Below are 144179 nucleotides of genomic sequence, written 5' to 3'. Positions count from 1 at the left end.
GACTGCAGTTTTTGGCCACACAACGTGTCATTTTCACTTTTGTCGAGTCGCCACCCAACGCTCAAGCACTGTCAGAGATCGTGCAAGGCATCCAACATGGTGGCGGATGACCAATTCCAGAGAGTTACGACCCGTGATTCTCATACCGCGCGCGCCGAGTAGAAATGCTGTTGTTAACTTGAGTTTCTGCAATGGGCCTATACAACACTTCTGGTTGCACTATCTAGTTTCAAAGTGTTATAAACGCTGCAGATGCAGCAACTGTGGTATGTACCGGGCCAGCAAAATGTCTTTGATGCAGTGATTGTTTTGAAGTTATTCCCCCAACTGGCGAGTTTAAATTTAGAGATTTGGCCATCCCTGTAACAGTATAGACATGTGATCGAGAAAAAGAAGAATCTGTTTTCTTGAGGAAATAATGACTCACATGTGTACAAGAAACTTGCAGATGTCAGCGTCCTGTGCGAGGCATTCCATGGTGCCAACACTGCTCCTCTGTTGGTGTGTTTTCTCGTCCAGAAAAATAGCCTCCGTTTTACCGTCACTCATATCGGTTTCAGCAGCTGATGTGGCTTCCATAGTCTTGGTCATTCTGGGTTAAAAAAAAGTATACCAAGTGAAAATGAATTATAAGGTACAGTTAATTCTTCTTAGAGGGAGGAAAAGAGAGAGAGAGAGAGAGAGAGAGAGAGAGAGAGAGAGAGAGAGAGAGAGAGAGAGAGAGAGAGAGAGAGAGAATGACAATTCTTTATTTAACGAGGGTAATAGATTAAAGAATGGCTCGGGAGCCGGCGAGCCGGTTCCGGAGCCCCCAGACTCAAGCACTGGCAGGACACCAGTACTTCACAAAACAATCACTGCTAGTTTCCCCTAACCTGGCAGGTATCTCTCCTTAGCTGAGTTGTAATTATAGCTGTGCTGTGGTTTGTGATGTCGTTGGTTCGAGCCTTGCCATGTAACTATTTTAATTTTATTTGTTTTAACTTTTTAACTTTTTTTTTTCTTCTCAAAGGGCAGCTGTCGGGTTGTGGCTCTCAAAATCTGTTCCTTAGAATGAGTTATCATGTAACTGAAACTATACTTAAAAGTTACTTGGTGATTTTGACAGCTTGACAACACAAGTCCGAAGACTTTAGACATGCTACAATGTCTTTAATCGAAGAAAGTTTGCATTCTTGGTCGAGTCAATGCAGCCCGCTCGAAAATTACTTCCCTTGGACGCGTGACGTCAGCCGCGGAATCGGCCGGGTTGAACGGTGCTCTCTTTATGCCGTGTAATGGGCGCAATCGGGTTGTCTAGTCAAGCCCTCAAGCATACTTCACGGGTAGGTGAAGAGAAACTTAGGATGGGGTGACTTCTCCCAGGCCAAAATTTCGCAGTAAAAAACGGAGTTCATAGCATGTCTTCTGTCCCCCTCCTGCTTTTGTTCCACTTGAACTCTGTTTTTGTTCAACTTATTGGCAGATATTGTCACGCGTCGAGGAACACAAACACACACACACAAACACACTCGTATACACACAGACACACACAGACACGTGTTCAGTATCACACATATTCACACACACACACACACACATACGTGTTATCACACACACACACACACACACACACACACACACACACACACACACACACACACACACACGATAACCATCACAAACACAGTTTGACAAATTCATCTTTGATTTTTTGCGGCCGAACCCCCCTCCCCCATTTTCCACACTAGATCCACTGTTTCATCTTTGTCTCTGTCTCTCTTCCCTTTATCTTATCTCGTCTATCTACTTGAGTGAGTAACTGAAGATGTATTATCACCATCTCTTTCCTAGATTTTCCCACCGACTGAGTTTGCTTTTGTCTTGAATTCAGTACCTCACACGTACACGGTAATTGGTGTGACACCTCAAGCGGACCTTCTGCTGACAAGGGACACGAGGGTCTGTGGTTGAGCAACTTTATGGTTTAACCGGGAGGACTGGAGGAGTAGCAACAGCATGTGAACCACTTTAGAAATGACTTGTAAAGGTTGCAGTCGGTCAGATCAAAGAAGAGAAAATGTGAACATGGGTCTTGAGAAGATATTACCATCCTAATACTTTACTTTGTGCAAGAATCAATCACGCGTACAGCATTACAGATGTCCAGCTGTAGTCTACATTGTACTGTAAACTTCACAGCGGCCTTATCGGCTTCCTCGAGTGACGTCACACCAAGGCCAACGCTGCGGCGTCTTTCTTGTGCTGACAGAGTTGTCGGTCGCGGATTTTGAGTCGTTTCGGCCTGCCAACTGCTTCGTTTTTTTGCGGATTGTGAGAACTAGCAGAAAGTTTCATGCATTTTAATGGTTTCAAACTAAGGATGAAAGTGTCTTCTTCTGGACCAAATCAACAGTCTTTAGTTGAATCAACTCGGAAAACTCTTAAACGCGTTTTTGCACGCGACTCCGCGCATTTTTGAGACCAGGCAACCCGACAGCTGCCCTTTAACTCTCCTATCTTTTATTTTGCTCTATTCTCCTTTATTCCAAATACATCAAGTCCTTGCCTTAAAGAGGGACAAACTAAAAAACAAAACAAAAACCGTAAGAACACATTAATTATACATGTATCATATGTACATATGTGACCCTCCACCACGGAATGAGTCGCATGTCACATTTGCATGATTTTCATATTTTTACATTTTCCTAAAGAGTATTTTATGCTCTATCCAGTGGTGAAACCCGTTTTAGAAAAGAGCAAACACTTTTCGAGTTATACGCCTGTGACTAAGGTGACCCTCACACTGTTACCACAGTCCCCCCGGACTTATATTATTAAGCTTAGCGCAGAACCGCGCGAGGTGACATGCGACTCATTCCGTGGTGGAGGGTCACATATGTAAAGAGAGAGGTGAGGTGGATATAGAGACAGAAACACTGACAGCCTTTAGACACAGACAGCCTTTAGACACGGTACTACTTGTGCAATAATTTAGCATGCTATCAGAGAGAAACTGGCGATAGCCGTGGAGCGATGATTATCAGAATGGGTGCATGTTACCATGTAGCATGAATCAGGCTTACTTTTCACAGGCATGTCCAATACTTCACTTTGAGTTTGAAAATAGATTTAGTTAGTCTAGATGGTGTTTTTAGGGGTTTTCAGAGGTTTTCGGAGACAAGTAGTACCCTTTAGACACAGACAGCCTTTTTAGACAGGCAAACAGACCGAAAGACAATTCTACAAACAACAGAGAACATTTATCAATATCAATGTAAGCCTGAACAGGTGGAAAAGCACACATAAGACCTTATAATGGTGGCAGCAAATAAGCTAATCGTGAACTTTGTTTACATAGAATTCCTAACACTCAGCATACAGTTTCACTGACCGCATGGATCGAGCCGTTTCTACCACTGTTTCCACTCGAGCAGGTCTGCAGAGTTCCTGAAGATAAAGGCCATAAGAAATCAGTAGTAATATATGTAAAATTAATCTATCACTCTTGCTCCATATTGTTCGTCCTGTTTGTATTGTTTCGTCGGGGCCCAGCACTGGGTGGTAGGCTAGCCCCACAGCCCAGCGCCTGAAACTGCATGGGCGCCAAGGCAGGGATTGGCTTGGGCGTCGGTCATCTGCCATGTTAAATTCGGAAAAGACCGACACACATGGGTCTCAATCCGTCAATTGACCTGATAGACATGCAGCAGAGTTAGTCAGCTCGTCTTATTTTGGCGAAAATCGTGATCGAAAGGACTCGCAGTAAGACTTAGCGAGCAGACGAAAGTTGGAGTATTTTGCCTGTGTGTGTGTAGGTCGGCTGATTCATAAATAAAATCCACAATAAAATGCTTCGCGTTGAAATAAAGGATGCACTTTTATGGGTTAGGGTTCGGGTCAACCGGAAAATACGTCATAATGACCAGCTAATCACAGCCTGGCTGCGTCCAGACTGCCGCTAGCTTCACGTCGCCAACCCCTGCCAGGGCAAATCGCGAAAAGCGATAGCTTGCCTACCAACCCACCCATGTTGTTATTTTCATAGGTACACTATCCCGTTTATCTTTCACTCTGGAAAAATTAGGCGCAACAACCAAATGAGGATAGTTGCCTTGTACTTGTAGGGATTTCCTCAGTATTTGAAGAAGAAAAAGGCCTATCGATTTTCTCATTTCTGGGATCAAACCTCAACTCACTCAATCAGCTGATGCAAAAAGTAACCAATACACAGCAAATAATAGCAATATCTAATAAATCGCAGCAATAACATAACGATACACACCTTATGAACGGTTTTGATCTAAAACAGCAAAGTAGTGGAACAGTCTTTGTGATTCATCGGTTGATGAACCAGACGAAAATAATTCAAGTAGTTGTTGGAGTTCGCTCCCTTGAAGTAAGCTCTTCGCCAGAAAATCTACTAAATTTGTAGTCTTTTTACCAAGATGTCTTGAAATACATAACCAGTGTAGTTGTAGTCGGTGTTGAGTCACATTTTTCACTTTCAAAAATGTCTGAGCCCCCCAAAAAGCATGTGCAATAAAAACATGTTCTATAAACAACAGAAATGAACACACACTCAGGCACTGGGTCTCTTCAGTATGTGTCAATACATTATTTGCTTTGTGTCTATTCCTTTCTCATTTGGCAGTTTTGTGCAAAACGACGTTAGGCTGTCGATATGATTGCAAGTTCAGGCATGGTGTTCGAAAAGCTTGTAAATCGAAAGATTGTTAAACTGTTTTGTTGAAGCTAGGTTGGTTTAAATTAGTATTTTGATATGCTTTAGTGTGTTAAATTCATACCTAGGAATTCGGTGGCATTCTTTACTTATTTTTGATACAAGCCAAGGAACATTATTTTGTCGTGAAATTAATTGACGGATTGAGCTCCAAACTTTAGAATAATTGATTAATTTGGTTGTTTGATCGATGAAAATGACGCCAGAAAGCTTACGTTTTCAACCAAGCGACATCATATACACGACAGAGAACTTTAAAGTCTTTATATATCCCTTGTCGGAATTCACGGATAATCATAATTCCGTCTTTGAGTTTGACGCATGCAAACGAAATGCATTTGTACACAAAGATACAGTTCATTCCGTGACATCAAAGGGGTCTAAAATGAATTGTTATACTTACAAGTGAAGGTTCTGCAAATTTGGAGGCTTAGATGTCTCTGAATTCTGAGCTTTGAATTTAACACTTAAGTGCAAGATTACCGCTAAATGCTATTGTGGGATGTTGACTTGTGTGTTTTGGAAAATATGATATGTAGCTCTAAGTGTTTCAAAGTGGTGTCGAAAACGCCGTAGTGTATACAGGACTCTGACCCCTGTATACTACTATACACTCCAAATGCGTATAGCCAGTGCAAAACAATGAAAAAATCTGATGCTCCACGGACTTTAATTATAATATAATGTAGATTTCATTCTCTGAGTGTACATCAAAGACCAGACAACCACATCAACATGCAGATTGTCATTCCGGCGACGCCATTCATTGTCGATTCATTGTACCCATATCAAAGTACGCTTGGGACATACACAAACAAAACACAAACAGTAACACAGAGAAAAACTGTTGCTCCACGGCAGTTTGGAACACACTTTGTGACCCAGAAATGGTTGTATACTATGTAAATGTACATTATTTGCCAACCCTCGACACTCCGAAAAAGAAATAGCGGAAGTCAATACATCATGATTATTGGTTTTTCACTGGCTACTTCCTAATGACTAGTTAGGGGGCATTTCATTGACAAAAGAGTTGTAACAGAGTTTTTCATTGTCGGAGTGTATACAGATCTAGCAATCCTGTAAACACTCGGAGTGCGTATAGCTTTTGCCTTGTTTCACCTGTTTATTGCTGATTTCTGCATACAATGATTACGTTGCATATAGTGATATATACTGAGGGGCGCGTGCCATGTTTGTAGTTTGTGAAAACAAAACACTTTTGAAAGACAAGACCACGACGTTTTTCCCTTGAACAATTGAAAATGGCTGTTCAGATGTTCCTGTGGCGGCTGTGCTATTTTGGTGGTTGTGATGTTGTGTGGGAAGAATTACCATAACGACCAGCTGACATAGATTTTTTTTTTGTACTGCAAGTGCAAGCAGGATAACCATTGCACCATTTGATCCTCGTTTTCTTCAAATACATGTACCACATTTTTTTTTCTACAGTAACGCCGTGAACAGTGGGGAACCATCAAGGCCTTCACTAGTGACCAGACAGGTACATGCAGAAGCTTCCCCTTGCAGCATGGAGGAAGGAAACACAGCAATTCTGTCTGACATCAAGATAGAGATTGATGTCGCAGAAGAGACACCGCAGTACTGGCACATGACGGAACCAGAGCCATACGGTAAGGTTAACCAAACCTCTCTAACACTAAAACAACAAATGCAACATCCTCAATATACAATGTGCCTTGCTGAAAAAATGATAGCTTGGGGAGAGGTGGCACGAAAAATTTCTACTGGATGTTTGCACCTTTTCTTGCAATATCTGTATGTATTATCAAGCAAAAACACATAAAAAGACTCATTTGTACAAATGTTTTGCCTGAGGATCTTTTTATGGGTAAAAACGCAAGATTTTTGACAAAAAAACATAAAACAGCCTATTCTGCTCGAGCGTGATATTTTAGACAGTTCAGGCATGAAAATTCTCCGTATTTTCCGTATTTTTGAAAAAAATAAACCGTTTTTTTTTTCTTTTCCGTATTTTTCCTTTTTTTTTCCTAGTCATAGTTATAGTAAGATAGTTTTGGGGCCATGTTTGAATCCAATTTTAAGGCTCAGATAGCCCCAGATTGCACCAAATTGCACCCTTGAAAAAAAATTTTCCGGGGGTGCATGCCCCCGGCCCCCCCCTAGAAGTCTTCGCGCCTGCGAAACTTGGCGCTACGCGCCTTCGAATTTTGTTTTCAGTATTTTTTTTTTTTCAGTTTTCATGCCTGACAGTTCTCAAACTAACAACCTCATATTTTTGTTATGAACTAACGAGTAGTATTTCTCAGTAGTTTTATCTCCCACAATTCCGAGAGGAATGGGTCACGTGAGATAGAACGCGGGAATACGTCACTGAACGAATGGTTTCCGTCCTGTGAAGACGTGGTGCACTGTCTCTCTTGCTTTGCTTTCATTTTCCTCTAACCTTTCTCTGTACAAGTTTTAGTTGTAGGTTAGTTGATGTGTATTGACTATTTTGATTGTTTATCATTGTGTCAACTTGCAAGGTAAGGAAACAGTTTGGAGTTTTCGGTGTTTGATGGTTTTTTGAACCGGGAACTTGTTGTTTCGCGTATGAATTTTATTCGTCGAAGCTAACACATGGAAATGTTAGGCGTCAGTCGGCGCGCTCATTGTTTTTGCAGGTGTGACCTACTATATTTGGGTCAGTTGGGATCGTTACTTGTTTTTGCACGTGTGACCTAAGGTCAGTCGGAGTTGTGACTTGTTTTGGTAGGATGACATATTATTTTGGCTACGGAAATGAAGTACACGTTTGCTGACACAGTCAGTCACGATTTGCTGACATAGTCAGTCACGATTTGCTGAAGCAGCCTCTTTGTTTTTTCAGCAGCTGTCTCGATTACAGCAATTACTATCGCCTGAGGCGAACTATGGGCCACAGAAGGTCCTCTGGGCTAAGGCTGGGCACTAGTCCATTGAAGATTTGAAAATCTTTGCAGTGGATTTTAAATTGTTTTCATACTGTACCGGGTGCGCTTGCTCGTCCGCAGGAATCAATATAACTTTTTCGTGTGGTTTTTGTTCGGAATATGGCGGACTCGGGAGGTGGTGAATGTGCTGCTGGCGGGAAGAAAACCGGCAAGAAACCGGCGAAACCGGCGAATGCACAACCTTCTGAAGTGATACCGTCAGAAAAGACGGGAGTTGATAAGTCTCTTTCAATAGAGAAGAGCTCGTCTGGCCCACGTGATTGTGAAGTTACTCTGAAAATGGACAAAATTTTGGAGACAATGACTGCCTTGTCTGGCAGACTATCTGATTTGGAGAAAGTTGGTAAGCTTAATGCGACGCCTGTTGCTTCAACATCGCGTGGAACCGAGTCGCATGGAACCGAAAGCAGTTCGGCGCAAGAGTCGCAAGCGGATGGAGAAGACGGTGCTTCGGTTAGATTTGCTCATGAGCAGTTCGAAAATGAGTTTGATTCGGCTGAAGACACGGATGTTGCTTCGGACAATGATTTTGACGCAGGCATAGTAGTGGATACAGTTGGCGAGGGGATTCATCCATCTCTGGCAGATCGTTTTGAGGAAGGACTTCTTCTTCCATCAGATCGGGCACGTGTGCGAGACACTCTTCAGAACTATCCGCGGCCCAAAAATGTCACGTCGCTTCGAACGCCGACTCTCAATCGTGAATTAGATGGCAAACTGTTAGACAAGTTCGCAAAGAAAAGAGACTCGAACCTGTCCTTTGTTCAGGAACAAGTAGGTTGTACGCTGAAAATTATCGCTCAGCTTATGTCCGACCTCAAAGAAAAACCAGCAAGTCGGAAGTTGAGTGAGCGTGACAGCTTTAGCAAACTGGCCGATGCGGCTCGACTTCTTATGGCTTCACACAAGGACCTGTCACAAGTGCGGCGCGAAGCACTCAGGCCGACACTTAGCCAAGACTGCAGGGCCTTATGCAATGCGCAGCTAAATTTCAAACTGACGTCTAACGAGTTTTTGTTTGGGGAGGATCTAGCGAAAAGGGTCGACGATGCAGTGAAGAACAGGAAATTATCATCCACACTGTCACAGCCCCTTTCAAAAAACGCCACCAGAGGTCGTCAGTTCTTCCAAGGGCGACCTCGACAACAGTTTCAGCAGAGACAACAGTACCAGCAGAGAAGAGGTGTCTCCAACCGACAGACAGGACACAAATTCTCTCCCAAGTTCCACTCCCAACAGAGCGGGATTCCCTCCAAGAAAACAAAACGGGATTAGAATCTGATATTTGTGCACCAGCGGTTTCTATTTTTAGGGAACAGGTCAGTTCAAAATTTGTGAATACTCCTGAGAACTTTCATAGTGGAAAAGTTGCTGATCATTTGAATAGTTGGAGACAGTTAACCTCTGATAGATGGATCCTTCAGCAAGTGGCAGGAATTGAAATTGAATTTATGATCACTGGTGAACACATTCCAGACAGGAAAGAAATTAGATTTTCTTCTTCCGAGGATGAGCTAGTGGCTAATGAGGTAGCGAAGTTAGTGGAGAAACAGATTGTTCAAGAGGTGGATCAACGGCCAGATCAACTTTTATCCAGTATTTTCTTGCGTCAGAAAAAAGATGGTAGTCAAAGGGTGATTTTAAACCTAAAAAATTTGAATCAGACAATTGAAAAGATTCACTTCAAGATGGATACATTAAAAAACGCAGTGTCATTAATGAAAAAAGATTGCTTTTTTGCCTCAGTTGATCTAAAAGATGCATATTTCTCCATACGCATCGCTCACAAGTTCAGAAAATATTTCAGATTTCAGTTTCATGGCAAAACTTTTGAGTTCCTGGCTCTTCCACAGGGATATCGTGATTCTTCCCGCATTTTCACGAAACTACTAAAGCCTGTATTGGCCCACTTACGTTTATCTGGCCATACCCTTCTGATATACATTGATGATACCCTTTTGCAAGGAGACACTTTTGAAGAATGCCAGGCAGCAGTGTTAGATACATGTGCTTTGTTGGATCGTTTGGGCTTTACTGTGCATCCTGTGAAGTCAGTATTTACACCTACTCAATGCATTGAGTTTTTAGGGTTTCAGCTTGATTCTCAGAATATGTTAGTTTCTCTGACCCCCCCGGACAGTTGATAAAGTTCGTACTAAGTGCGCTGATTTGGCTGGAAGAAAGAAATGTACAATTAGGCAGTTGGCTGAAGTTATCGGATATTTAGTGGCTGCCCAACCGGGTGTTTGGGTTGCACCTCTCTTTTTTAAACGATTAGAGATCGCAAAAAATGAAGCCCTTGCTGTTAGGAAAGGTGACTTTGATGCAGAACTTGTGGTTTCAGAACAAGTTCGTTCAGACCTTCTCTGGTGGATTGATAATGTAAAGAAATATCCTTCCCCTGTTAGCAGAGGCATACCTACTGTAATAGTAAAATCAGATGCTTCAAAAATAGGGTGGGGGGCGGAGTGTCAGGGTAGCACCACAGGTGGAATGTGGACCAAGGAAGAAGCTTTTGAACATATTAACTGTTTGGAACTTAAAGCAGCTTATTTTGCCTTGAAATCCCTTTGCAGGGGATTATGTCACTCTTACATTCAGTTACTTACAGACAATAGCACCACTGTTGCTTGTATTAATAACATGGGCAGCACAAAAGTTTTGTGCAACGACATTGCCAGAGACATTTGGTTGTGGTGCTTATCACATAGTAATTGTGTAACAGCAACACACTTACCGGGTTGCCTAAATATAGAGGCAGATGCAGAATCCCGTGTAGATAGACACAACATTGAATGGCATTTGGACACACAAGTGTTTGCAGAAGTCATCAATCGGTTTGGTCTCTGTGATGTAGACTTATTTGCTTCTCGTGTTAACGCACAGTTAAGAAAGTATGTTTCATGGAAACCTGACCCAGATGCATTTGCCATTGATGCATTTTCCTTAGACTGGTCATTGTTCAAGGCGTTCTGTTTTCCGCCTTTCAGTCTCATTCCAAGAGTGCTCCAAAGGATAGAAGTCTTAGAGGCGGAGTGTGTGCTGGTGGTGCCATTATGGACAACGCAAGTGTGGTTCACGAAAACTGTTGCGTCTGCTAGTAGAACTGCCGGTCATGTTGCCCCGAAAAGAAAACTTACTCAGTCATCCACTGACAGGGGAGCACCATCCACTACTGAAGAAGATGAAACTAGTACGTAGCACGTTCCTTGTCCGGACCACAGAACTTATATTAGACAGAAGGGACAAGCGCCTCTTCGGTATGTTCCGGCAATTTCCGTAAGCGTTCGGGGCGCCATTTTGAAAGTGCTGAAGAAGCATGGCGAGTACCAGTACTGGCAGTTGGCTTACTGTAAACAAAACGCGGAGCGTGTTACTGTTGTGTTATGTGTGTGTGTGTGTGTGTGTGTGTGTATGTTTGTGGTGTGTGTGTGTGTGTGTGTGTGTGAGCCTGTGTGTGTGTGCGTGCGTGCATGAATGAGTGCGGCGTGCGTACGGTGCCAATGTGTGTCAGGTGTGTGTGTGTCTGTTTGGACGGTAAGAAAGAGAGAGAGAGAGAGAGAGTGTGTGTGTGTGCATGAGTTTGTGTGTATGTTTGTGTGTGTATGTGTGTTTGTTTGTAAAGGTGTGTAGCCTACTGATGTCCGTCTGTCTATGTGCGTACACAGTGATGAGTCAGTGTGTATTTCAGTTGTGTGCACTGAGATTTGTGTGTGTGTGTGTGTGTGTGAGCCTGTGTGTGTGTGTGTGTGTGTGCGTGCATGCGTGCGTGAATGCGTGCATATGTAAATGTGTGTGTGTGTGTGTGTTTGTAAGAGAGAGAGAGAGAGGTGGGTTTGTGTATGTGCGTGAGCGTAAGTGTATGTCACTGTCACGGTGTGTGTGTATGTGTGTTTGTTTGTAAAGGTGTGTATGTCCGTCTGTCTATATGTGCGTATGGGTGTGTGTTTTGTGTGTATAAAGTTTGTGTGAGAGAGTGAGTGAGTGAGTGCGTGTGTTTGAGTGTGTGTCAGTGTGCGTGTGTGACTCAAGTGTACTGTTGGGGTGTGTGTGTCTGTGTGTGTGCCTGTGTGTGTGCCGTGTGTGTGTGTGTGTGTGTGTGTGTGTTTGAGAGAGAGAGAGAGATGATTGAGAGAGAGAGAGAGAGAGAGAGAGTGTGGTTATTTATGTGTGAGTGCGTGCATGCATTCGTGCGTGTGTGTGTTTGTGTATGTGTGTTTCTGTGTAAGAGAGAGAGAGAGAGTGAGAGAGACAAGACAAGACAAGACAAAATCTTTATTATCGAGGGTAATAGATAAGCAAGAATATTGCTTTTTTACATCCAGCCCTCGCCCTAATATGGTCAACAAGAACAGAAAACAATATAATCAAAGAATTATTATTATTCTCTTTATTTATTTATTTATTTATATAGCGCCTTATCCGAAGTTCAAAGCGCTTTATGCCGTGTGAGATGGAATTTTTTACACAATATATCACGCATTCACATCGACCAGCAAACCTCAAGCCTGTTAGGCGAATGTTCACCTTTCGCGGCCTTTATTCCAAGTCACACGGGTATTTGATGGACATTTTTATCTATGCCTATACAATTTTGCCAGGAAAGACCCTTTTGTCAATCGTGGGATCTTTAACGTGCACACCCCAATATAGTGTACACGAAGGGACCTCGGTTTTTCGTCTCATCCGAAAGACTAGCACTTGAACCCACCATCTAGGTTAGGAAAGGGGGGAGAAAATAGCGGCCCGACCCAGGGTCGAACACGCAACCTCTCGATTCCGAGCGCAAGTGCGTTACCACTCGGCCACCCAGTCCTTATCACATCAAACTTAATACATTATAACTGTATATACAGATAAACATTTTAAAAATAAATTGTCTTTCTGCATTTTAAGTACAATTTCCAAGTGTCAATTTTTAACATAACTTAATTTAGATCTGCATATTATTATAATTTTGTTTAACATGCACATACATTTTAAATGAATTGATGAACCATTCAGCGCATGTTTAGTTGCATTATGTGCATGCGACATATAATTTTTTTTGAAGCTGTCTGTGTTTGTTTTATGCTTAAGAAAAATAGGCAGTGAGTTCCATAGGACCGCACCTGAATAAAGAAGGCTTGATTTGAAAAGGTCTATACGTGGAGTCGGTGTTATGATTTTTAGTCTGTTATAGTTCAAAATAAAATTATCACGTAATGTCTCCGGTGCATATCCTGACATCACTTTATGCATCATAACACCTTTATCAGACATTAATCTAGAGAGAGAGAGAGAGAGAGAGAGAGAGAGAGAGAGAGAGAGAGAGAGAGAGAGAGAGAGAGAGAGAGAGAGAGAGAGAGAGAGAGAGAGAGAGAGAGAGAGAGAGAGAGAGAGAGACAGACAGACAGAGAGAGAGAGACAGAGAGAGAGAGAGAGAATGTGTATGTGCGTGTGCGTGAGTTTGTGTGTAGGGCCTACATGATGTTTGTGTGTGAATGAGTGCGGTGAGCCAGTGTGTGTGTGTGTGTGCCGGTGTGACTTGGGCGTGTGTGTGTGTGTGTGTGTGTGTGTGTGTGTGTGTGTGTGTGTGTGTGTGTTTGAGACTGAGAGAGATACACGACAGAGAGAGAGAGAGAGAGAGAGAGAGAGAGAGAGAGAGAGAGAGAGAGAGAGAGAGAGAGAGAGAGAGAGAGAGAGAGAGAGAGAGACGGAGAATGTTGTTATTTATGTGTGTGTGCGTGCATGCATTCGTGCGTGTGTGTATTTGTGTGTCAGTGTGTGTTTCTGTGTCTAAGAGAGAGAGAGAGAGAGACTGAGAGAGAGAGAGAGAGAGAGAGCCAGAAAGAGAATGTGTAGGCCCTATGTGCGTGTGCGTGAGTCAGTTTGTGTGTAGGGCCTATGTTTGTGTGTGAATGAGAGAGAGTGTGTGTGGGTGGGTGGGGGGTGTATGTGTGTGAATGTGTGTGTGAGAGAGAGAGAGAGAGACTGAGAGAGAGAGAGCCGGAGAGAGACTGAGAGCGGATTTGTCCTTCGCTGGGGGTATGCAGTGCCTTCAGTTGGCATTGCACTTCTACTTAATTTTTATGTTGTTGTTTACAGCAGGCAAACACTTTGAAGTGCCGAACATGTGTTGCAATTTCACAGTAAAAATGACGGTGTAAAACGCAATCAGTCTCGTCGGTACGACTTCTGTCTTATGTGTGGTGCATGTTCAGTGAATGTCTAAAAGCACCGTCTTTGAAATAATCGTCGTTGTTGACAAGGACGTTAAACCTCAAAAGTTATACATCAGCAAATCCTTACTACCGGTAAATTAGTAAGTAAATGGACCTGTTTTTATTCACACAGTACGTAAACGTCAGGTCATAAACGTAAACAGAGACAAGGCACACCGTGAGACCAAACTGCGCACTGTGTGTGTGTGTCGCTCGCCGCGATCGCTTGTCAGTCTCAGCATTAACAAGATGGCGGCCGGCCGAGCCAACCAGAACGCGTTTTTCGACCTCGCTAAGAGGGCTTGTCCCTTCTGTCTAATATAAGTTCTGTGGTCCGGACAGCCCTCCAGAAACAGGGAATTCAGGATGAAGCAACAGACATTATCATGTCAGCCTGGAGAGAGGGTACGAAGCGTAACTACGAGTCATATTTCAAACGCTGGCTTCAGCATTGCCTTGAACGGGATAGAGATCCCTTTTGTGCCTCTCCACATGAGTTGATAAGGTTTTTAACGAAACTGTTTCAAGAAGGCAAAGGATACAGCAGTTTGAACATGGCACGAAGCGCTGTTTCCGCATTGTCCCTTCAGGATAATTGTTCAGTGGGTTGTCATCCACTGGTGAAGAAGTTTTTGAAAGGAGCTTTCAACAGACGGCCAGCTTTGCCCCGTACTTGTGTGACCTGGGACGCTAATCTAGTGCTAAACTTTTTAAAAGAATGGTCACCGGCAAAATTTTTATCGCTGGCGCAATTGACGCTTAAAACTGTGCTGTTGTGCTTGTTGGTCTCTAGTCAAAGGGGACAGGCGATTTGGTTGATGGACTTGCGTAACATGAGTTGGACAAAGGAAGATGTACGATGTAGGTTTGGGGATTTGCTCAAAATTTCTGGCCCAAACAAACATCAGAATGAAGTGGTATTTTGTGCTTTTCCGTCTCATTTGGCAATTTGTGTTGTACATTATTTGAAACAATATGTCAAAAGAACTCGTGCATTTAGAGGAACGGAAACGAGACTCTTTATCAGTTGGACAGCCCCTCACAAAGCGGTGTCGAGAGATACTATCCGTCGATGGACAAAGATTGGACTACAAAAAGCGGGTATTGACATGACAATATTTACGCCGCATTCAACTCGTTCCGCTGCATCTAGTAAAGCTGCAAGTAAAATTCCTCTGGCAACCATTCTGAAAACTGTTGGGTGGCGTCGGGCTAACACCTTCACAACTTTTTACAAGAAACCAGTGGACAGTGGGAGGAGTTTTGGACAGGCTGTTCTGTCATGAAGAATTGGGGTAGGTTTATATGTATTTCAATTCATCGACAGTGCTAGGGTGTAAATGTTGCAGACTTTAAAGTCTCACGTGACCCATTCCTCTCGGAATTGTGGGAGATAAAATTACATAATTATGACGAGCTTACCCGAGTAAGTGAAGTCTCATTGTGGTTTTATCGACCACAATGTAGAGAGGAAAGGGATTACGTGCCTCGCCCTAAGTTGTCTTCAGAGTTATACTGATAACCGTTTTCCCTCCCTATCCCTTTCCTCTCTCTTTCTCTTTTTTCTGCACCATTTACACGTCGTTAAACAGTGACGTATTCCCGCGTTCTATCTCACGTAATCCCTTTCCTCTCTACATTGTGGTCGATAAAACCACAATTAGACTTCACTTACTCAGGTAAGCTCGTCATAATTATGTAATTACAGAGCATTTTTATGAATATCAGCCTTAGTTCCCAGTAAAAAAAATAAAATTGGGCGATATTATATTTTTGCATGAAAATGCTATGTCAGGCTTTCATTCCAATTCATAAAAATAAAAAATAAGGTTCTTTTTAAAAGGCACTTCTGTAACTACGGGGCGAATTCATTTACAATGATTGGGGGAAAAAAATTAGAAGTCTACCACACATAGATTGGAAGTGAAGACAATCGCCGTGTGGTTACCGTCCTTGAAAATCACATTCTGAGAAAATTGCATTTGAAAGTTTGTGAAGTGATTTGCTGCGCACAGTGAAGACAGATTGACAAACCAAGAGTTTGTGTGCATTCAGGTACTTTTCACTGACATTTTCCCATACTCCAAGTACTCTTCACAATCCCCTATCAGTCTAAAGTTGCACATATGGACAGCAGACTGATGCTACACTCAATGAAACATCAAGTGCAGTGATTATGATCAGCTGGAAACAAGGCGTTTGGAATTTTACTTGCAACTCTTGATGTTCTCAGTTTTATCGCAGGAGCAGACAGATATGGTTTCTGCTAATTCTTGTTTCCATCACACAAAAACTGGCCGAGTTTTGATCGGAAATTGCTTCGAAGTAAGCATTATTTTTTTCCAAAACTCATGCAGCTTTAGGTAGGACGTCAGTCGGGCTTCTGCCAAAATAAACTCCAGACATAATGCTTCCCTGACAATTTCAAGGGATTCAATGATCTAGAGGGAGAAAAAATATCAACTTCTTATTGGTGAAATAGAGTCGGGATGAAATCCAACAGATTTTAGCCCAAAATTTGATTCCTTCAAAAATGCACCTAGTTGTTGCGTTCCTTGAATGAGAAAAGTTGGATTTTGCAACGAAGCAAATATCTAAGTCAAAATATCATTGTTTCACCAAGAATGAGATACATGAGTGGAAGATGGGTCCGAAGTTCGATTAGCAGTACTTTAGGGTGTAACTGGGACGATCAAGGTAGAGTTTATGTGAGATAACCAAGGCCTGACGTCCTACCTGTTATTCAGGCATCGCGGACTCAACATTCACACCGACCGCTAGCTTATTTTTCTTCGCTGCTCGATCTGCCGCAAGTTGTAACTTCCTCTGCCTCTTGCATGATGGAAAACCCGCCGAATTTATCTTTTAGAGGCCGAGTTGAGAGAAACATCGAGAGACGTCGAACCGATTCGAAATAACGTCCTCGTGTTTATGCGGATGTGGTGCGCACGCATGCGCAGAACGACTTTCCGGCTGAAAGTTAGTGGTAATGACCAATCAGCGAATATATTTTCAAAGGTAAAGGTCACTTTCCAAATATGGAACATTTTGCAAGTGAAAGTAGCCTTCGCCAGCTCTGTGTTGTGGCCGTTGAGGGGTACAAACGGACTTTATTTTCATGACTGTGACATCGTCAAAAAACGGGAATTCCCGCTGAGTACGGTGCATGCAATAAATTTGACAAACTCATTGGCATGTTGCTGCTGCTCTGCCATGAAAAAAATCGATTTTTGTTACAAGTTTGCAGATTTTTAGCATTGACTCACTTTGCAAATCATCACTTTATTGAAAAAAGAGGATGACATTGACAAAATAAACATCATGCAGTTATTCTAGCGCATTTGATACGATAGACCACGAAATTCTGCTCCACAGGCTTCAGCACTCCTTTGGTGTTCAAGATCTGGCCCTTTCCTGGGTTCGTTCGTACCTTACTAACCGGACGCAGACCGTTTGTGTCAACGGCATCAAATCTCAACCTTCAGCTCTCCAATACGGTGTCCCGCAAGGGTCCGTACTTGGCCCCATACTTTTCGTTCTATATGCCTCCCCTGTGTCCGATGTTATCAGCCGCCATGCGTTGTCGCACGAGAATTTCGCTGATGATACACAGCTTCATCAGTCTGCCCCCCTTGCTGAAGTTGACGATCTGGTATCTCGGACACAGGATTGCATTGCGTACCTCAGTGATTGGATGTCTTTAAACAAACTCCAGTTAAATAGTGACAAAACCGAAGTTATGCTGGCCTGTCCCAAGAAATTTCTCAATCACCCTTCTCTTCCTGCCTCTCTCACTGTCAACAAACTACCTATCTCTTTCTCTCCGTCTGTCCGCAGCCTTGGCGTCACTCTCGATCCAACTCTCTCTTTCCAAAAACACATCTCTAACATCTGCAAGTCCGCCTATCTAGAGCTGCGCAAGATTAATTCAGTCCGTCACTACCTCACCAGGTAGTCATTTTCCGCCTGAGAACAGGGCACAACAGAATGCAACAACACCTGCACAAAAAACTGCGAGCCGTGCCCTCCCCCATGTGTCCCTGTGGAGACGCAGAGCAGGATGCAGCCCACATCCTGCAGGACTGCAGAAATCTCCAGCCCCTGAGGAGAGAGATCTGGACCAGGCCGGTGCCCCTTCATGAGAAGCTGCATGGACCTGTGGAGGCTCTTCATAAGACCACCAACTTCATTACCAGAGCTGGACTCCAAGTTTAACATTGGCGAACGACAAGAAGAAGAAGAAGACTACCTCACCGCTGATGCAACCAAAACGTTAGTGTGTTCTTTAGTCCTCTCAAAGATAGATTATTGCAATTCTCTTCTGGCCGGTCTCCCTAAGTACCTTTTAGATAGACTTCAAAGGATCCAAAATAACGCTGCCCGCCTGGTCTTCAAATCTTCCAAGTATGAACACGCCACACCCCTTCTTCACTCTCTACACTGGCTGCCAATCACTAAAAGGATCGAATACAAACTCTCCTCTCTTTCTTTTGCCGTCGTTTCTGGTTCTGCCCCAGAATACTTGTCAGAACTCCTCAATCTCTAGACCCCTTCTCGTCAGCTTCGCTCCGCCGCCGACACTCGACTCTTCCGACTCCCCACAGTGCACACAAAGACATGTGGCGAGAGGTCCTTCGCCTATCAAGCCCCTGTGACCTGGAATAGATTACCACTGCCTCTCAGACACACAGATTCTCTCACTACATTCAAGACAAATCTCAAAACACACCTCTTTCAGCGCAAGTGATTTCCCCCCCAGCATCTCCCCACCCACCCCATCCGGCCCCACCTCACCCCCTACCTAGTGCCTAAAATAACGTGTATATATATTTTCTGCGCTTTGTGTCAGCACTGTTTGTGTGTGTGTAAATAGTACCGTTGACACGTTTTTATATAGAAGCCTACTGTGGTTCTTGTGCTTAGGCTGTGTATTGGACGGTCATTGTATGCCTGCATTATTAGTTGTCAGTAATTATTACATGTGCTGATTGTTCTCTTTGCCTGCGCGCGTATAGTATGTTGGTTATGTTTGGTCATAGTATGTTTGTTTATGTTTGGTCGTTATCTTGCCTGTGCGTGTATTGTATGTTTGGTCGCTTTCTTTGCCTGTGCATGTATAGTTTGTTGGTTATGTTAGGTCGGTTTCTTTGCCTGTGCGTGTATAGTATGCTTGGTCGATGTATGTATTGTAAAGCGCTAAGAGTAGACATTTTTCTAGAATAGCGCTATAAAAGTTTGCATTATTATTATTATTATTATTCTAGGGTGTTCAAAGTACCTAAATATGCTAAAAACCCAAATCACATCATGTGACCATTTTGGATTAAAATTCCGTGCCACCTCTGCCCTTAATTGTTAAAGTAACATCTTTTAGGTGTGTTACTGTTAGTGTTAACAAAATCTATGTGAAGATAATTTTGTTTTGTAGACAAAATAGTTTACGGTAAGTGAAGCTTTGTATACAGCAGTACATCGCTGAGAAAAAAAATGTTACTCCCTTCTCCAACAACTTTCTCCTGAGTTTATCAGACGTGCAGTGTTCAATAACTTGGTCTCTGATCTGAATGTCATTGTCGGTAAATTCACACCCTACAGTAGCCTCCCTGAGTCTAATGACGTATTTGCTTATTGACTCGTCCTTTCCCTGGTGTATTTGCCGGAATTTGTGACGTAGGAAGATCGGATTGGTTTTCGTTTTGAAGTGCTTGTTGAGAGCATCAACTGCTTTTTTGTACTCTTTAGCAGTACCGGCCTCGGGAAGTTGTTTGAAAATTGTTCTTACCTCCCTGCCTGCCATGTATAGTAGTAATGCACGGCGCTGTTGTTTTGTGGAATCTTCTGTCATGTCAAACAGTCCAATGGAGTCGGCGTAGGCTTCGAATTCTTCGATCCACGTGGTCCATTTCAGTCACACTTGTTAAGCATCTCCTGTCACATCAAAGGCATTTGGAGCCTGTACACCATGATTTACACTCGTCGCCATTGTAATATACGTGTTGTTGGTCGTCCACAGATTCACATACGTATATCAAAGACAAGACCGTTCGGTTTCATGTCTGCCGTTTATTCCGTCTCAGGGTACAACTGCCGCCTTGCCGCACTACATCAATCTCTGACGTCATCCAAGCGTCTTTATAGGCTAAACTATCAAATCATCTTATTAGACTAATCTAGTACAAAGGTTCAACTAGGCGGTGGGAACATATAATCAAGGTTGTGATCGCTACTTTTTAAAAAGTAGCCGCTACTTCTCCGCTACTTTAGTAAAATTTGTAGCCGCTACATTTTCGCTACTTTTTTGACTCACATGCGAAGCAAAAGTGAGTCTATGTACTCACCCGAGTCGTCCGTCCGGCCGTCCGGCCGTCCGGAAAACTTTAACGTTGGATATTTCTTGGACACTATTCAGTCTATTAGTACCAAATTTGGCAAGATGGTGTATGATGACAAGGCCCCAAAAAACATACATAGCATCTTGACCTTGCTTCAAGGTCAAGGTCGCAGGGGCCATAAATGTTGTCTAAAAAACAGCTATTTTTCACATTTTTCACATTTTCTCTGAAGTTTTTGAGATTGAATACCTCACCTATATATGATATATAGGGCAAAGTAAACCCCATCTTTTGATACCAGTTTGGTTTACCTTGCTTCAAGGTCAAGGTCACAGGGGCTCTTCAAAGTTGGATTGTATACATATTTTGAAGTGACCTTGACCCTGAACTATGGAAGACAACTGTTTCAAACTTAAAAATTATGTGGGGCACATGTTATGCTTTCATCATGAGACACATTTGGTCACATATGATCAAGGTCAAGGTCTCTTTGACCCTTATGAAATGTGACCAAAATAAGGTAGTGAACCACTAAAAGTGACCATATCTCATGGTAGAAAGAGCCAATAAGCACCATTGTACTTCCTATGTCTTGAATTAACAGCTTTGTGTTGCATGACCTTGGATGACCTTGACCTTGGGTCAAGGTCACATGTATTTTGGTAGGAAAAATGTGTAAAGCAGTTCTTAGTGTATGATGTCATTGCTAGGTTTAGGTCAAGCATGTGAGTCGTATGGGCTTTGCCCTTCTTGTTACACAAAGTAGCCGCTACTTTTCCGCTGCTTTTCAAAACGTAGCCGCTACTTTTTCCGCTACTTTTAACTCCACACAAGCAGTAAACACAGAACAAGAAATCAAAGTCAGAATACATTTTATTTACAAAAATCTTCACTAAAAAACAAAAGTTAAAACGATCACGCAGAGCAGATTGTTTATCACATCTTTCACACCTTTCACACCTTTCCGCCATTGTATTTGATGAGGACTTTGGCCTCAAAATTACTGTCTGTTACTCTGCCCCTGTAAGGGGTCAGGATCAGTCCTGCGGCGCTGAACAGCCGTTCAACCGCAGCAGAGCTGGGCAGAGTTGTGTTACTCCGCAGGAAAAGGCTCTTCATCTTGGTGTTGGTGTGAAGAGAGTGCAGTGATGGCTGAACAGGCTCTCTGATGTACGTTTGCACAAGGGATGAGGGGGTGGCTTCTTCAAACACAAAAAAATCTTTTAAGTGTAGCAGGCTAAATTTGCTAAATTTACTCTGCATATATCATGATCAGTTACTATTCTTACCTGCAGTCTGTTGTTAGCTGTGCGCCGACACATTAGTGTTTGAGGTCCTCCACTTACGGTTGTGACAAACTTTTGGAAATGGTCACTCTCCAAAAGATGAAAGGGTAGGTTTTCGTTCAACAGCAACTCTAGTACTGCAGTGTCCAACTGCAAAATATAGATAGTCTTCAGGTTTCAGGTCTTGATATTAAAAAAATCCCTGGTGTGCAATCAGCTAAGTGCAATAGCACTTTAAATAAATAACCAAACCAGATGATAAACACTAAATGTAACAGTTAAACAATAACTTGCCTGTGTTTTGGTGATCTTGGGACAAACTCTCATGGATTTGACAATGGTGGGTTGCTTTTCTGGGCTCGGCTCTCTTTTCCTCTTTCTTGGTGCTGTTGCATCCTTCACCAATGGATGTTTTCTCTATAAAGAAGAAGGAGAGAAGGATGAGGAAATTTTACTGACAGGGCACCTTGTTGCAAGCATTCGAAATGAAATGACAGACGTAAAATACTAAAGTAAAATACTGAAAACGTAGACATACCTGCAAATGAACCTTCAAGTTGTAGGAAGAGGTTTTTCCACACGAGAACACTTTCGCAGGAGCGCAACCCAACAAGCATTTAAATAAAAACTTGTCTTCCTTCTCCTCGATGAAAGCAAAGCTTGCTAAAAAATTATCCAAAAAACTCGGTAATACACGTCCGGCTGCCATCGTTTGCTCTTGAGAATGAAGTGTGAACTGAGTGTGAATGACCGATCGATCATTGAGTAGGCCTATCGCGATTCAAAACAATGTAACTTCCGGTGTAACTTCCGGTGAGTATTCGCCGAAAACACTCGTTAGCAGCTCATAAATCTGTGACTACGCGATCAACACAAATGTCCCTAAAAGATTACACATGTAGCGGAATTTGTAGCGCAAAATCGCTATTCGCTACAAAAAAATAAGTAGCGCCGCTACTATTTCGCTACTTTTACAACTTTCAAAAAAAAAAGTAGTTTACCGCTATTCGCTACTTTTTTTTGTAGCGGCGCTACATTTTGCAGTGGAAAGTTCCGCTACATCACAACCCTGCATATAATATACTCTGAAGAGGACTTGACCCGCTTCTGCTTGCCACAGGCCGGGCGTAGGAAGGGGAATGTCCTGTCTAGTACCGACGACGTTTCTCAAAATTGATGAAACATCGTCTGCCTACAAAAAAGCTGTACGTAGAACATCATAGCATCCTCCTGAACTGAGGACTGCTAAAGTCAATGCCCGAGATCTAGTATAGTGCACTCTAGCAGGTGCTGAAGGAAGGGCTGACTGCCCCCCCCCCCCCCCCCTTGTTTGTAACCACTCATGGATTTGCCTAATGATGGTAAAAACCACCCAGATAAGGTCAGCTGTGATAAATTCCTTATCACCTCAAGTCTGGTTGAGACCCGAGTGAAACTGACCTTAAACTTCGTGAGTTACGTCTTCCGGACAACCAGAAAGAGGGTCAACCTCACTGACACTGTCTTGCTCCTGACTGACAGAAAGAGCGTCAACCTCACTGACACTGTCTTGCTCCTGACTGACAGAAAGAGCGTCAACCTCACTGACACTGTCTTGCTCCTGACTGACAGAAAGAGCGTCAACCTCACTGACACTGTCTTGCTCCTGACTGACAGAAAGAGCGTCAACCTCACTGACACTGTCTTGCTCCTGACTGACAGAAAGAGTGTCAACCTCACTGACACTGTCTTGCTCCTGACTGACAGAAAGAGCGTCAACCTCACTGACACTGTCTTGCTCCTGACTGACAGAAAGAGCGTCAACCTCACTGACACTGTCTTGCTCCTGACTGACAGAAAGAGCGTCAACCTCACTGACACTGTCTTGCTCCTGACTGACAGAAAGAGCGTCAACCTCACTGACACTGTCTTGCTCCTGACTGACAGAAAGAGTGAAAACCTCTTGCAATCAGCTAAACCAGGAAGACAGTCCTAACTCTAAAAAGAGAGCTGAGAAAGTTCTGAAGACAAAGGAACTGTCTTCAAAGGCAAACGAGTAGTGAAAAATGAACAAAAAACCTGTGCGTCTCATCTTTGGATCGAACAAAGCGAGTTCTGACTGACCGAGAGTAACACCCTCCGGGGAGTGAAGCGCTGAAAGGTTAGAGCTTGAGTAAGCCACAGCACCATAATCTTCATGAGGTAGACGCTAATTGTTCGTAATGAACCAGGGGCAAGAAGCCTTCTCCCTTGTTCACAGACACGAGGCATGACAAAATGTTGAAACGAATTCTGGCATTTTCTAGACTCCTCACATAGAAGAGTCAAAGGAAACCGAAAACAAAGGAAATAACTTCCAGTTTCGGCGAATGTGCGACCTCTCCTCAAAGATGGACCGAGATTCGCTAATCAGCAAACTCCCGCGCCCAAAATTGCTGCCAAGCTTGGTGACCGCGCTAAAAGGAGCAAAACTTAGAACCGCAGCTGTCTTAACACTATTGTGACTAGCACTGCCACGGCGTTAACGTCCTGCCTGCCCAAGCTTGCCACCAAGAAACTTCCAAAAAAACAGTAACTGTAAAGAAATCTGTCTAGCAAGCTTGAATTAAGTCCAATCACCACCAAATTTTGTGTACTAATTCAAAAATGGATGCCCAGTTCAGTCGTGCTATTTATAAGTTTGTCACGCGATTTGTTTTAGCAAAGGGGGTGAAAGGGGAATAATTTGTGTTTTTTAACGTTTTTTTGTGTGTGTTTTATTTTCCACTGCTTTTTTAAAAGTTATTTTTTAACAGAAAGTATTATAAATAATGTTATAACCAAAGAAGGTGTAAAACCTATGAATTAGCTGAAGTATTGTTAACATTGTACACAGAAATAAGGAGACAGTACAAAGAAAAAACCAAGCAAATCACGCATTCACTCACAGCATCCTGATTCAAATGAAACAAAACTGTGACACTCACCAAATGATGTCTAGGTAATCCATATTGAATATAAGTCACATTTTCACAACAAAGTACCAACTGTACAGCTATGAACCAGGGTTGTACCTTAACTTTTTTTGCTGAACCGGCCCCCCAAAATCCCAACCGGCCCCCAACCTGCCGGGATTTCTTACAACCGCCCCAGCGGCTCGTCGCGTGCTAACCACATACACAAAAGACGTACATTCATACTTATAATGCATACATGTGGATTTGCACTACTTATAACTACCACAAACACACACAAAACTTGATGACTAAAGTGCTATGTTTTAATATAATGATAATTAACCTTGTTTTTATAAAGAATTTAAAATAAAAGCCGCCACAAAGAAACAAGAAATCAAAACCACATTCACACCCTGTCACACAATCACACACTAAACCTCACTAAAAGTTACCCCCTTTATGTACCCCCTACCACACATTTTACAAAGTAATTTACTATGGAACTCTACTTACCACATAAACACACACTACAAAAGAGTAAATCAGCATTTTTTTTTAATTTAAATTATGTTTTTTGTTGTGTAAAACCAAGTATAAAAAGCTGACTACAAAAAACAATTCTAAGTTGCTTTCTTGTTTTTTTTCTTTTTCTTTATGTCTGTGTTATTAATATTACTGTTAGATCAAGCAGAAGTATAAAAGTTGCATACCAGCCAAATTTACCACAGCTTAAGTCATAAATAATCAAAAGCATTATATTTCATTTATATTTCCTAATGAAAACAAATAGATGTTCAGATTTCCTGATCCTAGAATTGTTCACAGGTGATCTTTATGCTTTTGATTCAGCAGAGTTGCATCCCTTGTCCTATTGTTGAAGGTCTGTCTTTTCTTAGTAGGTATTAATTTAGTTTTACTAAAGCCTGCTGGGACACAAGTAATGGGTTAGTGCATTTGTAAACAGGAATCGCTTGACAAGTGGCCCCCTTCATCCCCCCCTTCCTCGTCCTGATATGGCTCTGCGTAGTCGGCTGGACGTTAAGCAACAAATAAATAAACAAACAAACTGTCTTTTCTTCTTTATCACATATAGTGGATCGGGTTGGTCTTTTTTACTTCCTTAGTTGAAGGGAAATAATTGACAGCAGTAGTACTGTCACTACTTGTACTAAGTTGGTCAGCAAAGCTGGTGTTAACATATTTTGGAAAATGGTCTCAATGAGTATCCCTGCAGTCAATGACATAATTATACATTTCCCAGAAACTGGATCAGTGGTACATAGCAGGCACATCAAAGGAAAAATACAGAGGGCTAGGGGGAATATGTTTGCTCTGGATGGGCGGTCAGATCAAAGGCAGATGCATTGTAAAAGCTGGTTGGCCTTGAGACCTGGGTAAATGACCGGTACTTGCAATCTGAACACAGCTGCCTGTCGAGACACTGACCTTCTTACTCGGGGTCAATGACCGAGTTTTGAGAGGAAACTATTTTACAACATGTGAAAGTCTCTGAAGGATTGGTGAGCGCAGGATAAGATATAAGAGAGGGGGTGAAGTGAATAGCGCAAAGAGGGGGGACGAAGGGGGGGGGGGGGGGGGTAACTATTTTGACTGCTGATGCAATCGCCAGCGGCTCCTGGCACTGGAGGAGTGATGACATGGTCAAGTGAGGCGGAGGGGGGTAGCTGTCTAGCCAATGTGTCTGGCCTTGATTGGTGGTAGTCCTGAGTCCTTCTGAAAGTGGGGGAAGGGATGAGTGGGCAGTAGAGAAGTGACAGATTTTGAGATCGCCCGCAGAGATATTTGTTCGCCGGCCGTTCCGATTGACTACGTTGCCTAACAACTTTGTGCTTCAGCGAAATTTGAACTCGCCAGGCGGGCGATTTTGGAGGAATTTCGAACGCGCCCGACGCGATTTGAAGTCGCCGGGGGCGAGCGGGCGAGCGCCAAAACTCACCCCTGATGAACATTTCCAAAAGGATTAGGAGGCTCCAGCCATCCATTGTTATCAGTGCTGCCACGCCCCCTAGCACCAACACGATTCCGAGATACATGTTCGTCTAGCAGTATCACCCCCTACCACGTGTAGTTTGGCCGACCCATACTAGCAACAACAGGACTGTTTCTTCCTCAATATCACTGCTATTATCGCTTTCTTGAGGCGAAAACGACACGTCCGAATCATGAACTACAGGATCTTCAAGATCCAACATCCGGAGAATCTCCTCCCGTGACAAGGCTCGTCTTCGATTCATTATTTTTGTTCGAAAAAGTCCACGCAAATCTGCACTAATTTGATCAAGCCGGAAGAGGAAACCATTTGTATCAAGGGAAACAACTCAATTTATTGCAATCTTCAAAAACCGGGAAGCAATCACGAGTCTTGTACCTTGTATGACTAATACTGAAAAATGCGCGTCCCGTCCATGGGCGTGTCAGCGCTGTTACTGATTTATTCACGTCCTGTCGCGAAAGTGTTAAGGGCGCCGCGAAAGAGGGCGCCCTGAAAACAGAACACAACCGGCTGGTTAAGTGCCTATCGGAAAACACTGCACTAGGTGTCCCCAGCGGTCACCCATCCTAGGACTAACCGAGCTCGAAGTTGTTTAACTTCCGTGATCGGACAAGACCAATGCCCTGAGTAATCCAGTTAGGGTCCAACCACTGACTTGTCATGTGTTAGACCAGCTTTGAATTGGAATAGACCTGAATTAGTCTTGAGAGGATGAATCCCAAAGTGGCTTAAGCGCTAGCGGGAAAGGTCTGAACGTAATTTCACTAGCAAGAAGATATGAATAGCAATCGACATAGGATGAAAGCAAGCGTCCTAGTGGGAGCTTGCTGTAGTGCCGAACATGGAACGATCAGTGCCAAAGGTTGTCCACTCAGAACTGAGTAAGATGAACTCTCCAGGTGACCGTAAGAACATCTTGCTAAAGTATGTGAAACCTTGGGATGGTGTGAGGCCCGAAGGGCCTAGGAGATAGACGTCAGCTCGAGAGAGGCGTGACCAATCTCCTCACGATAAACGAGAGTGACTCCTGAGTACATGATACCAGAGTCCTTCTCGGTGAGGAAAAGATCATGAGAGAGCACAAGCGTTCCTGAAGTTCCTTAAACTTTAAGAAACGCTCACCTCCCTATGAACCGAGGCTGTGAAGCACAGCCTGTTCCAATTCGGTTAGCCAAAGTAGGCTACTGTTGGTGCATGACCTGCTTCGAGTGCCTACCCAAGCATGACCGAGAGTGTGACGCAGTACTGTTATCCTGCGTTAGAGTCCGAGTCTAACTGTCAAGAAGTGCGTTTTGTGTGAAATAATGGAGTTATTTTTATGTATACGTGTTATGCCCTATCTAATTAAACTGACTCTTCACTCTTCACACTACACACTTCAAACACAGAATTTGGGAGGATACAGACTTATTAATCCTCAACAAAATCAACACAAATCTTCACTTTAAACAACAATACGAATTAACTTCTTGAAAACACACAGTTCATACAATCTTATAGCTTTCACTCAATGCATGTAAATACACAGTATAAAGATACTTTCTCAAAGATAGATTAACGTACAAGATAAGGTGCTGACAGTCACTCACGAGTTCGTATCACGGCTCACTGCATGTCGTCATTTGCACAACCCTGTGTCGCTGAATCCCGTAAATGATGAATTCCCAGAAACTATCCTTGTAGATGCCAACACACACCTTTCACGTTTCTCCCCGAGAAACACTTCCGCCATTAGCAAAAATAACCGTCGTCTCTACGACCGGTAACGATGGAGACTCCCCCGTCTAGCCATCTGCGTCGATGTGGTCCCTTGTTCCCCACCATCGCTCCACGCGCTTCCGTGTAAGGTCCCACCCTCGTACACGCCATGGAACACCCCTCATGGAAACTTTTAAAGAATTAACCCAAGTCTTAATACAACATTCTCTTAATAATAAATAATAATAATAACGGGCATTTATAAAGCGCCTTATCAAAAGTTCAAAGCGCGGGACAACAATACATGTATACAAAAATCATACAATCACTGTCAGATTCAAACAACACATCATGCACATCTCACATCCCCAGACTCTATACTAAGGAACTATCCGTAGTGTTGTTGGAACAAGTGAGTTTTCAAATTGGACTTAAAAGATGAAATGGATGGAGAGTGACGTAATTGAAAGGGGAGTGAATTCCATAACTGAGGTCCATAATACGAAAACGTGCGGAAGCCATGAGCCTTGCGTTTAAAGCGACCTTGACAGAGAAGTCGAGCATCATCAGAAGAACGAAGGGTGCGAGAGGGAGTGTAGAGAGAGACCAGTTCAGAAAGATAGGCAGGTGCCGATTCAGAGATGATATTGTAGCAGAAGCAGGCAGCTTTATACCTAATACGTTCAGATACAGGAAGCCAGTGAAGTTCTTTCATGAGAGGAGTGCAGGGTTGTCGATGCTGTGCTCTGAAAATGAGACGTGCAGCAGAGTGTTGTACTTTTTGCAAGGGTTGGAGAGTGGAGTCAGGGCAGCCTATGAGAAGGGAGTTGCAGTAATCTAATCTGGACAGAATGCAGGATGTAACGAGAGTTTTAGTGGCATCAACAGTGAGAAATTTTCTTATGGAACCTATTCTTCTGATCTCAAAGTAACATGTCTGACAGACTTTTTTGATGTGTTGTTTCATTGAGAGGTGGGAGTCCATGATGAACCCAAGATTCCTAGCACTATCAGAGAGAGAAATGTCACTAGAACCTACTGTGATGGAGGCTGGAAGGGAAGTGGTCGAACAGGAAGCTCCAGAGAAAAGAAGAAATTCAGTCTTGTCATCATTTAACTTGAGCATATTGTTTGTCATCCATGATTTAATATCTGAAGTGCAGTTTTGGAGAGTGTGCGTCACCGCTTGGATTTCTGTAGGCTTGCATGCTTGTTGGAGTTGTGTGTCGTCTGCAAAGAGGTAGTGATACAATCACAGCCAGAATTCTCTTAAAACTTCACACTAGAATTTAGTGCTCTTTGTATACACTAACCTTTACATTTGAACTATGTAATCAAACGTCAATACTGTACAACATAGTAAATCAGTGAGAGTGAGTTTGTCCTCGACAAATCTGACACCCGCTAAGACACCTTGCTCGGTCGAGCCTCTACAGCGTTGTGAGGGTATCAAACCAAGACCAGCTACATGTCTCATACTCGTAAACACAGCTCATCTCAAACTAGGGTTTTTTTCATTTTCATTTTCATTTTCATTACTTCACTTTTTTCGTGCAACACACGGAACACGTGGATAACGCTCTCCGGTCACATACACGTCGCCCTTCAATATTTAGGGAGGTTAAAAACACGACGTGGTTTCACATCACGAATATGCTACTCACATCTTTGTGACACTAACAAAGACAAGGACTCATTGTACTCATGGGTTGTGACAGAAAAACGCCTATGAATGAACATGGCTTTATCAATGGCTGCAATTACTGGCCGTATAAAATTTCATCTCACACGGCATCACTGCAGAGCGCCTAGAACTGTACCCACGGAATATGCGCGATATAAGCCTCATTGATTGATTGATTGATTGATTAATCTTGAACGTCGTTACCCGTCGAGTATGTTTGAGAAGGGTGCCGTAACCGGCAGTCCTGCCCTCAGACTGACTTTAATTACTTCTTGTCACCGGAAGAAGTTATAAAAAAAGTCCGAACAAATTCCTTGTGAGGACATAAAGAAGGAGTGCACCCGGTGGCCGACAGCTGTCGTGAATGACCTTCTTGCTACTTGGATTAAGGAATGTGTTTATCTGCGTTCTAACCTAAGTAGAATGCTGATCAGATTCATAGCAATCCTGTGTAGCGGCAGGAAACGACAAATAATGGGACGAACAATTGTCCCCAAAACGTTGTTTTCTTTTAAAGAGAAACGGTCGGAGGAACAGGAAACCAGAACCACCCGACGGAATAATCCTCTACCACTTCCTGCCTCAGTCGGCGAAGATGGTTGGAGGAAGCTGCTTGCCACAACGGCGTGGGCCGGAAATCGGAAACCCAACTGGCTGCACATTATCCTCTACCAGTCCTTGCGTAAGCAGAGGGAGCTAGTACAAGGAAGCAGCGACCTCCGGTTGTGTGTCAGCAACCGAAAGTGCAGAAATCACAGTGGCCGAAGCCTGGTGTGACTGGTGACGCATGAACAAAATGGCTGAAAGCCGTAGTGCCCGTACGTCAGACTGCTTGTAGGCAATTGACTGCGTATCAAAAGCCAAAACAGAAATCAAAGAAAGTCTGGTCGGCATACCCGGAAACCGGGAAGCCAACCTGTCAGAAGCCTCCAAAGACGAAGTGTCCTCAGGAAATATCTGGAAGTTACTTTCGCAGCCAAATCAAATGTCTCTCTGAGTTTGGCCGAAAAACCAGAATGCGTCTGTTCATTGCTGAAAAGGCTGACAGTCAGACGCGGAGACCAACAGGCAAAGCCGTAGTTATAGTTGCCTGTGTCAGAAGGGTGAACGGGATAACCGGAAGACGGAAACCCGACCAAACGGAAGTCGACCTGTCTCACCTCATGCCTAGGCTGAGGGTGAAGAGAGGAAGAGTCAAAATTCGAAGCCACAGGAACCAATAGTGCATTAGTCGACATGGCGGATGGGCAGGACAACCAATGCACAGGCTGAGGCTGAAAGCCGTGATGCCCGTAGGCCAGCCGTTGTTCCGAACTCCCCGACGAACACAAGTAATCGTCGGTGAAAGGAACAAAAGTTTCGTCTGCCGATTCAGGTGCTGGGCTATGAGCCAACAGCAAAGAAACCGGAACATTAGCTAACCCTCTGCCGGCAGGAGAGGGCTAGGCCAAACCTGAGAGAGGTGGTAAGCCACAGAGGGTGACTCCTCAATCCGGAAATAGGAGTCCTGCTCCTTCGAAATCCGGAAGTTATCCATTACCAACGGGGCAACCGAAGCGGAAGCCTCCGAAGTCAATGCACCCTCAGAAAAATATCTGGATGTTACTTCCACCTCCAACTCAAGTACAACCTTAAGCTTGGACAAAAAACCAGAACGCGTCTGCTCACCATCGCAAGACGGAGTCAGACGCGGAGACAGACGGACAAAGACCGTAGTCATAGTTGCTTGTGGCAAAAGGGTGACCGGGATAACCGGAAGACGGAAACCCAGCCAAACGGAAATCGTCCTGCCTCATCTAATGCCTAGGATGAGGATGAAGGTAGGATTTGTCGAAGTCCGAAGCCACAAGAACAGAGAGTGCAGTAGCCAACACCGCGGACGGGTGGAATGACTGTTGCACATGCTGAGGCTGAAAGCCTGGATGCCCGTAGGCCAGTCGTTGTTCCAAAACCCCGACTAACGTACGTAACCGTCAGTGAGAGGAACAACATTTCCAGTCAGAACCGGAAGTGCGACAGACGAGGCAGCCAGTGGCTGAAACGACTGCTACACGGACTGAGGCCGGAAGCCGTTATGCCCGTAGGCCAGCCCAAAATCCAAACCGGATGGGACTGCGACCTGTCCACTAGCCGGTGGACCTATGCTTCCGGTAAACACCGGAAGCGCAGCTGTCGAAAACGACTGCTGACTTAAGGCTAGGTTCGAATCGGATGGGACTATGGTGGGTCCGCTAGTCGGTGAGCCGGGAAAAAGTACAGAAATACCCGGCTTCGCCAGGATGAAAGCGTTGTGGACAGTAACCTTCTAAAAATAGTAACGGGAATATCCGGCTTCGCCGGGATGAAAGCGTTGTAGACAGTGACCATCTAAAAATAGTAACGGGAATATCCGGCTTCGCCGGGATAAAAGCGTTGTGGACAGTGACCTTCTAAAAATAGTAACGGGAATATGGATTGACGCCACATGAAGGAAGGGAGATAAACGTGCAAAACACTGGAGAAGTTAAGGAAGAATTACTGGAAAATGGATGAAGTGGATGTACAGAAAAATCAAAATCGGTTCAGCGCTGCGCGCTGAGAGCATGTCATGTGTTGAAAATTCTCATTGATGAGGTTGTGTCCGGGGTCTACCTGAATATGCCCACAAAATTTGAAGCAGATCCATCGAGAACTTTGGCCGTGCATCGCGAACACACACAGACACACACAAGTCGTATATAGATATAGATACATGGTCAGTTAAGCCTGAGAAAATATTGTCAGGAATAAATCGTTAACAAAAGAGTTCCCGGTTAAATCGGTAACTAAGGCATTCAGTCAACTTTGTGTCGTCCCAGCACCGCGAACACACACAGACACACACAAGTCGTATATAGATATAGATACATGGTCAGTTAAGCCTGAGAAAATATTGTCAGGAATAAATCGTTAACAAAAGAGTTCCCGGTTAAATCGGTAACTAAGGCATTCAGTCAACTTTGCGTCGTCCCAGCACCTCGAAACTGATATGGGTAGTCAATTGCACGGAACTAAGAAATTATCATGTAAGGAAAACTGTAAACTACAGCAACTTAAACAACATTCTTGTGACCAAGCTGACTTTAATTAAAGAATCTTGATCGATCGATGATTGTTTTATTTCTTCTTTCTTGTTCAGAAAGCTCTCTCTCTCTCTCTCTCTCTCTCTCTCTCTCTCTCTCTCTCTCTCTCTCTCTCTCTCTCTCTCTCTCTCTCTCTCTCTCTCTCTCTCTCTCTCTCTCTCTCTCTCTCTCTCTCTCTTTGAATCAGTTACATATCTACACACACACACACACACACACACACACACACACACACACAAAGACCATGCCCCACTGTGTTTTCTTTATGGTGCGGCTATGGTTGTGCTGCACGATATCGCTACTGCTGTGGAAACCCCCCCCCCCCCCGCGAGTTAGGGGGAAGAATTGACCCTATGCTCCCCAGCATGTCATAAGACTAACGGATTATGTTTCTCTTTTTACCCTTGTTAAGTGTTTCTTGTATAGAATATAGTCAATTTTTGTAAAGATTTTTAGTCAAGCAGTATGTAAGAAATGTTAAGTCCTTTGTACTGGAGAGTTGCATTCTCCCAGTAAGGTAATACATTGTACTACGTTGCAAGCCCCTGGAGCAAATATTTGATTTGTGCTTTTGTGAACAAGAAACAATTGACATGTGGCTCTAGCCCATCTCCCCCCTTTCCCTCGTCGCGATATAACCTTCGTGGTTGAAAACGATGTTAAACACCAAATAAAGAAAAAGAATGTTGTGGAAAGCGAAAGTAGGTTTTTACATGTTTCCGCGTGGTGGCGCCACAGGGCTTCCTGTTTTAATTTTCAGCGCCGTATGAAGCGTCTCGGTGTACTCTACAGTCTCTGTAGATACTAATTTGCATCACCTACATCACTTGCATTTCTTTCAGTGCCGGACAGGGAGGTCAAAACAGCTACCATGACTGCAGTGCAGTCGTTGGGCGGAAAGGCTGCAGTCAACACAGCTACCATGCCTACAGTGCAGTCATTAGGCGGAACAGCTGCAGTCAACACAGCTACCATGCCTACAGTGCAGTCATTGGATGGAAAAGCTGCAGTCAACACAGCTACCATGACTACAGTGCAGTCATTGGACGGAAAAGCTGCAGTTAATGGGCACAGCGATGCCTGGCTCAAACCAGAGATTCAGTCACCAGAAATACAGACTGCAGTCGATAATTGCAGTCATACTTGGCTGAAACAAGAAATACAAACACTAGAAACACAGACTGCAGTCAACACTCACAGTGATATCTGGCTGAAACAAGAGATACAGACACCAGAAACACAGACTGTAGTCGACACTCATAGCGATACCTGGCTGAAACAAGAGATAGAGACACCAGAAACACAGACTGCAGTCGACACTCATAGCGATACCTGGCTGAAACAAGAGATAGAGACACCAGAAACACAGACTGCAGTCGACACTCATAGCGATACCTGGCTAAACCAAGAGATACAGACACCGAAAACACAGACTGCAGTGAACACACATTGTGATACCTGGCTGAAACAAGGGAGATGGATAACAGAAACTCAAAGCATGGGTAGATTAGAACTAAATGAGAGACGTGAACCAGATCCAGTTCCAATGTTTGACACCACATTCCCGTGTTCAGGTCACAAGAATCAGCAGGTTGTGATTACAACACATACAGGGGAGAAAAAGCATGCATGCAATGAGTGTGGTGCCAGGTTTTTACGGTCTGGTCCTTTGAAGCAACACATGTTAACACATACAGGGGAGAAAAAATATGAGTGTACTGAGTGTGATGCTAGTTTCAAACTGTCTTCTTCTTTGAAGCGACACATGTTAACACATACAGGGGAAAAAAAGCATGCATGCAATGAGTGTAGTGCCATGTTTTCACGGTCTGGTGATTTGAAGCGACACATGTTAACACATACAGGGGAAAAAAAGCATGCATGCAATGAGTGTAGTGCCATGTTTTCACGGTCTGGTGAGTTGAAGCGACACATGTCAACTCATACGAGAGAGAAAAAGTATGAGTGTACTGAGTGTGATGCTATTTTAAAACTGTCTTCTTATTTGAGGCGACACATGTTAACACATACAGGGGAGAAAATGCATTTATGCAATGAGTGTGGTACCAAGTTTTTACGGTCTGGTGACTTGAAGCAACACATGTTAACACATACAGGGGAGAAAAAGCATGCATGCAATGAGTGTGGTGCCAGGTTTTTACGGCTTTGTCATTTGAAGCAACACATGTTAACACATACAGGGGAGAAAAAGCATGCATGCAATGAGTGTGGTGCCAGGTTTTTACGGCCTGGTCATTTGAAGCAACACATGTTAACACATACGGGAGAGAAAAAGTATGAGTGTACTGAGTGTGATGCTAGTTTCAAACTGTCTTCTAATTTGAAGCAACACATGTTAACACATACAGGGGAGAAAAAGCATGCATGCAATGAGTGTGGTGCCAGGTTTTTACGGTCGGTTCATTTGAAGCGACACATGTCAACACATACGGGAAAGAAAAAGTATCCCGGCCGGGTCATACCTAAGACTTTAAAATTGGCAATCTAGTGGCTGCTCCGCCTGGCGTCTGGCATTATGGGGTTAGTGCTAGGACTGGTTGGTCCGGTGTCAGAATAATGTGACTGGGTGAAACATGAAGCCTGTGCTGCGACTTCTGTCTTGTGTGTGGCGCACGTTATATGTCAAAGCAGCACCGCCCTGATATGGCCCTTCGTGGTCGGCTGGGCGTTAAGGAAACGAACAAAAAGTATGAGTGTACTGAGTGTGATGCGAGTTTCAAACTGTCTTCTTATTTGAAGCAACATATGTTTACACATACAGGGGAGAAAAAGCATGCATGCAATGAGTGTGGTGCCAGGTTTTTTCAGTCTGGTCATTTGAAGCAACACATGTTAAAACATACAGGAGAGAAAAACCATGCATGCAATGAGTGTTGTTTGAAGGGACACATGTTAACACATACAGGGGAGAAAAAGCATGCATGCAATGAGTGTGGTGCCAGGTTTTTACGGTCAGGGCTCGTATTCTTGAAAAAGCTGCAACCTTGTGTCCTTTAAAGTCAAACTGTCGTTTAACTACCGCCCGGTATTTATTTTTATTCCCCCCTCTGCTTCTTTACCTCTGTAAACTTGTAGAGCTAGTTATTTTTCGATAATGACCCAGCAACCAAACAAATAACGAGCCAGCAACAGCCTGAATCCTCGATAGTGCAATGGGTTGAGAAGCTGTTCTGTTTTGGTACTACTTTTGCGACTGAAAAGTTCAAAACGCTCTATACGTACGAAATATACATCTCTGGAGCAAACAATACAAACATACCGCATTTAAATTAACAACTACAGGCCTGAACACATGAATCTCCATATAAAATCCATGAGTTCGGTTGTTTTCTGAATATAGATCTGCTGTGCACACACCGTTCATCACAAGCAAATTCCCAAGGCAAGTAACTCATACTCTTGCCGACAAGAGTAGTTCCCCTTCTTTTAACGCAGTTTCTTCGACAACACTGACTGCAATCCGACGGTCAGTTTTCAACAATATTTCATTTTATAAACAGATCACACGCAACCAAATGCACACATCTCATCAATTTAAACAACATAAAGCGGTTTCATACACTATTTTCCCCCAAAAACTGAACTTCATACAGTAATTAACGTTGGAACACGGGTGCAAAAGTTCGTCTGCTAGTCCCATTTGACGAAAGAACATTATCTTTAGCGATACTAAATCATAAACAGAACACACAATATCTGCCTTTACCGCCACAACAGAATATCTGTGTACTTGATTTTAGTCTAAAACAGGGAAACTGACAAGAAGTGTTAACAGAATGGAATGATTTGCACGGAACTATACAACCGCGCATTAATCGATCGCCTGCGCAGGTTGACTGGTTGAGTGATTCGGATTCGATGAAACTTTCGCACAAAAACTCCTGTTTTCTTTGAATAACTGAAGAAAGGGGGAATAAAGAGGTTACACACCTCGTCTCAGTGATTATTAAAAATAATGGTCTCAGTTCGCGGTCATGAAAAAGCTCGCTGAAGCTCGCATTTTTCATGATCCGCTAACTTCGACCATTATTTTTAATAATCACTGAGACTCGGCATGTAACCTCTACTTACTGCCCAGTAATTATTTATTTTCCCCCGGTATTAATGTGTCTGGCGGAAGGTCGGCAGCTACCATATTGGTTATTTTTAGAATAGGAGATTCCTCATGCTTGCTCCTCTCTACAAACAATATTTGAACAAGATTTATTCTTGAAAAAGCTGCAACTCATATACTGGCCTGTAAAACTCAATAAGTCCACCAACTGCTACGTGTTATTTATGAAACACCCCTCCCCCTCCTGTAAAGTCGCTACCTGTCAGTAACTTCACCAACACTGTCCATTAAAACCGTCAAGTTCGAATAAATCTTGTTCAAATATTGTTCATGGATGTATGTCCCTCATGGACACACATTGGTGTCATTTTAAGCACTGATGCATTGCGGTCAAGTACGAGCTTCTGCTCGCGAAAGATTTCAACCGATGCTCGATCATAACGGCGTGTTGCGAAAGCGTGCTTGCGTCTTGTTTAATGCATTACAGTGGCGAGAATTCGGTGTCTGATTCCGTAGCCGAACGGTTATCGAATTCGCCTGATGCGCGATTGAGTAGAGTTCGAATCGCCATCAGGCCTTACTTTTTTTCTTTTTTACTCTGTCATTAATTTTGTTTGTTTTTGTTTATTTTCTTCGTGTGCAAAAGAGTACGTTGTAATATCAAAATTGATTTAAAAAATTAATTTTAGGCGAGAATGAGTGGTTTTTTTTTAAATTAATGATTAACATGATATTACCGTCAACTACCTTGTATACGCCCACCCGCCCTATGTACCAGTTTTGCCCAAAAGTGGGGGGTGGGCGTTTACTAGGTACTATACCCTTGGCAGGAGCGGGTCCTTAGCTAGAAAAACGATATTTTGGTCATTTGTCATAGAAGTGTTCAAAGGATGCGTTATTGCACAAAACTACCCCCCCCCCCCCCTCTCTCTCTCTCGCAAGAAACCATACATACCCTCCCTAACCACAGTATTCACCTCCCCCACCTTCTAAATGGAGACAGACAGTATTCTCTAGATTTGAACAGGAACATTTTTCCCAGAGTACACTCGTTCATTGAACGTTCAGGCCGCTTTGGGCAAACCAGAATCAATGCTCCACAAGCCGGACAACAACTTTAATTTCTGCACAACTCCTACTCTTCTTTTTATATTTAGTCAAGTTTTGACTAAATATTTTAACATCGAGGGGGAATCGAAACGAGGGTCGTGGTGTATGTGCGTGTGTGTGTGCGTGCGTGTGTGTGTGTGTGTAGAGCGATTCAGACTAAACTACTGGACCGATCTTTATGAAATTTGACATGAGAGTTCCTGGGTATGAAATCCCCATGCGTTTTTTTCATTTTTTTGATAAATGTCTTTGATGACGTCATATCTGGCTTTTCGTGAAAGTTGAGGTGGCACTGTCACGCCCTCATTTTTCAACCAAATTGGTTGAAATTTTGGTCAAGTAAACTTCGACGAAGCCCGGGGTTCGGTATTGCATTTCAGCTTGGTGGCTTAAAAATTAATTAATGTCTTTGGAAATTGTAAAAAAAAAAAAATAATTATAAAACGATCCAAATTTACGTTTATCTTATTCTCCATCATTTGCTGATTCCAAAAACATATAAATATGTTATATTCGGATTAAAAACAAGCTCTGAAAATTAAATATATAAAAATTATTATCAAAATTAAGTTGTCCAAATCAATTTAAAAACACTTTCATCTTATTCCTTGTCGGTTCCTGTTTGGATTAAAAACACGCTCAGAAAGTTAAAACAAAGAGAGGTACAGAAAAGCGTGCTATCCTTCTTAGCGCAACTACTACCCCGCTCTTCTTGTCAATTTCACTGCCTTTGCCATGAGCGGTGGACTGACGATGCTACGAGTATACGGTCTTGCTGAAAAATGGCAGCTACTTGACTAAATATTGTATTTTCGCCTTACGCGACTTGTTATTCCTTTTCTTCCCCCCCCCCCTTCCTTCCTCTTACTGTCTTTCTTTATAATGATTATGCAACGTTTATTATGTTATGATAATTTTGGATTATTAATGAGATGAGGATGATTATAATGATAATGCTTTGGATTTCCAATTTGGTTTATTTAGACAAATTGTTCAGCCGTTACCGCCTTACGTTATAATATCAATGCAGGAACACCACTATAAGCTTCTAGCTTGTTGCTGTTACCTGTGTCTTTTGTATACATGTCATGATTGTAACATTTGTTGAAATAAACTTATGTTTAAACCAAAGATGAAGCTTTCGTTTCTTCTTTTTCCTCCCAGTCAAAAATGTATTGCGATTCTCTAGCCACTCCAGAAACCTTTTTCTGTCCAATCCCAGAAGCATGTCTAAGGAAAGGAAACAATTGAAAAACAACAATAACAGCAGACTGAATAATCTTCATTTATTTTTCTTGTCTACTAGTCCACTGGTCAAAACTGGGGGGTGGGCGTTTACTAGGTACTATACCATGTACACCTGCATGCAACTGAGGTTTATAAAAAAAAAAATAATAAAATCTCCCCGTGTTTTTATTTCATTCAGTTTGTTTGGGTTGTTGCTATTGACTTTGAAACTGACACGCCGGCGAAAACGCCGGTAACGCGTGCGCAGAGAAGAGCAAGCATCGGGAATCTTCAATTCTAAAAATAACCAACTGGTAGCTGCCGACCTTCCGCTAGACACACATGAATACCGGGGGAAAATAAATAATTACTCGGCAGTAAAAATAAATACCGGGCGGTAGTTAAACGACAGTTTGATTTTGAAGGACACAATGTTGCAGCTTTTTAGCCAGCGTGTCAGTTTCAAAGTCAATAGCAACTACCCAAACAAACTGAATGAAATAAAAACACGGGGAGACCCTTTTTATTTATTTTTTTGGTTTTTGTTTTTAATCTCAGTTGCATGCAGGTGGCTGCTACCGCATTTTAGGTGTTTTTTTTCTCTCTCACCTTTGTTTTTTTTAAGCGGGAAGCATCCTTCTTCATGGTTATTTATTTAATTTTTGTAATCAAATGTTTACATGTTTAAGTTAACAAATTTTATCAATAAACTAATATGTTAACCAAAGATTAAAAAAAACAACCCATTCCAGCCTAAAATTATTTTTTTTAAATCAATTTTGCTATTATAACGTACTCTTTTGCACATGAAGAACATAAACAAAAATAAACAAATGCCAAAAAGTAAAAAAATAATTACGGGCAGATGGAGATTTGAACTCGACTCAATCACGCATCAGGCGAACGAGAGAACCGTTCGACCACGGAATCACTTGAAAATAATCCCGCAGTGGGGCACTGCGGTTATGAAATTAAAGGCCCCTCCTGTTTTTGGAACCGCAGGAGCTTTCTAGTTTGCTGTTAGGTAGATTTTTGGTTCCTCTTTCCTGTCATGCTCTCTTTTTCTTCATGAATTCTTTTCTTTTTTCTGCCTTCTTGCTCATTCACCTGTATTTTTTCCAAAAATCTCTTCTCTTGCCGCTTGTCTCGCGATTCATGTATAGTTTAATCTGTTAGTGTTCTGATGTAAGTCCAGCAGTAGATAGCAGGCATGGGAATTGTCCGCCGAACGGCGGATTTCCGCCGAATTTTTGTTTTGTTCCGCCGAAAATGCAAAAGTGTCCGCCGAAAAAATAAAGGGGGGAGGCACACAAAAAAAGCACCGGTTACTTTGGCCTTTGCGGAAAAGCCCGCGAAAACTTTCCGTACTTTGTTCACGCACTGCTACCGCCCGCCTCAGTTATTGAACTTTTATGTTTGAAAGTAAACCAGATTGCACAGATTGTGTTACAAGCTACATTTTCCTGTTTGTCTCAACAGATCAATTTTTTTACAAATTTAAACCATATAATACATGTATATATTTTTTTCTTAAAAAAAGCAAAAATTGGTACATTTTTGTACTAAAAGCTCTGATTCTAAAAACAGAATTTAATGGCAAACTTGGAGCTCAGATGACACCAGATTGCACCATCTTGGTTCTTTGGAGAAAATTTTTTTCCGGGGGGGCATGCCCCCGGACCCCCCTAGTAAGGCTAAGCGCTTCGCGCCGTCGACTTGACGCTTCGCGTCTTCAGTTATAAATTTTCCGCCTTTTTTACAATTTTCAATTCCCATGCCTGAGATAGGTTAAGCCTATTTTAACATACTGGAAACTGGTAATCTTCCAGTAGGTATTAATTTACTAAAGCCTGCTGGGACACAAGTAATGGGTTAGTGCATTTGTAAACAGGAATCGCTTGACAAGTGGCCCCCTTCATCCCCCCCCCTTCCTCGTCCTGATATGGCTCTGCGTAGTCGGCTGGACGTTAAGCAACAAATAAACAAACAAACAAACTTGAAAATAATCGGACACTGTAATGCATTAAAGAAGACGCTAGCACGCTTTCACAACAAGCCGGAATGATCGAGCATCGGTTGAAATCTTTGGCGAGCGGTATCTCGTATTTTTCCGCAATGCATTGGTGCTTAAAATGACACCAATGTGTGTCCATGAGGGACATAAATCTACAAACAATATTTCAACAAGATTTATTCAAAATTGACGGTTTTAGAGGATGGGGATGGGTCCTCTAACTTTACAGCTCGGAGACACCCGGGTAAGTCTTTACCGGAGTTTCATGAATAGCGGACTTATCGAGCGGAAGTGGTTTTACAGGCCGGTATATGAGTTGCAGCTGTTTCAAGAATACGAGCCCAGGTCATTTGAAGCAACACATGTCAACACATACGGGAGAGAAAACGTTTGAGTGTACTGAGTGATGCTAGTTTGAAACTGTCTTCTTATTTGAAGCAACACATGTTAACACATACAGGGGAGAAAAAGCTCCCCCCGCGGGTTAGGGGGAGTCCCATATTGGTTGGGACGAGAAAGAATTTACCCGATGCTCCCCAGCATGTCGTAAGAGACGACTAACGGATTCTGTTTCTCCTTTTACCCTTGTTAAGTGTTTCTTGTATAGAATATAGTCAATTTTTGTAAAGATTTTAGTCAAGCAGTATGTAAGAAATGTTAAGTCCTTTGTACTGGAAACTTGCATTCTCCCAGTAAGGTAATATACTGTTCAAAAAAAGAAACGCATAGTTGCTACTTGCCAAATTTGTTTTATTTTTCGAAAAAATTAACAGAAAATCCAATATTTAGATTATTTGTTTGAAATTTGGTATGGACACAGTTGAATGCACACACAGTTCATTTGCATCTTCAAATCAATCAGTCAATCAATACGATTGGGTGCCGAGGCTGTCAAGTCAGTAAGGGGTGTGACTGCCTTGAGCAGCAACAACTGCCCGGCACCTTCTGGGCATGGACTGGATCAGATGCCGGATATCTTGCTGTGGGATGGTGTCCCACTCCTCCTGAAGTGCCTACAATAGATCGCGGTGATTTGCCAGCGCTTCTTCTCGCCTGCGCACACGTCTGTCCAATTCATCCCAGAGGTGTTCTATCGGGTTCATGTCTGGCGACATGGATGGCCAGGGAAGCACCTGGACATGGTGGTCGGTGAGGAACTGGGTGGTGAGTCGTGCTGTGTGCGGGCGAGCGTTGTCCTGCTGGAATATGGCATCCTGGTCAGCCAGAAGAGGAAGGGCGTGTGGGCGCAGAATTTCCTCCACGTATCGCTGGGCAGTTGTGCGCCCTTGGACGTGCACCAGGGTGCTCCTTCCAGCGGTATTGATCGCCCCCCACACCTTGACGCCTCCACCACCATGAACGGGTGCCTCATCCACACAGTTGGGCGCGTAACGTTCGTTTACTCTCCGGTAGACCCTCCTCCGACCATCATGTCGCTGGAGCAGGAAGTAGGACTCGTCGCTGAACCACACGTGTCTCCAGTGATTCCGGACGGTCCAGCGAAGGTGCTGGTTGCCCCACTGCACTCGGTTCTGGCGATGGCGGCGGGTGAGGACAGCTCCTCTGTGAGGTCTGCGAGCTCTCAAACCAGCTTTATGCAGGCGGTTCCGCACGGTCTGGTCCGATAATCGGTGTGGCCCGGGGAGAGCCTGGACAGAAGATGAGGCTGACAGGAAACGATTCCGGAGGTGGCGGAGCCGTATGAAGCGGTCGTGAGCAGCAGTTGTCGCCCTTGGTCTTCCCGCTCGTGGCAAGTCAGCAACGGAGCCAGTGGCTTGAAACCTGACCCACAGTCTACTGATGGTGCTCTGGGAAACGTGGAAGTGCCTGGTGATTGCACTTTGAATTTGGCCTGCTTGTAAACGACCCAATGCAATTTGGCGGTTTTCTCTGCTCAATCGGGCCATCTTTCGTCGCTGAATTGTCGTCTGATTTCTTTGTGGCGAACAATCCGCTTTTATGGGTTTTGGAAGACATGGTGAGAGCTCAATATTCCCCGAGTTTCACGAGATTACACTGAAGCATGACGAGTGGTCATGCCAAATGAGCAATTTTGACATTGTAGCCACTGATAACGCATGCGTCACGTGCAGAGCTCACTTGTGGCAATGGACGAAAGGTCGACGACCAGATAAACATTTTCTGCAGTTTGGTGGATATCCTTGTAGCCATACAACTAAATTAACCAAATATTACAAGCTATGCGTTTCTTTTTTTGAACAGTATATATTGTACTACGTTGTAATCCCCTGGAGCAAATTTTTGATTAGTGCTTTTGTGAACAATTGACAAGTGGCTCTATCCCATCTCCCCCTTTTCCCCGTCGCGATATAATCTTGAATGGTTGAAAACGACGTTAAACACCAATTAAAGAAAGAAAGAAAGAAAGAAAGATCTCCCCCCTTCCCCCGTCGCGATACAACCTTGAATGGTTGAAAACGACGTTAAACACCAAATAAAGAAAGAAAGAAAGATGGAATCATGTCTTCGCGCCCCCTAATTGGCGTATAGGCGCGTCCCCCGGGTGGTGGATGGGGGAGCCTTCTCTGCTAACTTCTGAGAGAAGGTCGCATCACTCTCGATGCCGTGAATCTAATTAGGATCTTTTTCTTGTTTCTTCTCTATTTCTGCCCCCCCAAAGTCCTTTTACTTTCCTTTTCTCACCCATAAAATTCTTCACTTTTTACCCTTGTTAAGTGGTTCTTGTATAGAATATAGTCAATGTTTGTAAAGATTTTAGTCAAGCTGTATGTAAGAAATGTTTAGTCCTTTGTACTGGAAACTTGCATTCTCCCAGTAAGGTCATAATATTGTACTACGTTGCAAGCCCCTGGAGCAATTTTTTGATTAGTGCTTTTGTGAACAAGAAACACTTAACAAGTGGCTCTATCCCATCTCCCCCCTTTCCCCTATCCCATCTCCCCCCTTTCCCTCGTCGCGATTATAACCTTCGTGGTTGAAAACGACGTTAAACACCAAATAAAGAAAGAAAGATGGAATCATGTGTCAGAAAGGAAAGCATGATGTTTGGAAATTGTGTGCGGGTTTCATGCTTGGATATTGAACTTTGCTGACTTGTTAATTTACATTTAACTGCATCATCCTTCACACATTATGTAAACATCTTAACATTTACACTTTGGTTGTAAAAGTACATGTATTGCACTTTATTGAAACAGGACAAAAACAATAACATGCAGACGATGATAAACCGAATGACACAAGTAACAGCCATGTTGTTTTGTTTTGTTGTGTGTGCGTCAGGCATGGGAATTGAAAAAAGTAAAAAAGGCTGAAAATGTTTAAGTAATAGCAAAGTCGACGGCGCGAAGCGCATAATATTTCTATAGTGCATATATTGGGTGTGCAGGTTAAAGATCCCACGATTGACAAAAGGGTCTTTCCTAGCAAAAATACCCGTGTGACTTGGAATAATAGGCCGTGAAAGGTAAATATGCGCCGGAATGGCTGCAATCTACTGGCCGTATAAAATTTCATCTCACACGGCATCACTGCAGAGCGCCTAGAACTGTACCCACGGAATATGCGCGATATAAGCCTCATTGATTGATTGATATCCAGGGTTTAACTTGACCCTGCTCAAAGCGCTGTACAATCAAACAACTACATGATGACAACATAACATTATTTAACGTGCAATCACACACATATCAGTAACACATTACTCAATAAAACATTATCACAAACACACGCATGGGCACACACGCGCACCACATAAAACAAATTGCACAATAATTCATTATCACAAACATACGCACTCACGCGCGTGCTAAACGCATACATTAAAAACTATGTACAGTACAATCATGGGACAAAAGTGACCATCAGAAACGGATCAGGCTTGAAAATGTATTTCACGGTAAATGTTTGTGGAAAAGGTGTGTTTTACTTGTTCGGGGGCATGAAACCCCCCTCCCGGAAATGTTTTTCTCCAAATAACCCAAATGGTGCAATTTGGTGTCATCTGGGCTCGTATTCTTGAAAAAGCTGCAAAATTGTGTCCTTTAAAGTCAAACTGTCGTTTAACTACCGCCCGGTATTTATTTTTACTGCCCAGTAATTATTTATTTTCCCCCGGTATTAATGTGTGTCTGGCGGAAGGTCGGCAGCTACCAGAATTGGTTATTTTTAGAATAGGAGATTCCTCATGCTTGCTCCTCTCTACAAACAATATTTGAACAAGATTTATTCTTGAAAAAGCTGCAACTCATATACTGGCCTGTAAAACTCAATAAGTCCGCCAACTGCTAAGTGTTATTTATGAAACACCGGTAAGTCCTTACCGGGTTGTCTCCGAGCTGTAAAGTTAGAGGACCCCTCCCCCTCCTGTAAAGTCGCTACCTGTCAGTAACTTCACCAACACTGTCCAATAAAACCGTCAAGTTCGAATAAATCTTGTTCAAATATTGTTCGTAGATTTATGTCCCTCATGGACACACATTGGTGTCATTTAAGCACCGATGCATTGCGGTCAAATACGAGCTTCTGCTCACGAAAGATTTCAACCGATGCTCGATCATAACGGCGTGTTGCAAAAGCGTGCTTGCGTCTTGTTTAATGCATTACAGTGGCGAGAATTTGGAGTCTGATTCCGTAGCCGAACGGTTATCGAATTCGCCTGATGCGCGATTGAGTCGAGTTCGAATCGCCATCAGGCCTTACTTTTTTTTGTTTTACTCTTTGTCATTAATTTTGTTTGTTTTTGTTTATTTTCTTCGTGTGCAAAAGAGTACGTTGTAATATCAAAATTGATTTAAAAAATTAATTTTAGGCGAGAATGAGTTTTTTTTTAAATTGATGGTTAACATGATATTACCGTAAACTACCTTGTATACGCCCACCCACCCTATGTACCAGTTTTGCCCAAAAGTGGGGGGTGGGCGTTTACTAGGTACTATAGCTCTTTCTCACTTCTAGTCAAGTACGAGTTATCTTTCCATGCTCTTCAACGAAGGAGAAACGCTGGGTTATTCCGTGGCTGAAATATTTGCCGAGGAACGACAATGCAGTGTATTATATAATTATATATGTATTCAAAGAATAAAGACATGATGAATCTGAAGCTTGATGAATGACTTGTTTTACAGATAATCACACACACTTCAACAGACGCAGTTGATACAGTTTGGGTTTTATTTATGTAAAACATATACAAACAATAGCAGTTTAACAAAGTTGGTAAACAATGTAAAGTAAAACAACTGAAGTAACATTAAAGAGCCATGAACTGGTAATGTGAAACTGCTCTTAGGCTAATGTCAGATGGAGCTCGCAAAACACGAAACAAAAGCCGAACAAAAGCAAAACATGGTGCTTTTGTGTGTTGTTTTGCTTTTGTTCGGCTTTTGTTTCGTGTTTTGCGAGCTCCGTCTGACATTAGCCTTAGACAACACACACATCCAGTTAACAACAATAAATGCATGACTACCAAGCATCAAAAGGACTCACTGATTCACGCACAAATTCCGCGTGTGATCAATAATTATTGATAACATTTAACACATAGGCTACAAGTTCGTGACACTGACAGTCGAAGTGGTCTGTCAAATGCTAACTTGAATCATTTGTTTCCACAGCATTATCGATAGCATCCTTGCCATCTTTTCGCAGCTGAAACGTGCCTCTTGCTCTGCGCACTAATTCTTCTTTTTTTCCACTGACAAGTTGGCCATGTTTCCGAAGAAAATCTTTCAATTCTTTCACGTTCATGCGCTCGACTGCCGCCTCTATCTTAACCGGAACTTACCGAACCAAAGGGACGAAACTCGTGCACACCTCCGGCCTCGCTAGTGAGAAAGAGCTATACCCTTGGCAGGAGCGGGTCCTTAGCTAGAAAAACGATATTTTGGTCATTTGTCATAGAAGTCTTCAAAGGATGCGTTATTGCACAAAACTCCCCCCCCACACACACACACACACTAACACACAAAATCAACCTCTTCAGACATCACTTCCCGCCAAAGATGAAGCTTTGAAGATGAAGACCATTGTTGGAGCAGTCCGCGGTACAAGCCATCAACAACTGTACGACGAGTCAGGCTTTATTTCACTTCAAGAGAGGCGTAAACGTCAAAAATTGATATTATTTCACAAGATTGTACACCGTAAGGTGCCAAACTATTTACTTGCGATATTTCCACCATTAATATCAACTAATAATCCATATCGCCAGCGCAGACCTTTAGATAGGAAAGTTCCATCGTTTAACCCTGAATTATACAAAAACTCATTTCTTCCATCTACAACACAACTCTGGAATTCTTTACCAGACTACATAAAACTTAGTAAGTCCCTCAAGCACTTTTTGTCAAAAAACGATTTAAGTCTGCCGTGTTATTGGTATTCTGGAGATCGCATATCACAAACAATTCACTGTAAGCTCAGGCTATATATAAGTGATCTTAATAACGATCTAGTGAGACGACACGTTGCTACAGATGCATCTTGTGACTGCGCATTTCCGTCCGAAACCGTAAAACACTTCCTATTAGATTGTCCAAATTATCGCGAAGCACGTCAAGAAACCATACATACCCTCCCTAACCACAGTACAGCAGTATTCACCTCCCCCACCTTCTAAATGGAGACAGACAGTATTCTCTAGATTTGAACAGGAACATTTTTTCCAGAGTACACTCGTTCATTGAACGTTCAGGCCGCTTTGGGCAAACCAGAATCAATGCTCCACAAGCCGGACAACAACTTTAATTTCTGCACAACTCCTACCCATCCCTCTTCTTTTTATTCCTTTTCTTCCCCTCCTTCCTTCCTCTTATTGTCTTTCTTTATAATGATTATGCAACGTTTATTATGTTATGATAATTTTGGATGATTAATGAGATGAGGATGATTATAATGATAATGCTTTGGATTTCCAATTTGGTTTATTTAGACAAATTGTTCAGCCGTTACCGCCTTACGTTATAATATCCATGCAGGAACACCACTATAAGCTTCTAGCTTGTTGCTGTTACCTGTGTCTTTTGTATACATGTCATGATTGTAACATTTGTTGAAATAAACTTATGTTTAAACCAAAGATGAAGCTTTCGTTTCTTCTTTTTCCTCCCAGTCAAAAATGTATTGCGATTCTCTAGCCACTCCAGAAACCTTTTTCTGTCCAATCCCCGAAGCATGTCTAAGGAAAGGAAACAATTGAAAAACAACAATAACAGCAGACTGAATAATCTTTATTTATTTTCCTTGTCTACTAGTCCACTGGTCGAAACTGGGGGGGGGGGGGGGGGGGGGGGGAGTGGGCGTTTACTAGGTACTATACCATGTACACCTGCATGCAACTGAGGTTTATAAAAAAAAAATTAAAAAAAATCTCCCCGTGTTTTTATTTCATTCAGTTTGTTTGGGTTGTTGCTATTGACTTTGAAACTGACACGCCGGCGAAAACGCCGGTAACGCGTGCGCAGAGAAGAGCAAGCATCGGGAATCTTCAATTCTAAAAATAACCAACTGGTAGCTGCCGACCTTCCGCTAAAGACACATGAATACCGGGGGAAAATAAATAATTACTGGGCAGTAAACATAAATACTGAGCGGTAGTTAAACGACAGTTTGACTTTGAAGGACACAATGTTGCAGCTTTTTAGCCAGCGTGTCAGTTTCAAAGTCAATAGCAACTACCCAAACAAACTGAATGAAATAAAAACACGGGGAGACCCTTTTTATTTTTGTTTTTTGTTTTTTGTTTTTAATCTCAGTTGCATGCAGGTGGCTGCTACCGAATTTTAGGTGGTTTTTTTTTCTCTCTCACCTTTGTTTTTTTAAGCGGGAAGCATCCTTCTTCATGGTTATTTATGTAATTTTTTTAATCAAATGTTTACATGTTTAAGTTAACAAACTTTATCAATAAACTAATATCATGTTAACCAAAGATTTAAAAAAAACCAAAAAAACATTCCAACCTAAAAAAAATGTTTAAATCAATTTTGCTATTATAACGTACTCTTTTGCACATGAAGAAAATAAACAAAAATAAACAAATGCCAAAGAATAAAAAAAAAAAAATTACGGGCAGATGGAGATTTGAACTCGACTCAATCACGCATCAGGCGAACGAGAGAACCGTTCGACCACGGAATCAGTTGAAAATAATCGGACACTGTAATGCATTAAAGAAGACGCTAGCACGCTTTTACCACAAGCCGGTATGATCGAGCATCGGTTGAAATCTTTCGCGAGCGGTATCTCGTATTTGTCCGCAATGCATTGGTGCTTAAATGACACCAATGTGTGTCCATGAGGGACATAAATCTACAAACAATATTTTAACAAGATTTATTCAAAATTGACGGTTTTAGAGGAGGGGGATGGGTCCTCCAACTTTACAGCTCGGAGACACCCAGGTAAGTCTTTCCCGGAGTTTCATGAATAACACTTAGCGGACTTATCGAGCGGAAGTGGTTTTACAGGCCGGTATATGAGTTGCAGCTGTTTCAAGAATACGAGCCCTGAACTTCAAGTTTGCCATTAAAATCTGTTTTTAGAACCATTTTCGTCTCCCCTTGTTATTTTTTCGACAGAACAAAAACAATTTCGGCGGACAACTGCGTGTTTTGTTGTTGTGTGTGTGCGTGTTTTGTTGTTGCGTGTGTGCGTGTTTTGTTGTTGTATGTGTGCGTGTTTTGTTGTTGTGTTTGTGCATGTTTTGTGTTTGTGCGTGTTTTGTTGTTGTTGTGTGTGCATGTTTTGTTGTGTGTGTGCGCGTTTTGTTTGTGCGTGTTTACTTGTGTGTGTGTGTGTGTGTTTTGTTGTTGTTTGTGTGCGTGTTTTGTTGTGTGTGTGCGTGTTTTGTTGTTGTGTGTGCATGTTTTGTTGTGTGTGTGCATGTTTTGTTGTGTGTATGTGCATGTTTTGTTGTTGTTGTGTGTGCGTATTTTGTTGTTGTGTGTGTGTGCGTGTGTTGTTGTTGTGTGTGTGTGTGTGTTTTGTTGTGTGTGTGTGTGCGTGTTTTGTTGTGTGTGTGTTTTTGTTGTGTGTGTGCGTAGTTTGTTGTGTGTGTGCGTGTTTTGTTGTGTGTGTGGTGAGTGAGAGAAATCTGTATTGACATTGTGTGACTGTGTCATTAGAATTATTATTTCTAGCGCCTGTATTGTGTCATAGGCTGTTATCATAGGTATGACGTAGGTTTCAGGGTTTCGTCATTTCATAGACAGGGTTGTCAGCTTGTGTCTATTGGTTACGTCTGCGTGTTCGATTTGTATGAAACACAGACTATGCATTTGTTTGAATATTCCTGAATGGGGAATGTTTAGCCGGTTTTGTTCTTAATAAGTTAAATTAGTTTAGATCGTATTGATAAACGAATGTTTGGGTTGGTGACGCATAATCAAACAGCGTCATATAGGGCCCTCTCCCCCCGGCTTCCCCTTTTCCCGACTAAAATGAGTAAAAGTTTAAATGAACTCGCCCAACGTTGAAACAAACGCGCACTTGTGACCTGGTACTGGCAGAGAAAAGCATGTCCAGCTCTGCCGGAATTTGTATGAATTGTGGATTTTGTGCATTTGTGAAGTGAAACAGTGTGTGTTGGTGTGTACCAACTGGACTGATCCAGTGATGGAGTGGGTGATGGCTATATTTCCTGGATTTAGAATGCTGTTGTGAACCAGGGAGTGTTGTTTCGTGTACAGAGATGATGTAGACCAGGTGATAATAGACCTTTTGTTATCGGTACACCTTTTTTGGAATTGGCACAGTAATTTGATTTTTCTTTAGTCATGTAAATGTGTTGGAATTAGATCTCAGCAAGCACAGAAAGTTGGTCCCCTCTCGGACCAATATTGGATTTGGCTAAATGGCCTGTTGTGGTAAAAACTATTGTTTTGTCTGGAAATTGACAGCTGTAATAAAATGTTTAAATGATGTGTAACTAACAACAGAAGAGAAGGCCAATGATAAGATTGAGAAAACCAAACATGCATGATGTATTTTAATACTGGAACTTGAATAATTGTAATTGTGGTTATGTGTGAGATGATGCTTTGATAAGAATTGTCGTTTCGGTAATTACTGACTTTGCTTTTACTTTTTGTTTTCCCAGCCGAGCGGACTCTTGGTGGGATAGCGTGTTTATTACCGTGTTTATAGCGTGTTTCTTAGAGCGTGTTGTGTGTTGGTAGAGCACACACTAGTGTTGTGGCAACAGAACTTTTTCGTAGATTTGCCTCAAGCTACTTTGGATTTGAGTGCGGAGTATGTGTTTCCACCTTTTTCAGACTAAGTGTTGAAAGTGTTTATTGGAAAAGTAGCATTAGTCTGACGAACCTATTTTTAACTTTTATTTTAAATGCTTGGTGATTGTGTGCGTGAGTGTTATGCAATAAAAGAGGACAGAGAACGTCATTCAATGCATTCATCGAACTTTTATTGTTTGTGTATTCTCTCCCTCTCTCGCTTGTAATTGCCAACACCCGCATGCGCTCCACCACATGTGTGCGTGTTTTGTTGTGTGTGTGTTTTGTTGTGTGTGTGCGTGTGTTGTTGTGTGTGTGCGTGTGTTGTTGTGTGTGTGCGTGTTTTGTTGTTGTGTGTGTGCGTGTTTTGTTGTTGTGTGTGTGCGTGTTTTGTTGTTGTGTGTGTGGCGTGTTTTGTTGTTGATGAGGCCTCTGTGGAGGAAGGCGTGCCGCCGAAAGCAACTAATTTTAAGTGTTCACACACCCGCGGGCACACCCTGATCATAGCAGTCAAACCGACTGACACACACTCGCACAGGCATACCCTGATCATAGCAATCAAACCGACGGACACACACTCGCGCGCACACACGTACACACAAATACACACACTCATTAACACACACAATGCCGTGACACACACAGACACATTGTGCCATGACACACACAGACACATACCGTGCCGTGACACACACACACACTCGCACACACACTTCAGACGCTACATGATTTATGATATATGTAATGACAATAATTCCAATTGTTGTTACACTTTTACAAAGACAGCTTCGATCAGTACTTAACAAATTGAATGACAGACAGATGAACAGTTCAACTGGACATGGTTTTGTCTTTTCTTTCATGATCATTGTATCTCATTGCTGGGAAGTGAGGACACAGTGGCGCCCCCTTTTAACACTCGAGAAAATAAGGTCATAAAAAGGGAGTCTTAAAATAAAGGTAAATTTACACAGCTTATAAACAGAAAATCTGAAAGAGCGAGGTTTAAAAAAAAGGGAAGGGGGGGGGGGGGGGGGGGGGGTGGGGGTCTTAAATCGGGAGATCTTATAAAGAGACTTCCGCTGTAACTTCTTCCCAGTGGAAAGCTGGCAGCAACAACTCTCGCGTTTAACCCAGGTATCATCAGTCACCTCTGCTCCCAGCAGGATGACCGAGGTCTTTAAATCAACCTGCCACAGCAGTGACAGTAGAATGGGACACGGATACCTGAATCACCACAGCAGGTTGACTGGTGTTTCACCCAGCCTGGATTGGAGCCCCTGACAATTCAGTCCAGTGAGCTACTGGACCACCACCCTGTGGGCCAACAGTCCTGTCTTTGCCACACCTGCTCAAGGCAGATTGTGTTCAGTGGACACCCCCTTTTAAGACCCCCCCCCCCCCCCCCCCCAATTCAAGACGTCCTCCATTTTAAGACCTTTTCTCAGATTTTCTGTTCTTAACCTGTGTAAATTTACCTTCATTATAAGACTCCCTCCTTTTTAAGACCTGATTTTCTCAGATTCTTGAAGGTCTTAAAATGGAGGTTCCACTGTACTTTTTAGTGTAACCTTCACTGATGGCTCTCAGGGAGGCAGGCACCCACTCAACCATTTACTGCCCAATCATTTCTGTGTTTTTCATGTCACAACTAAGAGACTGTAACCTTCACTGATGGCTCTCAGGGAGGCAGGCACCCACTCAACCATTTACTGCCCAATCATTTCTGTGTTTTTCATGTCACAACTAAGAGACTGTACTATTCTTCACGGATGTCTATCCGAATATTGCGATCATGAATATGGTGCACAAACTTAATAAACACGCAAATAAAAGAGTGTAAGTGTCTGAAGCTCCAATACTTGTACACAATCCAAGCCATTCGTATGAATCACTGAAGGTTCCATAGGTCTCTGGCATTTATAGTGTTAGAGGCTGAAGCTGAAGACTGTCTGTCCAGTCTCTGCGTGTCCATTCTCCTCCCAACATCACCTTGACCTGTGCTCACATGACCTTCACCTTGACCAGTTCTCACATGACCTTCTCCGTGACCAGTTCTCACATGACCTGCACCGTGACCTTGGGACTGAACATCAAAGCCTAAGGTTGTGGAATTTGTTAAAGAGTTTGACGTGAAAATGGTGGAACTTGTCGCAATCGTCGAGATAAATGGAGTCATTTTTCTCACAGTGTCAGATGACAAGAGCGGAGAATTGGCTGAAACGTCTCAGGAATTTGATGCTAAGGATCTGGGGTCTATAAGGTTTGGTGTTGAGCTAATACACGTCATAGGAGATGTTTCGGAAGTTAATGATAACATAGCAGCAGAACTTGCACTCTCGGCTGAAGAATTAGTCTGGCTAACTTGAGGGAGAGCTGTCAAAGGCTGAATCTGAACGTCAGTCTCTTTGTCTAATTTATCGAATTCTTCATTCACCTGTGACGAAGCTCCAACGTGAACTTGTCGCGTAATTTCTTGCCGCACTTCACACAGCTCTGGCGTCGGAGACCGTAGTGCACAGTTCTCTTGTGCATGGTCATGGCGCTCTTTGCCAAGAAACCTTTGTCGCAGACGTCGCACTTGACTGCCTGCCGCACAACTTCGCCCGACGGGTTGTGATAGACCTGCTGGTGCTGTTTGAGGTAGTAGCTGTCGGTAAAGGTTTTGTGACAAAGGTCACAGCCGTAGTCTCGCCGCTTCATGTGAACGTTGCATTTGTGCCGCTGTACGCTTTGTCGTAGCGAAAAGGATTGGAAGCAGATATCGCACGCGTACTTGTTGGGTGTTTTTAAAGGTCTTTTGTGTGTCAGTGAGAGAGGATGTTCTTCTGGAACTGTTGGAAGGCGTTCCTTTGTTTTTTCTTTGTTGTCTAGTGTCTCTTTGTCTGTATGATCATTCTGTTTTCCCGGCCCGTCTAAACTCACCTCCTGCGAAAGTTCGCAATGTTTTTCATCAACTTCATCTTCAACGTACAGAACAATCTTCTTTTCTTTGTCGTCACACTTGTGAATGATTCGCTTGTGGCGCTTCTTGGACTTTGGCGAGGAGAAAGGCTTGTCGCAAATTTCACACATAAATGTCCCGTTTCTGAAGCCCTCCTTCCTCCGAGATACTGTAGAGAATGAGGGTGTTGCCCATAATTTGCCTGCCGCAGTCACATCAGACTTCTTATTGCTATCCGAGTCGCATACTTCCAGGGGTGAGTTTTTCCTCTCCAGTTTTTTTTATGCACTCTGGACTTAAGGTGTTTATCCAACACTTGTTTACTGGTAAAGGTTTTGCAGCACACACCACACGTAATGGCCGACTCCGGGGAATGTTTTCTCAAATGCAACTTCAGATATGTCGTGCTGGCAACAGCCTTCCCACACACCCAACACAGCACAGTTTTTGCCGGCACTCGCCGCTTCCCTGAATGGGACGCGAGATGTTTTTTTAACGGGTTCAGCCCGTGGTAACCTTTCCCGCAAAGCTCGCAGAAGTATCGATGATTTCTGTCGACCTCGTGGGTGTGTCTGTGACAGTTGAGAGCAAACCGGTCGACGAAGGACGCTCCGCAGGCCTCGCAGCTGTACGGTCGCTCATTGGTGTGAGTCACATAGACGTGCTGCTGGAGACGAGACTTTGACTGAAAGGTCGCGGGGCAAAGGTCGCAGACGAAGGGGCGCCAGTGGCAGTGGACGTAACGAATATGGCTGACCAGGCGATGGCGCTTGTCAAAAGATCGCCCACACACTTTGCAGATAAAGGCAATGTTGGCACAAAAATTAACCTGTGGCTGTTTCTGTGGAATGGGTAGGACTGTCTGCTGTCGTTTCTGTTGAGTGGAGAGGATTTTCTGCTGTTGCTGCTTCTCACGTTTCTGCTGGTCTTGTTGCTGCTCTGGTTTCTGTTGGGTGGAGAGGAATTTATGCTTTGGCTGCTGATGTTGTGGTTTCTGTTGAGGAGATTTTCTGATGCTGCTGCTGTTTCTGCCAAGACGATAAGCTTTTCTGATGCTGCTGTTTCTGGCGATGGATATGCTTGTGATCTTTTGCAGGAGGCTGTGTGTCCAAGTCTTCCACTCCGAGGTAGATGCAGGTAGATTGTGTGGCCGCTGTGGTGTGTTTAGTCTCTCTGTCTTCAGCCTCTGGCCATTGTGATGGTTCATTGGTCTGGTCGGCGCAGTTGTCGTCATCTCTGTTGTTGTCACTGATGCACGATTTCGTCGATTTCCTTCGTCCTCGTCCAGGTCTTTTCCCGGGTCTCGTCTGCCGCTTGCCTGCCTCTCCTAAAACAGGAAAATGACCTTGTGTTGGTTATCAAATAACCAAAGGGAAGTAAGCGCTCTATGTATATGACATGTGTAATGGAGTAAGCGAGAGTAAGACATAACCAATCTCCTGGCACCTGAGAGAATAACAAGCATTGAAATGAACAAGGGACTTTCATCCTCACAAAAGGATGATCGCCGCAAGTTCATATGTTCATCATTCTCCAAGGTACTCATGCTTACAGTCAGTCATACACAAGAACCAGCTTTTATTCCTGACCGGACATAGTCCTGAGATCAAGACATGTTTTTAAAAGAACAAATGACGGGCGAAATGGCGCAGTGGTAAGACGTTGTGAGTTCAAATCCCGGTCGCTGCCGCCTGGTGGGTTAAGAGTGGATATTTGTCCGATCTCCCAGGTCAACTTAGGTGCATGCAGACCTGCTAGTGACTTAACCCCCATCGTGTGTACATGCAAGCTCAAGACCAAGTGCGCACGGAAAAGATCCTGTAATCCATGTCGGAGTTCGGTGGGTTATGGAAACACGAAAATACCCAGCATGCCTACCCTGAGTGAAGCTGACTATGCTCTCAGAGTATAGTGTGGGGAACCCAATTGGGCAAACAAGCTCACACGTCAACAGAAATTTCTGGAACGCTGAAAAAGAGGAAGAAAAGAACAAACACACACATTGTTACACGGTCGCCTTGAAAGTATCTGTGAGAATCTTAAACACATGAGGCAGAGCGCTGTTAACACCCTATTCCACACAGACCACGCATCGCCACCAATTGATATATTTTAGGATTCGTAGTTGAATCGTAATCAGTTCGTGAAATTCTTAAATGGATTCATATATCAGGCATGGGAATTGTTATTACTTACACATTTTTAGCTTTTTTTTACATTTTTCAATTCCCATGCCTGATATATATTGGTAGTCAGTTCTTGCAATTCTTGAGCAATCGGGAATCTTTCTTTCTTTCTTTATTTGGTGTTTAACGTAGTTTTCAACCATTTAAGGTTATATCGCGACGGGGAAAGGGGGGAGATGGGATAGAGCCACTTGTCAATTGTTTCTTGTTCACAAAAGCACTAATCCAAAAGTTGCTATAGGGGCTTGCAACGTACTACAATATTATGACCTTACTGGGAGAATGCAAGTTTCCAGTACAAAGGACTTAACATTTCTTACATACTGCTTGACTAAAAATCTTTACAAAAATTGACTATATACAAGAAACACTTAACAAGGGTAAAAGGAGAAACAGAATCCGTTAGTCGCCTCTTACGACATGCTGGGGAGCATCGGGTAAATTCTTCCCCCTAACCCGTGGGGGGGGGGGGGGGGGGGGGGGGTGTACCGTTAGAGATCAAATAACCAAAGGGAAGTTTGGGTCCGTATAACTCTCGCTTACTCCATTACACATGTTGTATACATTTGGAGCGCTTACTTCCCTTTGGTTATTTGATCTCTTGACAGCGCTCATTCTTGTTTTCGTTAGCATGAAACTGCCTTCCCATGAAAGCTACCTGCTCCCTTCTGCCGCAGTCATTTTTTGTAACATGTTTGCTGACACTCGCTGTACTGTAATGTAGAAACATGATTTGTATGTTCATGTTTGCGTAACAAATTGTTGACTATTCCCACCTGCCTCACTGCAAGCACTCCCAGCTGCTCCGACTGCCTCAGACTCTTCCGTCTGAAAATAAAACAAGTTTGATGGTGCATTTCATGTGAATGAGCACGTGTACACACACACAGTGACACACACACACTGACACACACACAGTGACACACACGCACACAGTGACCCACCCACACACACACACATAGTGACACACATACAAAAAAAACCTCACACACATGTGCAAACACACACACACACCCTCACCCACCCACACACACACCCCACCCCCTACACACACACCCACACACACACTCAGTACTGTACTGCAGTGCAAGCCTTATTTCAAGACCTGATTTTCTCAGATTGTTTGAGGTCCTAAGAGAGAGGTTCCACTGTGCTGAGCGATCATTATCACAGACTCACCAGCTGACCAGCCTTATGGCTGTGGGCCACAGGCGTTGGCTCAAGACACTGCCCAGCACTGTGACTGGTCTCGGGGGACGCAGACTTGACGCTGGTCACAGCACACTGATTCCATTCGCCATCAGTGTCACCGGCCCCTGGCGGTGAGGAGGGGGAGGAGAAGGCGATGACATTTCGGTGAATGTCTTTTGACATGTCTTCAGCTTGAGCAGTCAACATAGCTGGACATCTCCCCTTTGCTGATGTATGGCCGTCAGACCCTGAAATAGAGATACATGGACATGTTAAACACCAAATCTTCTCTTTCTTCTTTGTTCATGGGCTGAAACTCCCACGTTCACTCATGTTTTTGCATGAGTGGGTTTTTACATGTATGACCATTTTTACCCCCCCTATTCAGGCAGCATACGCCGATTTCGGGGGAAGCATGCTGGGTATTTTCGTGTTTCTATAACCCACCGAACTCTGACATAGATTACAGGATCTTTTCCGTGCGCACTTAGTCTTGTGCTTGCAAGTACACACGAAGGGAGGTAAGGCACTAGCAGGTCTGCACATAAGTCGATACATTTTTTTAAAAATGATTTAGAAAGCAGGAAGATTAATTGTAATATCCATTAGAGAATGGCTGCAGTGATACTTTTCACGATTGAATAAACTTTGAACTGTTTTCTGATCTATATCCTGACCGGGACACAGAGCAAGAAGCAAATGAGTACCAAGACTCACAAGAAAGAAGTAACTGTTGCATACTTGTGATGGTTTGTTTAACACTTTCTACCCCACCTATGTTGACCACGTTTTTTTTAAGCCCAGACCAGCTGTGCTGCAGCAGGTCACTCAGAATTGTAGTAACTGTGTAGTAACTGTGCATCAACACGCTGGAATGCAGGTGTTAGATAGACGTTACAGGAAGCGACTGAAGCTAACAGTCTGAGCGGATATATCGTACCTGGTCAGATAGACAATATGAGTGGGAGACAATGAGTTAATTAAGACCTCCAAAAATCTGAAAAAATTAGGTCTTTAAAAGGAGGGAGTCTTAAAATGGGGGTCCATTTGCAGAGGTCATGAACAGAATGTCTGAGAAAACAGGGTCTTAAAATGGAGGAAGTCTTAAATTGGGGGGTCTTATACCAGGGGTTCCACTGCAGTAGCACACCGTTCTGACCTGGAATGGAGGACTGTGAGCGTCTGGTTTTGCAAGCATCACACACTGGGCTGAGCGGGCTGCGGCAGAAGACGCACGCAACCTGGCCCTCGTCTTTTTCCTTGGTAGCCAGGTACCTGCACAAATACATTTTTTCATTTCATTTTTATTTTCATTACTTTGTCCCATCACTGGGAAATGCGGGTCGCTTCCTCCCAGTGGAAAGCTAGCAGCAACAGAGTCGCGCTTAACACAGGTATATGCGTGTTAAGGTGTAATCAGCCTCCTGCACTTATGGCAGAATGACTGAGGTTGTTTACGTGACACAGTGGTGACACGGGGGTGGAACAAGGATACCGTCTGTGAGTCTGCATATAAAGTTGACCCGTGTCCGCCCCGGTCCGGATTCAAGCCTGCCACCCTAGGATCACAAGTCCAGTGCTCTACCAACTGAGCTACCGGGCCCCGGCATATCGCATTACACTCAGTAATAGCAGCATAACGAGTCAAATAAACAAAACAAACTGATAAATAAATTAATCAACAAATCAACAACAAAATTATAATAAGATAAAGACATGTTAATTGATTAAAAGACCCACAACGATGTGCTTTGCAACCTCAAAAAAAAAAAAGAAAAACGCTTGAAGTTGAAGCCAAAAAAAAGATATCAACAGACAATTTCATAAATGAAATAAAGATATGGGTAACAGCAAGGCATCCAGGTGCATTAAACTGTCAGGCATTCAGAACCAGACAGATTGGAGTAGAGATCTATTCTGAGCCATACCAAACAGTCAAAGTGTGTATTCATAACTGCAAATGATCAATGGTGTCTAATTCTTGCGTAGCTAGCCATCAAACCGTTTCATATGTCACTCTCACTTCCTAGCTCCACAAGCGGCTAGCCGCAAGCATTTCAGGCCAATCAGAAACACTCGTCTGATCACACACCTCGCTCTGGTCCTCTCTCTCCTATTACAAATTAGTGTTGGCGTTACTCGTCTTCAACAGCTTTTCAGGAGAAGGACAAAACTGATTATTTTTATCATGAAATAGTGTTTATATTCATTCCTGGTATGGATAGAATTATAAAAGAATGTTAAATCTAGTATTGTCAATCATATTTAAGAGAATATTTCTCATAGAGAATATCATTTACTTAGTCTAATTATAAAGCACAAAAACATCAAAATTGCCAAGGATCAAGTTACGCCAAAATTCCAAGGCGACTTCAAATTGTCAGCAATAATTAAACCATAATTTGACCAATAAGTTCCAAAAAATGAAACAGGTTCCCTCCCCTACTTGCAGCCGTGGTCTTGAGAATCAAACCCCGGATTATCCTCCCGAGATGCCCCATCTTAGAAAGTGTGTGGCCAACTGCAGTCCCCCTTCGCTGCCAGCTGTACGGAGAAAAGGAGGACCTGAAGAATACGGTATCATTTGTCTCGCTGCCAGCTGTACGGAGGAAAGGAGGACCTGGAGAAGACGGTATCATTTTTGTCTCGCTGCCAGCTGTACGGAGGAAAGGAGGACCTGGAGAAGACGGTATCATTTTTGTCTCGCTGCCAGCTGTACGGAGGAAAGGAGGACCTGGAGAAGACAGTAACATTTGTCTCGCTGTCTGGTCTAACAGTAGGGAAGGCCAAATCGGTCGCCCGATTGCCAGGGGCGCGTAAAACATCCGCTGGGCTAGTAGAAACCGCCTGGCAACTCGCCCGGCTGGCCAATACAAATTCTGGTCAAATACAACACTTCTGGTTGTACTATCTAGTTTCAAAGTGTTAATAAACGCTGCGGATGCAGCAACTGTGATATGTACCGGGCCAGCAAAATGTCTTTGATGCAGTGATTGTTTTGAAGTTATTCCCCCAGCTGGCGAGTTTAAATTTTGAGATTTGGCCATCCCTGTAACAGTATAGACATGTGATCGAGAAAAAGAAGAATCTGTTTTCTTGAGGAAATAATGACTCACATGTGGACAAGAAACTTGCAGATGTCAGCGTCCTGTGCGAGGCCTTCCATGGTGCCAACACAGCACCACTGTTGGTGTGTTTTCTTGTCCAGAAAAATAGCCTCCGTTTTACCATCACTCATATCGGTTTCAGCACCTGATGTGGCTTCCATAGTCTTGGTCATTCTGGGTTAAAAAAAAAAAGTATACCAAGTGAAAATTAATTATAAGGTACAGTTAATTCTTCTTAGAGGGAGGGAGGGAGAGAGAGAGCGAGAGAGAGAGAGAGAGAGAGAGAGAGAGAGAGAGAGAGAGAGAGAGAGAGAGAGAGAGAGAGAGAGAGAGAGAGAGAGAGAGAGAGAATGACAATTCTTTATTTAACGAGGGTAGTAGATTAAAGAATGGCTCGGGAGCCGGCAAGCCCCCAGACTCAAGCACCGGCAGGACACCAGTACTTCACAAATGCACTGCTAGTTTCCCCTAACCTGGAAGGTATCTCTCCTTAGCTGAGTTGTAATCATAGCTGTGCTGTGGTTTGTGAGGTCGTTGGTTCGAGCCTTGCCATGTAACTATTTTAATTTTATTTGTTTTAACTTTTTTTTCTTCTTCTTAACTCTTTTATCTTTTATTTTGCTCTATTCTCCTTTATTCCAAATACATCAAGTCCTTGCCTTAAAGAGGGACAAACTAAAAAACAAACAAAAAACATAAGAACACATTAATTATACATGTATCATATGTACATAATTATGTAAAGAGAGAGGTGAGGTGGATATAGAGACAGAAACACTGACAGCATTTAGACACGGTACTACTTGTCTCCGAAAAAAAACCAAAACCTAAAAAAAAAACACACCAAAAACCTCATCAGAAATAAGAAAATGTGTCCTTAGATCGCGTTTTGTTACATAATTGTTTGCAATCATGACTTATATTTGGAACTTTCACAGTTCATGGCTTTATTTTCGTGTTTGTGCGAGGATTTACGAAGGAGCGGAAGCACTAATCACATGACGTCATCAATAATTATCAGAATGGGTGCATGTTACCATGTAGCATGAATCAGGCTTACTTTTCACAGGCATGTCCAATACTTCATTTTGAAGATAGATTTAGTTAGTCTAGATGGTGTTTTTAGGGGTTTTCGGAGGTTTTCGGAGACAAGTAGTACCCTTTAGACACAGACAGCCTTTAGACACAGACAGCCTTTAGACAGGCAAACCGACCGAAAGACAATTCGACAAACAACAGAGAGCATTTATCAATATCAATGTAAGCCTGAACAGGTGGAAAAGCACACATAAGACAATGGTGGCAGCAAATAAGCTAATCGTGAACTTTGTTTACATAGAATTCCTAACACTCAGCGTACAGTTTTACTAACCGCATGGATAGAGCCGTTTCTGCCAGTACCACTGTTTCCACTCAAGCAGGTCTGCACAGTTCCTGAAGATGAAGGCCATAAGAAATCAGTAGTAATATATATGTAAAATTAATCTATCACTCTTACTCCATATTGTTCGTCCTGTTTGTATTGTTTCGTAGGGGCCCAGCACTGGGTGGTAGGCTAGCCCCACAGCCCAGCGCCTGAAACTGCATGGGCGCCAGGGCAGGGATTAGCTTGGGCGTCGGTCATCTGCCATGTTAAATTTGGAAAAGATCGACACACATGGGTCTCAATCCGTCAATTGATCTGATAGACATGCAGCAGAGTTAGTCAGCTCGTCTTATTTTGGCGAAAATCGTGATCGAAAGGACTCGCAGCAAGACTGGGAGCGCCGCAAGACTTAGCGAGCAGACGAAAGTTGGAGTATTTTAAAAACTGGGATTGGCTACTTTGATTCGCTCGCCGATCCTATGTTTACCTCGGCTAAGCGCGCTATTTCCGCTGACAAAGAAAACAAAATGTCTCGCCGTCCACTTCCAGTGCCGAAAAAAAAAAGTTGTTGCCAGGACAGAAGTGGATTTCTAGTCAAATTGAAATTTACTTTTCAAATTATGTGCCAATCTAACCCTGAACTGCCATTCTGGTCAAGTTAAATGTACTATTACAGTGTGCCAATGTAACCCCAGAAGTTCCATTCTAGTCAATGTGCCAATCTAGTGAGTGTGTGAGAGAGGATTAAAGACTGACAATTAGCCTGTGGAGTTGATAAAAAAAATGTTTTTCTGTACATCAAGTTGTTTTGATAACTTTTCTGTTTGTTATTGTATCCTCAGACCTTTTATTCACCTTCATGTAAGACCATTGGCATTGGAAAATAAAGAATTGAATTGAATTGTCCTCTCCTATATTGTACATGTATTGTAATCAACTTTGAGAAGTTTCTCCTCACTGCCGTAATGCACAATTGAGGCAGTCCCGTGGCGGAAGGAAAGGGTTTTTTCTTGACTGATTGATGCATGGCTGAGTCAGTCAATGGACCTCTAGTGGAAAAAACCCAAGCCGAGACACTTGGGGCTAGCGGCAGGACGCAGCCAGGCTGTGATTGGCTAGTTATTAGGACGATGGGTATTTCCGCTTCAGGTTTATCGGATCTAAACACTACCATGGATGTGTGTGTGAGTAGGTCGGCTGATTCATAAATAAAATCCACACTAAAATGCTTCGCGATGAAATAAAGGATGCACTTTTATGGGTTAGGGTTCGGGTCAACCGGAAAATACTTCATAATGACCATGCAGCTAATCACAGCCTAGCTGCGTCCTGCCGCTAGCTTCACGTAGCCAACCCCTGCCAGGGCAAATCGCGAAAAGCGATAGCTTGCCTACCAACCCACCCATGTTGTTATTTTCATAGGTACACTATCCCGTTTATCTTTCACTCTGGAAAAATTAGGCGCAACAACCAAATGAGGATAGTTGCCTTGTACAGGGATTTCCTCAGAATTTGAAGAAGAAAAAGGCCTATCGATTTTCTGGTATCAAACCACAGGCGGAAGGTATCGTCCACTGGACTACTACTATCACAGAAGTAGTCTTTCTGTGATAGTTATAGTAGTAGTAGTCCAGTGGACGATACCTTCCGCCTGTGATCAAACCTCAACTCACTCAATCAGCTGATGCAAAAAGTAACCAATACACAGCAAAATGATAGCATTATCTAATACACTCGAAGCAATAACATAACGATACACACCTTATGAACAGTTTTGATCTAAAACAGCAAAGTAGTGGAGCAGTCTTCGTGATTCATCGGTTGATGAACCAGACGAAAATAATTCAAGTTGATGGAGTTTGCTCCCATGATATAAGCTCTTCACCAGAAAATCTACTTAATTTTGTGTCTTTTTACCAAGATGTCTTGAAATACATAATCAGCGTAGTTGTAGTCGGTGTTGAGTCACATCTTTCACTTTCAAAAATGTCTGAGCCTCCCAAAAAGCGTGTGCAATAAAAACATGTTCTATAAACAACAGAAATGAGCACACACTCAGGCACTGGGTCTGTTCAGTATTTGTCAATACATTATTTGTTTTGTGTTTATTCCTTTCTCATTTGGCAGTTTTGTGCAAAACGACGTTACGGAGGAAATCATTGGCTCCGCTTGATTGGGATTCAAAGTGGGCGACCGGGCGATCGCCCGCCACGTGACGCGGGCGATCTGATCTAAAGTACCAATCAAGCGCAATCGGGCCATAAACATGGCTGCCAATTTGTTGCTGTTGTGATCTTGTCATTTGACAAGTCATCTGCATGGAATCGTCATCGATTCACATTCAACTTCACTTGAAATTACTTCAATGAATCCTATCTAAGCCCCAAAACACACTTTAAACAATCACGAGTACTTAGATTCAACCCAATAATTAAGCACAGAAGCGTGAACACGGCCTGAAGGTACAACTTTCTCTTCAGAAGTAAAAGATTCACTTACTTTCCACCCGTGGCGGCCATTTTGATATCGCATCAGCCGATGTGTTTTGGTCGGGCGAGGCGGGCTAGCCCGCCGGCTTAAGCCGGTTCATGACCCGATTGTACTTGATTGAAAATACTTCACCCGGGCGCACCCGGGCGATCGCCCGGATTCCAATCAAGCGGAGCCTTTGTTACGACTATCGATCTGATTGCTAGTTTAGGCATGGTGTCTGAAAAGCTTGTAAATCGAAAAATTGCTAAACTGTTGTGTTGAAGCTAGGTTGGTTTAAATGAGTATTTTGATATGCTTTAGTGTGTTAAATTCATAGCTTAGAATTCAGTGGCATTCTTTACTTATTTTTGATACAAGCCAAAGAACATTATTTTGTCGTGAAATTAATTGACGGATTGAGCTCCAAACTTTAGCATAATTGATTAATTTGGTTGTTTGATCGATGAAAATGACGCCAGAAAGCTTACGGTTTCAACCAAGCGACATCATATACACGACAGAGAACTTTATATATCCCCTGTCGGAATTCACGGATAATCATAATTCCGTCTTTGAGTTTGATGCATGCAAACGAAATGCATTTGTACACAAAGATACAGTTCATTCCGTGACATCAAAGGGGTCTAAAATGAACGGTTATACTTACAAGTGCAGGTTCTGCAAATTTTGAGGCTTAGTCTAGATGCCTCTGAATTCTGAGCTATGAATTTAACACTAAAGTGCAAGATTACCGCTAATTGCTATTGTGGGATGTTGACTTGTGTGTTTTGGAAAATATGATATGTAGCTGTACTAGCTCTAAGTGTTCCAAAGTGGTGTCAAAAACGCCGGATTGTATACAGGACTCTGACCCCTGTATACTACTATACACTCCGAATGCGTATAGCCAGTGCAAAACAATGAAAAAATTTGATGCTCCACGGACTTTAATTATAATATAATGTAGATTTCATTCTCTAAGTGTACATCAAAGACCAGACAACCACATCAACATGCAGATTGTCATTCTGGCGACGCCATTCATTGTCGATTCATTGTACACATATCAAAGTACGCTTGGGACATACACAAACAAAAATCAAACAGTAACACACACAAAAACTTTTGCTCCACGGCAGTTTGGAACACACTTTGTGACCCAGAAGTGGTTGTATACTATGTAAATGTACATTATTTGCCAACCCTCGACACTCCGAAAAAGAGATAGCGGAAGTCAATACATCATATTGTTTTATTCATTGGCTGATTCCTAATGACTAGTTTGGGGGGCATTTCATTGACAAAAGAGTTGTAACAGAGCTTTTCATTGTCGGAGTGTATACAGACCTAGCAATCCTGTAAACACTCGGAGTGCGTATAGCTTTTGCCTTGTTTCACCTGTTTATTGCTGATTTCTGCATACAATGATTACGTTGCATATAGTGATATACAGTAGTCCCTTCCATTTCCGGCCCTTTCGTGGGCGTGAACCTACCCGGAGCGGCCAGCTTTCCCATGACTAATGAGTTTTCCTTCTATAATTGACTCTTAATGGCCGTTAACCTGTCTGACGCGGTCAACGGTCACTGATTTTTGCCCTAAGGTGCCCCTCTTACTCGACAGGAGCGGCCACTTAACGGCCACTTGTCACTTTCGCGGGCGAGCGACTGTGGTGTGTGTGTGTGTGTGTGTGTTGTGTGCACAGACGGCACAGCACGAGCAGACGACATGAATACTTACGCATGCGCAAATTGTAAATACAGACATGCGCATACATGTACATTTACGGCAGTCACTTCCGGATCGATCACAGCTGATGTGAGTTTGAAACACTTGTTTATCTGACACTCAAATACATATATAATAATCCAAACAACACACATAGAAACATACGAAACAATAGCTTAGCCAGGACGATCGAGTTAAACACGCAAATAATTAAGATGTATAAACGAAAGCAAAACTAACAGAGACAATGAATCGGCGACTCGTGGATGATCGCTTTCTTTTCTTCATGAAAACTTGATCGTGTTTTTTTTGGTTTTTTGGAGGAGCAGGGGGCCTGTAATGAACGGCCACCTGATATTTGCGGTCACCTTTGCAATGACTAATGGGTGACCGGATATGGCAGGTACTACTGTATACTGAGGGGCGCGTGCCATGTTTGTAGTTTGTGAAAAGCAAACACTTTTGAAAGACAAGACCACGACTTTTTTCCCTTGAAAAATTGAAAATGGCTGTTCAGATGTTCCTGTGGCGGCTGTGCTATTTTGGTGGTTGTGATGTCATGTGGGAAGAATTACCATAACGACCAGCTGCCATAGATTTTTTTTTTGTACTGCAAGTGCAAGCAGAATAACCATTGCACCATTTGATCCTCGTTTTCTTCAAATACATGTACCACATTTTTTGTTCTTTTTCTACAGTAACGCCGTGAACAGTGGGGAACCATCAAGGCCTTCACTAGTGACCAGGTACATGCAGAAGCTTCTCACTGCAGCATGGAGGAAGGAGACACAGCAATTCTGTCTGACATCAAGATAGAGATTGATGTTGCAGAAGAGACACCGCAGTACTGGCACATGACGGAACCAGAGCCATACGGTAAGGTTAACCAAACCTCTCTAACACTAAAACAACAAATGCAACATCCTCAATATATACAATGTGCCTTGCTGAACAAATGCTAGCTTTTAATTGTTAAAGTGACATCTTTTAGGTGTGTTACTGTTAGTGTTAACAAAACCTATGCAGACCTGTTTACCAGTACGATTTGGGCGTATTTTGTACGCCAAATTATTATCAATACGCAAATACGCGACACACGCACAAAATACGCCTAAGAAAAAGTCTAGAATACATATTCCGGTGTTGGTGTGCTGATTACGGAATGGTACCACTGATACCGGTTTCAGTCGAAGGGAGATAACTATGACAGCGAGTCTTCAGCTGTGGAAACCTTGTTCAGTTGTTGGCACGTGCGATCGTCTGGACAATCGTGGCAAAATGAAGCGGAAAAATGTGCCAGTTTCGGATGACTGTACCAAGTCTAAACAGAAGCAGCAGATTTTCTTGGAGAAATATAAGAAAGAGCCAGGAATTGTGGAGTCTACTATGGGAAAAAGTCATGCACACCGCAAGTATTGTAAATCAGATTTCTCCGTTGCCCATGCTGGGAAATATGACATCAAACGACACTGCAGTTCTAAAACTCACCTGGACAAGGTTGCTGCAAAGAAATCCGCTGAAAGCTGCCAAGGAATTATGAAGTTCATTCCCGCAAAGCAAATCCAGCCAGAAGAAAAGTCTGTAGTCCGCGCTGAAGCAATGTTTTCTGAGATGATTGTAAAAATGAACTTGCCACTGTCAACCGCAGATGTTATTTCACGAACTTCATCTTTTCATTATCAATCTGTTTGGAAGACACTGGTTATAATGCTATAAACTAACAGGTAAATAATATTGTTTTATTCCTGTTGTATTGGAAGGAGTTAAATTCTGAAGGTGTTCACAAGACATGCTATTCTTACACAAACACGTTTGCACCCACGCGTACATTTTCCCTACCCCATATAGCTTTGCTTGCAAAGTACACCAACTTTTTTAAAAATACACTCAACTTTTTGGGAAAGTACTCTTGCCTTGGGTTTAGGGTAAACAGGTCTGCCTATGGAAAGAGAATTGTGTCTTTTGAAGAAAAAGCAGAGAGAGCAAGCTTGTAGACAAAGTAGTTTACGGTAAGTGAAGCTTTGTATACAGCAGTACATCGCTGAGAAAACAAAATATGCCTTTGTGTGCAGCTCATTGTAAATGTAACATCGATAAGGCAGTTTAGGCCTAAAAAAAAAATAGGTGTGGTTACGGTAACCCGACCTAGCCTATTTTTATGGGCCGACCCTATAACTTTTTATTACATTTGTCACAAAAAAAACCACCAAGAAAACAAGTGCAGAAAACGCAATGAAAGCGAAAGCGCCCGAGTCGCACACTTATTTCCCTGTCAAGTAAGTTTAATTTGTACACATTAGAAAAAAAAGTGAAAAAAAAAAAAGTGATTGCCTACCTTCCTACCCTATTTTGTTTGGCTATGTTACCGTAACCACACCTATTTCTTTTTTGGCCTTATGTTGAAACATACGATCGACTGAATTATAAGTCAATAGGCCAATAATTCCCCTGCCATATTCAGCAAACAGATTGCTTTTGTAAGACGTAGTGGATATACAGTAGAACAGATTGCTTTTATAAGACGTAGTGGATATACAGTAGAACAGATTGCTTTTACGAGGTATGATCCAAACAAAATGATCAAACCGCGAGTATACAAGTCTCAGGCCACTGATCATAAAAAGTAATATATCATTTGAAAGACCAAACATTTAACTGGTATACCTCCAAAAGACGTCATTTGGTTACTACGTGATAAATGACGAGGTTTTAAAATACGTCACTTTTGGGTTGTGCTTCAAAACGGGGTCTTTTGTCAAGCACCATGAAAATCTTCACTTCTTTGAAGAGTGTAGCTGGGTAATGGTAAAACGAAAATGTCTACAAAGCTGAAGAATGTTACATAAATCAAAGCTGTTCCATATTCGACAATCTGACAAAAGAAAAGGGAATTTAAAACTGGGGAAAAGGGGAATAACTCTGACAAGCCAAAAAGACTTCCGAAGAGTGCTTTAAATGAGAATAATGTAGCTGCTGTGTCAAACTTGAAGAACTAAGATTAAAAAGTGTCCATGCGGGTATAAAGAGCAAAACATCAACTTTCATATGGAACAATCCAGAGAGTTCTACTCAATGATCTTCCGCTTCAAAAGCTTGCCGCAAAATGGGTGCCTCATTAGCTGACAGGGGAACGGAAGGAGCATCAGGGTCCTCTCGCACGCGATCTGCTCAACTGTTGTGAACCCAGTAGACCCAAATTTGTTATTACTGCAATCACTGATTATGAGACTTTGGTTTCCTTCTACTTTAGTGCCAGAAAACACAGAAACAAAGCGTGTCTAGACCAAAATGACGAGATACATCAAATTTGTAAGCGATGTTTTTAAAGCAGAAACAGGGCTATTCGTTGTATTTTTCAACCACGAAGGTCCCGTTGCTGTCGATTTTTGTATTGCTACTAACAGGCCAGTCATTGTCTCATACTATGCAGAAACCATTTTACCCAAACTTATTCACGAGTTTGGCAGTCAGCGACCAAACTGCGAAACCTAGACTTCCCTTCTTCTTCATGAAAATGTCAGTCTCACCGAAAGAAGGGCTGTAACTCCTTTCCTAAATGACTAAATGATCTTATTATTGCCTCACACTGTCTTCAGACCTGAGTACACCCCTTAAGAGTGCTGAACATACCCTCTTTGAACATCAGACATTTTGCGAACAAGTTTCACTGCACCCAGGACCTACAAAAAAGCCGTCAAATCAGAGCTGAAAAGCAACCCCAAATAAGGCCAGCTTAAGTCCTCTTCTGATTGGCTTAGACACTTGTGACTCTTGTGACTCTGCATCGATATTGGAGGAGAGTAGTTTTAATGACTGCTGTAATTTGGGCCAGATACGCCAAACGGTCTCTGCGAAAATCACATTTGATCATTTTGTTTAGATCATACCTCGTATAAGACGTAGTGGCTATACAGTTGAACAGATTTTATCCTACATACGTGAGGGAGACAATGCCCCACATGGAGTTGTTCCCCTTTACACCTGCCAAACTCCTACAATAACGCCAAATTCCTTCTGCTGTACTGAGATTTAGAAAATTGCTGCTGTTTTTTGGAAGCCAAAGGTAATATTTGACTAGAGCCGACTTGACGTCACTGATTGCAGTTGCACACAATACGCTAACAACTGCGGTAGCCTAGAATAAACTATTGAAGCGCCTGTATGGTTTACATATGTGCTAATTAGCCAGGCAAGAGACCTGTATGCGTCATAAAATGGTGTTGAAGGCCTTACAAAATGTGTTTCGTCGGGTTTCTATGACTTTTTGTGTGAAAAGCTTTGTTTCTTCGGGTTTCTATTACCAGACATGGGATTCTTTCGTAAATTTACGGAATTCCGTAAATTTTTAGGCTCCAGGGATCATTCTTGAGATTCGTGCAAATCCGATGAGAAAATGTATGGGTATATGTAGGTATATGTATATGTAGGTATATTTGGGGTATATGTAAGCTGAAATATGCATTTCAAGGCCATTTTTGTGTGTCTAAAACATTAAAAACTTTCAGCTTCTGGGGGCCCCGAACAGGGGCGTTGCCCCTGGATCCTACTGGGGGCCTTCTGCGGCCCCCAGACCCCCACCTTCTTTTTCCTTAATTATCACTTTTTCTGAATCCCATGTCTGATTACTTTTGTGTGAAAAGCTTTGTTTCTTCGGGTTTCTGTGACTTTTGTGTGAAATTTAGCTTTGTTTCTTCGGGTTTCTATGACTTTTGTGTGAAAAGCTTTGTTTCTTCGGGTTTCTATGACTTTTGTTATAAGCTTTGTTTCTTCGGGTTTCTATGACTTTTGTGTGAAAAGCTTTGTTTCTTCGGGTTTCTATGACTTTTGTGTGAAAAGCTTTATTCATTCTGTGAGGCGGAGTGGGGCTTTAAACAAGACAGGCAAAGAAAACTGACTGTTTTGGAAGAAAATTGATTGTTTGTTTTCTTCACATATAAAACCTGTTCAGTATTTGCTGCTTCTTTCTGCTACGGTGAAACCCCCTTTTAAGACCTCCAAGAATCTGGAAAATCAGGTCTTAACAAAATTTGGAAAATCAGGTCCTAATTTTGTAAGGCGAAATTACAACATTTAGTCAATCTGTCGAACCCACAGAATAAAACTGCACGCACTGCAGTGTTTTCACCAGGACAAAACAGCTTCGTCAATCCAACCGGCAAGGAAGTCACTCAATTTTTGCGTGCAGCATGAAGTAAACAGACATGCAAGAATAGCAAAGTAGCGAACTGCGGTTAGCAGGGAAGCGCTTTTCTGTATTCTTTGTAACAGTCTGAGCTTGTTTCGAATACAAACTGTTGTTTTTGGAATCAGGAAATGATTCGGAGTAAGATGAAATCATTTTTGGATCAATTTCTTGAATAATTATCGAAGTACTAATTAACCTATTTTTGTTAATTGTGATCACATTTTAAGAGTAAACATGACATATGTACTTATCGCATTTTTACTGATCACATGACAAAACATGCTGTTGTCATTGGTCAACTAGGAACTGTATATCAATTGACATCGCGCAGGAAGTTCCCAGCGAATTTGATATCGCGCAGGAAGTAGTTCATCAATTTTTATTTTGAAGAATAAAATCTCACCTGAAGGAAACAAATGTCTCCCTTTTTTTTAAATCACAAATTTATAAAAAGAAAAGTAATTGAATCAAAAAGATTAAGCTGTGCAGTGAATAAAATCAAACTGTTCCCACCCAGCTTTAACAGAGAAGTAGTAGAAAAGAATGTTACAATCTTACCGACTGAGGTAGTTGGAACAGCCATAAACAAAGCAGACCTTGAAAGTACCAGTAGTGGCAGTACTTACTGAGAAAACTGTGAGATCTCTTGCAGTGTTTCAGCGCACATCACTCACAAAAAGGCAGGAAATGAGCAGCCGATTTAAACAGTTCGCACCTGCATGAACCATTGTCCACCTTTCTTAGTCGTAGCCATACAACATCAACCGAACAACTTTCAGCATCTATCACAGTCACAGCGCCGTCGGAGGACGCCATTTTGGATGAGTCGTAAGCGAGTGAGCTTCGACAACATTATTATGCAATCCGCCGATTCGGACAAATACCTGGAAGCTTTCTTGGGCACAGAAAATGAGCCAGAGGACTTTGCTGATACTGCCTGGCGCACTTCAGTTCCTGCCATCGTTCAGAATTGCCAAATCAAACAGTCATAAAGAGTACGACTGAGGAAGTAACTGGGACATTGTTCGCTGTTCCTTCGAACTGGCAACTCGACTGAACTTGTTAGTTTTTGTTGGTGATCTGTTTCAACCGTATATTTTTGTTCTTTTTTCATTATAAATGCCTTATTTTGTCTGAGAAAAAGAACCAGTTACTGAAAAATAAAAGTAAGAGCAGCAAAGTTACGCGGAAAGCAGGAAAAGACAACCCAACATTTCCAACATTAAATACAAGGCAGTAGCCTCCCTTGCGTTTGTCTGACTTCTTAGGTAGGTTTATGATTCCTACTGTTCCGAAATCGAATGCGATAAAATCGTTATCGTTAGATTTGACTGTGATATCAAGTTTGATTGAACAATGAGGGTGTGACAGTTCCGCCTCAACTTTTACAAAAAGTTGGATATGACGTCTTCAAAGACACACACACACACACACACACATACACCACGACCCTCGTCTCGATTCCCCCTCAATGTTAACCCCTTCGGCGCCAGCCATTCTGAAATGCTGCTTATTCCCCCCTCTGCTTCTTTCTCTCTGTAAACGTGTAGGGCTAGTTATTTTTTGGTAACTTATCTAACAACCAAAATCACTTACCCAACAACGGGCCTGAATCCTCGATAGGTAACATGTAGATGAGCCAGACTTTGAGGGAACTACCTTAGCGATTGAAAAGTTCAGAACACTCTAATGTACGAAATATACTTCTTTAGACCACACAATACAAACACACTGCATTTAAACTAGCAACTACAGACTTGGACACATTAATCTCCGAAAAGAATCCACGAGGTTTTTTTTTCTTCCAAATCCAAATCTAACGATCAGTGCAAAGAAACTCGCTCTAGATCTCTTATGAGTGCAAGTGAACTTCCAAGGCAAGTTACTCTCGTAGCGATAAGAGTAGTTTCCCTTCCACATTTCCTGAACTGAGTTGCTCGGACAAGACTGCAATCCGACGGTTAGTTTTCGACAATATTTCATTTTATAAACTGATCACGCGCAACCAAATGCACACGTCTCATCAATTTAAAGAATATACAGCGGTTTTATACACTATTTTGCCCCAGAAAATATATATGGTCTCAGTTCCGAGTTCGCGGTCATGAAAAAGCTCGTTGAAGCTCGCATTTTTCATGATCCGCTAACTTTGACCATTATTTTCAATAATCACTGAGACTCGGCATGTAACCTCTACATCTCCCAGTGCCAGGTGTTTTTGTGGCTGCAGTGCTGCGCATCAGTCACTACATTAAAATGCTCATAACTTCCTTATTTCTCTTACTGTTTTTTTGCAAATTGTTGGAAATTGATTCACGTTTTTATGTGTCTAGTTTAATTTTTTCTTTGAAATTGTTTAATTAAAAAAAAAAAAGATTATTATGTCACAAATTAAAAATACATAACATCAACTCAACAGCACTATATACAGGGACAGAAGTCAAACAAATGTTCATCAATTTTAACCCCTTGACTGCCTTATGACAGGTATACCCGTCTGCGCTTGTGCAGCCGCAGCGCCTTAGGACGGGTTTACCCGTCTTCTCCGTTCCGGGATTTTCCAGAAATGCTACGTCACTGCTGACACACAAATAGCAGCCAATGGCTTGGAAGGATACCATATTCTCATGAATAAACATAAGTGGTGATGCGGTTTTGCGTCTGAAGACTATTTTCGGCCTTGGCGATAGGGTAGGGGAGAGAAATTTCGACTCGTCAAAATGGCTAACGGTGACAGTCGACCGGGCCCTAGTAGAGAAAAACAAAGCCGGACTGACGCTACAGGCGGTGCAAATGATTATGGATACTGACAGGGGAAGGGGGAGATCTTCTTTCAGACGATTCGTTGGAAACAGGTAGATGACAGTGATTATAATCCTTTCTTGGAGCAAGTAAAACAGCCACCTGTGTTTGATCCACAGGCTCCGGAAGATGCGCCGGACTGATTTTTCAAAAGTTCATATTTAAACATTTTAAGCCAAACTAATTATTATTTCCATGATTAGACACTAAAAACAGATTCTTGGTTCAATTTCCTTTAAAAATAACATAGGTTTTACTTACCTACCTACTGCCAGTTTGGAGCTAGAATTTTTTGTGAATTATTACACCCCGAACTCCAATATTCCCTTGCAGTCAGGAATGCACATACGCAAGTTTTGATTGGCAGTGAAAGGGTTAATGTAGAAAGGCAGACTTACCAAATGAAGTGCAAGAAACAGCTATAATTCAAAGAATTTTGTCCAGCACAGACACAAAATAAATAAGGGTACACGTGGATATAGTGCCACGTCCCCTTCCTCCTCGTGTCAGTGACACAAAATAAATAAGGGTACACGTAGATATAGTGCCATGCCCCCTTCCTCCTCGTGTCAGTGACACAAAATAAATAAGGGTACACGTAGATATAGTGCCACGCCCCCTTCCTCCTCGTGTCAGTGACACAAAATAAATAAGGGTACACGTAGATATAGTGCCATGCCCCCTTCCTCCTCGTGTCAGTGACACAAAATAAATAAGGGTACACGTGGATATAGTGCCACGCCCCCTTCCTCCTCGTGTCAGTGACACAAAATAAATAAGGGTACACGTGGATATAGTGCCACGCCCCCTTCCTCCTCGTGTCAGTGACACAAAATAAATAAGGGTACACGTGGATATAGTGCCACGCCCCCTTCCTCCTCGTGTCAGTGACACAAAATAAATAAGGGTACACGTGGATATAGTGCCACGCCCCCTTCCTCCTCGTGTCAGTGACACAAAATAAATAAGGGTACACGTGGATATAGTGCCACGCCCCCTTCCTCCTCGTGTCAGTGACACAAAATAAATAAGGGTACACGTGGATATAGTGCCACGCCCCCTTCCTCCTCGTGTCAGTGACACAAAATAAATAAGGGTACACGTAGATATAGTGCCACGCCCCCTTCCTCCTCGTGTCAGTGACACAAAATAAATAAGGGTACACGTAGATATAGTGCCACGCCCCCTTCCTCCTCGTGTCAGTGACACTGACACTCTGCCACGCGGTCAGCGACCTCTCGCTCTCGTAGTGACATTTCTGCCACGTACCCTGGCTGTCACTGCCTGTGCACTGCCAAACATACCACCACTGTCATCCTCAGCATCCACTCTGGATGCATACGGCCGTTGGAAGGACTGCGAACGTCTCATATGAACTGCCATGTCAGTAGCTTCACTGTCAGACTCACTGTCATTGTCAGTCGGCAACCAGCCTTGAAGCGTAGCATCATTGTAATCACCACATGGGTGCTCCTTGTCCGATTCAATGTCCGTTTCGTTGCGCGAAACAAGGTTCAGTAGTCTCAAAACTTCAGTTGTTACAAAGGTTGGGTGTTGTGAGTTATTCTGTGCCATGGTGCTAACACAGCAGATCGAAAGTGTTCCAAAATATCGATCAAAATCGATACAAATAGACTCGCTGACTGCAGAAACAATGGCGGTGTGAAAAGTTAGGGGAATCCCCGTGCCGTGTGCAACATTTGACCCTTACAGCCTCTTAAAGAGCCGTTGCTACAACTGTAAAGTCACGTGTACTCGTCGCAGCAGAAATGCGACATCGGCGGTGAACCAAGAGGTCAAATACGACATCGGCGCCGAAAGGGTTAAAACATTTAGTCAAAACGTAAAAAGGAGTGCTTCTTAAAATGGGGGTAAATTTACAGAGGTTATTAGCAATAAGTCTGACAAAAACAAAACAGGGTCTTAAAAGGGAGGGAGTTTTAAAATGGGGGTAAATTGACAGAGGTTATGAGCAATGAGTCTGACAAAACAGGGTCTTAAAAGTGAGGTCAGTCTTAATAATAATAATAATAATAATAATAAATGAGCATTTATATAGCGCAACATCATAACTTTACAATTATGCTCTTTGCGCTTGACACATTTAAAATTCAAACACAGTTATACAAGCATTTACATCTACATTCATAGTCAGCAATGCTTGATTAAAAGCATACACCATCAAACATACATTACAACAGAGGGGTTCAACTGTAATACCTGTTATTAATTTTGTAAGAAGGCACATGCAATGCACAATGCTATGCAATCACACAAACACTTACATAACACACATACATACAGCATCACCCTCATCTCACCATCCCAGTCTTCCACAAAACATTTAGTCAAATCTTGACTATATTTCAAAGGTGTATACATAGCACAAGACTATTCACAACTTTACATAAAACTGTATCCAAACACGTTACGTTGACTTTAAACACATCACAAGAAACACTCCATTGGTTCACTTGTTAACTTTGATACGTTACAAAACGAATATTCAAACTCTTCCGTAAAACCCTCAGATCGACTGATGAGAACAGGTCAAACAGTAATATCTAAAGAAAACAAAACGAACATGGAACAGTTCATTTTACAGGTAAACAGGTCATCATATTGACCAACCAACAACAACATTCCTAAAACAGGGTTGGGTGAGACTACTATTTACAACCAATCTGTAACTGATCATATACTTCGTGACCGGCACGGTTGGCCTAGTGGTAAGGCATCCGCCCCGTGATCGGGAGGTCGTGGGTTCGAACCCCGGCCGGGTCATACCTAAGACTTTAAAATTGGCAATCTAGTGGCTGCTCCGCCTGGCGTCTGGCATTATGGGGTTAGTGCTAGGACTGGTTGGTCCGGTGTCAGAATAATGTGACTGGGTGAGACATGAAGCCTGTGCTGCGACTTCTGTCTTGTGTGTGGCGCACGTTATATGTCAAAGCAGCCCCGCCCTGATATGGCCCTTCGTGGTCGGCTGGGCGTTAAGCAAACAAACAAACAAACAAACATACTTCGTGCATGCTTCATACAAGGAACAGTCTAGTTTACAAAAAGAAAAGCAAGGAACTAGCTGATGTTGAAAACTAGAAACACGTGAGTCAAACGTATTCTAAAGCCTACTACGCTGTTTTGCAGCGCTCACATCAAAACCAGGACACGGAAAAGAGCACGTGAGTCTCACGCGTAAAGGTAGTTAAATAACGCTCCACAAAAAACAAGTCACAACAAGGTGCCATGATAAAAGCACGGTTATCTTCCTTTACACCGTAAAAGGACTAGAGCAAAATGTATTCACAACAAAAAATAGGTAAATGCATGCCACATCGGCATGCACACACACACTCACACACTCACACTCACACACACAAAGACCATGCCCCGCAGTGTTTTCTTTATGGTGCGGCTATGATTTACGTGCTGCACGATATCGCTACTGCTGTGGAAAGTGAAAGTAGGTTTTTACATGTTTTGCGTGGTGGCGCCACAGGGCTTCCTGTTTCAATTTTGAGTGCCGTATGAAGCATCTGTGTGTACTCTACAGTCTCTGTAGATACTAATTTGCATCACCTATATCACTTGCATTCCTTTCAGTGCCGGACAGGGAGGTCAAAACAGCTACCGTGACTGCGGTGCAGTCATTGGGCGGAAAAGCTGCAGTCAACACAGCTACCATGCCTACAGTGCAGTCATTGGACGGAAAAGCTGCAGTCAACACAGCTACCATGACTACAGTGCAGTCATTGGACGGAAAAGCTGCAGTCAACACAGCTACCATGACTACGGTGCAGTCATTGGACGGAAAAGCTGCAGTCAACACAGCTACCATGCCTACAGTGCAGTCATTGGACGGAAAAGCTGCAGTCAACACAGCTACGATGCCTACAGTGCAGTCATTGGGTGGAAAAGCTGCAGTGAATGGGCACAGCGATAGTGGTACCTGGCTGAAACTAGAGATTCAGACACCAGAAATACAAACTGCAGTCAACAATTGCAGTCATACTTGGCTGAAACAAGAAATACAGACACTAGAAACACAGACTGCAGTCAACACTCACAGTGATACCTGGCTGAAACGAGAGATACAGACACCAGAAAAACAGACTGCAGTCGACACTCATAGTGGTACCTGGCTGAAACAAGAGATACAGACATCCGAAACACAGACTGCAGTCGACACTCATAGTGATACCTGGCTAAAACAAGAGATACAGACACCAGAACCACAGACTGCAGTCGACACTCATAGCAATATCTGGCTAAACCAAGAGATACAGACACCAGAACCACAGACTGCAGTCGACACTCATAGCGATATCTGGCTAAATCAAGAGATACAGACACCGAAAACACAGATTGCAATGAACACTCATTGTGATACCTGGCTGAAACGAGGGAGGTGGATAACAGAAACTCAAAGCATGGGTAGATTAGAACTAAATGAGAGACGTGAAACAGATCCAGTTCCAATGTCTGGCACCACATTCCCGTGTTCAGGTCACAAGAATCAGCAGGTTGTGATTACACCATATACAGGGCAGAAAAAGCATGCATGCAATGAGTGTGGTGCCAGGTTTTTACGGTCTGGTGATTTGAAGCGACACATGTCAACACATACGAGAGAGAACAAGTATGAGTGTACTGAGTGTGTTGCTAGTTTCAAACTGTCTTCTTATTTGAAGAAACACATGTTAACACATACAGTGGAGAAAAGGCATGAATGCAATGAGTGTGGCGCCATGTTTTTACGGTCTGGCCATTTGAAGCAACACATGTTAACACATACAGGGGAGAAAAAGCATGCGTGCAATGAGTGTAGTACCACGTTCTCTCAGTCTGGTCATTTGAAGACACACATGTTAACACATACACGGGAGAAAAAGCATGCATGCAATGAGTGTAGTGCCATGTTTGTACGGTCTAGTAGTTTGAAGCAACACATGTTAACACATACGGGGGAGAAAAAGCATGCATGCAATGAGTGTGGTGCCAGGTTTTTCCAGTCTGGTAATTTGAAGCAACACATGTTAACACATACAGGAGAGAAAAATCATGCATGCAATGAGTGTAGTGCCAGGTTTTTCCAGTCTGGTTCTTTGAAACAACACATGTTAACACATAGAGGGGAGAAAAAGCATGCATGCAATGAGTGTAGTGCCATGTTTTTACGCTCTGGTTCTTTGAAGCAACACATGTTAACACATACAAGGGAGAAAAAACATGCATGCATTGATTGTAGAGCTAGGTTTTTACGGTCTTCTTATTTGAAGCAACACATGTTAACACATACAGGAGAGAAAAACCATGCATGCAATGAGTGTGGTGCTAGGTTTTTACGGTCTGGTAATTTGAAGCAACACATGTCAACACATACGGAAGAGAAAAAGTATGAGTGTACTGAGTGTGATGCTAGTTTCAAACTGTCTGGTAATTTGAAACAACACATGTCAACACATACGGAAGAGAAAAAGTATGAGTGTACTGAGTGTGATGCTAGTTTCAAACTGTCTGGTTCTTTGAAACGACACATGTTAATACATACAGGGGAGAAAAAGCATGCATGCAATGAGTGTGGTGCTAGGTTTTTACGGTCTGGTGATTTGAAGCAACACATGTCAACACATACGGGAGAGTAAAAGTATGAGTGTACTGAGTGTGATGCTAGTTTCAAACTGTCTTCTTATTGGAAGCAACAGATGTTAACACATACAGGGGAGAAAAAGCATACATGCAAAAAGTGTGGTGCCAGGTTTTTACGGTCTGGTAATTTTAAGCAACACATGTCAACACATGCGGGAGAGAAAAAGTATGAGTGTACTGAGTGATGCTAGTTTCAAACTGTCTTCTTATTTGAAGAAAGACACGTTAACACATACAGGAAAGAAAAAGCATGCATGCAATGAGTGGTACTAGGTTTTTACGGTCAGGTAATTTTAAGCGACATATGTTTACACATACAGGAGAGAAAAAGCATTTTGGTACAGAGTGTAATGCCAGGTTTTAGAGAAGCATCGATGTTGTTGCCGTTTTCTGATTCGAGTCAAGCGACACATGTTTACACATACAGGAGAGAAAAAGCATGTATGCAGCGATTGTGGTGCCAGGTTCTTGCAATCTGGTTCCTTGAAGCGACACATGTTAACACATACAGAGGAGAAAAAGCATATATGCAACTATTGTGGTGCGTCACACACAAGACAGAAGTCGCAGCACAGGCTTCACGTCTCACCCAGTCACATTATTCTGACACCGGAACAACCAGTCCTAGCACTAACCCCATAATGCCAGACATCAGGTGGAGCAGCCACTAGATTGCCAATTTTAAAGTCATAGGTATGACCCGGCTGGGGTTCGAACCCACAACCTCCCAATCACGGGGCGGATGCCTTGCCACTAGGCCAACCGTGCCGGTTGTACTCAAATTTTTTTGATTTGAAACAACACATGTTAATACATAAAGGAGAGAAAAACCATGCATGGAATGAGTGTGGTGCTAGGTTTTTACGGTCTGGTAAAGACTGGCACGGTTGGCCTAGTCTAGCGAGGATTTTTTACATACCTAGAGCTTTTCATGTCTTATTGATACATGTATAAGCAGATTCGCGATCATCGATAACGATTTTTAATGGTGTTGTGTAATTTTAAAATTACAAAGGAAATGATATGTAAGACAGTTTCAAGCGAGCTATCTTTCGCGGATGTACTTACTGTGCAAACAACTCTAAATAGGGCAAAAGTGTCACGTGATAATCAACTTTGGCTACGAATCAGACAATACTTTTCCGTAACCATTTGGAAGTGATGCAACAATATCACGGTCTCCTTCCCACAGCCGTCTCAGCATTTCGACTTGTTTTAACCTTAGAACGATGTCTTTATCATAACTGTGAAGAACATATCGGAGATTACTGTCAAAAGTCGGCCGATCTGCAATCACTTTCGTCTCGGTTGGGAGTTAACTGTGTATTACTGTTGTAATAGATTCATCGCACAAACGAAGCATCCAGTCAGAGATAAAACTGGCGCTAGCCGTTGAAGCGATGATGTTCAGTATGTGCTCGCCGCTGACCTTCGCAGTTGCTCTTCCCAATCTCAGTTCAAATCAAAACTAAAAACACACCTTTTCCACAAACATTTACCGTGAAATACATTTTCAAGCCTGATCCGTTTCTGATGGTCACTTTTGTCCCATGATTGTACTGTACATAGTTTTTCATGTATGTGTTTTGCGCGCTCGTGAGTGCGTATGTTTGTGATAATGTATTATTGTGCAATTTGGTTTATGTAGTGCGCGTGTCTGCCCGTGCGTGTGTTTGTGATAATGTTTTACAGAGCAACGAGTTATTCATTGATATGTGTGTGATTGCACGTTAAATAATGTTATGTTGTCGTAGTTTTTTGTTGTTGATTGTACAGCGCTTTGAGCAGGGTTAAACCCTGGATATATGCACTATAGAAATATTATGCATTATTATTTTGGTGCTCACAACACCCCCGTCGCGATATAACCTTGAATGGTTGAAAACGACGTTAAACACCAAATAAAGAAAGAAAGAAAGAAAGAAAGCTCACAACACCAGATTTTGATTGGATTTTGTTGAAGTCATCGCTGCGATATTGCTTTGAATATCACCGCATTTTGCGACAGTCAAAACATCATGTTCCTCGCGCCCCCTAATTGGCGTAGAGGCGCGTCCCCCGGGTGGTGGATGGGGGAGCCTTCTCTACTAACTTCTGAGAGAAGGTCGCATCACTCTCGATGCCGTGAACCTAATCAGGATCTTTTTCTTGTTTCTTTATTTCTGCCTCCCCAAAGTCCTTTTACTTTCCTTTTCTCACCCATAAAATTCTTCACTTATTACCCTTGTTAAGTGGTTCTTGTATAGAATATAGTCAATGTTTGTAAAGATTTTAGTCAAGCAGTATGTAAGAAATGTTTAGTCCTTTGTGCTGGAAACTTGCATTCTCCCAGTAAGGTCATATATTGTACTACGTTGCAAGCCCCTGGAGCAATTTTTGAGTCACTTGAGAAAAAGTGACTCTATGTAATCGGTCAGTGTTAGTCTGTCCGGCCGGCCGGCCGGCCGGCCGGCCGTCTGGCCGGTCGTCCGTAGACACCACCTTAACGTTTGACTTTTCTCGGAAACTATCAAAGCGATCGGGCTCATATTTTGTTTAGTCGTGACCTCCAATGACCTCTACACTTTAACGATGGTTTCGTTGACCTTTGACCTTTTTCAAGGTCACAGGTCAGCGTCAAAGGAAAAATTAGACATTTTATATCTTTGACAAAGTATCTCGGAAACTATCAAAGCGATCGGGCTCATATTTTGTTTAGTCGTGACCTCCAATGACCTCTACACTTTAACGATGGTTTCGTTGACCTTTGACCTTTTTCAAGGTCACAGGTCAGCGTCAAAGGAAAAATTAGACATTTTATATCTTTGACAAAGTATCTCGGAAACTATCAAAGCGATCGGGCTCATATTTTGTTTAGTCGTGACCTCCAATGACCTCTACACTTTAACGATGGTTTCGTTGACCTTTGACCTTTTTCAAGGTCACAGGTCAGCGTCAAAGGAAAAATTAGACATTTTATATCTTTGACAAAGTTCATCGGATGTGATTGAAACTTTGTAGGATTATTCTTTACATCAAAGTATTTACATCTGTAGCCTTTTACGAACGTTATCAGAAAAACAAGGGAGATAACTAGCCTTTTCTGTTCGGCAACACACAACTTAACGTTGGGCTTTTCTCTGAAACTATAAAAGTGACCGGGCTCAAATTTTATGTGAACGTGACTCATTGTGTTGTGAATAGCAATTTCTTCCTGTCCATCTGATGCCTCATATAATATTCAGAACTGCGAAAGTGACTCGATCGAGCGTTTGCTCTTCTTGTTTGATTAGTGCTTTTGTGAACAAGAAACACTTAACAAGTGGCTCTATCCCATATAACCTTCGTGGTTGAAAACGACGTTAAACACCAAATAAAGAAAAAAAGAAAGAAAGAAAACATCATGTTAGACTCTGTGTGTGTGTGTGTGTGTGTGTGTGTGTGTGTGTGTGTGTGTGTGTGTGAAGTTTATGCGACTGTTTGCATGCGCTGTGATTATGAGCGTCAGTGATGATACTTATTGCTTCCAATGCTCATGTTATAAGTTAATCTTAGTAGTGTACCTATGTTTGATTATAATTAATGATTGTGTGTTTGTCAATATTAGAAAGGCGATGTCGTACCCCCCGCGGATTAGGGGGAAGAATTTACCCGATGCTCCCCAGCATGTCGTATTGAGAGGCGACTAATGGATTCTGTTTCTCCTTTTACCCTGTTTCTCCTTACAAAGATGTGAGTAGCATATTTGTGATGTGAACAACGTCGTGTTTTTAACCTCCCTAGATGTTGAAGCGCGATGTCTGTGGCAGCGTTATTCACGTGTTTCGGGTGTTACACGAAAAACTCTAGTTTAAGATGAGCTGTGTTTACGAGTATGAGACATGTAGCTGGTTTTGGTTTGATATCGTCACAACGCTATAGAGGCTCGACCGAGCAAGGTGTCTTAGCGGGTGTCAAGTTTGTCTGGGACAAATTCACTCTTTCAAGAGACGGGTCTCTTAAGGTAAATGATTTACTATGTTGTATATTATTGAAGTTTGATTACACAGCTGCAATGTAAAGGTTAGTGTATACAAAGTGCACTAAATCTTAGTGTGAAGTTTTAAGAGAATTCTTGATGTAATTGTATCACGGTTTTTCTTGGGGAATTTCTTGAACATAAATGTTACGCATTTATGTTATGTTTAAGACGGTGATGCTTTGTATGGCAGAGTTATTCATAGATTAAGTATTAGCTTGGATATTGAATGTGGACGGAATGTGAACGTTAGAATGAACGAGAATGTATGAGTTGATACACGAATGTTTGGAAGAAGAGATGGCTTTAGAGAATGTTGTATTAAGACTTGGTTAAATTCTTTAGGAGTTTCCATGAGGAGTTTCCATGGCGTGTACGAGGGACGGACCTTACACGGAGAAGCGCGGGACGATGGTGGCGAGCAAGGGACCACATCGGCGCAGATGACTAGACGAGGGGAGTCTTCATCGTTACCGGTCGTAGCTGACGACGGTTCTTTTCGCTAATGGCAGAAAGGGTTCTCGGGGAGAAACGTGCAAGGTGTGTGTTGGCATCTACAATGAGAGTTTCTGGGAATTCATCATTCTATGAGGATTCAGCGACACAAGGAAGTGAAACTGACGACATGCAGTGAGCCGTGATTTGAACTCGTGAGTGTCTGTCAGCACCTTATCTTGGGTTATAATCTATCTTTGAGAAAGTATCTTTATACTATGTATTTACCGGTACATGCATTGAGTGAATGCTAAAAGATTGTGTGAACTGTGTGTCGAGAAGTTGATTCGTATTGATGTATTTGAAGTGAAGAATTGTGTTGAAATTGGTGAGGAAATAATAAGCCTGTATTCTCCCAAATTCTGTTGTTTGAAGTGTATGGTGTGAAAAGGGTAGAGACAGTGCAATAGGGCAGAACACGTACATATGAAAGTAATTTCATTTATTTCACACCAAACCACTTCATGACAGTTAAGTGTTTCTTGTATAGAATATAGTCAATGTTTGTAAAGATTTTAGTCAAGCAGTACCCCCCGCGGGTTAGGGGGAAGAATTTACCCGATGCTCCCCAGCATGTCGTGAGAGGCGACTAACGGATTCTGTTTCTCCTTTTACCCTTGCTAAGTGTTTCTTGTATAGAATATAGTCAATTTTTGTAAAGATTTTAGTCGAGCAGTATGTAAGAAATGTTAAGTCCTTTGTACTGGAAACTTGCATTCTCCCAAAAAGGTAATATATTGTACTACGTTGTAAGGTAATATATTGTACTACGTTGCGAGCCCCTGGAGCAAATTTTTGATTAGTGCTTTTGTGAACAAGAAACAATTGACAAGTGGCTCTATCCCATCTCCCCCCTTTCCCCGTCGCGATATAACCTTGAATGGTTGAAAACGACGTTAAACACCAAAGAAAGAAAGAAAGTCAAGCAGTATGTAAGAAATGTTAAGTCCTTTGTACTGGAAACTTGCATTCTCCCAGTAAGGTCATATATTGTACTACGTTGCAAGCCCCTGGAGTAATTTTTTGAGTCACTTGAGAAAAAGTGACTATGTAATCGGTCAGTGTTAGTCTGTCCGGCCGTCCGGCCGGCCGTCCGGCCGGCCGTCCGGCCGGCCGGCCGTCCGTAGACACCACCTTAACGTTGGACTTTTCTCGGAAACTATCAAAGCGATCGGGCTCATATTTTGTTTAGTCGTGACCTCCAATGACCTCTACACTTTAACGATGGTTTTGTTGACCTTTGACCTTTTTCAAGGTCACAGGTCAGCGTCAAAGGAAAAATTAGACATTTTATATCTTTGACAAAGTTCATCGGATGTGATTGAAACTATGTAGGATTATTCTTTACATCAAAGTATTTACATCTGTAGCCTTTTACGAACGTTATCAGAAAAACAAGGGAGATAACTAGCCTTTTCTGTTCGGCAACACACAACTTAACGTTGGGCTTTTCTCGGAAACTATAAAAGTGACCGGGCTCAAATTTTATGTGAACGTGACTCCCAGTGACCTCTACACTTTGACGTCTGCTTTGGTGACCTTTGACCTTTTTCAAGGTCACAGGTATGTCTTGAAGGAAAAATTGCCTCATATAATATTCAGAACTGCGAAAGTGACTCGATCGAGCATTTGCTCTTCTTGTTTATTAGTGCTTTTGTGAACAAGAAACAATTGACAAGTGGCTCTATCCCATCTCCCCCCCCCCCCCCCCTTTCCCCGTCACGATATAATCTTGGACGGTTGAAAACGACGTTAAACACCAAATAAAGTAAAGAAAGGCGATGTGGTGCCAAAAGAAAAATTTCCTTGTTTGTGTAAAATGAACTGAAATGGACATTAAAGTTGTCTTATCTTATCTTATGTTACAGACATGCTGTAACATGCAACACATCTAGTTATGGTTTAACTCAGTCCAAGTAACCTCATGTTATTGTAGACTTACAAAACTCCTTGTGTTGGTGGTGTCACAGCTTCCTTGTAATTTTATTAACATCATGTTATTGCTGGTGTAACATGCAGCACCCCATGTTTTGTTGGTGTTACAGCTTGCTCAAATCCCTATTAACACCATGTTATGTTGGTGTTAAAGCTTGCGCAAATGCCTATTAACACCATGTTATGTTGGTGTTACAGCTTGCTCAAATGCCTATTATTTCCGCCCTGATATGGTCCTTCGTGGTCGGTTGGGCGTTAAGCAAACAAGCAAACAAAATTGCCTATTAACACTATGTTATGTTGGTGTTTCAGCTTGCTCAAATGCCTATTAACACCATGTTATGTTGGTGTTAGTGCTTGCTCAAATGTCTATTAACACCTTGTTTTGTTGGTGTTAGGCTTGCTTGTAAAAAACAACAACCACCATGTTTTGGTGTTCACATCATTGTTTTCACCTGGATGGAATCATGTGTCGGAAAGGAAAGCATGATGTTTGGAAATTGTGTGTGGGTTTCATGCTTGGATATTGCACTTTGCTGACTTAATTGTCACAGGTTAATTTACATTTAATATCAGTTTTTAACTGCATCATTCTTCACACATTATGTAAAAATCTTAACATTTACACTTTGGTTGTAAAAGTATTGCACTTTATTCAAACAGGACAAAAACAAAAACATGCAGACGGTGATAAACCGAATGACTCAAGTAACAACCATGTTGTTTTGTTTTGTTGTAGGTGTGCGTCAGGCATGGGAATTGAAAAAAGTAAAAAAGGCTGAAAATGTTTAAAGGCACAGTAATCCTCCCGTAAACCATCACAGATACTGTCAGGCTTTTACACACAGTACAAATACCCTTCCATTTGAACACACACCGAACAGGAACATCCTAGGTGCCGTACGTAAAGAGCGAGCAGTTTTCAAAGAATTAATTTTTCGGATTGAGACCATCTCAATCGGACCCATCCTGAACTCAGGTCAAAAATGAGTTACTTCCCTTCAACTGGCGATAACCGTGGAGCGATGATTGTGCGTTTTGGCGCTGGACCTAACTTTTAAAATCTAAATAATAAATTGACAGCAAAACATTCTTAAATCATAAAAGAATTATTTTTTTCATCAATACAAGATCAGTACAATTCGAAGTTTGAAAAAAGAAAAGCCCAGAAGCAGGGTCACGCAAGGTCGTGGTTTTCGTAGCAGACGACGGTTTATAGGCAGTCAAAAGGCATCGCTCGAGTTCTTGTGAACCACATTCGTTTGTTTCGTGAAAAGTCAGAGGTACATAATAACGTGCTATTGCGGATAAGCTCACAGCGAGCCGCATTCAAATTACAAACTGACGACTGCATTGTGAAAAAGGGAAACTGGATCACATGGGTTCACGATAGCTCAGGGGTAAGATAAACCACCCAAAAATAAATTCTTTGAAAATTGCTCGCTCTTTACGTAGGGCACCTAGGATGTTCCCGTTTGGTGAGCGTTGAAATGGAAGGGTGTTTGTACTGTGTGTAAAAGCCTGACAGTATCTGTGATGGTTTATGGGAGGCTTACTGTGCCTTTAAGTAATAGCTAGTCAATGTCGAGGGTGCAAAGCGCCTAGCCTTACTACTACTACTGCATAATATTACTATAGCGCATATATCCAGGGTTTAACCCAGCTCAAAGTGCTGTGCAATCAAAAAACTACGACAACATAACATTATTTAACGTGCAATCACACACATATCAATAACACATTGCTCAATGAAACATTATCACAAACAAACGCACGGGCACACTCACGCACTACATAAAACAAATTGCACAATAATATATTATCACAAACATACGCACTCACGCGTGCGCAAAACACTGACATACATGAAAAACTATGTACAGTACATGGGACAAAAGTGACCAGCAGGAACTGACCAGGCATGAAAATGTATTTCACGGTAAATGTTTGCGGAAAAGGTGTGTTTTAAGTTACTAAGTAGATCCGGGGGCATGAACCCCCCCCTCCCGGAATTTTGTTTCTTCAAATAACCCAAATGGTGCAATTTGGGGTCATCTGAGCTTCAAGTTTGCCATTAAAATCTGGTTTTAGAACCATTTTCGTCTCCCCTATTCATTTTTTCGAAAGAACAAAAACAATTTCGGCGGAAATGTGCCTTTTGGCGGACAATACCCATGTCTGGTGCGTGTTTTGTTGTTGTTGTGTGTGCGTGTTTTGTTGTTGCATGTGTGCGTGTTTTGTTGTTGTGTGTGCATGTTTTGTTGTTGAGTGTGTGCGTGTTTTGTTTGTGCGTGTGTTGTTGTGTGTGTGCGTGTTTTCTTGTGTGTGTGCGGGTGTTGTACAGTTGTCTCTGTGCGTGTGTTGTTGTGTGTGTGCGTGTTTTCTTGTTGTGTGTGTGTGCGTGTTTGTTGTGTGATTGTGTGTTTTGTGTGCGTGTTTTGTTGTCAAGTTGTGTGTGTGTGTGTGTGTTTTGTTGTTGTTGTGTGTGTGCGTGTGTTATTGTTGTGTGCATGTGTTATTGTTGTGTGTGTGTTTTGTTGTTGATGTGTGTGTGCTTTGTTGTTGTGTGAGTGTGCATGTTTTGTTGTGTGTGTGTTTTGTTGTTGATGTGTGTGTGCTTTGTTGTTGTTGTGTGTGCGTGCATGTTTTGTTGTGTGTGTGTGTTTTGTTGTTGTGTGTGTGCGTGTGTTATTGTTGTGTGTGTGTGTGCATGTTTTGTTGTGTGTGTGCGTGTTTTGTTGTTGATGTGTGTGTGCTTTGTTGTTGTTGTGTGCGTGTGTTCTTGTGTGTGTGTTTTGTTGTTGTGTGTGTGTGTGTGTTTTTTGTGTTGTGTGTGCGTGTTTTGTTGTGTGTGTTTTGTTGTTGTGTGTATGCATGTTTTGTTGTTGTTGTGTGTGTGCGTGTTTAGTTGTGTGTGTGCGTGTTTTCAATGTTGTTGATGAGGCCTCTGTGGAGCCGGAAAGCGTGCCGCCGAAAGCAACTAATTTTAAGTGTTCACACACACACACACACACACACACACACACACACACACACACACACACACACACACACGGGTATACCCTGGTCATAGCAGTCAAACCGACTGACACACACTCGCACGTACACACACTCACAATCACACACCATGCCGTGACACATACCGTGCCATGACACACACATGCCGTGACACACACCACACCGACTCGCACCGCACACTTCAGACGCTACATGATTATGAAATATGTGATGACAATAATCCCAATTGTTGTTACACTTTTACAAAGACAGAACTGCAATAATTACTTCGGTGTATTTTGAATGATAGTATTTTTCAACGTTTGCTATGATTCAAACGAGTCTTGTGAGCGTGTGCTGTGACGTCACCGATCTCGATGGGGCAACTTGCAAACTTGCGCAGTGTGACTCGCGCTCGCAGCGTCGGAATATTTTCCTCGCACGCTGTGTGGGAACGAAGAGGGAATTCCCACTTTTATCCCATTTCTGTCGAAGTGCAAGCTTGTTTCCCAGAGACTAAGGGATGGCCCAGGTCTATACCACTTTCTTCCCATTAGTTGCTTTGACTGTGGGAGTTCTGTGGGATGGGAGTGGGCCCACTCTCCCATCCTCTTCCCACCCAGTGGGAATTCAATATGCGTGTTACTTGGGTTACGAATTCCGCTGGAGTAATCTATTTGTCCGCGTCAAATGATATTATTTTAACGATTTTATTTTCAAACGGCATTTATTTCTCAAACAGTTCGGAATCGTATTTGGTACAGTCTTCGCCTTTGCCTTTTCCGGTTTGCGAAACAAAATGGCGCACCGCAAAGACATTGAAGCAAATGTTCAACATTGGATGAAAGTTTGAAAAACAAGTGGAGATGGGATTGGACATGGGAGAAGGTTGATAAAGAACTTATTGGAGAATTCATCACAGTATCTATAACTTGTTGACTGAATAATATGGAGAGAAGTGAAGATGGAACAGAATACTGGAGGCTTGAGAGTTAAATTGTGCTGACTGAAAACTCCTTGTAGTTTGTTAGATGTTTGAGGCCAATTAGGCCTGTTCATCCTTCTGTGGTCGTTTTCGTAGTAAACTTTAGCAACTTTGGCATGCATGGTGGGATCAGCCTAGTTACTAGCTAGTTACTAGTAGCACTCAGGATCAAACACAGAGGGGAGATCTTTCCAGTGGGCGTCCAACCTGGCCTTAAAGGCATTCACAGATGGTGCCGTCACGACCTGGTCTGGCAGGCTATTCCACGTGTTCACAATCCTCTCGCTGAAGAAGTTGCCTCGGACATTGAGTCTGTAGCGGGGCTTGCTTAGCTTCAGGGTACTGCCTCGGGTGTCTCTGCCAGCGAAGAAAGAGAACTGTGGCCGCTCTGTCCTGATAACTAACACTGTAACAGTAAGTTTGAGCTTCAATGCATTAGGGCGTCACTTAGATCATACCAGGGCTTGCCAAATTTTAAAATGTCTGTATTTCCCAGGGAAATGTAAATCCAATTTCTACATTTCCCCCCAAATATTTAGGTTTCCCTAAAAAAAATCGAAGTGGATTCACAGCGCGCGGCGCGTTGTGCAGCGTTGCGATTTACAACGCGCGGCGATATGAGGAGCGCTGCGATTCACGACGCGCGATGTATTCTGCCAATACATTTCCTTCACAATCTCAAAGTTTACAACAGCTACATCTATCTGATCTATTTGGGAAATAAAACTGTCAATAAAACGAAAAACAGAGCTCCATTCTCTCTCTCACTCTTTCAACTGAATTCACCATATATCGCTGCGCCGATGTAAAAACGTGCCTACCTCTGCTGAACAATCCTCATTGCGGTCAATGCGCCTGCGCCAATCTTGGACTTACAAAATGCGAGCCTTCGACCGATCGAACCATGGGTTAGGGTTCGGGTTAGGATTAGGGTTAGGGTTAGGGTTAGGTTGACCTGATTAATCTCCCCATGTTAGCGCATGCGCATTGACCGCAATGAGAAGGATTGTTCAGGCAGAGTTTTCCGAGTTGTGACACCGGCCTTGAATACTTGGCAGTCATATCACTACATGTCATTGCAATGGCTTCTACTATATTCCCCCCGCGGGTTAGGGGGAAGAATTTCCCAGCATGTCGTAGGAGGCGACTAATGGACTCTGTTTCTCCTTTTACCCTTGTTAGGTGTTTCTTGTATAGAATATAGAAATTAATATAGTCAATGTTTGTAAAGATTTTGGTCAAGCAGTATGTAAGAGATGTTAAGTCCTTTGTATTGGAAACTTACATTCTCCCAGTAAGGTCATATATTGTGCTACGTTGCGGGCCCCTGGAGCAATTTTTTGATCGGTGCTTTTGTGAACGGGAAACAATTAACAAGTGGCTCTATCCCATCTCCCCCCTTCCCTCCGTCGCGATATAACCTTGAATGGTTGAAAACGACGTTAAACACCAAATAAATAAAGAAAGAAAGCTTCTACTATATGGAAAGGAGCTGAGTTTTTAAACTGGGATGACGTTTTTAAACAATTATCCGAGTACAGTGCCTCGGAACTGTTAATCCGTGTCACATCAGTTAACACTTCAGCAGCCATTTTGGAATTCGCGCATGCGCAGATAGTTTTTTCAGTGGTTTTTTTTCGGTTGATTTGAACACGTATATTCAGTCTGCAGAAAGTGCAATTTTGTAGTCTTGTAGCCCTGAAGTTGCTTTTGAGTGTCCAAAGAAAGAGTGTAAAATGTTGCTAATAATCATGCATGTACAAAAATAAAGCGCGTCAACAATCTGCGCTGGTGAGAGCAATGGCCGCGCTCTGAGAATCGCTGCGCTGCACAACGCGCCGCGCTCTGTGAATCGCCGCGCTGCACAGCGCGCCGCGCTCTGTGAATCGCTTGCCTAAAAAAATTTCGAAAAAAATCACCTTGAAAACTAATCTTTTGAATTTGACAAGCGGCATACTTTGAATCACGAAATTCCAACCACGTGAACTCATCCTTCCATGAATGGAGAAACTGCCTCGATCGCTTCTCTCGGTCGTACACTTAATCTTTTTTCAGTTTTTTGCAGGGTTCTTCTTTTGCACTACAGTCACTACTCCCTCTGTTCGTTTTCACGAATCCGAACCTTTCTATTAACGACATTACAATCACACGACGCACTAAAAAACAGAAAGACGATCACATAAAAATCCTTGCAAACGCATCTCTTGCAAACAACACATGTGACCTCCTTCCGGATGTATAATTGTAAACAGCTCATTCATTGGCTAAATTCCAAGTACGGACCAATCATATTTCGCGAATCAAAATACATTTTCGGTTTGTCAGGAAGGGAAGCAACTCTCTTGTTTCACAGCAGACGACAAAACCAAAGACTCGGCAACGAAGCAGACATCGCAAATACTGTTTTCTTTTATCTGTGACAGGCTTTGCGGAACGTGTTTAAGGTAAACAAAAATCATCCAATGTGCATTTTGAGAGATACGATTGTTGTCTTTCCCGCGGGAAACCAACCTGGGGAATGTGTATTTCCCGGCCAATTTTTACCTTTCCCCAAGTTACGGGTTATGGGATTTGGCAAGCCCTGCATACTATTGCCAGTATTGGATTATGGATACATGGTTCATTACGTAAATATGCACCATTACAATGTTACCCTTGTTGTGTGAAAGTGGTTTGTTTCTGTTTGGTTGAGGTTGTTTTGGGTTTGTTTGTTTTTGTGTGTGTGTGTGGTTTTTTTTTTTTTTTGGGGGGGGGGAGGAGCAAGGAGAATGTCTTTATTACCTGATCCAAACAAGTACGATTTTACTTTTAGAATGCACAGATTTTAATGTACCATTTCAAAAAAATCGAACCCCCCAAGAAAAAAGTGATTTCCTCTTTTTTGAACACAAGAGAGTCCCACCCCTGAAAAAACATACAGTAACCACGCCGTGGATCGTGTAACTCTGCATTTGCGCCACCGCAACTTTTTATCGCTTCACGCCGACGAAGAGGCAAGCTGCAAGGTAGGTCTCTCACAGAAAATGGAAATTTGTAGGACTTTCAGGCATCATCTAGATTCTTCATTAGTAGATTTTAAAGAAGTATATTCTCAAGGTCTAAGGTACGTGCTTTTTTAGTCGAAATGTCAGAGTTCGGCAGTTCTGAAGTCCGATTTCTGCTGGAATTGTAGCTGAAATTGCACGATTTGTCCCTTCCTTCGTAACTTCAACGAAACAGCACTAGTTGATGCATTCCCGTGATGATATCCTGTGAGCTAAACTTGTCCTTTGTATTCTTGATGAATGCTGTTGCACAATTTTGTCTTTGGGTGACGCACGCGGCAAAAGAAAACACAAACAATTAGACTTCATGTTATACGCCACCGATGCTTGGTGTAATTCGCCACCGCAATTTCACGTCTTGGATGTTATTCGCCACCGCAACTGTCTAATGAATTGCATAATATGTTGAAGAGTTCAGTGATTCTGTCACTTCCAATTGAAAATATTGATTTGGAGTTGTTCAGTTCAGTGTATATAGTTCCGCTTTTGTAGAACACGTTTCTGAGACGCACCTGGCGGCGTTTCACTCCCACATTCTTCGTCATTCTTCTTTCCCGAAAAACGTCACGTCTGTCAGAGGCGTTCTTTTCTCTTCCAGCGTCAAACTGATGAGTTTTTGTGTTGTCGCTGGTAATAGGAATGACTGAATTTTAGAATTATTTCACACACATAAACACCAACGAAGCTTAAGAATTTTAGAATTATGTGGTATTTGGCCCCACAATGTTTTTAACAGGAGCGTTCCAGGCCCAGTTTCAGACTCAAGTGACCGCAAATCAAACAGGAAGAGGTAGGTCCCATACTGTCAAACTTAATGATTTCAGCCACTGAGTGTTTATTGCTAGAATGGCAAGAATCGCTGCGCTCTTCAATCACATATGCTTATACAAAAACTTTTCTGACGGGATACGAGTCCCGCAGTGGGGCACTGCGGTTATGAAATTAAAGGCCCCTCCTGTTTTTGGAACCGCAGGAGCTTTCTAGTTTGCTGTTAGGTAGATTTTTGGTTCCTCTTTCCTGTCATGCTCTCTTTTTCTTCATGAATTCTTTTCTTTTTTCTGCCTTCTTGCTCATTCACCTGTATTTTTTCCAAAAATCTCTTCTCTTGCCGCTTGTCTCGCGATTCATGTATAGTTTAATCTGTTAGTGTTCTGATGTAAGTCCAGCAGTAGATAGGTTAAGCCTATTTTAACATACTGGAAACTGGTAATCTTCCAGTAGGTATTAATTTAGTTTTACTAAAGCCTGCTGGGACACAAGTAATGGGTTAGTGCATTTGTAAACAGGAATCGCTTGACAAGTGGCCCCCTTCATCCCCCCCTTCCTCGTCCTGATATGGCTCTGCGTAGTCGGCTGGACGTTAAGCAACAAATAAACAAACAAACAAACGGGATACGAGTGGTTTTGTTGCAGATGGATTTGGAACAGTCCGGGCAAACCATTGACAGCTTCCTTGATGTCAGTGATGTGGTAGAAGTTACTACTCGACCACCAGTGACTTCGACACCGCAGAAAAAGAAGTCAGAGCAAAAGCAGTGTTTATGCCCAGAATGTGGGAAAACACATAAACACCAACGATCATTAAGAAACCACAGGCTCTGCCATCACACAGAGGGTGGGGGTCCAAGGGTTACCTGTGGGATGTGCAAAAAAACATTCACGAGGTCTGCAGACCTCCAGTCACATGTGAACAAACAGCACATCGGGCAAAAACCATTCGACTGCTCTAAGTGCCACAAAAAATTTGCGTGCAAACGCAATGCAAACCCAAACCGCCACACGTGTGCAAATCACTAAGTACGCGTGTGATGTCTGTGGCAAAGAGTATAAACACAAATCAACACTCAAGGCTCACACCAACACACACACACACACTTGCTCACTCCTGCCCAAGATGCTTTTATCCTTTCATGTACAGGACGCAGCTTTTACGCCATTCCAAGAAATGTGTTGCCTGAAATGTTGTTTTCAAAGAATTTTGTTTTCAGTTCTGCAATGAACACTTTTGAATAGATCCAGCATATTTTGATTATTATTATTATTATTTTTTTTTTAGTTTGAAAAAGAAGCACTTATCTGAAGTTTTGTTAAGCACACTATTGAATTGATTCAACCGATTTTGATTAGCCTTTTTTTTCTTTTCTTTTTAAATTTTGAAGACGCAGTTTCTTCCCACATTGATTTTTGCGTAGTGCGATGGCGAATAACAAAAAATGCGGTGGCGAGTTACATCTAACATTGAATTGATGCGGTGGCGAATTACAGAGAGTTGTTGACACTCTGTTTTTATCTGCTTCTTGCAAAGTATATATGGAACCATATACAGAGAAACTACACGTGGAGATTCATAAAACATTAAAGTTATCAGTGAACATGTCCAAGAATAACCAGTAATCTCCGTTTTGTTGCATTTGACGCAGAAACTGAAAATATGCCCAAAACATGGGGAAACGAGAAGAAAAACAGATCGTCACGATCACCAGGGCCATCAAAGCATCAAAAAATATATACAGAAATATAGCTAAGGATGTAAGTATGTGAAATGCAACACTTGAGAACATGCTGAGTGCCTAGCATTCTAACAATTTAATTTATCATTCGAGAGACCTACCTCGCAGCTTGCCTCTTCGTCGGCGTGAAGCGATAAAAAGTTGCGGTGGCGCAAATGCAGAGTTACACGATCCACGGCGTGGTAACACACATAAAAACTGTTGCTGCACGGCAGTTTGGAATACACTTTGTGACCCAGAAGTGGTTGTATACTATGTAAATGTACATTATTTGCCAACCCTGGACACTCCGAAAAAGAGATAGCGGAAGTCAATTCATCTTATTGGTTTTTCATTGGCTACTTCCTAATGACTAGTTAGGGGGCATTTCATTGACAAAGGAGTTGTAACAGAGCTTTTCATTGTCGGAAGTGTATACAGACCTAGCAATCCTGTAAACACTCGGAGTGCGTATAGCTTTTGCCTTGTTTCACCTGTTTATTGCTGATTTCTGCATACAATGATTACTTTGCATATAGTGATATATACTGAGGGGCGCGTGCCATGTTTGTAGTTTGTGAAAACAAAACACTTTTGAAAGACAAGACCACGACTTTTTTCCCTTGAAAAATTGAAAATGGCTGTTCAGATGTTCCTGTGGCGGCTGTGCTATTTTGGTCGTTGTGATGTCGTGTGGGAAGAATTACCATAACGACCAGCTGACATAGATTTTTTTTTTGTACTGCAAGTGCAAGCAGAATAACCATTGCACCATTTGATCCTCGTTTTCTTCAAATACATGTACCACCTTTTTTGTTCTTTTTCTACAGTAACGCGGTGAACAGTGGGGAACCATCAAGGCCTTCACTAGTGACCAGACAGGTACATGCTGAAGCTTCCCCTTGCAGCATGGAGGAAGGAGACACAGCAATTCTGTCTGACATCAAGATAGAGATTGATGTCGCAGAAGAGACACCACAGTACTGGCACATGACGGAACCAGAGCCATACGGTAAGGTTAACCAAACCTCTCTAACACTAAAACAACAAATGCAACATCCTCAATATACAATGTGCCTTGCTGAACAAATGCTAGCTTTTAATTGTTAAAGTGACATCTTTTAGGTGTGTTACTGTTAGTGTTAACAAAACCTATGTAAAGAGAATTTTGTCTTTTGAAGAAAAAGCAGAGAGAGCAAGCTTGTAGACAAAATAGTTTACGGTAAGTGAGGCTTTGTATACAGCAGTACATCGCTGAGAAAAAAAAATATGCCTTTGTGTGCAGCTCATTGTAAATGTAACATCGATAAGGCAGTTTATGTTGAAACATACGATCGACTGAATTATAAGTGAATAGGCCAATAATTCCCCTGCCATATTTAGCAAACAGATTGCTTTTGTAAGACGTAGTGGCTATACAGTAGAGCAGATTGCTTTTATAAGACGTAGTGGATATACAGTAGAACAGATTGCTTTTATAAGACATAGTGGCTATACAGTAGAACAGATTGCTTTTACGAGGTATGATCCAAACAAAATGATCAAACCCCGATTATACAAGTCTCAGGCCACTGATCATAAAAAGTAGTATATCATTTGAAAGGTCAAACATTTAACTGGTATACCTCCAAAAGACAATGTCATTTGGTTACTACGTCATAAATGACGAGGTTTTAAAATACGTCACTGTTGGGTTGTGCTTCAAAACGGGGTCTTTTGTCAAGCACCATTAAAATCTTCACTTCTTTGAAGAGTGTAGCTGGGTAATGGTAAAACGAAAATGTCTACAAAGCTGAAGAATGTTACATGAATCAAAGCTGTTCCATATTCGACAATCTGACAAAAGAAAAGGGAATTTGAAACTGGGGAAAAGGGGAATAACTCTGACAAGCCAAAAAGATTTCCGAAGAGTGCTTTAAAGTGTACATGCGGGTATAAAGAGCAAAACATCAATCAATCAATCAATCAATGAGGCTTATATCGCACATATTCCTTGGGTACAGTTCTAGGCGCTCTGCAGTGATGCCGTGTGAGATGAAATTTTATACGGCCAGTAGATTGCAGCCATTTCGGCGCATATTTACCTTTCGCGGCCTATTATTCCAAGTCACACGGGTATAGGTAGACAATTATTAACTGTGCCTAAGCAATTTTGCCAGGAAAGACCCTTTTGTCAATCGTGGGATCTTTAACGTGCACACCCAATGTAGTGTACACGGGGGGAGGGTTCGGACACCGAAGAGAGTCTGCACACAAAGTTGACTCTGAAATAAATTTCCGCCGAACCTGGGATCGATCTCACGCTGACAGCGGCCAACTGAATACAAATCCAGCGCGCTACCAACTGAGCTATATCCCCGCCCCGGTTCTACTCAATGATCTTCCGCTTCAAAAGCTTGCCGCAAAATGGGTGCCTCATTAGCTGACAGGGGAACGGAAGGAGCATCAGGGTCCTCTCGCACGCGATCTGCTCAACTGTTGTGAACCCAGTAGACCCAAATTTGTTATTACTGCAATCACTGATTATGAGACTTTGGTTTCCTTCTACTTTAGTGCCAGAAAACATAGAAACAAAGCGTGTCTAGACCAAAACGACGAGATGCATCAAATTTGTAAGCGATGTTTTTAAAGCAGAAACAGGGCTATTTGCTGTATTTTTCGACCACGAAGGTCCCGTTGCTGTCGATTTTTGTATTGCTTCTAACAGCACAGTCATTGTCACATACTGAGTACACCCCTTGAGATACCGGCACGGTTGGCCTAGTGGTCAGGCGTCCGCCCCGTGATCGGGAGGTCGTGGGTTCGAACCCCGGCCGGGTCATACCTAAGACTTTAAAATTGGCAATCTAGTGGCTGCTCCGCCTGGTGTCTGGCATTATGGGGTTAGTGCTAGGACTGGTTGGTCCGGTGTCAGAATAATGTGACTGGGTGAGACATGAAGCCTGTGCTGCGACTTCTGTCTTGTGTGTGGCGCACGTTATATGTCAAAGCAGCACCGCCCTGATATGGCCCTTCGTGGTCGGCTGGGCGTTAAGCAAACAAACAAACAAACAAAGAAACAAACCCCTTGAGATTACTAAACACATACCCTCTTTGAACATCAGATGTTTTGCGAACAAGTTTCACTGCGCCCAGGACCTACAAAAAAGCCGTCAAATCAGAGCTGAAAAGCAACCTCAAATAAGGCCACCTTAAGTCCTCTTCTGATTGGCTTGGACACTTGTGACTCTGCATCGATATTGGAGGAGAGTAGTTTTAATGACTGCTGTAATTTGGGTCAGATACGCCAAACGGTCTCTGCGAAAATCACATTTGATCATTTTGTTTGGATCATACCTTGTACGTATAAGACGTAGTAGCTATGGAGTAGAACAGATTTTATCCTACATACGTGAGGGAGACTATGCCCCACATGATGAGTTTGAAACTTTTTTTCGAGTTGTTTCTTGACAACAAAAAGTATGCGGAATTGGAACAAATTACCGAGGAAGATCTTCGCAATGAACTGTGTATCGCGGTGAAAAAAATGACAGTTTGTCAAGTCACAGTGACGGTTACGAAACGGAATTTACGAAAGTGCAGATGGATACAAACAGTGGCTGGTCCAGTTTAGTGAAATGACAGGACCAGCAAACATTACCGATAATCTGACTGCGTGGCAAATGCTTGACTTGCTTGTCGAAGAGACACTGTGTAGAAACTGACTCAAATTCAGTGCAAAGCAAGCCAGTGTCAAAACTGGCAGTGACAAGACGTAAAAAGTTTGCGTGTTCAGAAATGGCGACCTGTGGATCTAGTCATGGAAAATGTTATTGAGGCTCATGGAAAGTCATGGAAAAGTCATGGAATTTTGTTTCTATAAACCAGTGGGGACCCTGGATATAACCTTCGTGGTTGAAAACGACGTTAAACACCAAATAAAGTAAAGTCAGACAGGTTTCTGTCGTTTCTCCGCCGAGCAGTTTGACTTTTTGAAGTCTAAGTCCAAGTAACTTATCCATAAGAGAAGGCTTCTTCTCCTTGTTTGAAATTTGTCGTGAAAATGTTCAATCCTGAGAGTAATGAATTTTTGCGGGTCGAGATTGACCCTCTGTGTACGTTACACCTTGTGCTTTTGCTGTCCCTACTTGCAGGACAGCCATAGCGTTCGAGGGAGGAGATAGTCTCTTTGTGCTCCAGAGCAGATGGGAGATATCAGACCTGTTTACCAGTACGATTTGGGCGTATTTTGTACGCCAAATTATTATCAGTACGCAAATACGCGACACACGCACAAAATACGCATAAGAAAAAGCCTAGAATACGTTTTCCGTTGTTGGTGTGCTGATTACGGAATGGTACAACTGATACCGGTTTCGGTCGAATGGAGATAACCATGACAGTGAGTCTTCAGCTGTGGAAACCTTGTTCAGTTGTTAGCATGGCGATCGTCTGGACAATCGTGGCAAAATGAAGCGGAACAATGTGCCAGTTTTGGATGACTGTACCAAGTCTAAACAGCACAAGCAGTAGATTTTCTTGGAGAAATATAAGAAAGAGCCAGGAATTGTGGAGTCTACTATGGGAAAAAGTCATGCACACTGCAAGTATTGTAAATCAGATTTCTCCGTTGCCCATGCTGGGAAATATGACATCGAACGACACTGCAGTTCCAAAACTTACCTGAACAAGGTTGCTGCCAAGGAACTATGAAGTTCATTCCCGCAAAGCAAATCCTGCCAGAAGAAAAGGCTGTAGTCCGCGCTGAAGCAATGTTTTCTGAGATGATAGTAAAAATGAACTTGTGACTGTCAACCGCAGATGTTATTTCACGAACTTCATCTTTTCATTATCAATCTGTTTGGAAGACACTGGTTATTATGATAATGCTATAAACTGACAGGTAAATAACATTGTTTTATTCCTGTTGTATTGGAAGGAGTTAAATTCTGAAGGTGTTCACAAGTGACATGCTATTCTTACACAAACACGTTTGCACCCACGCGTACATTTTCCCGAACCCATATGGCTTTGCTTGCAAAGTACACCAACTTTTTGAAAAATACACTCAACTTTTTGGGAAAGTACTCTTGCCTCGGGTTTAGGGTAAACAGGTCTGGAGATATGCTGGCCTTCGAGAGGGGAGTAGCCTGTTCTACACTTAAAAATAAAAAAATAAAAAAATAAAAAAATAAATCCCTGCGCTTAGAACTGTACCTACGGAATACGCGCGATATAAGCCTCATATTGATTGATTGATTGACGGCTGACCTTTCTCCCGGCGTTGATGATGTGGCTTCACTTTCCAAGGTGGGTTCCGGTTCCGCGTGAGCGGTTCCGGACGTGAGAAGTTTGCTTTCAACTGCCGGTTCACATTATACGGTGGTTGGTCGCGACGGTTACCCTCCCTTTACCTCTGGTTCGGGTGCGGCCGTTCCTGTTGGTTTAGGATTGCCTGCTTTAGCATCCGCCCACGGCACTTCAGTGTTTTCGGGTGCTTCAGCAAGGGTGTTTCTGGCTACTTCTGGTCCGCCTACCGGCTTTCCAGGTAATCATTGCACTTCTTACTTCCTGTCAGCAACTTCCGATGTCAACCCTTCGGGTGTCGGGTCGTTGGTGGCAGCGGTGCCCTGTTTCTCACTTCCGGTTCCGCTTCTGCGTTTCCGGCGAGTGAAGGACTGTACGCCTTAGCATTTGCTCGCACCACTCTGGTGTTTCGGGTGCTTCTGCACAGGGGTTTCCGGCTACTTCTGGTTCGTCTTCCGGCGTTCCATGTAATCGTAGCACTTCTTCTTTCCTGTCAACAACTTCCGATGTTAACACTTCGGGTTTCAGGTCGTTGGTGGCAGCGGTACCCTGTCTCTCACTTCCGGTTCCGCTTCGGTTCTTACGGCAAGTGAAGGACTGTACGCATTATCATCGGTTCGCACCACTCTGGTGTTGCGGATGCTTCTGTACTGGGGTTTCCGGCTACTTCTGGTTCGTCTTCCGGCGTTCCAGGTGATCATAGCACTTATTCTTTCCTGTCAGCAACTTCTGTGATCTTGCAGAAGGATGAATATCAGAGAGAGAGGGTTTCGGCTTGGACAGAACAGGGCCTTTAGAGGAGATCGATAGATTCTCACTCGAACTCTCTTCTGGTTCGAGATTTTGATCAGAGCGCTTTCTCGGGCTATCTCATCTTCCCGGTAGCCTTTTCAGTTCCGAGATGATGCGATAGAGGAGGATGCCGTGATTCTTTTCGTAGCAAAAGTCACGGCCGAACAAATGGCTAACGCAGCCATAATGTACGCTCAGTCTCTGGAGGCTCTCAAAAGTCTTCCAATTTAACAAAGAAGGCTCTCATGCTCTTTTTGCTCACTTCCCCGTGAAGGGGCAGCGAAGTCCATGTTTCTCGTCGCGATATAATCTTCGTGGTTGAAAACGACGTTAAACACCAAATAAAGAAAGAAAGAAAGCCCATGTTTTTTCGGGTTTCGCGCAAGATTTCACTTTTGAAAGAGATAGCCCTGTTACTCTGCGTTTTTGTTTGTCGTTCAGCCCTTCCTCTGCGTTCTCCTAGAACTCATGGGCCGTTTCTTTGGTGGTTCTGCGATCAGGCAGAATGTCCGACGGATTCAGAGCGGTGTTTTGGATGTCTTAAGACGTCTTTGTTAAACTACTGTCTGCGGGATATCTCTAGTACCCGCCAGGATGGTAGTAGTTGCTTACCAGTCATGGTTGAAGCAGGCCGGATTCTTACCAGAAATTAAGTGAGTTTCCCGCCACCTTAAGTAGCAATCTGCTATATGTGAGTTGGCGTAAGAATATGTTATTTAATCGAAAATTTCAAAAATAAATGTTCATTTAATTAATATACTTACCCAACTCACATACCTCCCTACCTACCCCGCAAACGTTTTTAATGTTTTGAAGGTGGTGTTTCCGTGTGATGTTCAGTGGGAATGATTATACCAGTAGTATGTCCCGCGCATGTGCGGGCTGCCGGTGAGGGGATGTAACTACCATGGTCTTGACAACAAGAGTTGCCTCCCCCTGTTACCAGGGTCTGTACTTCAATGTCTAAGCATCAAACAAAAGTTAATGCTATTTATCCTACATACGTGAGAGAGACACCCGTGAGATAATAATCGTTCAAATCACATGTGTGTATATCATGTAAATGAGGCCCGTCGCGATATAACCTTGAATGGTTGAAAACGACGTTAAACACCAAATAAAGAAAGAAAGATGTAAATGAGGTCAAGTCTGGCAGGGAACTGTTTTTCCACTGCTTATGATGCCAAAGTCACAGAGACAAACGTCATTATAGAAACACAAATTGCACTCGCTAATTACCCTCGATGAATCTTTAGAACTAACACGTCACGCCACACTTTTAGAGTGATGTTTCTTTGCTTTGACGTAATAGATTGCACAAGGCTTTTGAAGAGATCGAGGTTCCAAAACAAGCGTCTTCAATTTAGCTGCCTCGAATGCAGGACATTTTCAGTAAAATACACGTAAGTACAGTATGTCGGATAAACAGAATACTACATGGCTTGGTGTTTCATACGAGATTTACACTCGTTGCTTTTTCAAATAGTGAACAGCTCGCTTTCGCTCGCAGTTCAATATTTAAAAAAAAAAAAAACCCGTGTAAATCTGGTACGACACAGCAAGCCATGTAGTATTCTCTATATATGTAAGTTGGGTAAGTAAATTTATTTTTGAAATTTTCGATTTATTACTGTAATAAATACCAGGGACTATAGAGTACATAGAGACGCTTCATTCTTCTTTGCACTGCGGTGCGCAAGTGAGACCGGCCGCCAGGGCGCGGGAAAAGAGCAACTCCCTGCCGCACAAGGAAGTTCGCGTATAGCGGCTGCTGTCGGCTGGGTTTATATCACGTTTGTATCAACATACTATCTGTTCTGTCCGGCTGACAGTGCTGCAAAAAGTAACTGAATGAAAAAATATATTTGGTTTGTGAACATTCTTTTTTAAATGATAATATAAACACCGCAGAAAATGGTGTAGAGTAAAATTAAATCAAATTTACTTAGGCAATACCCGCTGCATCGCTGTAGTTATGCAAACATGATTTAAATCAGTGTCATCTCATGAACTAACTGTCGTTATTTTTGTGTGTTTTAGTCAAATACAAATACATTGTATATACATGGTCAGTTAAGCCTGAGAAAATATTGTCAGGAATAAATCGTAAAACAAAATAGTTCCCGGTTAAATCGGCAACTAAGGCATTTAGTCAACTTTGCGTCGTCCCAGCACCTCGAAACTGATATGGGTAGTCAATTGCACGGAGCTAAGAAATCATCATGTAAGGAAAACTGTGAAATACAGCAACTTAGACAACATTCTTGTGACCAAGCTGACTTTAATTAAAGAATATTGATCGATTGATGATTGTCTTATTTCTTATCAGTTGCTTCTTTCTTGTTCAAAAAGCTCTCTCTCTCTCTCTCTCTCTCTCTCTCTCTCTCTCTCTCTCTCTCTCTCTCTCAGTCAGTTACATACATACACACACACACACGCACACACACACACACATACACACACACACACACACACATACATACACACACACACACAAAGACCATGCCCCGCTGTGTTTTCTTTATGGTGCGGCTATGGTTGTGTTGCACGATATCGCTACTGCTGTGGAAAGCGAAAGTAGGTTTTTACATTTTTCCGCGTGGTGGCGCCACAGGGCTTCCTGTTTCAATTTTCAGCGCCGTATGAAGCGTCTCTGTGTACTCTACAGTCTCTGTAGATACTAATTTGTATCACCTATATCACTTGAATTCCTTTCAGTGCCGGACAGGGAGGTCAAAACAGCTACCATGACTACAGTGCAGTCATTGAGCGGAAAAGCTGCAGTCAACACAGCTACCATGACTACGGTGCAGTCATTGGACGGAAGAACTGCAGTCAACACAGCTACCATGACTACAGTGCAGTCATTGGTCGGAAAAGCTGCAGTCAATACAGCTACCATGCCTACAGTGCAGTCATTGGACGGAAAAGCTGCAGTTAATGGGCACAACGATGCCTGGCTCAAACCAGAGATTCAGACACCAGAAATACAGACTGCAGTCGACAATTGCAGCCATACTTGGCTGAAACTAGAGATACAGACACCAGAAACACAGACTGCAGTCAACACTCACAGTGATACCTGGCTGAAACAAGAGATACAGACACCAGAAACACAGACTGTAGTCGACACTCATAGCGATACCTGGCTGAAACAAGAGATACAGACACCAGAAACACAGACTGTAGTCGACACTCATAGCGATACCTGGCTGAAACAAGAGATACAGACACCAGAAACACAGACTGTAGTCGACACTCATAGCGATACCTGGCTGAAACAAGAGATACAGACACCAGAAACACAGACTGCAGTTGACACTCATAGCGATATCTGGCTAAATCAAGAGATACAGACACCGAAAACACAGACTGCAGTGAACACTCATTGTGATACCTGGCTGAAACGAGGGAGATGGATAACGGAAACTCAAAGCATGGGTAGATTAGAACTAAATGAGAGACGTGAAACAGATCCAGTTCCAATGTCTGACACCACATACCCGTGTTCAGGTCACAAGAATCAGCAGGTTGTGATTACAACACATACAGGGAAGAAAAAGTATGCATGCAATGAATGTGGTGCCAGGTTTTTACGGTCTCGTTATTTGAAGCAACACATGTTAACACATACAGGAGAGAAAAACCATGCATGCAATGAGTGTGGTGCTAGGTTTTTACGGTCTGGTCATTTGAAGCAACACATGTTAACACATACAGGGCAGAAAAAGCATGCATGCAATGAGTGTGGTGCCAGGTTTTTAAGGTCTTGTTCTTTGAGGGAACACATGTCAACACATACAAGAGAGAACAAGTATGAGTGTACTGAGTGTGATGCTAGTTTCAAATTGTCTTCTTATTTGAAGCAACACATGTTAACACATACAGGGGAGAAAAAGCATGCATGCAATGAGTGTAGTGCCATGTTTTTACGGTCTGGTGATATGAAGAAACACATGTTAACACATACAGGGGAGAAAAAGCATGCATGCAATGAGTGTGGTGCCAGGTTTTTAAGGTCTTGTTCTTTGAAGCAACACATCTTAACTCATACAGGGGAGAAAAAGCATGCATGCAATGAGTGTGGTGCCAGGTTTTTAAGGTCTTGTTCTTTGAAGCAACACATCTTAACTCATACAGGGGAGAAAAAGCATGCATGCAATGAGTGTGGTGCCAGGTTTTTACTGTCTGGTCAGTTGAAGCAACACATGTCAACACATACGGAAGAGAAAAAGTATGAGTGTACTGAGTGTGATGCTAGTTTCAGACTGTCTACTTATTTGAAGCAACACATGGTTACACATACAGGGGAGAAAAAGCATGCATGCAATGAGTGTGGTGCTATGTTTTTCCAGTCTCGTTCTTTGAAGCAACACATGTTAATACATACAGGGGAGAAAAAGCATGTATGCCATGAGTGTGGTGCCAGGTTTTTACGGTCTGGTTCTTTGAGGCAACACATGTTAACACATACAGGGGAGAAAAAGTATAAGTGTACTGAGTGTGATGCTAGTTTCAAACTGTCGTCTTATTTGAAGAAACACATGTTAACACATACAGGAGAGAAAAACCATGCATGCAATGAGTGTGGTGCTAGGTTTTTACGGTCAGGTAATTTGAAGGGACATATGTTAACACATACAGAAGAGAAAAAGCATTTCGGTACAGAGTGTAATGCCAGGTTTTAGAGAAGCATCAATGTTTTTGCCGTTTTCTGATTGGAGTCAAGCGACACATGTTTACACATACAGGGGAGAAAAAGCATGTATGCAGCGATTTGTGGTGCCAGGTTCTTGCAATCTGGTTCTTTGAAGCGACACATGCTAACACATACAGCGGAGAAAAAGCATACATGCAACGATTGTGGTGCGTCGGTACTCGAAGTTTGTTTGTTTGTTTGTTTGCTTAACGCCCAGCCGACCACGAAGGGCCATATCAGGGCGGTGCTGCTTTGACATATAACGTGCGCCACACACAAGACAGAAGTCGCAGCACAGGCCTCATGTCTCACCCAGTTGCATTATTCTGACACCGGACCAACCAGTCCTAGCACTAACCCTATAATTCCAGACGCCAGGCGGAGCAGCCACTAGACTGCCAATTTTAAAGTCATAGGTATGACCTGGCCGGGGTTCCAACCCACGACCTCCCGATCACGGGGCGGACGCCTTACCACTAGGCTAATCGTGCCGGTGGTACTCGAAGTCTTTTCATTTGAAGCTAGGTTTTTGACTCACATGCGAAGCAAAAGTGAGTCTATGTACTCACCCGAGTCGTCCGTCCGTCCGTCCGGAAAACTTTAACGTTGGATATTTCTTGGACACTATTCAGTCTATCAGTACCAAATTTGGCAAGATGCTGTATGATGACAAGGCCCCAAAAAACATACATAGCATCTTGACCTTGCTTCAAGGTCAAGGTCGCAGGGGCCATAAATGTTGCCTAAAAACCAGCTATTTTTCACATTTTTCCCAGTTTCTCTGAAGTTTTTGAGATTCAATACCTCACCTATATATGATATATAGGGCAAAGTAAGCCCCATCTTTTGATACCAGTTCAAAGTTGGATTGTATACATATTTTGAAGTGACCTTGACCCTGAACTATGGAAGATAACTGTTTCAAACTTAAAAATTATGTGGGGCACATGTTATGCTTTCATCATGAGACACATTTGGTCACATATGATCAAGGTCAAGGTCACTTTGACCCTTATGAAATGTGACCAAAATAAGGTAGTGAACCACTAAAAGTGACCATATCTCATGGTAGAAATAATAAAATAATAATAATAATAAATAACTTTTCTATAGCGCGAGTCCCATCAATTGGCTCCAGGCGCTTTACAAATTCATTATAGAATAAACTAGCACAAATCAACAAGCATACAAAGCATACATTTAACTGAGACATAACACCAAGAACCCAAGCACTAAGCAAAACTTAGCGTACAATGTTAAAAGTATACACACACACACACACACACACACACACACACACACACACACACACACACACGCACGCACACACAAAGATACCATTGACAAAGAGACCATAAAGCACATACAGGGTAGAGAGTTCCAAAACAGGATAGAGTTGTGGAGAGTCTACTCAGGCTAAGCAAAGGCTTTACGAAACAGGTATGTTTTGAGTTGGGTTTTGAAGGAGGAAAGGCTGCTGGAATCACGGATAGAACTTGGAAGCGAGTTCCAGACGGTCGGAATCTGGTACCTAAAGGCTCTTTCACCAAAGGTCTTGGTCCTGGTTTTGGGGATGCGAAGGAGTTTTTCAGAGGAGGATCTGAGAGAACGGGATGGCTCGTAGATACTGAGGGAATGGGACAAATAGGGGGGAAGTGATTTCTCAAAACAGTTGTACCCTAACAGAGCGAGCTTGTACTCGATTCTGTACTTCATAGGAAGCCAGTGAAGGGCCAATAAGCACCATTGTACTTCCTATGTCTTGAATTAACAGCTTTGTGTTGCATGACCTTGGATGACCTTGACCTTGGGTCAAGGTCACATGTATTTTGGTAGGAAAAATGTGTAAAGCATGTGAGTCGTATGGGCTTTGCCCTTCTTGTTACGGTCTGGTAAAGACCGGCATGGTTGGCCTAGTGGTAAGGCGCCCGCCCCGTGATCGGGAGGTCGTGGGTTCGAACCCCGGCCGGGTCATACCTAAGACTTTAAAATTGGCAATCTAGTGGCTGCTCCGCCTGGCGTCTGGCATTATGGGGTTAGTGCTCGGACTGGTTGGCAAAAGTGTCACTTGATAATCAATTTTGGCTACGAAGCAGACGATACTTTGTCCGTAACCATTTGTTATGTTATATGAAGTCTTATATCGCGCGCGTATCTCCAGACCATTTGGGAGTGATGCAACAATATCACGGTCTCCTTCCCACAGCCGTCTCAGCATTTCGACTTGTTTTAACCTTAGAACGATGTCTTTATCATAACTGTGAAGAATATAACGGAGATTACTGTCAAAGTCGGCCGATCTGCAATCACTTTCGTCTCGGTTGGGAGTTAACTGTGTATTCCTGTTGTAATAGATTCGGCGCACAAACGAAGCATCCAGTCAGAGATAAAACTGGCGCTAGACATATTATCATATCAAGATATATGTGATTTGATTGGATATTCGCCAAACCGAATTCTTGAATATAATGTTGTAAAAGCTGCTGTGTCATTATTTATGAGGAAAAATGTTGTAAATATGGCTGATGATGTTTGTATTACTTTACCACTGTTTAACGGCAAAAATGTGTTGAGTGCCAGAGAATATAGGAAAGAGATCATTAATATGAAAACAGATGTACCATGTTCCGGAGGATTTTGGAAGAGAAAGTTTAATGTGAAATTGATGAACGATCTTGGATAGTTGCCTATTATGCACAACATTTATCCGACCAACATTCTCCTGTGTAAAATGAAAGTAACGGAAACTAATAAATGTAATTACTGTTGTGATGTAACTGATTTCATTGAACACTTCTTTTTTGAATGCCCGGTTGTATACAAATTCTGGAAGTTTATTGAAGAATTTATTTTTCGTACTTTAGAAATTTAGATTGTTTTGAAAGATAGTGATGTTTTATTTGGTGTGCATTTTGTAATGGTGAAAAGGCAACTATGTATAAATTGAACCACATTATCTTAATCGGAAAGATGTGCGTTAGTATAAAAAACAAATTCGTTTTTACCGTTGGAAAGTATTTTTAATAGGCAGTTACAGATAAGAAGCATTTTTGTGCGAGTGTTCGAAGAACAAAACGTTAAAAAACGTTAGCTTGTTAATTGTACATGTACTCGATAAGTTGTATTTAATTCATTGTATGAGATATTGTTAATTTAAGTTATTGAGACATCCCAGTGCACTAAGGGATTTATAGAGCAAATCAAGAAAATTCATTATTGAACGAAGCGCATAGCGCTGAGTTCAATAATTATTTTCGAGATTTGCTCTATAAATCCCTTAGTGCACTGGGATTGTTTCAATAACGATATTGTCAGTACCGCCAGAGAAAAAAGATGATTCAAAACGCACATTTTGCTACGCGCATTTGAATAGGCATAACTGTGTGATCAGGTCGTGGAAGACTGAAGTTTTGTGTGGGCTGTCTCAAGTGTGTCGTGCTTTCGTCACACGCAAACTCTTGTTTTAATTTCTGTTGGTAACTTAATAATAATAATAATAATGCAAACTTTTATAGCGCTATTCTAGAAAAATGTCTACTCTTAGCGCTTTACAATACATACATCGACAAGCATACTATACACGCACAGGCAAAGAAACCGACCAAACATAACCAACAAACTATACATGCACAGGCAAAGAAAGCGACCAAACATACAATACACGCACAGGCAAGATAACGACCAAACATAAACAAACATACTATGACCAAACATAATCAACATACTATACGCGCGCAGGCAAAGAGAACAATCAGCACATGTAATAATTACTGACAACTAATAATGCAGGCATACAATGACAGTCCAATACACAGCCTAAGCACAAGAACCACAGTAGGCTTCTATATAAAAACGTGTCAACGGTACTATTTACACACACACAAACAGTGCTGACACAAAGCGCAGAAAATATATATACACGTTATTTTAGGCGCTAGGTAGGGGGTGAGGTGGGGCGGGATGGGGTGGGTGGGGAGATGCTGGAGGGGAAATCACTTGCGCTGAAAGAGGTGTGTTTTGAGATTTGTCTTGAATGTAGTGAGAGAATCTGTGTGTCTGAGAGGCAGTGGTAATCTATTCCAGGTCACAGGGGCTTGATAGGCGAAGGACCTCTCGCCACATGTCTTTGTTTGCACTGTGGGGAGTCGGAAGAGTCGAGTGTCGGCGGCGGAGCGAAGCTGACGAGAGGGGGTGTAGAGATTGAGGAGTTCTGACAAGTATTCTGGGGCAGAACCAGAAACGACGGCAAAAGAAAGAGAGGAGAGTTTGTATTCGAACCTTTTAGTGATTGGCAGCCAGTGTAGAGAGTGAAGAAGGGGTGTGGCGTGTTCATACTTCGAAGATTTGAAGACCAGGCGGGCAGCGTAGCGTTAAGCTAAAAAGTGATAATCTTTAATAGAGATCTCATTTGAACTCGGAGAAAGGGCTGTGCACTTAGACAAGTCATTTGCGATTCAAAACCTCCAGTCGAGCTTCGACGGATTGACTGTGCAGAGTGGTGCCCCTTGAATTGACTCAATGATCGACTGCTCGACGGTTAGCACATTTTCAAAATAAATGTGGTATGTTTCTCGTGTTGTATCTTCACTCATCGAGGAGTCTGGTACTAAATATGAACGGTAAGAATGCTCTGAACTCTACACGTATTATATCCCCATCGGTTTTTCGTTCACATTTGCCCAACATGTTTATTTGCTGAGCGGGGTTTATGTCGTCTGCTAGGCTAGAGCATAGACCTATATAGAGCAATCGAACAACGGCAGTCTCATTTCAAAAACAAAAATTGCTCGTCACGTTGCATTGAATCTGCACGCATGAGGCAGGCTGGTAATAAGTCTTATATATGGTAAGAACGTTCTGAACCCTACACATTTTCGATTTCGGTTGTTCTTGCCTTGTTCTAGAATCTATACAAGTCGAAAATTAGTTGAGACGCAGCGGCTTCTATTTTTAGATCAGGGACACAGTCACATGCAATCTGTCAGAAAAAAACCCACTTCTGCTTTAATTGAGAAGCAGGAAATTTATGGCCATTTGGTATTGTGGATAATATAAGCTACATGTCATTTATTAATTCTGAGGATGAGAGTACAGTCTCGCTTAGGCAAAGGGCGGAAGAATACGCTCAGTGGAAAAGTTAGCGCACTAACAGTTTTAGCACATCGCCATTAGCCAATCAACTGGTTCACATCAGTCATGTGACACCAGTACTTACTGACAATTGTTGTTATTTATTTGAATAAAATTGTTTGGGAAAAAACCCCAAAAAAAACCACTTGGCGCTAGCCGTTGAAACGATGATGTTCAGTATGTGCCGGCCGCTGACCATCGCAGTTGCTCTTCCCAATCTCAGTTCAAATCAAAACTAAAAACACACCTTTTCCACAAACATTTACCGTGAAATACATTTTCAAACCTGATCCGTTTCTGATGATCACTTTTGTCCCATGATTGTACTGGACATAGTTTTTCATGTATGTGTTTTGCGCACGCGTGAGTGCGTATGTTTGTGATAATGTATTATTGTGCAATTTGTTTTATGTAGTGCGTATGTGTGCTTGCCTGTGCGTGTGTTTGTGATAATGTTTTACAGAGCAACGAGTTATTCATTGATATGTGTGTGATTGCACGTTAAATAATGTTATGTTGTCGTAGTTTTTTGATTGTACAGCGCTTTAAGCAGGGTTAAACCTGGATATATGCGCTATATAAATATTATGCATTATTATTTTGGTGCTCACGACATCACCAGATTTTGATTGGATTTTGTTGAAGTCATCGCTGCGATATTGCTTTGAATATCACCGCATTTTGCGACAGTCAAAACATCATGTTAGACCATGTGTGTGTGTGTGTGTAAGTGTGAGGTTTATGCGACTGTTTGCATGCGCTGTGATTATGAGCGTCAGTGATGATGCTTATTGCTTCCAATGCTCATGTTATAAGTTAATCTTAGTAGTGTACTTATGTTAGATTATATGCTTAATGATTGTGTGTTTGTCTTATCAGAAAGGCGATGTGGTGCCAAAAGAAAAATGTCCTTGTTTGTGTAAAATGAAAATGGACATTAAAGTTGTCTTATCTTATCTTATGTTACAGACATGCTGTAACATGCAACACATCAAGTTATGATGGAGTTAAAGCTTTGGTTTAACTCAGTCCAAGTAACCTCATGTTATTGTAGTGACTTACAAAACTCCTTGTGCTGGTGGTGTCACAGCTTGCTTGTAATGTTATTAACATCATGTTATTGCTGGTGTAACATGCAGCACTCCATGTTTTGTTGGTGTTACAGCTTGCTCAAATGCCTATTCCCGCAGTGGGGCACTGCGGTTATGAAATTAAAAGCCCCTCCTGTTTTTGGAACCGCAGGAGCTTTCTAGTTTGCTGTTAGGTAGATTTTTGGTTCCTCTTTCTTGTCATGCTCTCTTTTTCTTCATGAATTCTTTTCTTTTTTCTGCCTTCTTGCTCATTCACCTGTATTTTTTCCAAAAATCTCTTCTCTTGCCGCTTGTCTCGCGATTCATGTATAGTTTAATCTGTTAGTGTTCTGATGTAAGTCCAGCAGTAGATAGGTTAAGCCTATTTTAACATACTGGAAACTGGTAATCTTCCAGTAGGTATTAATTTAGTTTTACTAAAGCCTGCTGGGACACAAGTAATGGGTTAGTGCATTTGTAAACAGGAATCGCTTGACAAGTGGCCCCCTTCATCCCCCCCTTCCTCGTCCTGATATGGCTCTGCGTAGTCGGCTGGACGTTAAGCAACAAATAAACAAACAAACAAACAAATCAAATGCCTATCAACACCATGTTTTGTTGGTGTTAGGCTTGCTTGTAAAAAACAACAACCACCATGTTTTGGCGTTCACATCATTGTTTTCACCTGGATGGAATCATGTGTCGGAAAGGAAAGCATGATTGTGTGCGGGTTTCATGCTTGAATATTGCACTTTGCTGACTTGTCACAGGTTAATTTATATTTGATATCAGTTTTTAACTGCATCATCATTCACACATTATGTAAACATCTTAACATTTACACTTTGGTTGTAAAAGTATTGCACTTTATTCAAACAGGACAAAAACAAAAACATGCAGACGGTGATAAACCAAATGACACACGTAACAACCATGTTGTTTTGTTTTGTTGTGTGTGCGTCAGGCATGGGAATTGAAAAAAAGTAAAAAAGGCTGAAAATGCTTAAGTAATATAGCAAAGTCGACGGCGCGAAGCGCCTAGCCTTACTACTACATGAACTACTACTACTGCATAATATTTCTATAGCGCATATATCCAGGGTTTAACCCTGCTCAAAGCGCTGTACAATAAAAAAAACTACGACAACATAACATATTTTAACGTGCAATCACCCACATGAATGAATAACACATTGCTCAATAAAACATTATCACAAACACACGCAAGGGCACACACGCGCACTACATAAAACAAATTGCACAATAATACGTACATTATCACAAACATACGCACTCACGCGCGCGCAAAACACTGACATACGTGAAAAACTATGTACAGTACATGGGACAAAAGTGACCAGCAGGAACGGACCAGGCTTGAAAAAGTATTTCACGGTAAATGTTTGCGGAAAAGGTGTGTTTTAAGTTACTAAGGGGGTCCGGGGGCATGAACCCCCCCTCCCGGAATTTATTTTTCTCCAAATAACCCAAATGGAGCAATTTGGTGTCATCTGAGCTCCAAGTTTGCCATTAAAATCTGATTTTAGAACCATTTTTGCCTCCCCTATTTATTTTTTCGGCAGAACAAAAACCATTTCGGCGAAAATTTGCCTTTCGGCGGACAATTCCCATGGCCTGGTGCGTGTTTTGTTGTTGTGTGTGTGCGTGTTTTGTTCTGTGTGTGCGTGTTTTGTTGTTGTGTGTGCGTGTGTGCATGTTTTGTTGTGTGTGTGCGTGTTTTGTTGTTGTTGTGTGTGTGCGTGTTTTGTTGTGCGTGTTTTGTTGTTGTGTGTGTGTTGTTGTGTGTGTGCATGTTTTGTTGTTTGTGTGTGTGCGTGTTTTGTTGTTGTGTGCGTGTTTTGTTGTTGTGTGTGTGTGCGTGTTGTGTATGTGTGTTTTGTTGTTGTGTGTGTGCGTGTGTTGTTGTGCGTGTGCATGTTTTGTTGTTGTGTGTGCGCATGTTTTGTTGTTGTGTGTGTGCGTGAGTGTTTTGTTGTGTGTGTGCGTGTTGTTGTGTGTGTACGTGTTTTGTTGTTGTGTGTGTGTGTGTTTTGTTGTTGATGAGGCCTCTGTGGAGGAAGGCGTGCCGCCGAAAGCAACTAATTTTAAGTGGTCACACACACACACACCCCGATCATAGCAGTCAAACCGACTGAAACACATTCGCACGCACACACGTACACACACATACTCACAATCACACACACATTCACACACACACACACACACACACACACTGTGCCATGACACACACACAGACACACCGTGCTGTGACACACACGTACTACACACACACACCGGTACACACACACCGTGCCGTGACAGACACACACTTGCACACACACTTCAGACGCTACATGATATGATATATGGGCGTTTTTCAAAAAAGAACGAAAAATCAGACTAGTGTATGGTTAAAAGTGAATTTATTCCAAACTCTTAACAAATGCATTGACATTATTCAGGACACCCAGTGCCATGTTAGCATAAAATATGTATATAAACAAAAAATATTTTGTTGCAGTCGTCAGTCGTGTTACTCTTTCTTTCTTTTTTTTTTTTAGTTTCAAAGAAATGTTGACAGATGACTAGTTTGCCTCCAGTATGACAAAAACAATACACTTTTCACTTTCTGAAGAAAAATATATACCTTAAAGTCAAAGAAAGCGATAAAAAATGAAAGAAATTGTCACTCAAATGAATAAAAATCATTTTTGAAAAATGTCAAACATCGCCAGCAGCTTGAAACTTGTACATTTCTTGCAATTGTATTTTTCTCGAATCAAGTATTATGAGAGCATTGAGCAAAAGATAAACAGACTGAAAAGAATTATATCTTCCTGGAAATTCTGCATTCAGAAGCCTCAGTCACACCAATGACATGTGAGTAACACGACTGAGTAACATGACTGACGAAATGTGATTGCAAATATTTAGGACAGTCGTCACTTAGAATATTATACATGAACACAGCCTTGTTTAACGTCAACTGATCTTTCAAGGGGAGGAACTTCAGGAGCTTTAGTTTATCATCCGTGGACCTATTCAAATCATACAGAATAAGTTTTGCAGCTCGGCGATGCAGGGAATTGAGTCTTTTTAAATGAACATCACTGCAGTTATCCCAAAGTGTTGAAGCGAAGTTTATATGAAGCATTATGTGGCCGTAATAGAACATTTTGAGTGCTTCAGAATCTGCGTAATGCCTTAATTTTGATAACAGGTACAAATTCTTTGATACTATTTTGCAGATATTACTCAAATGAGTTTGCCATTTCAATTCTTGATCAACGGTAACACCCAATAATCTATGTTCCCTAACTTGCTGCACTTGAGTTGAACCAACTGACAGTTTGTAAAGGACTTTGGTGTTTTTATCTCGTGGTTATCACCATACTCTTTGTTTTACTCAAAGAGAGAGAGAGAAAGAGAGAGAGAGAGAGAGAGAGAGAGAGAGAGAGAGAGAGAGAGAGAGAGAGAGAGAGAGAGAGAGAGAGAGAGAGAGAGAGAGAGAGAGAGAGAGAGAGAGAGAGAGAGAGAGAGAGAGAGAGAGAGCATCAGAAACACAGACAAATAACTATTCTTCGTGCATGAAGGTTCGTTGCACACACACACACACACTGACACGCACACGCAAGGGTAAAAAGAGAAACAGAATCCGTTAGTCACCTCTTACGACATGCTGGGGAGCATCGGGTAAATTCTTTCCCCTAACCCGCGGGGGGAAAGAGGGAGATCGAGAGAGAGAGTAGGGGGGGGGGGGGATTGAAAGGAAGAGAGAGAGAGAGAGAGAGAGCTTCCAAATATCTCAAATCTTCAACAATATAAGTTGTCATCATTTTCTGAGCTGCGATCATACGTGTGAGTACAGTAAGTGTTGAGCATATTTCTTTTCTTTTTAAGTGTTTATGACTTTTCGTTGTGGATTTTGCGATTACAGAGATAAGTTGCAAATTGACCATGAGTCACCGCGGTAATTATCAACATTGATTGGGTCTTTGAGAGTGAATGCTTACAATCGTTGTCCTCGGAAACACAAATCCAAAGCCGCGATGGTTCCACACATCAGACAATCAGCCTGATTGGCTTTTACTTTGACAATTCACGTTTCACCTGAAAGCTCAAACTCATTCACCACCTCGATTTATTGCATGGGGAACATAAGATTTATTTCCCAGGTGTTTGTGAATGAAAACTCGTGAAAATGATGACAATGTCTTTTATTTGGGCCTAAAATTGGCACTACTCAAATATCGCTTATGACATGCATTACAACATGAGGTCAATTCTAGCCTCATGTCTCTGCAGAAGGGGAGCGGGCACACTGCAGTTACATCTGTCATCATCCACGGGTCTCACTCTGTCAAAGTGGTTTCCGTTGGAAATTTGATTGGTTCAGCGGGAACTATTTTCCAAGTTTTATTTGCGAAAAATTTCCTCATCCTTCTCTTTGGGGTAAAATAATCGGGCCAAATAATCTGATGACGTTTACATTTGTGCGTCACTTCTCTTTTGATGTCATATGGAGAGAAAAAACTCTGCCAAGGCCGCAAAATTGGGAGATTTTTTTCAGTTTCAGTTTCGCTTGATCTTAAGCGGTGGTCTTCTGCATTTAGAGACCAGGGGCCAGTTTCATAAGCCAAAAACACAGTCGACCAACTGCAGTTGTCCGAGAGAACCACAGTAATCCGACGTTATCGGGTTTCACGAACAAAATTTCAGTCGGCCGACTGCGGGTCGTCTCACCGGAAGTTGGCCAAACACGGTGATGCTCTCCCCCCAACACTGTGTTCGGCTTACTGCGGTAAACCGAAAATAAATGTAATTATCCGCACAGTCAATGGCAGAATGCTCACACTTGTTTGGATTGTGAGCCAAACCTTGTGATTGTTCTTCGAAATGTATCTATCATGACGCAGTAATCCAGGAGACAAGTCAGGGTTATGTCTTGAAGACGTCACATTATGGCGTAAGAGGGTTCGACGTCACGCGAAGGAATTACTGAAAGTGTCGGTCATTGTTATTTTGAGCGGGCCGAGACTTGTTTTTTCTTCGAAATCGGCCATTTCCACGAGCGAATGAGCAAACGCATGCTAACGTTAAATTAACGTTAAATGAACGTTCACGGTAAACGTTACATTAACGTAAAAAGTTAACGTTACATTAACGTTACTTTGCTCATCTGGTTAACGTTAATGTAACGTTAACTTTTTACGTTAGTTTAACGTTAGTTTTACCAAAAACTAACCATAAAATAACGTAAAATTAACGTTAATTTTACGTTAACCTCTAACGTAAAAATAACTAAAAACAAACCAAAACAAAACCATAATATAACCGTTAGATTAACGTTTATTTAACGTTTTTTTAACGTTTGCATGCAAACATAAAATTAACCAAAACAAAACCATAATCAAACGTTTTCATGCAAACGTTAAATTAATGTTCACATGCCAACGTTAAATTAACGTTCACATGCAAACGTTAAATTTACGTTCTCCTGAAAACATTAAAATAACATTTGCAAATACAAATTTGAATTAATGCACAGAAAATTCAAGATCACAAATTTTATTTAAAATTTAAATTGTTGGGGTCTTTAACAATTCAATATGTGAATACTAATTTGATAACAGTAACACTTTTAAAATGTTGAACAATGCAAACTAAATTCCTTCAATTGCTAAAACATGAAACTGTGAACTAAAAAAATATTACAACACATTTTTCAGTCTCAGTAAAATACCACAGCATAGTATTATCAATCGGGCAGGCAAAAATTATGTGTGGACTTAATCTCATTGAAGCAATGCTACATTGACTAATAATAGTCTGAACTTGATAAAAAAAAAATCATCAGAAGGCGATAACAGGATCAGCAATTAAGAATTTCAATCACAATGCTGGTATGGGTTCATCAAGGTAAATACCATAGGGCTGTGCAAACTCATTATCGACAGCGATCATTGTTAATGACAAAATCAGAGATGAAAACAATACAAATTATTTGCACAATCACTAGGGACATCCAGATTCAACCTTCGTCAGACGAACATTCGTCGGTGGTGGGGATTTCCTCTCTATTTTTAACTTTGTGCCTCAATGCGCATGCGCTTGGGTTTTCGCGCCCACCACGGCTTGCCGAAGACCGGGATCTGCGTGGTGAAAAAGGCGTGTTTGACGAACCTTAATCAGCAATCTTCGCGAGTACTTTTAGTCCTTTTCATAATGTTAAAAATATGTTTTATGTGCGCAGTGTTAAAGTTTGATATCTTTACGACGCTTCTGTGGACTGTGCATCTGTAAACTGTTCATTTTGGAGGCCTAGTGCATGAACACGGATACCCACACAAAACTCAGAACTTGAGTCAACGGGCGACATATCCTGCCAATTATCTCCCTTGATCTCTCTTGCACAAGACACTTGTTTCCACTAGGCCTATTTTGTTTTAGAGTTGGGAGATTTTACAGGAATGAATCTAAAAATCGAAAAAAATTGTCAGTGTTGCGTGTGTACCCAGCATATTCAGATGTCTGGAATATTCCGATAAAAAAGACTCGTCATATATAACGCTACTCGTCACGTCATCACTGTTTCGAAAAACAGACGAACGCGCACGAAGAACTTCGCGTAGATCTGGACCGAAATTGGAAAGTGGTGACCGTGACGGGATGTGACGTCACCACTTCAACAAACTCGCGAAGATCGGAACTCACGAACTTTTGACGAAGGCAAACCTGGATGTCTCTAGTAATACAAGCAAGTCAGTAGCACAAAATATGAGAAACGAAGGGATGTAAGCGCTATTAATGCATACACGTGCGACATGCATGTAAAGTCTTTTGTTCATTCAAAAGCGTGTTATTCTCACAGGTGCCAAGAAAATTGCTTCCACATAATCTCACTTACTCTTGTTGCACATGTCATATAGCAGAGCAATTACGTCCCTTTGTTTCTCAGATATTAAAATAGCGCTCTGCTTCATTTCATTAAGATTCTTGCTATCACAAAAGATATTAACATATTTTGTGGAGTAGCTAGATTCCCGCAGTGGGGCACTGCGGTTATGAAATTAAAGGCCCCTCCTGTTTTTGGAACCGCAGGAGCTTTCTAGTTTGCTGTTAGGTAGATTTTTGGTTCCTCTTTCCTGTCATGCTCTCTTTTTCTTCATGAATTCTTTTCTTTTTTCTGCCTTCTTGCTCATTCACCTGTATTTTTTCCAAAAATCTCTTCTCTTGCCGCTTGTCTCGCGATTCATGTATAGTTTAATCTGTTAGTGTTCTGATGTAAGTCCAGCAGTAGATAGGTTAAGCCTATTTTAACATACTGGAAACTGGTAATCTTCCAGTAGGTATTAATTTAGTTTTACTAAAGCCTGCTGGGACACAAGTAATGGGTTAGTGCATTTGTAAACAGGAATCGCTTGACAAGTGGCCCCCTTCATCCCCCCCTTCCTCGTCCTGATATGGCTCTGCGTAGTCGGCTGGACGTTAAGCAACAAATAAACAAAAAGTAGCTAGATGAAAAACAATCATCGATGAATAAAAATTAACAAGCAGCAAGACTGCAAGTTTTCTGCTCCACTTTGCCAAACGTGTGTGCACAGTGAATATTTGTTTATGAACTGTTGGTGTTAGTCCTGAATGATGGCACCCATGTAAATGAGGCTTGATGCCGGGCTGCTTTGCAAACACAGCATTCAGAAGCTGTGGGTCAGCAAAGGTGTTGAATCTTGTTAGTGAGATGGCGCGCAATGATGTCCTGTAGCACTAGCAGCTGCCTGCACTCGCTCTTTGACGCTGGTCAAACTTCTGGTCGTAGGTGAAGTCCACCTCACAGAATATGATGATGGTAATGGTGAGGGAGTAGTTCAACTTCTGCTTGAACTATGTGGCCAGGCCCAGCTCCCTGACTTTGAAGTGGTCATAATCTTATGCAGGATACCAACCTGGGATAGAGAAGGAAAAATGGTTCTTAAGTCAATGGCTGGGATTACAAACTAAATCACACACGGTCCTTAGTCAATGGCTGGGATTACAAACTAAATCACACACACACACACAAACACACACACACACACACTAACACTAACACACACTAACAGACACATACACTAACACAAATATACACTTACAAACACACATCTTTCTTTCTTTCTTTATTTGGTGTTTAACGTCGTTTTCAACCACGGAGGTTATATCGCGACGGGGAAAGGGGGGAGATGGGATAGAGCCACTTGTCAATTGATTCTTGTTCACAAAAGCACTAATCAAAAAATTGCTTCAGGGGCTTGCAACGTAGTACAACAAACACACATACACACACATTAGCAGTAACAAACACATACAATACATGTACTAAGAAACACACCAATGTATACACACACAGACACACACACACACAGGCACACACACACACAGACACACAAGCGCACACACACACACACACACAGGCGCAAGTCCACATATGCAAAATCAAAAGTCTCAGCCCAATTTGTAACAACAGAGAAAGAAACAGAGAGAAAGAGAGAGAGAGAGAGTGTGTGTGTTGCAAGCATTACACAACTGATATTGAAATTAAGCACCACAGAAAAAAAAGACGACACTGATTTAAACAATTCACTTACTGGTCAACAGTGTGAACTTTCAGCACAGACAATGGAAATTTCGATGTTTTTTCCCTCTTCCGATTGAATAACTTTGGTACAATCATCTGTCATCAATGAACTCATCAGTCTTCCCACCAGTCCAGACACCTCCCCCAATTGCAGACTTGTTTGTTATCTGAGCGAATAAAAATCAATATAAATACATGTGCACAGGAATGAGAACAAAGATTCTCAGTTATCACAAAAACAAACAAGCACAGAATGACAACATGTTTTCCTAAATGTTATTAAAAACAGAAAAGTTCATCATACCAGTCCATCACTGAAACAGAAACGGTTGATATTGAATTTATGAGTGTGTGTGTGTGTGTGGGGTCTGTTACAAGCAATAAACAACTGACAACAATAATTATACATGTACCAAATTGTACTCACTGTTTTCAAAGCTGATAATTGTAAACCTTGATGGGTTGTCCCCTTCCAACTGCATGCTTTGGTACAGCCATCCTTCGGACTGTGGCCCCCTCCCATTGCCACCCCCATCTCCGATTGTAGACAGGATTTTTTCATCTGAAAGAAATAATGTCCAATTAATACGAATTTGCACAAAGGACTGGAAACAGAATTGTAAGTAATTCTGATTTAACCAACAAATGTACAAAAGCACAATGATAGATTATTTTCCCTAATATGTTCCAACTGACAGTTGAGTAATTACAGGTCACCAGAGAGGTCCACCACTGAAACAGGAACAGTTCAAATTGGAGTTTGTGTGTGTGTGTGTGTGTGTGTGTGTGTATATGTGGAAAGGGGTGGGGTGGGGTGGGGGATGCGTGTGTACATGTGTGTGTGTGTGTGTATATATGTGGAAAGGGGTGGGGTGGGGTGGGGGATGCGTGTGTACATGTGTGTATGTTTTGCAAGCATTACACAACTGATTATAATAATTATACAACAAATTGTTCTGTCAGTTACATTGAAAACTCATTTAAAAAAAAACACTTACTGTTTTCCAATGCAAACCTTCAGCTTGTTGAAGAATGGAAACTGGTTTTGCTTTTTACCATCCAAATGCGATGAACGGCCATGCCATCAATCGGCTCACTTTTCTTTTGACCAGTTAAGGCACCTCCCCACCAAATGCAGACAGTTTTTTTTGTGGTATAAATCTGAAAGAATAAAAGCTATTTATTATGCACAACAGAATCATAAAAGGAATAGATTCTTAGTTAAAATCACCATTTCAGGCAACAACAACAATAAGGCCAAAAAAAAAAGTCTGTTTACGGTAACCCGACCGACCCTAGTTTTTTCGCGCGACCCTAGACTTTTTTTTGGCATTTGGGAAAAAAAAAAAATCTTGTTTTTTTGGCAAAATAACGTAAAAATATGGGTTTTTTGGAAAAAAAAAAATCCCGACCTACCGACCCTATTTTTATATTTAGTCAAGTTTTGACTAAATGTTTTAACGTAGAGGGGGGGAATCGAGACGAGGGTCGTGGTGTATGTGCATGCGTGTGTGTGTCTGTCTGTGTGTGTGTGTAGAGCGATTCAGACTAAACTACTGGACCGATCTTTATTAAATTTGACATGAGAGTTCCTGGGTATGAAATCCCCGAACGTTTTTTTCATTTTTTTGATAAATGTCTTTGATGACGTCATATCCGGCTTTTCGTGAAAGTTGAGGCGGCACTGTCACGCCCTCATTTTTCAACCAAATTGGTTGAAATTTTGGTCAAGTAATCTTCGACGAAGCCCGGACTTCGGTATTGCATTTCAGCTTGGTGGCTTAAAAATTAATTAATGACTTTGGTCATTAAAAATCGGAAAATTGTAAAAAAAAATAAAAATTTATAAAACGATCCAAATTTACGTTCATCTTATTCTCCATCATTTTCTGATTCCAAAAACATATAAATATGTTATATTTGGATTAAAAACAAGCTCTGAAAATTAAATATATAAAAATTATTATCAAAATTAAATTGTCGAAATCAATTTAAAAACACTTTCATCTTATTCCTTGTCGGTTCCTGATTCCAAAAACATATAGATATGATATGTTTGGATTAAAAACACGCTCAGAAAGTTAAAACAAAGAGAGGTACAGAAAAGCGTGCTATGAGCATACGGTCTTGCTGAAAAATGGCATTGCGTTCAGTTTCATTCTGTGAGTTCGACAGCTACTTGACTAAATGTTGTATTTTCGCCTTACGCGACTTGTTTTGGCCTATGTTACAACAGACCTTTTTTTTTTTTTTGGCCTAAAGAAAAACAGCAAACACCTAAACACACACACACACGGTGACACACACACACAGTGACACACACACACACAAACACACACACACATAAGAAACAAACACACTTTTTAGTCTCATATTCCAAGAAAAATACATCAAGTCTCAATAATTAGCAAATCTATATCTTCCAAGTTCACTAAGGCAATACTCACTCAAAGTTTGTAAAACTCTTGAAACCAGTCCAGTAATTATGTCTTGCGCCTTCGGTCTTAGTATTGGACTGTCCAGTCTGGTTCGTTTCTGTTGGTGTATCACATAGTGCTCTTGCAACTGCCAGTTTTCAATCTTCCCAACGCATTTGTTGACAACGTGCCGTTACGTCCAAGTTCGATAACTAGGAACGAAAATTCTGAGTGACCTCCCTTGATCGCCAAGGGACAGTACTCTCAGTCTCAACCTTTCACAGTGGAATCAAAATTAAAAAAAGTTTCTGTAACAGTTTTTAAAACGCTAGCAACTTCAAAGCCAGTGTGACTGCTGATACATGTATAAGATAACATGCTACACTTCAGCATATATCAGGACTAATACAGATCTTGTGACGCTGAGGCGAATGGAACTTTCAGCAGGAAGAAATTCAGGTAATGTTGAACTGTACTGTTGTTATTCGGCTACCAGTAAGTTCGTCCATAGATGTGTATTGATATCTATGGTTCGTCACACGGTAGATTCGTCACCTATGACGAAGTTACCGGCAGGGGTGGGCGGGTGTTTATGCTAAAGAGCTTATGCTTTCAGATGTTTGATTTGTGGGAGAGATTCAAGATTCACATTTTTTAGAGAGAGAGAGAGAGGGGGGGAGAGAGAGGGAGAGAGAGAGAGAGTGTGTGTGTGTGTGTGTGAGAGAGAGAGAGAGAGAGAGAGACACGGACGTACATGCACCCACATCCATGACACGCACGCACACACACGACACACACACGCACGTACACACGCACTGACAAACACTCACACACACCATCGCACATACACACACTCACTAAAACACACACACACACACACACGCACATACACACGCACAAACACTCACACACACCATCACACACACACACACACTCACGAACACACGACTTCAACCTCACTGTCAAGGAGGCAGAGAAACTCAATGTGAGGAGAGGGAGGGGTGGAAGGAGGTGGGAGAGAGAGAGAGAGAGAGAGAGAGAGAGAGAGAGAGAGAGAGAGAGAGCCGCGCTCGGACTACTGTGGCGAAGTTACTGTGGCGAAGTTACCGGGACCGGTGACGAATCTACCGTGTGACGAACTTACTGGTAGCCTGTTATTCATAGTTCACGATCCGTTGGCATTGTGATTGTTGACTTATTTTTCATACGAGTCACAAATATCAAAGCAATATCATGCATAACGATTGGAAAGGTGGATTTCTCTCTCTTTCTTTCCTGCCTTCTGTCTCTTTCTCAGTTTCAGTCTCTCTCTGTCTTTGTCTGTCTGTTACTCTCTCTCTCTCTCTCTCTCTCTCTCTCTCTCTCTCTCTCTCTCTCTCTCTCTCTCTCTCTCTCTCTCTCAATCTGAGACTTTCTCTCTCTCTCAATCTGATACTTTCCACACATGTGCACGCAGGGCACTTACTGTTCAATCTTACAGCTTCAGGTCAAATGCATAACTGTACAGTAAATAAGAGATCTCAGGAGAGGCATGGGGAGTTATTTTCGAAAATGATCTATTCAAAGACACTTAAAAGTTAAATTTTTAAAACAAGGTTTGATTGACAACTGCTCTCTCCCCTCCCCCCACCCTTATTCCCACTCTCTATCTCTCTGTCTTCATTAACAAGTAAAGATTTGAGTGTGTTTAGACTATTGTAATTAATGCAATTCACACATCAATGCTTTCAATTTTCATTGCAGGGTGGGAGGAATTACCATGAGGATGGAACAGAAAGCATTCACAGGGATGTAAACTACAAGGTACAACCCCGACATTCTGGCTGTTGAGGCCAAGTAAGTGTGTGTCACTGTGTGTGTGTGTGTGTGTGTGTGTGTGTGTGTGTGTGTGTGTGTGTGTGTGTGTGTGTGTGTTTGCAGGTAAAATCCTTGTTTAACGCTAAGATGAATGTTCCAGCAGTCATATTATTATATTTATAACAGAAAATCATATTTGAGAGAAGGCAGTGTTATTGTCAGGCCTCAGCCTAGGGTCATTGATACATGCTGATATTATATGACGCATTGTTCTAATCCTTGGCTGGTCGGCCATCACATCATTTCGGCATGTTGGAGGTCTTCTGACAGAACAAGTTGTTGTAGCTGGGACATCTTTACCTATGCATATTTTTAGTCAAGGTCCAACTGACATTCTATTGTCTTAGTCTGGGGAAAATTTTGTTGGAAGGTGTTCTGTGTGAGTGGGTGTGGGTGTGGGTGGGGTGGGGTGGGGGTGTGGGTGGACGGGTTGGTTGGGCTGTTATCCGTGCCAGGCAGCATTGACATAGAGCATTTCATTCAAACACAGAATGATGCTATCAAAGTTAGCAAATTCACAGAAGTAAATTCAACAATATTGGCATAATGCAAAGACAATTTAAACCTTATTTACCTTCAGTTCTATGTTCAGCAAAGAACACCAACAAAGACATAATTATAGTGTTTACACTGAAGTTCTGAAATAACACTGAATTCTTTGTTTTAAGATTGTTGCATTCTTTGTCTTTGCAGGTGTCATAGCATGTGGAGCAGATCTTCAAAGTCACCTATTGCAGACATGTCATCGTCTGCACTGGTTGTATCAACAACTTTTTCCATGGCTACTGCTGCAGATTTTACAAATATATCGTCTGCTGCAAATTCAACAACTTCTTTGTCTGCTGGTGCTGCAAACTTAACAACTTCTGTGTCTGCTCCTGTTTAAAATTCAACAATTCTTGTTGTCTGGAGCTGCTGCAAAGTGAATGACTTCTTTGTTTGCTGCTGCAGATTTAACAAGTATATCATCTGCTGCAAATTCAAGAACTTTTTTGTCTGCCGCTGCTCCTGCTGCAAACTTAACAACTTTTGTGTCTGCTCCTGCTTAAAACTCAACAATTCTTGTTGTCTGGAGCTGCTGCAAAGTGAATGACTTCTTTGTGTGCTGCTGCAGATTTAACAAATATATCGTCTGCTGTAAATTCAACAACTTCTTTGTCTGCTGCAGATACTACACATTCAACAACTTCTGTGTCTGCTGCAGATACTACACATTCAACAACTTCTGTGTCTGCTCCTGCTTCAAATTCAACAATTCTTTTTATCTGCTGCTGCAAAGTGAGCGACTTCTTCCTCTGCTGGTGGTGTTGCAAATAACCTCATATTTCCTTGTCTCTTCTGGCATCATTTCGGATGTATAATATATATCTGCAAAGACTTTTTTAAACCCAAAAGATGGAATAGAATTGGTAAATTTCTAGGTACAGAACCTAAAAGTGTGATATATATCCAAACTCACTTCTAGAAACTTGAGAACTGATTCAACTTTTGACATTTTCATCATGGTTGTGTATTTTTTATTTTTTATATTGTGGAAATATCAGGGAATGATGAATAAATGTTTAGAACATATTCTCAAAACATGTTTCTAATGGTTTTATTTATTTGTCTTTTGTTTTGTTTTATGTTAGCATGTACACTGTTTGGCTCAAAATATGAGACCTGGCCAGTACCATCCTTCCAATGAGACAGAGATCAAAAATCAACAGCCTGCATGCTCTCCGGATTAAGTAATACAACAAGATAAAATAGCGTTAGCTGCAAAGTTAACCATTCTCACCAAAAACCTTTTTCAAACTTTGATTTGTTGGTGTTTGCTTGTCTTTTTTTAACATGGTTTTAGCTACATATATAACAAACACTACAACAACAGCAGACAGAAAAGATTATGGGAAATGCATCTTCAAATAAGAAAAAAAAAATTACAAAGCAAAAAAAAAATTTAAATACAATTATTTTCTTTATGATTTGTTTGATTATGTTTTTGGGGGTTCTTTTTAATGTTAGCACTCAACGTGAAAAATACATTCAAACAGCAGTTGTATTATACTTTTATTTTGGTCAAATTGACATTAGCGGTGAACGTTAAATTAACGTTAATTTAACGTTATATTATGGTTTTATTTTGGTTAAATTAACGTTAAATGTTAACGTTAATTTAACGTTTATCTTGATGAGTAAACTAACCTAAATCTAACGTTAATTTAAGGTTCGCCATAAAACGTGAAAGAAACGTAGCCATAAAACATAAAACTAACGTTAATTTAACGTTACATTATGTTTTTTTTTAATGTTTTTTTTTTAACAAATACATTTTTTTGAAAGGTTTGTTTTTGATATATATGTCAATTAAAAAAAAATTATATTTTATTTAAAAAATTTTTTTTTGACATTTAACAACAAAAAAAAGGTTCTTGTTGCCACCACAACAATAACTTTTTTGGTTGTTTTGTTTTGTTTTTTTTTGCTTTTGCTTTGATTTTGAATGGTTATGTGTCAACGTTTATTTAACAGTTTTTTTAACGTTTCGGTGCAAACCGTTTTTTAATTGTTTTTGGGCAAACGTTAAATTAACGTTTGAAATTGGTTTGATTTTGAACGGTTATGTGTCAACGTTTATTTAACGTTTTTTTAACGTTTCAGTGCAAACCGTTTTTTAATTGTTTTCGGGCAAACGTTAAATTAACGTTTAAATATGGTTTGATATTGAACGGTTATGTACTAACGTTTATTTAACGTTATTTTAACGTTTCAATGCAAACCGTTTTATATTGGTTTTCAGGCAAACGTTAAATTAACGTTAAAAAATGGTTTGATATTGAACGGTTATGTGTCAACGTTTATTTAACGTTATTTTAACGTTTCAATGCAAACCGTTTTATATTGGTTTTCAGGCAAACGTTAAATTAACGTTTAAAAAAGGTTTGCCATGAAAACGGTTTGCTTGCTAACGTTAATTTAACGTTAATTTAACGTTTGCTTTATAACCGTTTTTCTGCTAACGTTAATTTAACGTTAATTTAACGTTTAATGCAAACCGTAAACCAAAATCTAACCATGCAAACGTTAAATTAACGTTAAATTAACGTTAGCATGCTATCAGGGAATGTTGCTAAATTTAGCCCTCGACTTGGCCATTCGGATTACTGTACAGTCGGTCGACTGCGGTTGTCCGCGGGTGACGGTGATTCGCTCATGAAACGCGCTTTTCGGTGACCCGGCGATCAACCACAGTCCATCGACTGGGCAGTCGATCGACTGTCAGTCGGTTCACTGCTATCTTATGAAACTGGCCCCAGAACGGGGGTCACCTAAAAAGAGGTGTTCCCGTATCCGAGGTCACGCTAAGCGAGGTTTTCTTAGTCATACAAAGAAGGCTTTAGGTCGGGACCAACACCCTGATTGATGTTATCAGAGGTGTGACCTTAAACGGTAGTGACGTTAACCGGGGAGTACTGTATTGGTTGGGACGAGAAAGAATTTACCCGATGCTCCAGGCCCCAGCCGGCATGTCGTAAGAGACGACTAACGGATTCTGTTTCTCCTTTTACCCTTGTTAAGTGTTTCTTGTATAGAATATAGTCAATTTTTGTAAAGATGTTAGTCAAGCAGTATGTATGAAATGTTAAGTCCTTTGTACTGGAAACTTGCATTCTCGCAGTAAGGTAATATATTGTACTACGTTGCAAGCCCCTGGAGCAAATTTTTGATTAGTGCTTTTGTGAACAAGAAACAATTGACAAGTGGCTCTATCCCATCTCCCCCCTTCCCCCGTCGCGATACAACCTTGAATGGTTGAAAACGACGTTAAACACCAAATAAAGAAAGAAAGAAAGATGGAATCATGTGTCGGAAAGGAAAGCATGATGTTTGGAAATCGTTTGCGGGTTTCATGCTTCAGGGTTGTTGTGTATGTGCGTGTTTTGTTGTTGTTGTGTGTGTTGTGTGTGTGTGCGTGTGTTGTTGTGTGTGTGTGTGTGTTTTGTTGTGTGTGTGTGTGCGTGTTTTGTTGTTGTTGTGTGTGTGCGTGAGTTTTTGTTGTGTGTGTGCGTGGTTTGTTGTGTGTGTGCGTGTTTTGTTGTGTGTGTGTTTTGTTGTTGTGTGTGTGCGTGTGTTGTTGTGTGTGTGCGTGTTTTGTTGTTAATGAGGCCTCTGTGGAGGAAGGCGTGCCGCCGAATGCAACTAACTGACTTTAAGTGTTCAACACACACACACGCACAGGCATACCCTGATCATAGCAATCAAACCGACTGACACACACTCGCGCGCACACACGTACACACAAATACACACACTCATTAACACACACAATGCCGTGACACACACAGACACATTGTGCCGTGACACACAGACACATTGTGCCATGACACACACAGACACATACCGTGCCGTGACACACACACACTCGCACACACACTTCAGACGCTACATGATATGATATTATGTGATGACAATAATCCCAATTGTTGTTACACTTTTACAAAGACAGCTTCGATCAGTACATAACAAATTGAATGACAGACAGATGAACAGTTCAACTGGACATGGTTTTGTCTTTTCTGTCATGATCATTGTATCTCATTGCTGGGAAGTGAGGGCACAGTGGCGCCCCCTTTTAACACTTGAGAAAATAAGGTCATAAAAAGGGGGAGTCTTAAAATAAAGGTAAATTTACACAGCTTATAAACAGAAAATCTGAAAGAGCGAGGTTTAAAAAAAAAGGGGGGGGGGTGGGATCTTATAAAGAGGCTTCCGCTGTAACTTCTTCCCAGTGAAAAGCTGGCAGCAACAACAATCGCGTTTAACTCAGGTATCATCAGTCACCTCTGCTCCCAGCAGGATGACCGAGGTCTTTAAATCAACCTGCCACAGCAGTGACAGTAGAATGGGACACGGATACCTGAATCACCACAGCAGGTTGACTCCCAGCTAGCAAGCTTTCGTCGGCCGACTGACGATTTCAGTCGGGTGACGTCGTCATATGTCGTGTGTCGTCGTCCGTTGTCGCGCCGATACCGTTTGACTGTGTATAAATGTACGTAATAAACCCCGACATCGGCCCGACGCAATGTTGCTGTCGATAAAATTATGCAGAGTTACGGGAGATAACAAATTGATGATCATTATTTTAACATTTGTTACGTCCCCTGTTCAAGCGTCGGTCCAGCAACGGCGTGACATTATGAGACTGACCATGCAAATGCGAAACTAAATTATTCATATTTGTTGACTTTTTCACATAGGAGTAGGATAATTAATTGTAAGTTTTATTTGCATATTTGCAATCAAATACAGCATGTTCTCAAATCATGAGTTTTACATTTTAAAAATACGCCATCATTTACTTGAAATATTCAAATAGCTTTCCTTACGGTAAACAAGATTGAGTGTGCAAATGGCTGCTGCTTTCCCGCGTGAGCGAATTTTATTTGTTTTCTTAGTTCAAGTTAATATCGAAAGAAGAGACATTTTTGGGAATGTTGGACAGCACATTGATGATATGTTATCCGAGACGAATGTCGCCTCGGGATCTCAATCTGAGTGCTGGTCCCAGTGCCACGTGGTGGCGGTGAGAATAGTTGTGTAGCCAGTGAGTCAGGCTCTTGGCAATGACAATCAGATTCAGACGTCAACTCGAGGACAACCGACGGATGGAGCGAGTAAGTGATTTCGGTTTTTTTTTGCTCTCAATGTTAGTTTTGCTGTTACAGTGAGGGGGGGGGGGGGGGGAGTACATACTGCTGTATCTTATTCTGTATATGTAGATGTAGGTGTGTTTTGTCCTGTTACAGTGGGGGAGGGGGGTGTTGTACACACTGCTGTAAATATAGATGTAGGTGTGTTTTGTCTTGTTACAGTGGGGGGGGGGGGGGTGTGTGTACATACTGCTGTAGATGTAGGTGTGTATTGTCCTGTTACAGGGGGGGGGGGGGGGTAACATACTTCTGTAGCTGTAGGGGGAGGGGGGGTACATACTGCAGTAGTTGTTGGTGATTTTTGCACTGTTACACTGGGGGGGGTGGGGGGGGTGGTGGAGTACATACTGCTGAATCTGTAGCTGTAAGTGTGGTTTGCACTGTTACACTTGGGGGGGGGGGGGGTGTACATACTGATGTATCTGTAGCTGTAGGTGTGACGTGTATTGCATTGTAACACTTGGGGTGTGGGGGGGGGGGTGTACATACTGATCTATCTGTAGCTGGTGGTGTGTTTTGCACTGTTACACACTTGGGGGGGGGGGGGGGGGTGTACATACTAACTGCTGAATCTGTAGCTGTATGTGTGTTCTGCACAGTGACACTGGGGGGGGGGGGGGGGGGGGGGGGAGGGGGTTGTACATACTGCTGAATCTGTAGCTGTAGGTGTGTTTTGTACTGTTACACTTGGGGGGGGGGGGGGTGTGCATACTGATGTATATGCTTGGCGCTGGTGGACAATATTCACTTTTTTGGCCAAAAACACACTTTTTTGGCCAAAAACGTACATTATTGGCCAAAAAGTGTGTTTTTGGCCAAAAACATGTTTTGGCCAAAACTTTTAAGTGCAAAGTTTTGGCCAAATCTAAAACATTTGGCCAAATCTTCACTTTTTTGGCCAAATGTTTTAGATTTGGCCAAATCTTTTTTTGGCCAAATCTTTTTTTGGCCAAAACTTTTGCATTGAAAGTTTTGGCCAAAAAATAGTTTTGGCCAAAACTTCATTTTTTGGCCAAATCTTTGAGTACCCCTTGGCGCTGATAGACAATATTCATTTTTTTGGCCAAAAACGCCAGTTTTGGCCAAAAAAGCAAAGTTTTGGCCAAAAAAGTATACTTTTGGCCAAAAAAGTATACTTTTGGCCAAAAACGCCAGTTTTGGCCAAAAACGCCAGTTTTGGCCAAAAACGCCAGTTTTGGCCAAAAACGCCAGTTTTGGCCAAAACCGCCAGTTTTGGCCAAAAAATTATAGTTTTGGCCAAAAAAGCAAAAATTGTCCACCAGCGCCAAGCTGCTTGGCGCTGGTGGACAATATTCACTTTTTTTGCCCAAAACACACTTTTTTGGCCAAAACTGGCGTTTTTGGCCAAAAAAGCAAAGTTTTGGCCAAAAAAGTATAGTTTTGGCCAAAAACGCCAGTTTTGGCCAAAACCGCCAGTTTTGGCCAAAACCACCAGTTTTGGCCAAAAAAGCAAAGTTTTGGCCAAAAAAGTATAGTTTTGGCCAAAAACGCCAGTTTTGGCAAAAAAAGTGCGTTTTTGGCCAAAAAAGTGAATATTGTTCACCAGCGCCAAGCAGCTTGGCGCTGGTGGACAATATTCACTTTTTTTGGCCAAAACACACTTTTTTGGCCAAAACTGGCGGTTTTGGCCAAAAAAGCAAAGTTTTGGCCAAAAACGCCAGTTTTGGCCAAAACCACCAGTTTTGGCAAAAAAAGTGTGTTTTTGGCCAAAATAGTGAATATTGTCCACCAGCGCCAAGCTGCTTGGCGCTGGTGGACAATATTCACTTTTTTTGCCAAAAACACACTTTTTTGGCCAAAACTGGCGGTATTGGCCAAAAAAGCAAAGTTTTGGCCAAAAAAGTATAGTTTCGGCCAAAAACGCCAGTTTTGGCCAAAACCGCCAGTTTTGGCCAAAACCGCCAGTTTTGGCCAAAAAAGTGCGTTTTTGGCCAAAAAAGTGAATATTGTTCACCAGCGCCAAGCTGCTTGGCGCTGGTGGACAATATTCACTTATTTTGCCAAAAACACACTTTTTTGGCCAAAACTGGCGGTATTGGCCAAAAAAGCAAAGTTTTGGCCAAAAAAGCAAAGTTTTGGCCAAAAAGAGATTTGGCCAAAAAAGTGAATATTGTCCACCAGCGCCAGCAAATACAAAAGATTTTGCCAAAAAAAGATTTGGCCAAACAAAAAAGATTTGGCCAAAAAGTGAAGATTTGGCCAAATCTTTTTTGTTTGGCCAAATCTTTTTTTGGCCAAATCTTTTTGTGGCAGAAGTTTGGCCAAATCTCCCGTTTTAGCTAACATAAACAGTTTTGGCCAAAACTTTTACATAGAAAGTTTTGGCCCAAAAAAAGTTATAGCCAAATCTATTTTATTTGGCCAAATGTGTGGGTTGTTTTGGCCAAATCTTTGTCTTTTTTGGCCAAAACTGGCGGTTTTTGCCAAAAAAAGTGAATATTGTCCACCAGCGCCAAGCATAGATGTAACTAGCTGAAGCTGTAGGTGTGTTATGTACTGTTACAGTAGGGGGAGGGGGGGGGGTGAACATACTGCTGTTTTTGTAGCTGTTGGTGTGTTTTGCACACAAGGGGGGGGGGGGGGGGATTGGGGTTGTATACTGCTGTATCTGTAGCTCTAGGTGTGTTTTGCGCTCTACACGAGGGAAGGGGGTGGAGTGTTGTATGTTTGGTACTGTTACAGTGGTGGCAGCGGGGGGAGGGGGATGTACATAATTCTGAATCTGTAGCTGTAAATGAGTTTTGTACTGTTACAGTGGTGGGGGGGGGGGGTTGGGGGTTGTACATACTGCTGTAGCTGTAGGTGTGTTTTGCACTGTTACTAAGGGGGAGGGGAGGTGTACATACTGCTGTAGCTGTAGCTGTAAGTAATTTTTGCACTGTTACACTTGGGGGGTTGTATATACTGCTGAATCTGTTGCTGTAGGTGTGTTTTATACTGTAATACTGAGGGGGGGGGGGGGTGTATACGGCTGTATCTGTAGCTGTAGGTGTGTTTTGTACTGTTACAGTGAGGGCGGTACGCGGTAGGGGCGGGGGGTTCTACATACTGCTGTATCTCTAGCTGGTGATTTGTTTTGCACTGTTACACTGGGGGGGGGGGGGGGGGGGTTGTACACACTGCTGTATATGTAGGTTTGTTTGCAACTGTAACACTGGGGGGAGGGGGGGTTATACTGCTGTAGCTGTAGCTGTAAGTGAATTTTGCACTGTTACACTTGGGGGGGGGGGGGGTGGTGGTGGTACATACTGCTGTATCTGTAGCTGCACCCAGCCAGCAAGACATTAGCGGCCGATAGTCGGCCGAACACCCTTCAAAAAGTCGGGCAGGTGACGTCAAAAGATACGACGCGGGTGTTGGCCCGACTAACTTTTGCAAAGAGGCAACGAGGCGGCCGACAGGCGGCCGAACACCTGTACTATGGCGGCACGCATCCGGTCCGATGTTAATCGGCCCGATGGCTTGTTGGACCTGCGGCCCGACACCTTATGCCGACATCGTCCCGATGTCTTCCCGCTGAAATCGATATCTTCCCGATGTCGGCATAAGGTGTCGGACCGCAGGTCAAACAAGTCATCGGGCCGATTAACATCGGACCGGATGCGTGCCGCCATAGTGCAGGTGTTCGGCCGCCTATCGGCCGCATCGTTGCCTCTTTGCAAAAGTTAGTCGGGCCAACACCCGCGTCGTATGTTTTGACGTCACCGGCCCGACTTTTTGAAGGGTGTTCGGCCGATTATCGGCCGCTAATGTCTTGCTGGCTGGGGCTGGTGTTTCACCCAGCCTGGATTGGAGCCCCTGACAATTCAGTCCAGTGAGCTACTGGACCACCACCCTGTGGGCCAACAGTCATGTCTTTGCCACACCTGCTCAAGGCAGATTGTGTTCAGTGGACACCCCCTTTTAAGACCCCCCCCCCCCAATTCAAGACGTCCTCCATTTTAAGACCTTTTCTCAGATTTTCTGTTCTTAACCTCTGTAAATTTACCTTCATTATAAGACTCCCTCCTTTGTAAGACCTGATTTTCTCAGATTCTTGAAGGTCTTAAAATGGAGGTTCCACTGTACTTTTTAATGTAACCTTCACTGATGGCTCTCAGGGAGGCAGGCACCCACTCAACCATTTACTGCCCAATCATTTCTGTGTTTTTCATGTCACAACTAAGAGACTGTAACCTTCACTGATGGCTCTCAGGGAGGCAGGCACCCACTCAACCATTTACTGCCCAATCATTTCTGTGTTTTTCATGTCACAACTAAGAGACTGTAACCTTCACTGATGGCTCTCAGGGAGGCAGGCACCCACTCAACCATTTACTGCCCAATCATTTCTGTGTTTTTCATGTCACAACTAAGAGACTGTAACCTTCACTGATGGCTCTCAGGGAGGCAGGCACCCACTCAACCATTTACTGCCCAATCATTTCTGTGTTTTTCATGTCACAACTAAGAGACTGTAACCTTCACTGATGGCTCTCAGGGAGGCAGGCACACACTCAACCATTTACTGCCCAATCATTTCTGTGTTTTTCATGTCACAACTAAGAGACTGTAACCTTCACTGATGGCTCTCAGGGAGGCAGGCACCCACTCAACCATTTACTGCCCAATCATTTCTGTGTTTTTCATGTCACAACTAAGAGACTGTAACCTTCACTGATGGCTCTCAGGGAGGCAGGCACCCACTCAACCATTTACTGCCCAATCATTTCTGTGTTTTTCATGTCACAACTAAGAGACTGTAACCTTCACTGATGGCTCTCAGGGAGGCAGGCACCCACTCAACCATTTACTGCCCAATCATTTCTGTGTTTTTCATGTCACAACTAAGAGACTGTAACCTTCACTGATGGCTCTCAGGGAGGCAGGCACACACTCAACCATTTACTGCCCAATCATTTCTGTGTTTTTCATGTCACAACTAAGAGACTGTAACCTTCACTGATGGCTCTCAGGGAGGCAGGCACCCACTCAACCATTTACTGCCCAATCATTTCTGTGTTTTTCATGTCACAACTAAGAGACTGTAACCTTCACTGATGGCTCTCAGGGAGGCAGGCACCCACTCAACCATTTACTGCCCAATCATTTCTGTGTTTTTCATGTCACAACTAAGAGACTGTAACCTTCACTGATGGCTCTCAGGGAGGCAGGCACCCACTCAACCATTTACTGCCCAATCATTTCTGTGTTTTTCATGTCACAACTAAGAGACTGTAACCTTCACTGATGGCTCTCAGGGAGGCAGGCACCCACTCAACCATTTACTGTCCAATCATTTCTGTGTTTTTCATGTCACAACTAAGAGACTGTAACCTTCACTGATGGCTCTCAGGGAGGCAGGCACCCACTCAACCATTTACTGTCCAATCATTTCTGTGTTTTTCATGTCACAACTAAGAGACTGTAACCTTCACTGATGGCTCTCAGGGAGGCAGACACCCACTCAACCATTTACTGCCCAATCATTTCTGTGTTTTTCATGTCACAACTAAGAGACTGTAACCTTCACTGATGGCTCTCAGGGAGGCAGGCACCCACTCAACCATTTACTGCCCAATCATTTCTGTGTTTTTCATGTCACAACTAAGAGACTGTAACCTTCACTGATGGCTCTCAGGGAGGCAGGCACCCACTCAACCATTTACTGCCCAATCATTTCTGTGTTTTTCATGTCACAACTAAGAGACTGTAACCTTCACTGATGGCTCTCAGGGAGGCAGGCACCCACTCAACCATTTACTGCCCAATCATTTCTGTGTTTTTCATGTCACAACTAAGAGACTGTAACCTTCACTGATGGCTCTCAGGGAGGCAGGCACCCACTCAACCATTTACTGCCCAATCATTTCTGTGTTTTTCATGTCACAACTAAGAGACTGTAACCTTCACTGATGGCTCTCAGGGAGGCAGGCACCCACTCAACCATTTACTGCCCAATCATTTCTGTGTTTTTCATGTCACAACTAAGAGACTGTAACCTTCACTGATGGCTCTCAGGGAGGCAGGCACCCACTCAACCATTTACTGCCCAATCATTTCTGTGTTTTTCATGTCACAACTAAGAGACTGTAACCTTCACTGATGGCTCTCAGGGAGGCAGGCACCCACTCAACCATTTACTGCCCAATCATTTCTGTGTTTTTCATGTCACAACTAAGAGACTGTAACCTTCACTGATGGCTCTCAGGGAGGCAGGCACCCACTCAACCATTTACTGCCCAATCATTTCTGTGTTTTTCATGTCACAACTAAGAGACTGTAACCTTCACTGATGGCTCTCAGGGAGGCAGGCACCCACTCAACCATTTACTGCCCAATCATTTCTGTGTTTTTCATGTCACAACTAAGAGACTGTAACCTTCACTGATGGCTCTCAGGGAGGCAGGCACCCACTCAACCATTTACTGCCCAATCATTTCTGTGTTTTTCATGTCACAACTAAGAGACTGTATTCTTCACGGATGTCTATCCGAATATTGCGATCATGAATATGGTGCACAAACTTAATAAACACGCGGGGATATAGCTCAGTTGGTAGCGCGCTGGATTTGTATTCAGTTGGCCGCTGTCAGCGTGAGTTCGATCCCAGGTTCGGCGGAAATTTATTTCACAGAGTCAACTTTGTGTGCAGACTCTCTTCGGTGTCCGAACCTCCCCCCGTGTACACACGATTGACAAAAGGGTCTTTCCTGGCAAAATTGCTTAGGCACAGTTAATAATTGTCTACCTATACCCGTGTGACTTGGAATAATAGGCCGTGAAAGGTAAATATACGCCGAAATGGCTGCAATCTACTGGCCGTATAAAATTTCATCTCACACGGCATCACTGCAGAGCGCCTAGAACTGTACCCACGGAATATGCGCGATATAAGACTCATTGATTGATTGATTGAAGTAAAAGAGTGTAAGTGTCTGAAGCTCCAATACTTGTACACAATCCAAGCCATTCGTATGAATCACTGAAGGTTCCATAGGTCGCTGGCATTTACAATGTTAGGCTATAGGCTACCTGAAGCTGAAGACTGTCTGTCCAGTCTCTGCGTGTCCATTCTCCTCCCAACATCACCTTGCCCTGTGTTCACATGACCTTCACCTTGACCAGTTCTCACATGACCTTCACCGTGACCAGTTCTCACATGACCTTCACCGTGACCTTGGGACTGAACATCAAAGCCTAGTGTTGTGGAATTTGTTAATAAGTTTGACCTGAAAATGGTGGAACTTGTCGCAATTGTCGAGATAAAGGGAGTCATTTTTCTCACAGTGTCAGATGACAAGAGCGGAGAATTGGCTGAAACGTCTAAGGAATTTGATGCTAAGGATCTGGGGTCTATAAGGTTTGGTGTTGAGCTAATTAATACACGTCATAGGAGATGTTTCGGAAGTTAATGATAACATAGCAGCAGAACTTGCACTCTCGGCTGAAGAATTAGTCTGGCTAACTTGAGGGAGAGCTGTCAAAGGCTGAATCTGAACGTCAGTCTTTTTAAGACAAAAAGAGGACACATCAGTCTCAGTCTTTGTCTAATTTATCGAATTCTTCATTCACCTGTGACAAAGCGCCTTCACCCCTGCAGGATTTCTGGTGACGCTCTAGCGTGAACTTGTCGCGTAATTTCTTGCCGCGGCTTCACACAGCTCTGGCGTAGGAGACCGTAGTGCACAGTTCTCTTGTGCATGGTCATGGCGCTCTTCGCTAAGAAACCTTTGTCGCAGACGTCGCACTTGACTGTCTGCCGCACAACTTCGCCCGACGGGTTGATAGACCTGCTGGTGCTGTTTGAGGTAGTAGCTGTCGGTGAAGGTTTTGTGACAAAGGTCACAGCCGTAGTCTCGCCGCTTCATGTGAACATTGCGTTTGAGTGCCGCTGTACGCTTTGTCGCAGCGAAAAGGATTGGAAGCAGATATCGCACGTGTACTTGTTGGGTGGTTTTAAAGGTCTTTTGTGTGTCAGTGAGAGAGGATGTTCTTCTGGAACTGGTAGAAGGCGTTCCTTTGTTTTCTCTTTGTTGTATAGTGTCTCTTTGTCTGCCGCACGATCATTCTGCCGTTTTCCCGGTCCGTCTAAACTCACTGACCTCCTGCGAAAGTTCGCAATGTTTTTCATCAACTTCATCTTCAACGTACAGAACAATCTTCTTTTCTTTGTCGTCACACTTGTGAATGATTCGCTTGTGGCGCTTCAGTCACTTGGACTTTGGCGAGGAGAAAGGCTTGTCGCAAATTTCACATGTAATGTCCCGTTTCTGAAGCACTCCTTCCTCCGAGATACTGTAGAGAATGAGGGTGTTGCCCATAATTTGCCTGCCGCAGTCACATCAGCCAAAGAAAATTATTTTGTCGTGAAATTAAATCAGTGACGGATTGAGCTTCAAACTTTAGCATAATTGATTAATTTGGTTGTTTGATCATCGATGAAAACTGACGCCAGAAAGCTTACGTTTTCAACCAGGCGACATCATATACACGACAAAGAACTTTATATATATCTCCTGTCGGAATTCACGTATAATCATAATTCCGTCTTTGAGTTTGATGCACTAAACGAAATGCATTTGTACACAAAGATACCGTGAGTTCATTCCGCGTGACATCAAAGGGGTCTAAAATGAATTGTTATACTTATGTAAACCTTGCCAATACTACAAGTAGTCGTATTGCCAAATTTTATTTAAAACTTGTCACTTCGCCGGAATGTATTAAGTGGACATAAGGTCGGGTTCGGGAAAAGAGATTTCTTAGAAAAAAGTCTACTCTACAAAGACTGAGTTTTACTCTTCGATCACGACATCAACACTCAAACACTTTCACTACTACACAGTCGTCAAGGCAACACACTGTAATTTACCTTTAAACATTTATTACCTTTTCTTCACTTTCACTAACACTAACACTTCTTTTCCTATACACAACTTCGGTAAAAAAACAATAACTATTAGCTAAACTAAAGACTTGAGGAAAAAACACATAAACTAAAACACTTAAAGCATGGCAGCTCTGAAGGGGAGGTAGGAAAAGTGCCCCTGAATTAGGAGCACTTTAATCCCCATGTTCTAGCCACCCGAAGCCGGTGCCATCTCTCTCTGAACATCATCCATCAAAAAGAGAGAAACCCCACTTCCAGACATGGGAACTCAAAAAGTTGGAAGGTGGTTTCATCATAATTAATATATCTTCATAGTTAAAAATATAATTTCAACATCTAAATATTCCTTAAATGTAACCAATGACTTTCAGATACTTCTAATAATTTTCTCATCACTACTTCTATTTTATAACTTGATAATTGCAATTACCAGAACATGACAACAAGTAGTTAATTTAAGTCAAGGGAAGTAACCCACCGAAATACATGTCAAAATAATAAGTGCAGTTGTGTCCCTTTTACTTTAGTCACCTCTTAAATGGTAAGACAAATGCCACCACAGACAGTCTGTGTAAAATAAGAAATAATCCTTGTTAGGAATTATTTCACATGTTTACACTTACAAGTGCAGCCGGGTTCTGCAAATTTGGAGGCTTAGATGCCTCTGAATTCTGAGTTATGAATTTAACACTAAAGTTCAAGATTACCACTAATTGCTATTGGGATGTTGACTTGTGTGTTTTTGGAAAATATGATATGTAGCTCTAAGTGTTCCAAAGTGGTGTCGAAAACGCCGGAGTGTATACAGGACTCTGACCATTGTAAACTACCAGGCACTCCGAGTGCGTATAGCTGTAACCTTGCTACACTTTCTGTGCAGTTAAGTTCAGATTCACGCAGATAAAAGCAGTCAGGTTGGCTTTTCTAGATTCTTTATTTACTGTCGTCGCTTCCAGTTCCGTTGGTAATGACAAAAAAACGTTATCACGCATGCGCAGTAAACTTATGATTGCTGTACGCTCCTGATTTGGTGCGTATGCTACATCAAGTTACAGAAGCGGTACATCTATCCCGCAGCAAAACTCGTCTGCTACAGATAAAATACAAAAAGTTCACTGATAGCCGGTTGCCTGGTTTGGTCAGCAAACCAGTCCAACAGGAATATACCTAAGATACTTTACTGCCATCGGCTTAAACTATAAAACTACATACAAGAGTAATTTAACTTGTTTCCCTGGCTATTACAATAACACTGAGTGAGTGAGTGAATGTGTGTGTGTGTGTGTGTGTGTGTGTGTGTGTGTGTGTAACATACACAATAATTACAACAGACAAAATAATCACTCTGTCACATAGCCAGTGCAAAACAATGACAAGAAAAATGTTCATTCAAAATGAACAGCGTCGATGCAATGTCCACCAAAGATTTATTTTGGGAAGTGTTAAAGGTTAGGGTCAAAAGTTAATGAATTGCATGTTGTGCTGGATATATAAATTGTTTATTTCAGTCAATGCTTGATTCATAAGTACATTTTTCAGCATGGTGCATCTACAGGAGGGTGCTCCAACAATGATGCATAGTGCCAACATTTAGCGCAAACTTTTCACAACAGTGCATTATTACCACAAAGCGCATACAGCGATTATATAGTAGCAAGTTGCACTAAACATTTGAACAAAATGCATTTTGTTCAAATGTTAACAGCACAGCACCAAGTTTTGCATAAGTGCACAACAGCACTGACCATTTGAAAAAAGTGCATTACAGCTGTGACAATTTTACAAAAGTGCATTGACCATTTCAGGCAGATGGCTAACATGCAGATTTCGCTTTTGTCTGTCTTTCTTTGAAAAGTAGGCATGTTCAAGATCGATGAAGTCATGAGCAATTGGGTTAGATGACAGAAAAGATTCAAAAACGTCAGATTCAGTTAGATGACAGAAAAGATTCAAAAACGTCAGATTCAGTGTTTTGGGCACTGTTGAACAGGAACATTCTCTCCTGTTCAACAAATGTGGGTTCAATTCAAAAGCAACATTGTCACAGATAGGCTAGTGTTACATTTCTGTAAAGTTTCAAAAACATCTTCCATGTTTTGGTTACTGTTGAACAGAGGCATATTTTCCTGTTCAAAAAAGTCTGACACAAATTGTCGTAGTTGTGGGTTAAGGTTCGATCTATACTGTCCTTCAAACGAGTCGTAGAACCGTCATTGTCACAGATAGTGTTACATTTCTGTTTTACATTCAAACGAGTCGTAGAAGTAGTAGTACATTTGCGTTTGGTTGTTTTTTCTTTTAGATTCCTGTCACTCATACTAGCAGTATTGATTGAGGTACATAAATCTGTTGATGTACAGGGATGACTTGTTTGTAATGAATCCTTGTTTCCTCCACATTGAGTTTGCATTGCAGTTGGACAGAAATGAACAGGTGTTAATTGATAAACACATTGATAATAGCTTTTGAGAAAATCAATCAATTCTGCAAAGGAATTAACTTGATGACATCAAAACTCCAGCGCCATTTGAAGAATGGTTACCATTTCTGTTTCTTTGATGGGAATCAAACAAATAAAAACATTGACTATCCAAGTTACCATGAATGGCAATAGTTGACTCCTGAAAAGTAGCAAGGATATAATTTGAGACGATAAACGCCTGATGCAATCCCTCCTCAAGGTCAGTCAACTCAAAACCTTCATCATTCGCAACATCAGTAGGCAACACAGCGGGATTCGTATGTCCAGAAATCATGTCGAAAAAATATTACATTTCAAAAGCATGTCCAACCACAGTTGTTGGCAAGTGTTCGTGTCCGAAGTAGCCTTCAGTGTGTGTATATGTATTCATGTGACAGAGAACGTGACCTCATTGTTCAATCCTCTCTCTCTCTTCTTTCTCATTCGAACGCACACACGCAAGAACGTAGCCTACGCACGCATGCACGCGCACGCACACACACACACACACACACACACCCCGCTGACGCACACGGCAAACCACGCACACACACACTGACTGTCGGCAAGCATCTCTTTTTGTTTTCTTTACCTTTGTTTATTGTGTTTTCGATATTTGTGTTTATTTTTTGCTTGACTTATCTGTTTTATTTTAATGTTTGCTATCCACATCGTGTGATAAATGTTTCTTCTCAGTCTCCGAGTCAGTTTAGTTTCTGCACGCCGCTTTGGTACTCCTTGTTTTTCTTTCTGGTGTTTTGTGCGCGACTGATTTGCGGATTTATTTTTATTCCTTTCATATGCAGTTGAAGTGTTGTGGGTGTTATTGTCTGTATATGCTATGTTGCGTCTGTGTATGCCTACAAGAATTTTGGGTGTAATGTGCCTGTGGTCTGCTCGCAGTCGAGCACAGAAAACATGGCGGCGCCCTGCAGGCAAATTCGTGGAAAGTCTTCCCGACCGCAGATACCAGCGTCGTCCGCGACGCTGGAAAAAAATCTGATGCTCCACGTACGGACTTCAAAGTTAATTATGATATAATGTAGATTTCATTCTCTGAGTGTACATCAAAGACCAGACAACCACATCAACATGCAGATTGTCATTCCGGCGACGCCATTCATTGTCGATTCATT

The 144179-nt window shown here is 42.2% G+C and overlaps 5 protein-coding genes and 2 long non-coding RNA genes across 10 annotated transcripts in view; 4 read left to right on the top strand and 3 right to left on the bottom strand.

Annotated features, from left to right (window-relative positions):
• The window catches only part of LOC138949654 (uncharacterized), a 31917-nt gene extending 27552 nt beyond the window's left edge, over nucleotides 1-4365 (bottom strand). For 2 of the 3 annotated variants that reach the window (XM_070321446.1, XM_070321448.1), the window contains exons 1-3: nucleotides 4268-4365; nucleotides 3377-3432; nucleotides 428-592 (exon numbers count right to left, since the gene is read on the bottom strand). In XM_070321446.1, coding sequence (XP_070177547.1) covers nucleotides 428-592; nucleotides 3377-3381 — 170 coding nt within the window. In that variant the 5' untranslated portion in view covers nucleotides 3382-3432; nucleotides 4268-4365. The remainder of the gene's footprint in view (nucleotides 1-427; nucleotides 593-3376; nucleotides 3433-4267) is intronic. The other variant, XM_070321447.1, reaches the window with a different exon arrangement.
• Nucleotides 4366-34594: 30229 nt separating this feature from the next.
• LOC138949655 (zinc finger protein 436-like) lies at nucleotides 34595-44570 on the top strand. Its single transcript, XM_070321449.1, has one exon. The coding sequence runs from the start codon at nucleotides 34598-34600 to the stop codon at nucleotides 35423-35425; it is 828 nt and encodes a 275-aa protein (XP_070177550.1). The 5' UTR covers nucleotides 34595-34597; the 3' UTR covers nucleotides 35426-44570.
• A 7239-nt stretch (nucleotides 44571-51809) lies between these two features.
• Nucleotides 51810-64218, bottom strand: LOC138949653 (uncharacterized). The gene is made up of 7 exons (XM_070321444.1): nucleotides 64109-64218; nucleotides 62354-62415; nucleotides 60991-61155; nucleotides 59034-59149; nucleotides 57863-58122; nucleotides 57460-57511; nucleotides 51810-55824 (listed from the first exon to the last, which is right to left on the bottom strand). The coding sequence occupies exons 2-7, from the start codon at nucleotides 62356-62358 to the stop codon at nucleotides 55463-55465; spliced, it is 960 nt and encodes a 319-aa protein (XP_070177545.1). The 5' UTR covers nucleotides 62359-62415; nucleotides 64109-64218; the 3' UTR covers nucleotides 51810-55462.
• A 13979-nt stretch (nucleotides 64219-78197) lies between these two features.
• On the top strand, nucleotides 78198-87856 carry LOC138949644 (zinc finger protein 436-like). Its single transcript, XM_070321435.1, has one exon. The coding sequence runs from the start codon at nucleotides 78218-78220 to the stop codon at nucleotides 80177-80179; it is 1962 nt and encodes a 653-aa protein (XP_070177536.1). The 5' UTR covers nucleotides 78198-78217; the 3' UTR covers nucleotides 80180-87856.
• Nucleotides 87857-104924: 17068 nt separating this feature from the next.
• LOC138949645 (zinc finger protein ZFP2-like) lies at nucleotides 104925-107094 on the top strand. Its single transcript, XM_070321436.1, has one exon. The coding sequence runs from the start codon at nucleotides 104951-104953 to the stop codon at nucleotides 106889-106891; it is 1941 nt and encodes a 646-aa protein (XP_070177537.1). The 5' UTR covers nucleotides 104925-104950; the 3' UTR covers nucleotides 106892-107094.
• Nucleotides 107095-118657: 11563 nt separating this feature from the next.
• On the bottom strand, nucleotides 118658-124306 carry LOC138949665 (uncharacterized). Its single transcript, XR_011450383.1, has 5 exons — nucleotides 124167-124306; nucleotides 122718-122880; nucleotides 122147-122281; nucleotides 121730-121886; nucleotides 118658-121051 (listed from the first exon to the last, which is right to left on the bottom strand). It is a non-coding gene; the product is annotated as an uncharacterized lncRNA (long non-coding RNA).
• A 113-nt stretch (nucleotides 124307-124419) lies between these two features.
• LOC138949671 (uncharacterized) lies at nucleotides 124420-127695 on the top strand. Of its 2 annotated transcripts, XR_011450389.1 has the most exons (3): nucleotides 124420-124595; nucleotides 125880-125972; nucleotides 126687-127695. It is a non-coding gene; the product is annotated as an uncharacterized lncRNA (long non-coding RNA). The 2 variants fall into 2 exon arrangements; XR_011450388.1 differs by lacking the exon at nucleotides 124420-124595 and having other exon boundaries at nucleotides 125519-125972.
• Nucleotides 127696-144179: the final 16484 nt, after the last annotated feature.

The sequence above is a fragment of the Littorina saxatilis genome, linkage group LG16 (assembly GCF_037325665.1).
Source record: "Littorina saxatilis isolate snail1 linkage group LG16, US_GU_Lsax_2.0, whole genome shotgun sequence".
Lineage (NCBI taxonomy): Eukaryota > Metazoa > Mollusca > Gastropoda > Littorinimorpha > Littorinidae > Littorina > Littorina saxatilis.
Note: the sequence above shows the minus strand (reverse complement) of the source record. Positions and strands in the feature narration are given on the sequence as shown.

What these genes read in the sequence shown, in the direction of transcription:
- LOC138949644 (XM_070321435.1), top strand. Translation starts at nt 78,218, where the DNA reads ATGCCTACAGTGCAGTCATTGGACGGAAAAGCTGCAGTCAACACAGCT.
- LOC138949653 (XM_070321444.1), bottom strand. An exon ending in CTCACAGTCCTCCATTCCAG is followed by an intron (nt 58,123 to 59,033) that starts GTCAGAACGGTG and finishes TCTCTATTTCAG; the next exon opens with GGTCTGACGGCCATACATCA. An exon ending in GAGTGCTTGCAGTGAGGCAG is followed by an intron (nt 55,825 to 57,459) that starts GTGGGAATAGTC and finishes TTCCTGTTTTAG; the next exon opens with GAGAGGCAGGCAAGCGGCAG.
- LOC138949645 (XM_070321436.1), top strand. Translation starts at nt 104,951, where the DNA reads ATGACTACAGTGCAGTCATTGAGCGGAAAAGCTGCAGTCAACACAGCT.
- LOC138949655 (XM_070321449.1), top strand. Translation starts at nt 34,598, where the DNA reads ATGTTAACACATACAGGGGAGAAAAAATATGAGTGTACTGAGTGTGAT.